The sequence below is a fragment of the Urtica dioica genome, chromosome 10 (assembly GCF_054948205.1).
Source record: "Urtica dioica subsp. dioica isolate 48M chromosome 10, U.dioica_male_clone48M_v1_H2, whole genome shotgun sequence".
Lineage (NCBI taxonomy): Eukaryota > Viridiplantae > Streptophyta > Magnoliopsida > Rosales > Urticaceae > Urtica > Urtica dioica.
Window position 1 is genome coordinate 23,823,681 of NC_142765.1, and position 123,144 is coordinate 23,946,824.

Consider the following 123,144-nt stretch of genomic DNA (forward strand, 5'->3'; position numbering starts at 1 on the left):
AGTAGAAGAAGAAGAAGAGAAGAGAGTTGAGAATTACGTGGATAACTGGGATGGGATACAGTTAGACTGGAAAAAAGAGCAAATTTTGTAGTGATTTTCTAATTTCATCTCTAGATCCAAATTAAATAAATTTTAATAAAGTTTTAAGACATAATTAAAATTAAAAATACGGATTCGATTAAAAAATTAAGGATTAAATAAAAAATATCATAATTTTAACTAAAAATTAATGATTAGAAATTACTTTAAGAATTCAACTATATTAATTAGTTAGAGTACTTAATCCTTTTCATTTTTATTTGAGATGGGATAAAAAAAATTTATATCATGTAATCAAGGCCGCCCAAACTCATTAGGGGCTTTAAGCGAATTAATATTTTGGGGTCATTCAATTCGATGATAATATTAATCTGAAAATTCGGAATTTTTTTTATATTAATAAAGAGAAATCCTAATCTTTGAGATATATTTTGCTGGATTTAAAATTTTGGTCCCAACTCAATCGGGAGCATTCGATGAATCAAGCTATGGCAGACCCTATCATTTGCTTTGAAATATGATTTTCTTATACCGATTTAAAAGGAAGCGTGTGTGACTGTACGAATATGTGATGCACTATCTATTGTTTGCGTAGACAAATGTTTCTTGATCAATATCTTTTGGAAAGCCACAGAAAATCCTGATGAAACTCAGAATGAGCCTCGATTTACCTGCGAAAGACCCATGATCGAGCCCGGATTGACCAGCAACGGACCCAGTACCGAGCCCTGATTGACCTGCGATGGACCCCGAACAAAAATCCACCACTCAACTATTATCCAACTACACCAGACCAACGAAGAAGCCAAAATCATAAAAATCCTAACTGGTGTGGATGTTAGCCTGCTGTTTTTTGTTCAAAAAGACCCACATTTTCTATGATAACGAGCTTTTAGAATGCACCCTTTTGATTTTGGATCCTTGGTGTCTAGCTATTTTGAATGTTGTAATTATAAGAAATCAGGAAAAGATTGTAAGGGCTGTACATTTTGTCTCCACTTCACTAACAAAGTGAAGAAACTTTTCTTTAGCTTTTGTGTCTTGGTTGCGAATTTTCTATCAAATATTGTGGTAATTATTTTGTTTATGACCTTCAACCATCTTGTTGGTGAAATCCAATGAACTTTGTTAACTCCAAATGCAAGTATTGACTTGTAACTTTTTAGGACTTGGCTAAATGAACAAAATGAAACACTTTTTTGTTATGATTTTGTACAACAAACTATGAAATTTATGGGATTCATATACAAAATATAATGGAGCAAGAGGATTGACAAATTTATATTTCGTTCATTAGTTCATTTTATACTTCAACAATAATAACAATACATTTACTTCTAATAACTTACTTACTTAAAATATTATAAATACTATAAAATATAAATTACTCGCGCGAAGAAGCGCGTGGCTTCGACTAGTTTTACTAGAAATTAGTAAACTAACTCCTAGAGTGTAGGATATAATATTTGACTATCTGACTAAATCTAACAGCCCTAAATATACGTTAACAACAGTCCCCGAATCCGCGCTCCTCAATGTAACGGTGAATCCTCTCTCCGAGTTCGGGGGCGTGCAGCTCCGCGCAAGCTTGGAGCCCAAGCAAGAACGAAACTCTGTTGGGCTCACACGCGTCCTCGCCGCGCCACATGGCCTCGAAAAGAGCCAGCGCATCCTGGAATTTCGTCGAACATGTTGTGCGACGGTGTCTCTCTCAGGAATTTCGTCGAACATGTTGTGCGCTTCGGAGAACCGGTAGCAGAGCGAGTACAACTCAGTCAGCGTAGTGAGCATGTGAGAGTCCGATCGATGCCCGTCTCTCACGACTCGCGCGTGGAGCTGAACACCGCCGGCCACCGAAGACTCTGCAACACAGCATTTAATAGCGAACGAGGCCGAGAACTCGTTCGGTGGGACGCCTCGGCGTCGCATATCGCGGTACAAGCGTAGGCCTTCGAGGGCTGAATCGGTGGCAGAGTAAGCTCTGATCATGGCGTTATAGTGGAGACGACAAGGCCAAGCGATGTGGTCGAAGAACTTCCGGGAATAACTACTTTAAGAGTTCTAAGAGAGAAAAAGGGGTTTCCTCATGATTTCCTTCAGCGTCATACGTCGATAACGACCCTTTGTTCCACGCGCTTTAAAAATTGGAATCAGCCGCCTCTATGTATGTGTTACAACTTACAATACACTCTATATATATATATATATATATATATATATATATATATATATATATATATATATTTCTTTCTATAACACCACCCCTACGAAAGGTCGCATGATTCATACCCTTGCTCCATATTGGTTGAGAGATATGGTGCTCGGGCGGTTGGTCGTGCTCAATTTCTAATAGAAATCTTTTGTTTTTTTTTAACAAGGTAAGAACAAATGACACATGACAGAGAACATAGAAAAGTTTCAAGTGTTTGCACTCAATAAACTAGTGCATTTTGAGTACGCGCGCGCGCACAAAAAAAAAAAAAAAAAAATCGAGAATCTCAGCCTAATCATTAGGCATCTTCCCGTCTCAGTTTTGGAAGCACTCGAGTCTGCGGGTGTTGGTGTAACAAACAGCTCGCTTTCTGAGTTTAAAATAAAAATGTTGGTGTTGCAGGGGAGAGCAACATTTCTCCCAGACTTGAAAAAATTCCTCCTCGTACAGTTCTTCTAGAATGCTACTCATTCCTCCTCGCACGGACGCTTCCTATCACTGATCTCGTTGTCGTCGTCGTGGATCAGATTCATATCCTTCAAGTCCTTGGCGCGCAAGATGTGGACCCCACACTTTGTTGGAGGGTGGCTTTGGCAGCGTCCGTAAGAGAAATCTTCGAAAAGGTCTTCTTCCAGCCAGAACCTGAAGGAGGCCTCGACGGCGCGGCCATGGAGGTGACTGTAGTCAAAGTGCTTGTACCACATCACCACATTTCCCCGCAAAAAATCGTCAAACCCAAGGGGGTATTCCGACGCATCAAACGCCGAAAAAACAGCGGTCGTTTCGGGGCAAGCCTTGTCTTTTATTTTGAACTCGATTTTGCAATAAACATTTGTACAATGGCCGTGAGAGACGGTGCACAATGCAAATCCCATTATGCCCTCGCCATGCCAGTCCTCGAGAAGCGGAACCGTCACCGAAATCGACTCGGTTGTGGAATCTTCGCACCGGAAGTCGAAAAAACGTGGAATGTTTATCCCCGGGAGAACAGCCGTCACCGCAGGGAGCGTTTTGACCTAGATGTAAGATTTTTGCACAATACTTATTTTTCTATGCTTTTAATTGTAGAATCTTTGGATTGTTAAAATATATATATATATATATTAATATTAATAAAAAAGAGGGGATTACCTCCCATTTAGCTGTTGCGTAGTAATGAGAGGCCATGTGCAAGACTTTGAGTTGGAACGCGGTTATAATGTTGTCTTGTGATTGCTGATTCAAACGCGAACACTTGTCAAACCGCGTAGTGCTGAACGTAACTTTGCGAGAACGATGCCAGAATCTATTTCTTGTCCTTTCATAATGTCCTTGTCCGCACGACACTTGCACCACTTCCTCTAGGGATTTGCATCCCGAAGCATCGAGGCATTCGAGAGTGTACGGAAGCTCCGATATGCATTGGATTTTCACACAACCCTTCAGCGAGAGATGTGTCAACTGCAAACCACACAAATCTCCCACAGACTCGAGATTTATGCAGTAGCCCAGGTTTAGCAGCTTGAGATTGTTTAGATTCCCGATCGACGAGGGAAGGCATGTAATCTTCGTACAGTAATGAAGCGCAAGAATTTCTAGAGTAGTGTTTGTTTTTGTGATCTCTGGAAGCTTCGTCAATGACGAACATGAGGACAGATCGAGATCGACGAGAGACGCCAGATCAAAGATGCTCTCCGGCAAGCTCTCCAGTCTTGTGCAGTCGCGTAAAGAAAGGGTTTTGAGGAGGTGTAGTTGAGATATGCTTCGAGGAAGACTCACACGATTTCTGCAGCAATCGAGTATCTGTAGTTGAGATATGCTTCGAGGTGGAGAAAAATACAAGGGCACGAGCGTGAGGGCTTTCATCAGTGCTCTTGCATCAATGCTCTCAGGGAAGACCAAGTTACTGCACTGGCTAAGATTGAGATATGAAAGCCTTTCGAACTTTCCAAAAACATCCCAAGGAACTTTAAGTAACCCAGAGCAGTCTTTGAGAATTATCACCTCGAGATTTGGCGCGAGAGAGAGATCTGGAAGGTAACGGAGAAACTTGGAGCTTGTTAGATCAATACTTTTAAGGTTGACTAGTTCCTGTATAAAAAATATATGAGTAATGAGCACTTTAGAGCGAGATTTGTATATGAATAAACTCGGCAACATTGATTTTTTCTTTTCGTCTTTACTTACAAACCTGTGTTCCGTGCCATAGTTGCTCGAGTTTGCTATCGATGAGCTTGAGTTCTACAAGATAACGTGCAGTGAAGCCCATTGGTAATGATTTTAGAGGGTATTTGTCCCACTTGAGATATCTAAGTGACTCGGGAAAACATTCGAGTGCCTCTACTCTCAATTTAGAAACTTCCGACTCATCATAACGATAGTAGGAATAAAAATCAGAGGGAGAACTAGATATAGAAAGAATCCTCAACTTCCTTATTCTCTTAAACACTCTTGATTTCATGTGTAGATCTTCCTCGAGGCTTGAGGCGTCTAGAAATATCCCTTCAATTACATCACTCCCCTAAAACAATCACACAGGTTATATGATTTTCTTTCCATCATCGAAACAAAAAAAGCAGTAGTACTTACAGTGTTGTTTTCGAACACATGATATGCATCTTTAGAATTCCAAAGCCTACTACGTTTACCAGGTTCTTTAGATTCTCGGCATACAATTTCCCAACCCATTTGTTGCATCAGATCGTGCATGTCAAGACTGTTGGTCTCACCATCCAAGGTTATCAGAGACTTATCAATGAGAGCGTCTATTCCTATATTCGCAAAGTAGCCAAACCCATTTCTTCCTGTAGTCCTGTGGAAGTCGCACTTATTTAATATGCTTTCCACAAACTCTCTTTTCATTCCCTTGAAGAAGCACGCGATGTCGAGAAATATCTTCTGCTCGGTTTCGCCAAGTGCGTCGTAGCTTATTTTGAGTTTCTCAAGGATTTTATCATGGGGAATTTCCTTGAGCTTGTCCAATTCCATTTTCCAATTATCTATGCACGGGTTGCGCATAGAACGAAGGTGTGAACCGAAAACCTTAATGGCCAACGGGTTTCTTCCAACGTACTCCACAACATCCTTCACGTAATCCCCCGGGAATGGATTCTCTTTGTCAGTCTTCAAACGAAATAGCTCAATGGCTTGCTCGAGACTTAAGACATCAACCTTGTATTTAATGAACGTCGCTCCATCAATGTCGGTCCCCCGAAGCACTGCTTTGTCTCTAGTGGTTACAATAACGCGGCTTCCGTTGCCGATATGACCGCCGATTAAATATTCCAACTGCTCTTTTTCGCTTATGTCATCCAGAATGAGTAAAACCTATTAGAGTAAAATTAGAATTAGTTCTTTTTTAGTCGTAGTCGAGTATAATGAATATCAGCAAACACCAGACATACAATTTATAATAGAAATCTAAGTAATACCTTTGTCCGGCGGAGCCGATCTTTAGTGTGGTCCGGTACCAGTGATCCAGAATCCAACTTCTCGTCCCTTAGTAAGTTAGCAATAAGATCGTTTCGCAACCTCTCTAACCCGAGTTTCTCAGACGATTCTCTAACATCTTTCAGGAAGTAGTGGCTCTCAAATTTGGTACAAAGCCGAGACCGCACAGTTTCAGCGATGGTTGTCTTGCCAACACCACCCATTCCCCAAATGCCTATTATTTGAAGTCCAGGCCCTTCGGACATCAACAAAGATTTGATTTCTCTGAAGTGATCTTCCATTCCAATCAGGCCATCAAAATTATCAATTTCAACTGGAATTGCAGGTTTGTTTAATGTATTCAGAACAGTGTTCAGAATGTCCTCGACAAGCGCTGACTCGTTCCTGTACAAGAAAGCCTTAATTATCAGTTATTTAATCAGGTGGTGTTTTCAGCTAAAACTGACCCACTTTTTGCAATTTACTGGAAGTTATATATAGAACCAAAAACAGGAAAGAAGAATCAATATATAATCTAAACTAAATCCATGGGAAATATACACGTATACATAATAACCTGAATTTTGCTAAATGGTTGGATCGCGAATAATGCGAACCAGATAAATTCGCCGATGCTTCCAAAGCAGACCTCCACTCTTTTATGGTGTCCTTGGAGTGTTTGTGATTCTTTTCGTGTCTCTCGAAAGAATCTCTGTAGCTTCCCTGGTCCTGTTTCCGAACATGCGATGGATCTACTTCGAAGAAGATGGGCATAACGACCTGACCGAGTTCACGGCGACATCTGTGAATGTGAACAAGCTCGCTCAGACACCATGATGACGAAGCGTAGTCTTTTGAGAAGACCACCACCGAAATCCGAGATGCTTCAATGGCTGCCAAAAGAGCAGGCGTGATCTCGTCGCCTCTCTCGAGGCACTTGTCGTCGATGAAGGTTTTGATTTTCTTGCCATCTAAAGCTGTGTAGATATGACCGGTGATGCCGCAGCGTGTATCTTCGCCTCTGAAACTCAGAAACACGTCGTATATCTTGGGCGACGCCATGGAAGAAAAGAGAGTATCTCACTTAAACAACAAAACAAAGATTAAATCAGCAATTTTGTTGGAACCGTAATGACGCGCTCAATATTATTAAACAAGTAAAAACTCCCGTTAAAGTTAAATCGGGTTCTGTAGCTAACCAGCCACGTACAAACTTAAATTTTGATAAGTAGCCATTAATAGAAATTAATGTTATACAAATATCTAAAATATAACATAAATAAACTTTGCCATGTCAGATTCTTACGAACTTAAATTTTGATAAGTAGCCATTAATAGAAATTAACGTTACACAAATATCTAAAGTATAACAGAAATGAACTTTGCCACGTCAGGTTCAGTAGTTATATCTGAAATGTTGGCTAAATAACTATTTTAACGACGTAGTCCGTTATAATTTTCTTATAAATGAACTTTGCCACGTCAGATTCAGTAGTTATATCTAAAATGTAGGCTAAATAACTATTTTAACATTTCAAAGGCGTAGTCCGTTATAATTTATCAAGCCAAAGCAGCATATAGCAGAGATGCGATATGAGTATTTAGTAGGGGTGACAATTTGGTCCGGACACGAAACACGAAACGGTTATGACACGATTTAAAGCGGATTTGGATCTTAATAAATGAGTCGTTTCTTAATTGGATCAAACACGCTAACACGATTAAATAATGGTTCAAAACGACACGATTACGGTAACACGATAAAAAACCGATTAACACGATTATTAAATGGTCGACACGAAACACGATTACGACCCGCACGAATATGATCCAATTAACACGATTACGAGTAATAACACGATTACGATCCATTTAAACACGATTAATATTATATATGTAAAATTATAAATTTATAACTATAAACATAAAATTATAATTATAAACATAAAATTATAATTATAAACATAAAATTGATATTAGAAAATATGATATAATAAAATAAAGTATATTCGTATAAATATCAATTCACGTATGGTAATATATAGTCAATAGTATACTAATTGACTTAACCAGAGCAATAAGAATCACAATTCATATCGAGCAATCAAAATTACTATAGTGGCATCGTTTGGCACAACTTTGTTTTTAAAAAAAAGTGTTTTTTTTTTTCAAAAACTGACAAGTGTTTGGTAAACTGTTTATAAAACAGTTGTTGCTGGTAACAAAAACTGATTTAGCGTTTGGTAAAATAAATATACTATAGTAAAAAGACTAAAATAGACATAAAATAAATATTTAACAGTGCTATGGATAATCACGTGAAGATATTAAATTAATTTTATATCAGATACAAAAACGCTTTTTCTAAAAGCTAAGATTCTTAGCTTTTGTGACTCATGTACAATTTTTAAAATCGTTTTTGAAATTTTTTTTAAAAACTGTTTTACCAAACAGTAAGATTGCAGTTTGGTTTTTGCTAACAGCAAGAACAGGCTTAAAAAAGCTGTGCCAAACACGCCCAGTATCATAATAACGTATTAAATTCAATTTTATTTGATTTCAATTTTAATTCAATTCATATCGAACAATCACAATTCACAATCACAATAACTATAGTTTCATAATAATGTATCATATTCAATTTTATTGAATTTCAATTCATATTGAAAAAATCACAAGTTAAAATTGACAATCACAATAACTATTATCTCATAATAACGTATCATATTCAATTTTATTTTATTTCAACTCAATTCAATTTATATCGAACAATTTCAATTCACAATCACAATAACTATCATCTCATAATAACGTATCATATTTAATTTTAGGGCAGTGTAGCAAAATAGCCAAAATGAAACTATGAAATTTGGATCTAGCCTATGTTTGACAATTTTTAGGGATATAGCCAAATGACTTATATGGCAATAATTAAGGTCTGATTTGCCCTTATTTATTAACAAATTCGTCACTTTCTCTCTCTTATTTTTTTTCAAATATTTTTTTTTTGCATCAAAACTTCAAAAATTCAAATTTTTCTCATACGAACTCGAAATTGAGTGATTCCAAATCCTACGGATTCGTGACGCCAAGATCTTCAAAAATAGATCCATTGTGTTTGATGGAAAAATAATTTTTAATACCATGGATGTAGAAAAATCATGTTATTACCTTAAATATGGAAATCATTGAAATTTATCAAAAAAAAATTAAATGGAAATGTAAATATAATACATTAAACATAATTTTTCATCAAACACAATGGGTCTATTTTTGAAGATCTCGACGCCACGAATTTGTAGGATCTGAAATCACTCAATTTCGAGTTCGTATGAGAAAGATACGAATTTTTGAAGTTTTGATGCAAAAACAATTATTTGAAAAAAAATAGGAGAGAGAAAGTGACGAATTTGTTAATAAATAAAGGTAAATCGGACCTTAATTATTGCCACATAAGCCATTTGGCTATATCCCTAAAAATTGTCAAACATATGCTAGATCCAAAATCACATGTTTAAAGTGGCCTAGTTACTTACAAATCTCTCGAATTCATATTGAAAAATCACAATAACTATAGTCTCATAATAACGTATCATATTTAATTTTGTTTTATTTCAATTCAATACAATTCATATCGAACCATTACAATTCACAATTCACAATCACAATAACTATCATCTCATAATAACGTATTATATTCAATTTTATTTGATTTTAATTTAATTCACAATCACAATAACTATCATCTCATAATAACGTATCATTTTCAATTTTATTTGATTTTAATTCAATTCAATTCACAATAATCACAATAAATATCATCTCATAATAACGTATCATATTCACTTTTGTTTTGTTTCAATTCAATTCATATCGATCAATCACAATTCACAATTAACAATCACAATAACTATCATCTCATAATAACATACCATATTTAATTTTATTTGATTTTAATTCAATTCAATTCTCAATCACAATAACTATCATCTCACAATAACGTATCATATTCAATTTATTTGATTTCAATTCACAATCACAATAATTATAGTCTCATAATAATGTATCATATTCAATTTTATGTGATTTCAAGTTAATTCAATTCATATCGAACAATCACAATTTAAATTTGACTATCACAATAACTATAGGCTCATAATAACGTATCGTATTCAATTTTATTTTATTTCAATTATAGTAAAATGACTTATTACCTCTATTTGTTTTAAATTTGCCAAATTTTTTGTGTGAAAAAATAAGAAAAGAATAAAGGAAAAACAAAAGTATTAGTTAGCCACGTGACTCAGTCTCAACGTATCGGAAGTTAGAGCAAAAAGAAAGAGGACCATTCTAATCTTATGACTATTATGTTTTTTATAATTATATCGCAATTAATTGAGCCCGAATGTCTAAACACGGTTAAATACCCATTTAACACGACTATTAAATGGTTTAATTTAAACGGTTATGGATCTGTAAAAAAAAAAAAAAACGGTCGGATTTGGATCTAGATATCAAACACGATTAATAAATGGTCAGATTTGATTCTAACAATTATTTATGCAAACACGATTAACACGACACGATTACAACACGAACACGAAATTGTCATCCTTAGTATTTAGTGAAGGAAAGTAAAAATACCTTTTTCTCCGAATTCGCAATCACAAACCCGAGCGTTTCAAAATCAGCTACATATCAAACGAGGGTGAGTGAAACGGAAGTAAAGAAATTGAACCAAACTGAACTGAGGCTGAGTGAAGACGCCATGGAAGAAAAGAGGAGCAGATCGGTGATTTTGGTGGAATATATGAATCTAATCTACTTAGTTTGATTTGCAAGTATTATCGGAAAATATCGGAACAAGGGAAAGCATTGACTAAAAGCAAAGCCGTGTTGTTGAATAGTAGACACTTTGACTGGTCAGACCACACGTATAGGAATATACATGGAACTATCCCCTGTAATGTGAGATTTATATTTTTATTTTAGCAGATATTAATTGTAAGAATAGTCTACTACACAGATAATTATCCCCTACTTTTCATTGGATTAAGTATAATAAAGTAATAAATGCTCTACCAATAGTCATTGCAAGAACATTGTCCATCTCGAAAATGATGAATCCGATTTCGATCTCTAAAGACCACCTCTCGTCCGTAAACACGCGAGAAGGCCTTGGCATAATTGTGACAGTCGACGCAAGTGCGGAGATTTTTGGTGACCCTGATCGTCGTCCCGGGACGAGTCGAGAGAACCCCGAAAGCCATCGCCAACTTCTCGCTTTGTACCGATTTTGCTTTGAAATATAATTTTATTATACCGATTTCAAAGAAAGCGTGTGTGACTGTACGAATATGTGATGTACAATCTATTGTGTGACTGTACGAATATGAGATGCACAATCTATTGTTTGCGTAGACGGATGTTTCTTGATCAATATCTTTTGGAAAGCCATGGAAAGCCCTGATGAAACTCAGAATGAGCCTCGATTTACCTGCGAAAGACCCATGATTGAGCCCAGATTGACCAGCAACGGACCCAGTACCGAACCCTGATTGACCTTCGATGGACCCCCGAACAAAAATCCACCACTCAGCTATTATCCAACGACCCTAACCCGAGTCATGCCCTAGGGGTGGCTGAGAAATTCCCTTGTGGTGAGTATAATACCGATTATGATAACAGTCTTCAAACAACATCTTTTGGGACTGAAATAACTTTTTAAGCTTTGTTGACATATGTTGCAATTCTGAGGTATTAATGCTCTTAAGCACATGGTTTTGATGTTTATTGATCAACTTACTTATTTCTGACCTGAATGTAAGAAGTTCAATATCTGACACAACAGATAGGAAAACAAAAATTGTGCCAATAATACAAAGTTAACAACAGACGTACCTTATCGTTTTTGTCATCCCCGTTTCACAGATATGGCACCTTGCCTCTGCATTTAAATTGTTTTTTTTTTTTTTTTTTTTTAAACCAAATAATACCTGTGAACTTTGTAATTTCATTCATCGTAAGTAAATCGTTGACATTGTATTATTTCAACTATTCAACAAACCAAAAATTTGTCCCATTTTACAAGAGGACATTGGTGCAAAGAATATTGTATACACAGGTGATCAGTATTTCTTGAAATAAATATATAAAAAAAAAAAAATACTCTACCAATAGTCATTGCAAGAGCAACGTCCTTCCCGAAAATGATGAATCCGCCGATTTCGATCTCTAAAGACGACCTCTCGATCGTAAACCCACGAGAAAGCCTTGGCGAAATCATGACAGTCGACGCAAGTGCGGAGATTTTTGGTCACTTTGATCGTTGCCCCGGGACGAGTCGAGAGAAGCCCGAAAGCGATTGCCAATTTCTCGCCGTGCAACTCCGACGACACATAAAACTCATAACCTTTGATCGTCTTCTTCAGCTTCCGTACGATCTCCCCGAGCGCCCGATAGATCTCGCGCGACCGCGGGTGCGAAATATCGGCCGCGACGAACTCGTGGACCTCTCCGTCGACTTCGATGGCGCTCCGCCCGCGAACCGTCACCATCGCGTTTTTCTTGACTTGCTTCCTCACCTCGAAAGTCTTGTCCCAGTCGCCGGCCGACGAATAGGCTTGCGACAGCACAGCGTAGTTTCCGCCTTCTTGGGCCTCGATGGCGACGAGGCGAGCGACCGCCAGCTCAGCAAGGTCGACTCGGCCGTGGAGCCTACAAGCCCCGAGCAAGGCTCTCCACGTGCTGGGATCGGGGTCGACTTCCATGCAGGCTATGAGCCGGTGGGCCTCGTCGAGAAGCCCGGCCCGGCCCAACATGTCGACCATGATTCCGTAGTGTCGGAAGCTCCGCGAAACCCCGAACTCAGCGCTCATCCGGTTGAAGAACGACGTCGCTTCGTCGACCAAACCCGTTCGGCTGCAAGCCGAGAGGACCGCCGAGAATGTCTGCTCGTTCGGAGACACGCCGGCTTTTTCCATCTCCAAGAAAGCTCGGACGGCCTCTCTTCCTCGGCCGTTCACGGCGAACCCAGAGATCAAAGCGGTCCACGAAGCGACGTTCTTCTTCTTCGTCCGCCGGAACACGGCCAGAGCCTTCCCCAAGTGCCCGCACTGAGAGTACATCGACACGAGAGCGTTGTTCAGCTTCGTTAGACCGCCGAAACCGTTCTCCTCGATGTAACGGTGGATCTTCCCTCCGGGTCCCGGGGCGTTCAGCTCCGAGCAAGCTTGGAGCCCAAGCAAGCACGACACTCCGTCGGGTTCACACACGTCCTCTCTGCTCCGCATCGCGTCGAACAAAGCCAGGGCGTCCCGGGCCCGATCGTTTCGGAGATAGCAAGAGATAAGGACGTTCCAAGCGACGGTGTCTCTCACGGGAATTTCGTCGAACACGTCGCAGGCTTCGGCGAACCTATCGCAGCGTGAGTACATCTCGGTCAGAGAAGTGAGGAGGTGAGAGTCCGAGGCGTGACCGTCCCTCAGGACCCGCGCGTGGACCTGAACACCGCCGGTGAGCGAAGACTCTCCGACGCAGCATTTAACGGCGAACGACGCCGAGAACTCGTTCGCCGGGACGCCCCGGAATCGCATGTCGCGGTACAAGCGTAGGCCTTCGAGGGCTGATTCAGTGGTGGAGTAAGCTCTGATCATGGCGTTGTAGTGGATGAGACAAGGCCAAGGAATCTGGTCGAAGAACTTCCGGGAATAGGTCGAGCCTCGCAGCGCCGAGGAGCGACACAGGAACGCCACACAAACAGCGGTGTTTCCGCGCTTTGGCTTCAATGTTACTCGTTTACGTTGTGCTTAATTGCACTATCATATTATTGATCAATCATGTGTCCACTGTACGTATATACGTACGGTTTCAATAAAAGGCTCACGTTAATGAACTTTTAGCACAATTTCGCATAAAAGATTCCTTTTCTTCATTCTTCGTTCTCTCTCGATTCCTTCTCCAAAATTCAATCGTAAAAAAGCTCATGGACATGTCTCATATATTATAATCGCATAGTACTTTGTTTTAATTTGAACTATTTTCTTAATTATTAAATAATTAAACTAGATTTTTAACACAGTGGATCTAGGGTAACCTTATACCTCTGACTCTCGTAATTAGACCTTTAAAACACTAACAAAAATAATAATAATAATAATAATAATAATAATAATAATAAATAATAATAAATAATAATAATAATAATAATAATAATAATAATAAATAATAATAATAATAATAATAATAATAAAGATGACAAAACTACTGTATTAATTTTCAATAGAAAAATAATTCGAAGTTATTTTCGCCAAAAGTCTACATTTACATAAAAACCGTTGAAAATTTTTTATAAAGATATATGATCCAGTTGGATCAAAACAAAGCAAGCTTGAGAGTTGTATAAAGTTTTTGCTGTGTTTAACGTGGCCTTAGTTATATTGCTTAGCGGTGCATCATTGTAGAGAATCCATGCTCGTCTATTGCGTAAATATATATCCCATTAGGGTGATCTGAGTTTTTTCTTTCTTTTATCCAGACATACAATTGATTATGACATATCAAACTTACTTTCTTTTATCTGGACAGAGATTTTATCGGGAGGGATAAATGTTTGCTTAGGGATTCGATCAGTATAGTTTAGATATAATTGTTTTACTCTTTACTTAATCAGGATTTCTTTTTATTTATTTTCGACGTAGTTATAATATTATATTTTTTTCTCCGCTTGATCGATCTACCTGTAGTTGACCAGGGTTCTAGCTGATGATACATTCTATCCGATCTTTATATACTCAAACCCGTAACATATTTTGCATGAGTTTTTCTCGGAAGCTGAGTTTGTATTGGTACGTACGAAACGACAGCAATGCGACTTCTTAAAACTGTTGCAACTCTTGTTCTGAAAAATGTTTTGCCTGATTTAATATGATCTGCTGTGCAAGGGTGGCTTACAACATGGGAGAATATTATTTTTGAGTGCGTTATACTCTCTATCATGTTCTTATCGATGAACCCATGTGATAACTTGAAAAATATATTATTTTATAGGAATTTACATTCCGCAAAATATATATAACCTAATACCAAACACATGTGGATCTAATTATTGATTAGCCCTAACTGGAACAAAAAATTAAGGCCCAAAATGAGTGAGCCAAAAGAGGAAAATAAGATCATCTCGTCTCATTCCTGTTTCTATTATTACCATATTGACACACTTCTTATTGTGATTTTGTCTGTATAGGGTTTGACGGAGTTGAGATTCACGGGGCGCACGGCTATCTTATCGATCAGTTCATGAAAGACCAAATCAACGACCGCACCGACGAATACGGAGGCTCCTTAGAAAACGTTGCCGTTTTGCCCTCGAAGTGGTTGAAGCCGTATCCAACGAATCGGGAGACTCAAACTCCGAAGCGCTTAGGCTTCACATGGTCAACGCATTGAACAAGTTCGGGCTCCTGTACTGCCACGCGGTCGAGCCAAGGATGAAAACTGTCGGGGAAGCTTGTGCTACGCCTTATAGCTTAGTACCCATGAGAAAGGCTTTCGACGGAACTTTCATCATCGTCGGGGGTTATGGCAGCGGAGAAGACGGGAACGCAGCCGTGGCCGAGGATCGAGCGGATCTCGTGGCTTTTGGCCGTCAGTTTTTGGCGAATCCGGATTTGCCGAAGAGGATCGAGCTCGGAGCTCCTCTGAACAAGTACAACAGAGACACGTTTTATATCTCTGACCCTATTGTAGGGCGGAGTTGGACTTGGAGTATACGTGGAAGATAATAAGGGTACGTATTATAACTTAAAATTACATAATATTGAATGTGTAGAATTATAATTTCATGTTTAGGTACCGAAACAACCGTCAACCGTCGAGTGTGGATATTTCGTCCTTATTAAATTCTCGAGTTTTCAAAATTGCATCAAACTTGTAAGTATTATTATATAAATATTTATATATAACTAAAATGCTAATTTATAATATATTATTTTGTGTATATTTCTTTGTGGCGCAACGAAGACACGTACAATCAAGTGGACATCGAGAGTTTCGTGAAGAATGATATCAAGTTGTTATGGATAATATTTCTAAGAGAAACAATGAAGGATATGTGAGCCATAGTTAGAACTTTTGAATGTGATGATGGTGTGAGTCATAGAACTTTTGTAGACTTTTATAGTTAGAAATGTGTTTTTTCTAGCTTAGACACTTTGAAGAATTATGGTATTATGGATAACAAAACTATAATGGTTTTTATTTTTATTTTTGGCGTTGAAAACTATATTTTGCTGGTATGTATTACAATGGATTATTACTGTTTTTATGTTTTTTAGGTGCAGGAAATAATCGGCTAAATTTTTTGGGTACATATTCTTAAATTAAAAAAAAATTATTTGATGGCATTTCATTGAAAAACGCCATCAAAGTGTAAATGGCGCGAATCCAAGCCCGCGCGGAAATTTGAGTGTTCGTGCGGCTGCTGACATTGGCAGAATTTTTAATGGCGTTTAAAAAATGAAGGCCATTAGATGTCCCAGTGTTCACGTGGCTGCTGACATGGCAGCACTTTTAATGGCGTTTAAAAAATGAAGGCCATTAAATGTCCTAGTCCACGTCGTCCCATTTAATGGCGTTTTTTCATTTAAGCGTCATCGTAGACTTTTAATGACGCCTCTTTTAATGGCGCTTATAAAGTGCCATTAAATATATTTAATGGCGCATTTTAAACGCCATTAAAGGCCTTTTTTCTACTAGTGAATTAAACCAGATATTTCTTTTGCGGTGTAGTTTTGGTATTTTCAGTTTAGGCGCAATAAACTAGACATAAAACGATTAATGTGAATACAATAAAGTAATTAAAACTTAAAATAGTACCAGGAGACTAGACTCGAAGTGCATATATATATATATATATATATATATATATATATATATATATAAAACAGCTTTAATTGTAGTAATATAATAATATATTGTTACAATTAGACAAATTGCCCAACCATTTGTATTAAAGGTTTTGAGCCGGACCGGTACCCTTTTGAAAAAGGCAAGGTAGCATTGGGTTGGAATCAAGATTATTGGTGTTAGACTTCGTCTTTCCTCAAGAATAATTATTTGGCCCAAATCCATCATTAAGCTTAGGCCTGAAAGGTGACTTCAAGGCATGATAAGCGCAATCCATGACATCTCGGGACGAGCTCAGCCAATTTTGCCTAAGCCCGCCACAAGCAAGACATGACGAGCTAAACTTTTTTTTTTTTTCTGGCTCAGCCCGTCATGGGGAATCCTCGAGCTAAGCTGATTTTGGCTTAACTCGGTCCAAATAATTAGACGAAGACTTCGTCAACGGTTTCTTCATATTAAGGATATCAAAGACTAGTCAACCACGTTCTTCTAAACTGCTCCATTGATACTAAGTCAAGCATTGTACGTGGCACACCATGAGACGAAGACTAATTCAATCCGACGTATCCCCGAAGAGGCAGAGCTTGGCGACCCTCCTCAAGGCCAGCTTAAGGACCGAAAATAAGACACTTTTTCCTTACTCAAGCATTTTCTAGACTAACTTCCTAGGCTCTCTAACTCTCAAGCCCAAACTCTTTAGTTCTTCATCAATTGTTTTCTCATTTCATTTAATTTCTTAATATTTCCTCACGATTTAGTTCAACAAAAGGCTTAGCGCCAACATTTGCTATTTAATATAGTTCGTTTAATTGTTTCTCAACTATTTGAAGTTTATTTGATCTTGTAACGTTGAGGCCCATCAACAAATCGAATTAGTTGTTTTGGTGGGGTGATTTCTCACGCCAACAAGTATAATCTAATTTTTTTATAAAAATAAATATCGATTATTTTTTAATTGTCATAGTTTAAAATGGCATAATTCATGAAATTTCTCTTAAAAATACTAAAGAACACAATATGTCACAAATAAAATGGAAAAACACGATCATAAGAACATACACATTCCGAATTATTTTTAGATAGTTAACAACATTACCCGTACTAATAGATTATGAAGAGGATGCATGCTCGATTAAACAATACCTACAGCCTGCAGTTACAATCATAATATAAAATATATGAATATAAAAAGCAAAGACGCCAATCAAAAGAACGTAAATATTTTTAAAATACAAAAATATCTTGTATAATGGTTCGTGTTGGGCTTTTTTGAGAGCCTTAAGCTAAGATTAGGTAATAGGCAACTAATTTTTTTTGGAATTGCTATATAGTCAACGTTTCATAAATTTTAAATAAATAATCATAAAGATAACGTGACATTTCTGATTTGTCTTTTCATTGAAATAAAAATGTGTGATATTTACGTTAATTTACGCATGTAAATACATGGACTTAACTATTTACCTAAGATTTAAGAAACGTTAGCTACATAGCAATGTGAAACTGTAAATATGGCTATATAATTAAGGGTGATGTAATTAAATAGCCAATTTAAAGTTATGAATTTGCAAAATGACCAAAGTTTGTCTTAATTTAGTAAAATAACCAAAAATATGCAGCAATCGGGTTTCAATTTTTTTTTTTACTCCAAGATTAATTTATTTGAAAGTGATAAGTTGCTTATAATAATCGTTAAAAATTTTAATATTGACTGTCAAATTTTTTTTTGAAAACGTAAATTTTGACACCTTTACTGAAAAGTTGAAACTTTAGCTATTTTGCTAAACAATAAGTTTCAAATGGCTATTTTTTTAATAACTAGCTATTTTTTTATTAATTATTTAGTTTTTAATGAATTGATATACTTTTTTGTTTTCTATTATAATCTGTTTTTCAATTAATTTTAGTCCAATTTTTTTAAATTAATTCCACGTTAATTTTGCATGCCTATATAAAAGCCAACTTTCCTATTTTAAAGGATTCTGTTTAATTTCTAATTAATTCGTGTTTTCATGATTCAAGAAATAAAATCAATAGATTTTTAATTTTTTTTTATTTCCGTTTCTTTAAGTAATTAAATGCTAAATATTTTTGGCAGTTTTTTTCTATGCTATGACTTTCCTTATTTATAGAATGTCGTTTTTGTTGTTTAATAAGTAAGTGTAGTGATTTTGTTTGTTAAATAAAATAATTATAAAAAAAAAACACACGGTTTAGTTTGTTCAAAATTTCATTCACACAAATCATATTTTTTTTAGCAATGCGATTGTCTAGCCATTTTAAAGTTTGGATTTGACAAAATAGCTCAATTTTCCAAAATTTAGACGAAATAGCCCAAATTTTAAAAACTCCAAAAATATATGTGTTAAACCCCAAAAATACCTCACACTCGTCACTCTCATCCGACTCCTCTCCACCACGTCACCACCCTCGATCTCCTCCGATCTCAGCTTCGCCATCCCAACCTCATATATCACCACCGACCCATCTCCTTCCTTGTCGTTCATAACCAGCCTCGTCTCCGGCAAGATCGGGTTTGGATATGGCTTCTCCATTGTCTTCGGTCAGCGAAGGAAAGAAGACGAAGATGGCGACGAGAACGAGGGGCAAGTTTAGGCCTGTGGTTAGGGCTTCGACGATCGGTGACGAGTCGTTCGACTCTGATAGCATTGATGGAGGAAGGAAATCTTCGACTCCGATCTCGACGACGCTCTCATATTCTGCTTCTCACACAATAGATTTGACTCTGTCGCCGTCGATTCTGTAATCATCGTCGTCATGGCCGTGGCTTAATCCGAATCGGCGATTTCGTTCTCGATTTCCACAATGGCCTTGGCCTATCCCTGGCTCAAGGAGTTCCGCCTCAAGCGCATGGTCGTTTCTGACGATCGAAAGTTGGTTTCGTCGTCGATCGTCATAACCACCATCTTCTTCTTCTTCTTCTTTAGGTTTATCGAAGAGTACATTAAATTTTTTGAAAGCAGGATTAATTCGTTTCTTCTCGTTGTATAGATGACTAATACTTCAAGCATTGTGTTGTCTGTTTAGATATGAGAGATTAAATATTTTGAAGGTACTATTAAAATTTTTGAACATATTTGTATATATCAAAAGTGCCAGTTTAGATGGGGGATTAAATTTTTTGAAGGCACGATTAAAATTTTTGAACTTATTTGGTATATACAGAAAGTGTAGTTGATTAAAATTTTGGACACTTAAATTAATTATTTTGAAAATAATTAAGAGTATATTAGTATTTTTACATTATAAGTAACTAAAATACACTTACTTATGAAACCTTAGCTATTTTACTGCACACTTAGTTTGAATTGACTACTTTGTACAAAAAAATTAAAAAAAAAAAAAAACAATTGCAAATCATGAAATATCGAAATAGGCTTCCAATGTAGATTTGTTAGTTTTCCACAAACAAGACATAAACTACGTTCCACCTAGGGGTGGCAATTCGGGTTACGTGTCGAGTTCGTACCGTGTCTTATTCGTTTTCATGTATTTTTTGACAGACCCAGACACGACCCATTTATTAATCGTGTCTAGGAGCAAAACCCAAACACGACCCACTATTTTTTTGTCAAACCCAGACCCAACCCACTAAGACCCATTTATTAATCGTGTCTCAATGGACCATATAACCCACGAACCCACTTAGACCCACAGAACCATTTAGACCACTAACTCATTTGAACACGCGAATCGGTTTAGGCCCTTAGACATGTTTACTTCAAAATATTGAAATTCTCTAAATCAAATTAAATAACAAATTAGTCAGAATAAGTAATTGATAAAAAAATACTTCATATAATCAACTAAGCCACCAACATAATATTTTTACTACAAAAGAAGTTCAAACACAATCCATTGGGTCATTATGGGTCTTTATCGTGTTTACCCATTAACAACCAATTTAATATTCGTGTCTAATTGGGTCCCAATGGGTTATCGTGTTCGTGTCGTGTTCACCCGTTATTTAATCGTGATAATCGTGTTCTACACGGATGGACCCAGATCCATTTTAGGTCGACCCAAACCCATTAACACCGTGTCGTGTCTCGTGTACGGCCCCAAATTGCCACCCCTAGACTTCCACCACACATTACACCACATAATATAAAACTGTGGTGCAATGGGTTAGTTTGATTAAATTGATATACTTTATGTCTTGAACTATAGCATATTACACCAGAGACGCAGCTAAGTAGGCCGAAGAGGGCTCAAGCCCACCTCAATTTTTTTTGGCCGGACTTGCAGAAACTCGGGCGGTGGTTATAGCGTCGATTTCGCCAGAAAGTTAGGAGAGAGAGAGCGGGAATGTAGAGAGAGACTGGGGAGAATTTGTTTTTTTTTTATTATTATCAATTTATTAGTTTTCACGTGTGTGTGGTGTGGGTATGTTTACAAAAGGGCAAAATTGTACTTCATCAGCTGACCAACTACTATTCTTGTCCAAAACATGGATTTCCATATTTTTGTCCAAATTATGAAAAGTGGTAATACTTATGACCATTTCCCATTAAATTGATATACTTTATGTCTTGAACTATAGCATATTACACCAGAGACGCAGCTAAGTAGGCCGAAGAGGGCTCAAGCCCACCTCAATTTTTTTTTTTTGCACTTTGGACTTATTTGAAAAAATATATATTTTTTTATTCTAAAAATTACAAATTAACTCTTGAATTTTTTTTTTCTTTCAAATTGATAGCTTCGATGAGCTTTTCTGGCTCCGTGTCCCTGCATTACACCACAAATTACACCATGCTGTAAACCAAACAAACCACACTCTCAATTCATCAAAAGTAGATGTGGGATTCTGCTTAAAAAACGTTGAATTAAACGAAGATTTTTATTTATTTATCTTTTATACAAACAAACCTTTAACACATTATAACACATATTATATAGTCTTCAAATAATAAAGCTTTTTGGTATCCCATATTGAGTAACCATCACGATATACTAAGCCAAACAATAAAACCCCGAAATCCCAAACCTTACATTAACAGACAGTGTTAAGACATGCAAATAATAATAAAAATATATAAACCAAACATCAAACAAACAAAAATAATAATACGAAAGCGTTTTCGTCTAAAATACTAACATCTACTTTTTTAGTGATTATTATTACAAACAAAATACTGTTTTTTTTAAAAACTACCACATCTATTCATTAAAAAACGAAAAACCACAAACATAACACTTAGCTAATAACACACCAACCAAAAAACGGCAAACCAAAAAAGAATGGATTTCATTTTTTTTTATTTTTTTTAATAGTGTTTATGTTCTACACGGTTCAGTAAAAAAAGATGAGGAAAAAGAAATAAATGACTCATTACTTCCATTTCAAATTCCAATTACAATTTATTTCGGTTACCAATTAAGTAGTTAATTCGTTATTTTTTATTTTATAAAAAAAATCATGTTCAGCATGTAATTTGGTTCCCAGTTTTATATATTTTTTTAAAAAAAGCCGATTGGATTTTTTTTTTTTTTTTTTTTTTTTTTTGCATATTTGTTACTCTTTCCTAATTTATTAGTCAAACAAGTATATTCTAAAATTCGCATTCAATATGAAATCATGATTTTTTTTTTTTAATTAATAACGGCTGATACGTATATAAGCCAACTTTTTAATTTTCTTTAAAACGAAGTTCTAAAGGACAATCTGGACAATTTAAACGTTTTAAATTAGCTCATTTGCTACTAATCTTAAATATTCGCTCTGTGATCGCGAGATAAAGACAAATCAATAACTTCCATTTTAGATGTTCATTATATATACTCCAACGTCTTTGTCACCACGTTATTTAGATTCTAGTTCATTGCCCTATCACGGACATTTTTTTTGCTCAATTCTTTCTCAAAACTCTAGCAATTTGGGTACTTTCATAATTCCTTACGTGATATATATATATATATATATATATATATATATATATATATATATATATATATATATATATGCTTTTACGTTGTATATATGCTTTTACGTTATAAAGGAAGGTCTCCAAAGCCAACCGTTACCATGCGTGATCATAGAGAAATTTATCTGTTGTGGTTCATACAAATTGCATTGATAGCCATGCTATTACCGTGCGTGGTCACATATAGTATCTGTTAATGCGATTTCTCGGATAACATTTACGGGACACGTATTGGGGTGCGAGCTTGCGACGTGTCTCGATATTTTGATGTCAGGGTCACGTTTCCTCGGCTCTCAAAAGGATTTGTGTTTTTTGAGGAGCGAGTAGGGTGATTGGGGAGTGTGACCGTGCTCTTCGTGAGCTGCCTACGTACCCTACTCGCTCCTCAAAAAACACAAATCCTTTTGAGAGCCTTTAGAGAGTAAAGTAGATGCGGTGAAAACTTGATGAAGAAAAAAAAGACATGAAATAGGCATATAATTACATTAAGCAACCATGTTGAAGGTTATGCATGCATATATATATGATATTATTGACATAGCTTTGTTTAAAAAAAATGTTTTTTTTTAACTGACAGGTGTTTGGTAAACTGTTTATAAAACAGTTGTTGCTGATAACAAAAACTGATTAGCGTTTGGTAAACTGTTTATAAAACAGTTGTTGCTGATAACAAAAACTGCTGTAAAATAAATATATTATAGTAAAAAAACTAAAATAAACATGTTCTTAAAAAAAAAAAAAAAACTCTCTTCTGTCTCTTATGTATTATAGTAATTTGTATAGCAAATTTAAAAACACTTTTTTCAAAAGCTATAAATCCTAGCTTTTCTAATTCATTTACAAAATTTGAAATCGTTTTTGAAGTTTTTTTTTGTAAAAACAATCTTACCAAATACCAAATAAATAGGGTTTTTTAATATTAACCAAAACGCAGCCATTATTGATCTCTCTCTCTCTCCCAACTCTGTTTCTTGACTTATATATCCATATATCTGTGCATACTAACAAATTATCTGAGTAATGGAAGAAAAACAACAAAAGAGTATGATCGAGATAGTTGAAATCTCAAAGATCAACTCTCTAGACTCAAGCAATTCAAACACCAGTCCTGCTCTCACTTTCTTCGATATCCGGTGGCTCCGATTGCCACCTGTCCAGCGCCTCTTCTTCTACGAACTCTCCGTCTCCAAATCCTCGTTCCACTCCGACCTCCTTCCCCGCCTCAAACGATCCTTATCCCTCGCCCTCACGCTCTTCCCTTTCGCCGGAAACCTAATCTGGCCGGAGTCCCACGACGAGCCCTTCGTCGTCCGCAAAGACGGCGACGGCGTTTCCCTCGCCGTGGCCGAATCCAGAGGCGTCGATTTCCGCCTCGTCTCCGGGGGATTCAACGGTGAATTCGTTGAAGTCGAAGCGACCCATCCTCTTATCCCGACGCTAGCGGAGACCGGCGAGAGAGCCGAGCTCTTGTCTCTGCAAATCACATTGTTCCCTGACGCCGGGATTTGCATTGGAATCTCGAGTCACCACGCCTTTGCCGACGGAAAGACTTCGACGTCGTTCATGAGAGCCTGGGCTCATCTCTTCAGGTCACAAGATTTGCCGCCGGAGCTCAAACCGTTCTGCGACAAGACTGTAATAGAAGACCCATTGAAGCTGAAAGAAGCGTACGCGAAAGCTTGGAGAGATCTGGATCACGGTCCGAACAACAGAAGCCTCCTCAGCTGGAAGCTCAAACCAGCCCCGCCAGGTCACGTTCGGAGTACTTTCACATTGACCAGCGCAAACTTAGCAAAGCTGAGAGAAACCATTGGAAACAAACTCGGAGACGAAGATCGGAATAATATTCGCCTCTCAGCCTTTTGCCTTGCCTTCGCTTATTCCGTCGTCTGCGAAGCCGTGGCAAAAGGAATCGAATCCGGGGTGGTATTGCTGGTCATAAACTACGATTGCAGGTCCCGAATGAGCCCAGCTCTGCCGGAGAACTACTTCGGGAACTGCATTGGGACCCGAATCTGCGTTATTCAGGACCCGAAAACCCTGCGTAGCGAAGACGGCCTCGTTGTGGCCGTGAAGGCCATCGCGGAAGCTTTGGCAAGTCTTGACCGTGACGGAGCTCTGGCCGGCGCAGAGGGTTGGCCAGCCAGACTGATCGCAGGATTCACGGGTCCGAAAGACGGTAGTGTTAGAAGGTTTGGGGTTGCTGGGTCGAACCGGTTCGATGTATATGGGACCGATTTCGGGTGGGGAAGGCCAAGGAAAGTGGAGATGATTTCGGTGGAAACTACCGGAGCGTACGCGTTTTCGGACAGTCGTGACGAGCTCGGCGGGATCGAGATCGGGTTGGTTCGAGAAAGAAACGAAATGGAAGCTTTCGCTTCTCTCTTCGCTCGAGGTCTTATTGAGTGATTTATCATTAGTCTAATTTGAAAGCTGATGATCGTCCGACAGTACTTTATTTATTGTATTTTTTTTTCCTTTTCTTTCTAATAAGGATTGTCATCAAATTCATGATTGTGTTGCTTTATTTCCATTTTGTTTGTTACGTACGCTGTAGTTTATCATGCATATTTCATTACCACTACGTCTCTCCGCCGTGGAATGGAAATTAGGTCTGGGCATATAAATGTAAAAGTGAGACCCTTCATTATGCACCAGGTTTCGATTGTTCTTGAAAGAATAACCAGAAAAAAGGAAACGCGACAAGCACTTCAGCAAACGAACCACGCGTCTCGTAAAAAATAAAATAAATAAAGTATATCATTTCCGATTGAAGATGAGCAGAATATGATGAGAATTGAGTCAATGGCTTACGACAGTTTTATCGATGGTCTAACAAAGATAACATATCTTATTGTTGATCGCAAACAGTGGATCGTACTCAGCTATCCGAGCCCAAATAACATTAAATTTTGAATAAATTAGTATTCAATTATGATGTGGTTTAAGAACCCAATAAAGCAAAGCCAGAAATATATATTTTTTTAGTGGAGGCTGCTAAATATAAATTTATGACGTTATAGATGGATAACTAGTTTTAATTATCTATTTAAATAAATGATTATTTTTTTTATTATATATACTTAGCCTCAACTAGTTTTCATAATATAAAATTGTTGCAAAATAAATACTCTCATTATATCACATTTATCCAAGATATTGTTCTCATATATAAATTACCTTTCATCAATGGATGTCCCATTTATTTTTGGGTTGTGTGTTAACACCCATATCAAACTCTGAATTTTTTTTTATAAAGAAGACTTATTTACGAATAACACAACCAGAGAATACATCGTTCAAAATAAAAACTCTTGGAAAAGATCAGGAATATTAACTTATGGAAACAAAGACAAATCGTTGATGAAATTTGGACGCCCAAAGTCAGAAAAGTTCGACGAACATATAGGTAATTAAAGGGGAAACAAAATGGTTTAGGGCTTCTTCAATACGGGTTGGGTCGGTTTGACCCGCTGCTCCGTCAGTGATAACCGAAAACGTCCGACGATCTCCGACTGTTCGGTTTGGTGCAATCCGAAACTGATCGGGTCTGTGCGGGTCGAAGTTCGTCGGGTCAGCGGAGCGGATTGGAGTGCCGGTTTACTCGGTTCAGCGGGTTCGGGTCACAGCCCTACTCAAAACACTAGCCTTATAATAGTTGTAATATCAGGTAAAATAAATGCATATAAACAAGAGTAATGCTATTCATCCCTACTCACGATTTTGAACGACCCATTCACAATGCGACACGTGGCTGTTCAGTGCCACGTGTCGCATTGTGAATGGGTCGTTCAAAATCGTGAGTATGGTTGAAAATCATTTCCGTATAAACAAATCTATATATATATATATATATATATATATATATATATAATTACCTATAATTATATAGATAAAATATTTAAATATATTCACGATTTCTTAATTTCTAAATATACATTTTTTTTAGGAACAGGATAAATTTTATTAGCTCTCAAGGAGCAGAGATCAAATCGCCACTAAGGGGTTGTAGAATACATTTCTATAGCATGAGAAGCACCAGCTGTCACCATATCTATAGCACGTTTAGAGTCAGATTCCATTTCGCAGGAGTGGAAACTAAACCTCAAAGCCAGCAACATGCCTTCACGTATTGCATGCCTTCAAGTTTGTCAGCAACGTCAACATTGAATTTCCACATCTTCTTGAAAACTGAATTCATCTCAGATTTCCAATGCTCATGAATCACCTTGTTTATATAGGATCAAATCATCCACAACATAGTAAAAAGGAGGCCCATCTCGTAGAGCGAGTAAGACCCTTGTGGATAATATTCAAGAGTTGCGTATTCTGGTCTCGATGAAGCAAAGACTCGAACGGCGAGTTAACCCATGCTTCCTCAACAAATGGACAAAATAGCAGAGCGTGAACGGTAGTATCTTGTTGACAGCCGTAAACGATACGATGAGGGGATAAGGGAACGTGTTGTCTTTCCAGATTACCTCTCGTAGGGATTATATTCCGACAAGCACGCTACACATATAGACTCTGATCTTGGGCGGGGTATTTAACTTAGAGAATCTAGGCCACATGGAATTAGGCTCCTTTGAACACAACGCCAAGGATGCTGCAACATTTTCCATGGCTACACGATACTCACTTTTGACCGAGGAAATTCCTTTTTCATCCAAATGCCAAATAACCGAGTCCTCTCGGGGTTGGAAGGGATGGGAAAGCGAGATAATTACCTCAGCTTCAAAAGGTGGAAAAGCAGCTCGGACCTTAGCCACATCCCAATAAGGGCCGGCTCAACGAAATTTTGGGCCTTGGGCGATTGAAAAAAACGGGGCCTTTTACAATTATATTTAAATTAATTTAAAAATATAAAATAGAAAATAACAAGACCATTCAATTTAATTATTAAAAAAAACAAATAACAAAATAAAAAGGTAAGAAAATTACACAAAATCCACTTTTCTTGCTTTTCGAGATGCAAATTCAGAAATTAAATCCTCAAGTTTGTCTAGCAACTCTTTTTCGACTGATAAAATAATAAGCCCGCTAAGTCTTTCTTGGCACATGTATGATCTTAAATAAGACTTTATCAACTTCAACTTCGAAATACTTCTCTCTGCGAAAGCAACGGAAACAGGAATAGTCAACATTATTCTATAAGCAACATAAGCATTAGGAAAATAATTAATGTGCTTAATATAGTCAAGTATTTCCATCGAGTTACTATCATCTTTTTGAAAAACTTCCCTTAAAACTTGTAATTCAGAAAATAAATCCAAGCCATCTAGATCGGAATTTCCATCACACCTTAAAAAACATTCAAGATTTAAACAAAATTTTTTCAAAGTATCTTCATCTAAAAGCTTTAATTTTTTAAAGTTAAACAAAAAACCAAATAGATTTTGGAAATACTTGATATTGTTCAAATCTAGTTCTAAGAGAAGTTATCACTTGATCTACCATAAAAAGAAAATACTCAACCCTAAATAACTCCTTGGGAGATCTTATGTTATCATCAACATTATTTTCTTCAAATTGCTTTGTTCTACGAATAACTCTTTTCTCACGAAATATAGGATCTATATTCATATCAATTGCAATTTCTTTTGCCGAAGTCAAAGCAAATTCAAATCCTTTTTCACGATAATTTTCAAAAAATGAAACAAGACATTTTAGTTGATCTATAGCATCATCAATATGAATATCTTCACTTTGAAAGTTTTTGCTAACCGAATTGACAACAAACAAAATATCATACCAAAAAGTCATACCTAGCAAAAATTCAAAATCTTCCAATTCATATATTGCTAGACATTTAGATTCACTCTTTATTTTTGGATCTTTACTTGCTTCTTCCAACTCAAATAAAGCATCTCGAATTTTAGGAGCTTGAAATTTAATTGCTTTAACACTTTCTATACGTACGACTTTCCCAACGAGTTTGTGATAGTGACTTGACTGTAAGAGTAGATATATTATTTTTCAAAATTTTCCATCGTTTGGGAGAAGAAGCAAATAAAGTATAAATTCGTTGAAGAACTCCAAAAAAAAGATATGGCCCTAACGCAAGAGTTTGCAACATCACAAATTACTAGATTAAGACTATGACAACCACAAGGAGTATATAATGCTCTAGGATTTATATCTAATAATCTTTTTTGCACCCCTTGATTTTTTTCCTTTCATGTTAGATCCATTATCCTATCCTTGACCTCTAGCATCTTGTATATCAAACCCTAAACATTCAAGTTCTTTTACAAGCTCATCAAAAAGTCTCTTTTCGGAAGTGTCGTCAACATTCAAAAATCCCAAAAAAATATTCTTGAATCATAATAGGATTTCTAGAAATATCTACACACCTTAGGATCATAGTCATTTGTTCTTGATGGCTTACATCCGGAGTACAATCAAGAATAAAGAGTAGTATTTAGCTTCTTTTATTTTTTTTCAAAATTGTATTTTTCACCTCGTTTGCTAATAATTGAATCAATTCATTTTGAATATTATGTCCTAAGTAATGATTATGAATTTCACCATTTGAATACGACGGATATGCTCTTTCATGATTGGGTCAAATTCACTAATCATTTCAATTAAGCTCAAAAAATTTCCATTGTTCTCTAGATGAATTTTTTCGTTATTTCCACGAAATGCCAAATTATTTTTTGCTAGACTTTTCACAATGGCTATGATTCTTACCAAGACATTCTTCCAATGTTCTTGGACATCTTTGTCGATTGTTTTATTCTTAGACAAGCCTACCTCAAAATCAAACCAAGCACTCATATTAATCAAATGTTCATTGCTTGTCTCGTGACTCTTCAACTTGTAACTAAGGTGTTTCCAATCTCTAGTTCCTTCATATTCTAGTTGATTCATACATTGTTTGACACTAAATAGTATGCAACAAAAACAATACACTTTGTCAAAATCTTTAGAATAAACTAACCATCTCCTATCATGTTTCTCTCTATTTGACAAGTTTCTTACATAATGAGAAATCGCAAAGTGTCTAGAGTTTTCATCTTTGGGAAACTTTATATCACTTTCTCGTATTGGACCTTTTTCTATTACTAGAATTTTTGAATTACTATCTAATTTTTCTATCTTCCCGGATCGTAAATACGACTCACATGTCATCGTTATTTTCTTGATTTTCGTTATCATCTAATGTATTCTCATTTTTTTTGTGTATTTTCTACTATTGGATCATTGTTATCGCCTAGTACCTCTTCATTTATTCCTTCATTCGATTGTTTACTTGAATTTGCTTGATCTTTTTTATTGCATAAAACAAAATTTTCAATTGCTCCTTTTTGAGATTTAACAAAATTTTCTATTTTTTATTTTTTTTTGTTTTTTTTCATATCCCAATAGGTATTTCCTACTCGACATATCGACTAATACTAAATACTAATATATTGAAAAAAAAAAAACAACAAAGACAAGAAAAAAATAACAAAACATATAGAGAAAGCAAAATAATATAAAAAATAAAAAGAGTTAAAGAAAGATAAAACCCGAAAATAGCTTGATGGAAATAGCTTTATTCGTTATCTCTCTTTCTCTAATAAACCTGAAAATATATTATAATAATTAGTAAATAACAATACAATATTTAGTTAATAACAATAAGAAATAACTTGATGAAAATGCTCTTACTGAAAAACTTTGGTATGCAGGGTCTGTTGGTGTCAAATAAAGCCTTCTTTGAAGTTGAACTAGCTAGTTGTGTTGTTTGATTTGGAAATAATTTTTTTTTACAAACCGCATTAATTTTCTTCCAACTTCAATGATGTATATATAGGAAAGAATAAGTATAACGGTTAAAAAAAAAATGTTTGAGATTTCAATAATAATCCATTTAATAATATTAACGTTAGAAACAACAATTCAGGCTTGATAATCGCACCAAATAATTGCTTTGGGAAAAAAAATTATCGCATATGGCTGTTACTAATTATCGCACCAAATAATCGCATGTGCCTCTTATAATCGCAGTGGGCTTTTATTTGATTCAGAACAGCCCAAAAATGGGCTTTTGGGGTCCAAATTCGCACAGCCCATTATAGGTAGATTTTTTTTTAAGAGAGGCCTTCCTTGGGAGTGGGCCTTGTGCGTATGCCCCACTCGCCCTCCCCTTGGGCCGGCTCTGATCCCAAATGCCCAAAGCAGATAAGAGGTCGCTTACCTTGGAATTGGCTGGAAGTCGAATAGGGGATTGGATTTTGAAACTCATTGGAGACGGAAACCACCTATCCCCGTAAATAGATATTGAATTCCCCTAGCTGACTGTCCATCTCCACCCTTTGTCATGAATTTCTCTTCCCCGAAGTGTAAGAGCTACCGTGTTCGGGAATAGCATGAAAATAGAGACATTCCAGACTTGTTTGCTAGCAACGCTTGATTAAATTTCCGAAGTTTCCGAAATCCAAGAGCCCCGTCTTTCTTGGCACGACATAAATTATCCTATTCAGTCCAGTGAAGTTTATTTTCCTATCTTTCGTTCCCCACCAAATGCTAGCACACATCCCTTCAATTGAATCACAAATACCTATAGGAACTTTAAAAGTCCCCATGGTATAAGTAGGAATTGGCACAATTTTTTTTTCAGTGAAATGGCAAACTAGGAAAGTCACGTCATCTTTATGGCTATTTAACTAAGATTTACGATAAGTTGGCTATATAGTAATCTCAAACGTTTTAGTTGGGTAGTTACCTAATTTTTTGTTAAAAAATTGGGAATTTGGGGGTTAGAGTATTAGAGTCAACATCAATTAAAAGTCAATTAAAATAAGATTTATTGCACAGTTATCTACTTTATGGTATAATTTCGTCATTTAATTGAAAAAGAGGTACAAACTCGACATATTTGAAAATTAAATTTTAAACTCGACATTTCACTACAACAAATAGTATATGCCATTTTCCCAAAAAAAGAAAGAAGGTTTTTTTTTCAATTTTTCAAACAAAGAAAATCTGCACCTCTCTCCTTGTTAATAATTGCACAAAAAAAAAAACGCAATTCAATTAAAGAGATCCATTTAATTGTAATTGCGTAATTCAATTAGAGAAGCCATTTGAGAGAGAGAGAGAGAGAGAGAGAGAGAGAGAGAGAGAGAGAGAGTTATTTTTTTTATTTTATATATTTTTTAAATTATTAACTTTTAATATTTAAAAACAACAAAATTAATTAAAAATTTTCAAAATAATCAATGTTGACACGTGTATCAACACTCATGTCTTTAACGGCAGAGGTTGTAACGGAAGAACAAATTATTGACTTTGGGTACTATTCTCATAACTTTTGAAACAATAGGTACTTGAGTGTTACAACTCTTAAACATTGAGTTTTTGTGCCGCTATTTTCTCTAAATATTTATACAAAATTTATTACTATTGCCCATTTATACAAAATTTATTACTTTTGCCCATAAACAATTCGAGTATCATATCTATGTGTTACAAAATTTACATTACATAGCGCAACGAAACTAATAAGTCTTCCTTGTTGAAGCTGTAATGTTCGACCCGATTAACCCGCGAAAGACCCACGACCGAGACCAGATTGAGTCACGAAAGATTGTGACCTGATTGACCCCCGAACAAAAATCGGATAAACTGCGAGAAGTGGAGTGAACTTGAGATTCCAAGGAAACTCCTGTGGCCTCGATCATAGTGGTGGCGATTCACGGGCATGTAAGCTTGGCCACAACTATGAGCTCTGTCCGTGTCTCTTTTGATTTCCTCAGCGTAAAGAACGCACTTTTCCCACAAATCTCACACCTCAAACTCAGCTTTGTCACTGAAGCAAGATGAATTATGTCCAGAAGTGACACGAAGCTCCTCGTGCAATTTAGTTGATCGATGACCCACACATAAGTTTACACGCAGTTTGAGTCTTCTCAAGAGAAGTACCTCAAATAGTCAACATCGATTCCTGAAACGACAAATGTTTTTCCATCACGGTCCGCCGCTGTGCAACAAAAATCATAGAGGCCCTCGAAGAATTGAGTTTCGTTGATGTTGATCACCTATATCTGTTGCAGAAAGAAAGCTGTGCAGAAATTACACGGCGAACTCAAGAGCTGCGACGCCTTATTCGAATCATATGCCAAGCCATATCAGATTGTTACGAGAATTACTTTATAATGTTTAGGCGACATGTGGGACGATGTTCATACCTGGGAGTAACCATTAGAGTCAACTTTGTCTGAATGATGGAAGATCTTCCAGAGCCCAGCACGGATAAGAACTCGCTCCATAATTCAGTTTAGAAATTCAGGTGGTGAATCAGACATCGGATAAGAATTTGAAGCAAATACAACTTTTACCGATATGGTAATAACACATACTTAACTTGCTCTAATTGTCGCATTGTCTAGGACCAAGCAAATTTTTCTACAAGACATCATAACGCCATAATAATAACATATTTCAAGTTTCTCTCTGCCTCTGACTCAATCTCTATTCTCTATACTCTGACCACACATTAATATGATCCATTACAACGAGACGATCATAAACATAAAAAATATTTCAATGATGGCGTGGTCACAAAGGTATAATGATAAGATCAGGAAGATTCTGACCTCAGGGTTGATTGGTGACCTCAAGGACCAATCCGTACCTTGTGTCCTTTCTTTGTTTCTGTTTTTTTTTTTTTTTTTTTTTCCGTACCTCAGACCCAATCATTTGCTTTGAAATATAATTTTACTATATCGATTTCAAAGGAAGCATGTGTGACTGTACGTAAATGTGATGTACAATCTATTATTTGCGTAAACGAATGTTTCTTGATCAATATCTTTTGGAAAGCCATGGAAAACCCTGATGAAACTCAGAATGAGCCTCGATTTACATGCGAAAGACCCATGATCGAGCTCGGATTGACCAGCAATGGACCCAGTACCGAGCCCTGACTGACCTGCGATGGACCCCCGAACAAAAATCCACCACTCAGCTATTATCCAATGACCCTAACCCGAGTCACGCCTCAGGGGTGGCTGAGAATTCCATACTTATTTCTGGCCTGAATGTAAGAAGTTTTCAATAACTGACGCAACAGATAGGGAAAAAAAAAAATTGTGCCAATAATACAAAGTTAACCTTATCGTTTTTGTCATCCCCGTTTCAAAGATATGGCACCTTTTTAAAAAAAATTGCCCCTGCATTTAAATAGCTAACCAAATAAGACCTGTGAACTTTGTAATTTCATTCCTCGTAATTAAATCGTTGACATTGTATTATTCCAACTATTCAACAAACCAAAAATTTGTCCCATTTTACAAGAGGACATTGGTGCAAAGACTATTGTATACACAGGTGATCAGTATTTCTTGAAATAAATATATAAAATCCTAGCTCCATATTGGTTGAGAGATATGGTGCTCGTGCTCAATTTCTAATAGAAACCTTTTTTTTAACAAGGTAAAAACAAATGACACATGAACATAACCGTGATCGAGGCTCTGATAGTTATAACTCAAATGAACAAACCCTGATAGTTATGACATCTTCCAGAGAACATAGAAAAGTTACAAGTGTTTGCACCCAATAAACGTGCATTTTGAGTGCACACACACGGAAAAAAAAAAAAAAAAATCGAGAATCTCTGCCTAATCAGTTATCACTATGCATCTTCCCGTCTCAGTTATGGAAGCACTCGAGTCTGCGGGTGTTGGTGTAACAAACAGCTCGCTTTCTGAGTTCAAAATAAAAATGTTGGTGTAGCATGGGAGAGCAACCAAGTTAAATAGTCCATGCCCAATCTCATCACACACTATGAGCATTACCTCACACGAGTTTCTCGAATCCAGATCCTCGGTCCATCTTCGGCGTCACCCTTCCTGTCTCCTCCAATAAAAATTCGACACATCATTGGCTCTTTTTAGTTCAACTCCTCTGTTTCTTCATACCTCACTCCGTTAGTAACATTTTTGGCGTTTCATCACCCCCACATAAAATTTCCCAGACTTGAAAAAAATTCCTCTTCGTACAGTTCTTCTAGAATGCTGCTCATTCCTCCTCGCGCGGACGCTTCCTATCACTGATCTCGCTGTCGAGGCCGTGGATCAGATTCATATCCTTCAAGTCCTTGGCGCGCAAGATGTGGACCCCACACTTTGTTGGAGGGAAATCTACGGAAAATTCTTTCAGCCAGAACCTGAAGGAGGCCTCGACGGCGCGGCCATGGAGGTGACTGTAGTCAAAGTGCTTGTACCACATCACCACATTTCCCCCAAAAGAACCTTCCAACGCATTCCCGGGTTTCAATGCCGAAAAAACAGCGGTCGTTTCGGGGCAAGCCTTGTCTTTTACTTTGAACTCGATTTTGCAATGAACATTTATAAAATAGCCCTTGCAGTGAAAGACGGTGCACAATGCAAATCCCATTATGCCCTCGCCGCGCCAGTCCCCTGGGAGCGGAACCGTCACCGAAATCGACTCGGTTGTCGAGTGTTGAGAGAGGAGAGAGGTTTTGCCATGATCGTTGGGCTATTGTCTGTTGAGAGAGACAAGAAAGAGGTTTGTCATCAGCGCAATAATATTTGGCGGTGGCTCGGGTGACGAACTTTGCAGAGTCATTGCAGATGAGATCTCAGAAGAAGAAGAAGAAGATAAGAGAGTTGAGAATTACGTGGATAACTACTTATTTCATGCAATCCATATTCAACCCCTACAACGGAATGGAGAAAAAAGTTAGACTGGAAAAAATAGCAAATTTTGTAGTGATTTTCTAATTTCATCTCTTGAACCAAATTAATTATAATAAAGTTTTAAGACATAATTAAAATTAAAAAATTAAGGATTAAATAAAAGTTAAAGACTGGAAAAAAGAGCAAATTGGGTATAGTTCACATCTCTCCATCCTGAAACTTATAATTTATAGTTTCACTTTCATCCAAGGTTTTAAATGAATCAAGTACTTATCACTCATTCAATGTGAAGTATATATTATCATGAGTATCATAAATTTGTATATAGGCATATGGTTGATTTAGACAATACGTAAAAATTCTAGCCTAACTATCAATTAGTTAAGTAAATAGTTCAAACTAATACAAGTCACACACCGTATGTTATGAGATAATTAGACATGAGTTGAGCTATATCTTAATATTTGAACAATTGAACTATGGTTTACTCAAGAGTAGTCATTGGCTATTTAATATCAATTCTCCATATATGAATATATATAGTTTTTATTGTAAGCCTTTAATACTAGTTACACATTAGGATAGTGATTTAGCTAATCACAGGATCCTTCCATTTTTTGTCCCACTTGAGATGTTTGGATTGCAAATCAGCCTATATTAGTAAGTTTTTTAAAAACTCGCCAACAAGGCTTAGGTGACATTTATTTTGAAATAGAGATTATAGCTTTTATCCCTTATCAAAAAATACGTTAAAACCCAAAAACATCTACGTTGAGTGACATTACTTCGTGCCTATGAGGTCCCATTATGTGTGAGGATATTGGTTCGATCATTCGACATAACGATTTGTTTTTATTATTCAATCTTTATAATATTTCTTTATAATGTGAGTTTTAATCAAATATATTAATTGTATGAATAAAAATTTGAATACGGCCAGTTCTTTTTAACAAAAAAAATATCATAAGATTCAATATCAGTTATACGTTTTAACATTTAACTTTTATATTCCATAGTTCTATAGGAAGTAATAATTTCGTATATGTAATCGTTGTTGATCATTAAAATTATGGTATATGAAACATAATATGTGTAAATTGTATTCTTCTGTAGGATTCACTATTCACTCAAATTAATCGTTCTTTATAATGGCTACAAAGTTATCCGTTGTACAATATGTTTGTATGTATGCACAATATTCTTTTGACCAAAATTAACCACTATAAATCTTTATAAACATATAAAATTGGCTACGCGCGCATATAAAATTGGCTACGCGCACAGTTCCTTTTATGTTTTAAAATGATGATTAGAAGAAGAAGAGAGAGAGAGAGAGAGAGAGAGAGAGAGAGAGAGAGAGAGAGAGAGAGAGAGAGAGAGAGAGAGAGAGAGAGAGAGAGAGAATATTAAAATAACTAATTGCTTAAACATGAGATAAATCATTTGATTTTTTTTATTATTAATTAATTGGTTTTTTGTAATTCGTTTAGTTTGTTTTTTTTTTCAATTACTTGAAAACCATGAGCTAGGGCCTAGAGGCGCCATAAAAGTATTAATAACTTGTTTATTTTCATTAATAGCTAGATTGTAAAATCAACCAAATGTTCATTGATTTGCAATATCAATGTTTGCTAATGGTTATTTGGCTATAGACGCCATTTATTTTTTTGATAAAAAATATATAAGATTTCTGGTGAAAACCAAGCAACGTTTTTAAACTAAATTTTATGTGAAAAAACAGTTTAAAATTGTTAACCTTTAAATGAAGTTCAAATGTCCGTGTATAGTAAATGGTGGATAGAAAACTATATAAACTTACTATTATTGAAACAGCTAAATGACTAATACTTTTATTTGTGTTTTTTAATCTCTCTCATATTCATTTTTAAGAGATTAATACTCATTTAAAGAGTGGCTCTAATAACAACCGCTTGAGTGCCGATCAATTTTAATTACAATTACATTGAATGAAAATTAAAATATATAATTGATACACATTTATAGCTTTTGAAGTTCATGTAAATTCCCCTGCAAAAAAAAAAAAAAAAGTTCTAGTAAATGAAAAGGCCAATTTTCTTTTTTCACGGCCGCACAATGAAATGCCTCTTCTTCTTCTTCCATTACCTACCCTTTCAATTAAATGCTGGTTTTAAATCAAATGATCGCTTCTGATGACTAAAATATTATTGATATCCAGTTAGAAGCAAAATGCGTACAAAACTACCAATGTAAACTTTAGATGAACATGATTTCATAACTACCATACATATCCATTGCAACGGCGCCTATTTTTTACAATAAAATCCTCAAAAAAGAAACACACGTCTTCTTCCATGATAGCTTCCATGATAATTGTTGGAAAAACGACCCCTAAAACCAAACCAGAACGTCAATTTGAAATGCACGAAATACCTTAAGACACAAGCAATCAGAAAAAAACAAATTACAATTAAGCGAGAAAAGACACAACCAGATTTCATCCTGGTTCAGATCCAACTCGGATCCTAATCCAGTCAGGGATGAGATTTCCCTATTTGCTTCCACTATATTCAATCGGAGGTTACAAGAAGATCACTCGATCGCCGTCGAGACAAACACTCTAGATCGCCAAGCCCTTGCTTGCGATTCTCTGTTTTTCTCTCTCTCTCTTCTCTCAGAATCTCATGAATACAAACTGAATAAAAGACTTGACTAACGCAAGTGATTACAAGAGGTTATAAAGCATGAGACAGCGGTGACGTGTTGCACAAGCTACCTCGGGTTGTTATAACTAACTCGATGCCGATGTTGATGTGTCCTTGCTGATGTGGCATTACACTCATCTTCACAATAATATTAAGATATAGACATTTCTTCCCCATATATCATTCCCTATACAAACACTTTATCAATATTCCATGAAAGCCCTTCGCACGCCAAACAAAAAAAAAAGGAAAAAAAAACATCACAAATTTCATACAAAAGCAAAACAAAAAAGGGTTTAGAACTCGAGAAGATTTGTGGACGAAAACGAGTCTTGGGACAAAAGCGAGTTGAGGTCTTCGTCATTGTCATCTCTATTAACGGCTATTGTATTATTGTCTTCATAAGCTACACATTTAAAACCAGACTCGCACTGAAGAGTTCTTCTCTTCTTGTAATTGGCTTTAAAGCAAGCTTGCCTCAGCCTCTTCATCGTACTGTTCAACTGTACGTCTGGGATCTCCTCAACCAGCCTCTTTTCCTTTTCCAATAAATTTATCGCATTCTTTATCTTCAAATCACTCCCGCCACATTCCTCATCGTTTCCCAGTTCCTGATCAAAACCAAACACATATAAGCACAATAGATATTTTCCCTAATATATACTACTAAACTGAATTCAGACGCACCTTAACGTTTTTTTATAAGTGTTTGGAGGCTCATAAGTTTTCTGTGTGGCCAACTGCTTATACCTATTTCCCTACACCTTTTCTGGAGAAGAGTGAGTCCAACATTTAGCTCTATTGTAATTGAACGCAGCATTGGACACGTGTAATTGAAGTTAGTTGCTTAGAATGCAGCTCGCTCAGTTCGGCAGCTCGCTCAGTAACGCAGCGTTGGACACGTGTAAGTCTAGGAAGCTTAGCGGCTAAAAACTGGTTTAGCAGTTTTTTACGCAGGTGACCATTGGATCATATCCAACGGTGACTTGGTTACTAAGCTTTCTCCAAATGTCTATTTATAGCGTTTGGATGGTCTGTGTTATAGTTAGTACGTTTTATTCTGAGTCTGAATTAGAGAGAGAAAGAGAGAATTAGAGAGAAAATCGAGTTGATCTCAGAAACTCGATTTGGGGGATAATTCTAGGGTTTCTTTGCTCGTTTTTCATTTTCTCAGTTGTAATCCGTATTGCCGTTGATAGTAGTGATCGGAAGCTGGATTAGGTCGTTAGTTACTGAACTAGGGTAAAAACTTCGTGTCTTCTTCTCTTATTTCTTCTGACGACGTCGACGAGCTCGTTTCCTGGTTTTCCGGTGATTGTGGTATCTCGGTTTCGAGGACTCAATCCGGGAATTGGCGTAACAAGCTCTTTCGCAGCTTTTGTTATGGGCATGTAATAGTAACGAGAGAGAAGTTCTAGGGTCAATAACTTTGAGGCACCACCACAGTTATTATTACTACTATCGCTGCTTCTTTCTTTCGAGGACGATAATATTCGACTCCTCTTCTTGTTGTTATAATTCTTCTGAACGCTCTCATTAACTCTCTCATCTTTCATCGTCACATTATCATTGTTCTCATCAATTGTGAAAGTATCCAATTCAGTCGCTGGTTCCCCAATTCCGTTGATAAATAAACTGTAGTGGTATTTCGAGATTTACTTAGCACCATAAACTAAGAATTGAATTCGTTTCAGAGTGTAGTAGCCATGGCCGCAGCAGCAACAACAACAGCTACTTTTTCAGTAGTCAGAGCCTCCAACGGTCACAAAACCAGCCCGGTGGTTTCGCAGACGAGACTGAGACTCAACTCCCAGAGCTCGCTCAAGGCTTCGGCGCTGCTCCGGATCGAGTCGGGCTCGTCCTTTTTGGGAAGCCAAGGCCCGTTTGAGCCAAAAGCCCGCGTGGCCGAGCAGATTCCCCGCCGGGGCTTGGAAGTTCAGGCTTCTTACAAGGTGGTCGTGCTCGGGGCCGCCGGAGGGATCGGACATCCTCTCTCTCTCCTCATCAAGATGTCCCCGCTGGTCTCGACGCTCCATCTGTACGATATCGCGAACGTGAAGGCCGTGGCGGCGGATCTCAGCCATTGCAACACACCGTCGAAGGTCGTCGACTTCACGGGAAGCTCGGAGCTTCCAAAGTGCCTGAAAGGCGTGGACGTGGTGGTGATCCCCACCGGAGTTCCCCGGAAGCCCGGGATGACCCGAGACGACCTCTTCAACATCAACGCCGGGATCGTCAAAGCCCTCGTCGAGGCCGTGGCCGACCACTGCCCCGACGCCTTCATCCACATCATCAGCAACCCCGTGAACTTCACCGTCCCGATCGCCGCCGAGGTGCTCAAGAAAAAGGGCTTGTACGACCCTAAGAAACTCTTCGGGATCACGACGCTCGACGTCGTGAGAGCCAACACGTTCATGGCGGAGAAGAAGGGTTTGAAGCTGATCGACGTGGACGTTCCGGTCATCGGAGGCAACGCCGGGATCACGATTCTGCCGCTCCTCTCGAAGACGAAGCCGTTGGATCATATCCAACGGTGACTTGGTTACTAAGCTTTCTCCAAATGTCTATTTATAGCGTTTGGATGGTCTGTGTTATAGTTAGTACGTTTTATTATGAGTCTGAATTAGAGAGAGAAAGAGAGAATTATAGAGAAAATCGAGTTGATCTCAGAAACTCGACTTGGGGGATAATTCTAGGGTTTCTTTGCTCGTTTTTCATTTTCTCAGTTGTAATCTGTATTTCCGTTGATAGTAGTGATCGGAAGCTGGATTAGGTCGTTAGTGACTGAACCAGGGTAAAAACTTCGTGTCTTCTTCTCTTATTTCTTCTGACGACGTCGACGAGCTCGTTTCCTGGTTTTCAGGTGATTGTGGTATCTCAGTTTCGAGGACTCAATCCGGGAATTGGCGTAACAATTGGTATCAGAGCCATCTCAACAATCGACATCAAAGAAAATGAGTCTAAGGCGTATCGAAGTTGATCGCTTTGATGGGAAAGGCGATTTCTCGCTATGGCGTACTCGAATGAAGGCACTGATGGTTCAGATGAAGATCGCGAAGGCTCTGCAAGGAGAGAAAGGGCTACCAGACACGTTATCCGCTCCTGAGAAGCAAGACATCCTCGACATGGCGTTCAGCACGCTAATTCTCCATCTCGGAGACAAAGTCTTGCGTGAAGTGTCGTCGGAGAAAACTGCATCAGGAATCTGGGCAAAGCTCGAGTCTTTGTACATGACAAAGTCTCTCACAAATCTCATCTACCTGAAGGGGAAGCTTCATTCTTTCAAGATTCAAGAAGACAAGCCTATCTCCGAAAGTCTTGATGACTTCAACAAGATCATTCTTGATCTGGAAAATCTTGAAGAAGTTGTCAAGGATCAAGATCAGGCTGTCATGATCCTGAATGTCCTTCCAAAATCTTACTCCTCTCTGGTTGATGCCCTGAAGTATGGAAGAGAAACTCTTTCTCTTGAAGACGTTCAGGTTGCCTTGAAGGCCAAGTAATTGGAATCTAAGTTCGACAGGAAACAGACCGCTGAAGGTCTTAATGTGCAAGGCAAATCCAAGAAGTCCTCCAAGTCCAAGAACAAAGACAAGGCAAAGCCAAAAGGAGATCCTTCAGAACCTTTCCAATACAAATGTTACCACTGCCCCAAGCAATGGCATATGAAGAAGAATTGCCCGGATCGTGACAAGACCTTCAACAAGCAAGGAAACGTGATTGTTGCTGAGCAAGGATATGACAGTGCTGAAGCCCTCACCATATCTGAAGAAGGAGCCAAAGATGTTTGGGTTCTTGACAGTGGATGCACCTACCACATGTCACCAAACAAGGAATGGTTTCAGAGTCTTCAGACTCAAGTTGGAGGGTCAGTTCTTCTCGGCAATGATGATTCATGCAAGGTGAAAGGGATAGGTAACATTCGTATCAAACTTCTGAATGGCTCTATAAGAACCATCACTAATGTTAGATATATCCCTGAACTGAAAAGAAATCTTATATCTCTTGGAACCCTTGAATCTCAAGGTTATACTTTTAAGTTTGAAAATGGTGTTTTAATTGTTTCTAAGGGATCTAAGGTGATTCTTGAGGGTAATAGACATAATGGCCTGTACTTCTTGAATGCCACTACTCTTGTTGGTGCTGTGAATGTTATTGACAGGGATAAAATGGCAAGTCTCTGGCATCTGAGACTTGGCCATGTCAGTGAAAAAGGACTGATTGAACTCAACAAGAAAGGTTGTCTTGGAGATTCAAAGCTGGGAAAATTGGTGTTTTGTGAGGATTGTGTCTATGGTAAATCCATCAGGAACAAGTTCTCAAAGGGCACCCACAGAACTGAAGGAATCTTGGACTACATACACTCAGATTTGTGGGGTCCAACCAGGGTAAATTCTCACGGAGGGAACAGATATTACATGTCCATTATTGATGATTATTCCATGAGAGTTTGGGTCTACATACTCAAGCACAAGAGTGAAGCTTTTGATAGTTTCAAAAACTGGAAAGCCATCACTGAAAACCAAACTGGCAAGAAGGTTAAAACCTTGAGAACAGATAATGGACTTGAATTTTGTGCTGATGTCTTCACTGAGTTTTGTAGGAGTGAAGGAATTCAAAGGCACTACACTGTGGTTCACACACCACAGCAAAATGGTCTTGCTGAAAGGTTCAACAGAACCATAATGGAGAGAGTTAGATGCATGTTACAACATGCAAGACTCCCTCACACTTTCTGGGCCGAGGCAGTTAAAACTGCTTGTTATTTGATAAACAGGTGTCCCTCAAGTGTTTTGCGGCTCAAGACTCCCATGGAAATGTGGTCTGATCACAAGACTGACTACTCAAACGTGAAGGTGTTTGGGTGCACTGCCTATGCCCATGTGAAGCAGGGAAAACTTGATCCTAGAGCCCTAAAGTGTATCTTCATAGGATACCCTGAGGGAGTCAAGGGATACAAGCTGTGGTGCCTAGAACCTGGTCACAAGAAATGTATTATAAGCAGAGATGTCATTTTTAATGAACATGATTTTCAGGGTAGGAAAGCTGATGAGACAGACACGCCTCTTGAGGAGCAGGAAGAAGTGCAAGCTGCAGAGATTGAAGTGGAGAATCACACTCAAGAACATGCACAACCTCAACCTCAGGTGGAGATTCAACAAGATCATCAAGCATGTCCTGAGACACCTGAACATCCTGAAAATGAAGAGCATGGTACTGAAGAATGTCATGAAGAAGAGCCTCAAGATATCACTGACTATAACTTAGTCAGAGATAGAGAAAGAAGGGTGCCTAAGCCAACTCAAAGGTTTGGGTATGATCTTACTGCTTATGCTTACATGACAGCTTCAGAACTTCTTGAGGAGGAGCCTAGGCACTACAAGGAAGCTGTTAACAGCAAGCACAAGAAATCATGGCAGGATGCCATGTTAGAAGAGCTGAAATCCTTAAAAGAAAATGAGACATGGACTGTGGTGGACAAGCCAAAGGACAAGAAGATTATAGGCTCGAGATGGATCTTCAAAGTCAAGGAAGGCATTCCAGGAATTGAAGCTCCAAGATTCAAAGCCAAACTGGTTGCCAAAGGGTTCTCACAAACTGAAGGCATTGACTACAATGAGATTTACTCTCCTGTAGTCAAACACAGGTCCATTCGAACTATCTTGTCTTTGGTTGCTAACTTTGATCTTGAACTAGAACATATGGATGTAAAAACAGCTTTCCTCTATGGAGACCTTGATGAGGTTATCTACATGCAACAACCTGAAGGCTTTGAATTTGGTGATAAACAAACCAAGGTTTGCTTGCTTCATAAGTCCGTGTATGGACTAAAGCAATCTCCTAGGCAGTGGTATCTAAAATTTGACAAATTTATGATTGATCACAGCTTTAATAGGAGTGAGTATAATTGGTGTGTTTACTTCAAGTTTCTGAACAATTCTATAATGATTTATCTGTTGTTATATGTGGATGACATGTTAATAGTGTGACAAGATAAATCTGAAGTTAACAGGTTGAAGGAACAGCTGAGAAAAAGGTTTCAAATGAAAGACCTAGGACATGCAAGAAGGATCTTAGGGATGAAGATTGTCAGAAATAGAAAAGACAAGAAACTGTGCCTTTTTCAGAAAAGCTATCTGTCCAAAGTCCTTGAGAGGTTTGAGATGACACACTCAAAGCAGGTTGCCACTCCCATACCTCAGCATTACAAGCTCTCAACATCACAGCAACCTGTTACTCAGGAGGATAAAAAGTACATGACCAAGGTGCCATATGCAAGTGCAGTGGGGAGTCTAATGTTCTCAATGATCTGCTCAAGGCCAGACCTAGCTTATGCCATCAGTCTGGTTTCAAGGTTTATGGCTAATCCTGTAAAGGAACACTGGAATGCAGTGAAATGGATTATCAGATATTTAAAGGGGTCTATTGATTATGGCATTGTGTATGGATCTGGTAATACTAACAATGTGCAGGTTGAAGGTTTTGTTGATTCTGACTATGCAGGTAGATTTGATACTAGAAAATCAATCACAGGCTATGTGTTCAAGGTTTACGGTGGAGTTGTGAGCTGGAAAGCCTGTCTGCAATCTGTTGTTGCTCTATCAACCACGGAGGCTGAATACATGGCACTCACAGAAGCCGTGAAGGAAGCTCTATGGATGAAAGGTCTAGTCAGCGAGCTTGGTTTCAAACAAGACCAGGTGATCATTCACAGTGATAGTTAGAGTGCCATGCACTTAGCCAAGCATCAAGTCTTCCATGAGAGGTCAAAGCACATAGACGTCAAGCTTCATTTCGTCAGGGATGTGGTCAACTCAGGGAAGGTGAAGGTGGTCAAGGTTTCAACTGAAGAGAACCCTGCTGACATGCTTACCAAAGCTCTACCAAGAGTCAAGTTTGAGCACTGTTTGAAGCTGTTGCACGTCAAGGGGTTCCAGGAGGTAGAACCTTAGGGGGTTGGGTCCGGTCACTACTAGATGATATGAAGATGCTGTGTTCAAGGTGGAGAATTGTTGTAATTGAACGCAGCATTGGACACGTGTAATTGAAGTTAGTTGCTTAGAATGCAGCTTGCTCAGTTCGGCAGCTCGCTCAGTAACACAGCGTTGGACACGTGTAAGTCTAGGAAGCTTAGCGGCTAAAAACTGGTTTAACAGTTTTTGACGCAGGTGACCATTGGATCATATCCAACGGTGACTTGGTTACTAAGCTTTCTCCAAATGTCTATTTATAGCGTTTGGATGGTCTGTGTTATAGTTAGTACGTTTTATTCTGAGTCTGAATTAGAGAGAGAAAGAGAGAATTAGAGAGAAAATCGAGTTGATCTCAGAAACTCAATTTGGGGGATAATTCTAGGGTTTCTTTGCTCGTTTTTCATTTTCTCAGTTGTAATCTGTATTGCCGTTGATAGTAGTGATCGGAAGCTGGATTAGGTCGTTAGTGACTGAACTAGGGTAAAAACTTCGTGTCTTCGTCTCTTATTTCTTCTGACGACGTCGACGAGCTCGTTTCCTGGTTTTCCGGTGATTGTGGTATCTCGGTTTCGAGGACTCAATCCGGGAATTGGCGTAACAAGCTCTTTCGCAGCTTTTGTTATGGGCATGTAATAGTAACGAGAGAGAAGTTCTAGGGTCAATAACTTTGAGGCACCACCACAGTTATTATTACTACTATCGCTGCTTCTTTCTTTCGAGGACGATAATATTCGACTCCTCTTCTTGTTGTTATAATTCTTCTGAACGCTCTCATTAACTCTCTCATCTTTCATCGTCACGTTATCATTGTTCTCATCAATTGTGAAAGTATCCAATTCAGTCGCTGGTTCCCCAATTCCGTTGATAAATAAACTGTAGTGGTATTTCGAGATTTACTTAGCACCATAAACTAAGAATTGAATTCGTTTCAGAGTGTAGTAGCCATGGCCGCAGCAGCAACAACAACAGCTACTTTTTCAGTAGTCAGAGCCTCCAACGGTCACAAAACCAGCCCGGTGGTTTCGCAGACGAGACTGAGACTCAACTCCCAGAGCTCGCTCAAGGCTTCGGCGCTGCTCCGGATCGAGTCGGGCTCGTCCTTTTTGGGAAGCCAAGGCCCGTTTGAGCCGAAAGCCCGCGTGGCCGAGCAGATTCCCCGCCGGGGCTTGGAAGTTCAGGCTTCTTACAAGGTGGTCGTGCTCGGGGCCGCCGGAGGGATCGGACATCCTCTCTCTCTCCTCATAAAGATGTCCCCGCTGGTCTCGACGCTCCATCTGTATGATATCGCGAACGTGAAGGGCGTGGCGGCGGATCTCAGCCACTGCAACACCCCGTCGAAGGTCGTCGACTTCACGGGAAGCTCGGAGCTTCCAAAGTGCCTGAAAGGCGTGGACGTGGTGGTGATCCCCGCCGGAGTTCCCCGGAAGCCCGGGATGACCCGAGACGACCTCTTCAACATCAACGCCGGGATTGTCAAAGCCCTCGTCGAGGTCGTGGCCGACCACTGCCCCGATGCCTTCATCCACATCATCAGCAACCCCGTGAACTCCACCGTCCCGATCGCCGCCGAGGTGCTCAAGAAAAAGGGTGTGTACGACCCCAAGAAACTCTTCGGGGTCACGACGCTCGACGTCGTGAGAGCCAACACGTTCATGGCGGAGAAGAAGGGTTTGAAGCTGATCGACGTGGACGTTCCGGTCGTCGGAGGCCACGCCGGGATCACGATTCTGCCGCTCCTCTCGAAGACGAAGCCGTCCCCGAGATTCTCCTCCGACGGCGACAGCGAGGTCCACGAGCTCACGACCCGGATCCAGAACGCCGGGACCGAGGTCGTCGAGGCCAAGGCCGGGGCGGGGTCCGCGACCCTCTCGATGGCCTACGCTGCGGCTCGGTTTGTGAAGTCTTCTCTGAGGGCTCTCGACGGGGACGCTGACGTGTACGAGTGCTGCTACGTCCAGTCGGAGGTCACGGAGCTTCCGTTCTTTGCGTCGAGGGTCAAGCTGGGGAAGGACGGGGTCGAGGCGTTTGTGAGCTCGGACCTCCAAGGGCTGACCGAGTACGAGCAGAAGGCGTTTGAGGCGCTCAAGCCCGAGCTCAAGGCCAGCATCGACAAGGGCATTGCCTTCGCCAACAAGCAACCCGTCGCTGCCTAAACCTTTTTGAGACGAGACTGCTAGTTTCGACTTTCGCTAGTTTTTTTTTTCTTACATCATTATTTTTGCGAGGATTTTCATCGTATGTCATTATCAGGCACTCTTTGTAGCCTTGAAAACAAAGAGAGGTGGTTTTGTGACGCACCTCTTCTCCTCATGGACAACAACTTTTTTCTTTTCCTTTTTATAAAAAAAGAATTAATTCTGTTTTTACCCCCTGGACTCGTACCTCGATTTCATTTTACCCCCTGGATTCGGAATTGTTGCAAAACTAATCTCACAACTTAGACACGTGTTACAAAGTCCCACTTCCGTCAGTATTTGGACGTTAAATTTAACTTTATGATGACGTGGCAAGATTTTAAACAGTATTAGAGTATTTTGTATTATTTTAAATATTTTTAAGATTTAAATATTGTTATTAGATATATTAATTGTTAAAAAAAAATAAATATTTCATTTCTTATCTCTCTCCTTTCTCTCTCGGCTCTCTCTCTCTCTCTCTCTCTCACTACACACAAGAGCCACACAAACAAACCCCACTCAACTCACAGAGCTCTATTCTCTCCGAAAATGGCCAAAAAGAAAGTGAGCCAGAGACCCATTCACGACGAGAAAGAGAACCACCCGAACGCCAACGAAGCCACCACCGCTTAGCTTCCACTCCACCGCCAGTCCTCCGACGCCGTCTCCGCCGCCATGGCTGATTCCTCATCTGACAAGCTTCAGAGCCTCAAAGCTCTCAACTCTCGCCTCCTGAATGGGACCGTCGACGGAAGGAAGCAGATCGAGTCTCTGCTCAGAGAGAAGGACTCGCTCCAGGCCGAGCTCGCCGGCTCCGACGTGATGGTGATCAGGGAATCATTGAACAGCCGGCCCTGCAGCCCTTCCTTGGCACGCCGGGCCTCGTCCACGCTTCTAAACTTGACCAGAGAGTAGTTCCTCAGAGGGAAACTCTGAATATTGTCAATCTCGCCGAATAGGATCATGGCGTTGTGCAGCATCAGGATAAGCGATGGACAAGAGCTGAGTGGGGGTGTTGTGTTTGAGTTTGATGAGACTCGTCTTCGTCTCTGGGGTGGGATCTGAGGAAATCCACGCGAATGGGGAGACCGGCCAAGGGTTTGGCGTTCATGGCGGCGGCGGCGCGGGAGGCGTCTTCCAGGAGGGCGAACTCGATGAAGGCGGTGATAGCTCTTATAGAGTCTGGAATTTCTCTTTGTTTACGTTGTTGGTTGTTAAGTTTAGGAATTTCGTTTTCAGAAACACCATTGTTGTGGTTCTGTTTGTTTGTTTAGGGTTGTCAAATTTTGTTTTAGTATTTCATTGTGAATGTGGGTATTGCATCGTCGAGTTCTTTGTATGAGTGTTGGTTGCGTTTGAAATTTCTTAAAACTTGGAACTTTTCCGATTTAGATTGGAGGGGTTCTGGTTTTTTGTTTCATTGCGTTTTGCCTGAAGTTGCAAAAAAAAATGCAGAGAAGAAAAGAGAGAGAGAGAGAGAGAGAGAGAGAGAGAGAGAGAGGAGAGGAGAGGAGAGGAGAGAGATAAGAAATGAAATATTTATTTTTTTAACAATTAATATATCTAATAACAATATTTAAATCTTAAAAATATTTAAAATAATACAAAATACTCTAATATTGTTTAAAATCTTGACACGTCATCATAAAGTTAAATTTAACGTCCAAATACTGACAGAATTGGGACTTTGTAACACGTGTCTAAGTTGTGAGATTAGTTTTGCAACAATTCCGAATCCAGGGGTAAAATGAAATCGAGGTACGAGTCCAGGGGGTAAAAACGGAATTAATTCTAAAAAAAATAAGAAAACAACGTTTTTGTTATTTCATCTGGAAGTTTATATGAATGTGATGCATTATATGAGTGTGTTTGGTACATTTATTTGAATATGACGTGCTTTATCGTATGTACACACCGTTACCTTTTTTAATTTTTTTTTAATACAGAGCCCCTGAAGTTAAACAGCTTTCAAAATAGAACCCTGAACTTCATAATGTTTTCTAATGGAGAATTTTGTCCCTTGGCCAAACTAATTTGTCAAACTAGAAAACTGGTCCTATGCAAAGAGACGAAACATCAGTTGGCTTTTCAAAAATTCACTATACACTACCAATAGTCATTGCAGGAGCAACGTCCCTTTCGAAAATGATGAATCCGTCGATATCGATCTCTAAACACAGCCGCTCTATTGTAAACCTGCGAGAAAGCCTTTGCGAAAGTGCACACGTTTTTGGTCACCTTAATCGTCGTGCCGGGACGCGTCACGAGAACCCCGAAAGCGATCGCAAACTTCTCGCTGTGATGAGAAAGGACAATCTCTTTCTTTTCGTCCGTGGCTAAACCACGCAGATCAGATGACAAGTCGATCACATACCCTCCGACCCTCTTCAGCTTCCGTATGATCTTGGCGAGCATCCCGTTGATCTCCCATTTCCGAGGATGCAAAATATTGCCCTCGAAGAATTCGTGTACCTCTCCGTTTACTTCGATCGCGCTTCGTCCGCGCACAGTCAGCATTGCGTTTTTCTTGACGAGCTTCCTCGCCTCCCTCACTTTTTTCCTGTCGCCGACCGACGAATAGGTGTGAGACAACACGATGTAATCGATGGCTTCTTGGGCCCCGATCTCGACGAGACGAGAGACTGCCAGCTCAGCAAGGTCGACACGGCCGCGGAGTCTACAGGCCCCGAGAAAGATTCTCCACATTTGAGGGTCCGGGTCGACGTCCATGCAGGTTATGAGCCGGTGGGCCTCATCTAGAAGCCCGGCCCGGCTAAACATGTCGACCATGATTCCGTAGTGACGAACGCTCTGAGTCACCCCAAACTCAGCTCGCATTCTGTTGAAGAACGACTTCGCATCGTCTATTAAACCAGTTCGGCTACAAGCCGAGAGGATGGACATGAATGTTTGCTCGGTCGGAGAAACGCCGGATTTTTCCATCTCCCGAAACGTGGCTACGGCTTCTCTTCCGCGGCTGTTCACGGCGAACCCGGAAATCACCGCATTCCACGAAGCAACGTCCTTTTTCCTCATTCGCCGGAACACGCCGAGGGCCTTTTCCATGTGGCCGCACCGAGAGTACATCGAAACGAGAGCGTTGTTTACGTTCGCATGGTCGCCGAAACCGCGCTCCTCAACGTAACGGTGAATCCTCTCGCCGAATTCCGGCGCGTTCAGTTCCGAGCAAGCTTGGAGTCCAAGCAAGCACGACCCTCTGTTGGGCTCGCACATGTCCTCTCTGCACCACATTGCCTCGAACAGAGCCAGAGCGTCCCGGGGCCGATCGTTGCGGATGAAGCAAGAGATCAGGACGTTCCAAGCGACGGTGTCTCTCACGGGAATTTCGTCGAACAGGTTGCGAGCGTCGGCGAACCTGTCGCAGCGAGCGTAGACATCCACGAGCGAAGTGAGGAGGTAAGAGTCCGATCCGTGGCCGTCTCTCACGGCCCGCGCGTGGAGCTGAACACCGCCGGTGAGAGAAGACTCTGCGACGCAGCATTTCACGGCGTACAGTGACGATAACGCGATCACCGGAACGCCTCTGCGTCGCATGTCGCGGTACAAGCGTAGGCCTTCGAGGGCTGAATCGGTGGCTGAGTAAGCTCTGATAATGGCGTTGTAGTGGACGTGACAAGGCCTGAGAATCTGATCGAAGAACTTCCGGGAATAAGTCGGGCCTCGCAGCGCCAAGGAGCGACATGTTAAGATTCAAACCACTGAGAAGAAACGACATGGAGCATCAGACGACATCAACACCATGTCGTGTAATACCCTACGACAGAAAGGCAAAGACACAGACCAAAGAATAAAGCCGTTAGAGATACAATCAGTGCAGGGCAATGAGATTCCCCGAGGACAATTGACAGCTCATTGACAGAAATAATTGTTATTGTTTTATTGTGTAAATTCTCCTATTGGTTGTACAAGAAACCCTAATGTCATACCCTTGTATTATAAAAGGGATGCTTTGATAATGAAATATACATAGCTGCTTTTACAGCTTTTACAATTCTCTATACATATTACCTTTTCTTTCATGGTATCAGAGCTATAGCAGCTTTCCAAAAAAAATGGCTGACAACCCAGAAATACTAAACCCTGCACAGCAAAACCAAAACCCAGCTCAGCCAAACCAAAACCCAGCTCCGCAAAACCAAAACCTTCCAGAAATAGCCTTACCACCTGTCCAACCAGTCATAAATCCTGGAAATCAGGTGCTCACCATACGCCTCTCCGACACAAACTATCTCCTATGGAAACAACAAGTCACTGCTGCAGTAAGAGGGCATGGCTTGACAGGTTTTCTTACTGGAACAAACCAGAAGCCACCAGATACCATAAATGGCTTCCCAAACCCTGCTGCTGATGTTTGGGAGCGCCAGGACCAGCTACTGGTCTCTTGGTTGCTTGCCTCAATCAGTGAGCCAATGCTCATCACAACCGTTGGGCTAAACACCTCATATGAGGTATGGACAGCTCTCAGTCAAACTTTTGCAAGAGAATCCAGAGCCAAAATCCTGCAATACAAGTTACAAGTTCAGACCATGAAGAAGGGTTCTCTGAGCATGAGAGAATACCTCACTAAAATGAAGTCGTGCATGGACTTCTTGGCTTCAGCCGGCTACAGGCTCAATGAAGAGGATCAAGTTCTTCACATTCTGGCTGGCTTGGGAAGTGAATATGATCCTGTAGTCGTCCCCATCACCACAAGGTCTGAACCATTCACAGCGAATGATGTTGGGTCATTGCTCCTCGGCTTCGAAGCAAGGCTTGACAGGAATCCCTCATCCACTCAAGATTCTTCTCTGTCAAGTGTCAATCTCACCACTCAACGGAGATTCAACAACCCTCAGAGACCAGCGCAGAGTTTTCAGGGAGCCAACTCCAACAGCAACAGCTTCCCTATGTCTCGAGGTGGAGGTAGAGGAAGCAATCGAGGAAGAGGTCGCTTCAACTCCAACCGGAGCTCTCTTCAATGCCAAATCTGCGGAAAACAAGGGCACTCTGCTCAGAAGTGCTACAACAGGTTCAACAGCAGCTACAACTACAACAATGAAGGCAATAGCAGCTCCAACAACAACAACAACTACACCGGTGGTGGCTACAACAATAACCCCTCAGCCATGGCAGCACTCTTCTCACCTGGGGAACAGATGACTGATGAAGCTTGGTACCCGGATTCAGGAGCCACCAATCACGTCACAAACGACCTCAACAACCTCAGCGTAAGCACAGAATACCGAGGAAACAGTCAGGTTCAAGTAGGAAATGGTAAAGGCTTACTTATCTCTTATATTGGTGACTCAACTCTTACCTCAAACAAACATGACCATAAAGCCAGAAAATACCACCTTTCCAAACTGCTGCATGTACCCGACATTACAAAAAATCTTATAAGTGTAGCTCAGTTTTCAAAAGATAACCATGTCTTCTTTGAATTTCACCCTTATCATTGTTTTGTGAAGGATCAAACAACGGGGCAGGTTCTTCTTCGAGGGCAGCTTGAGAAGGGTCTGTATCAACTCCATCTCTCACCCATCAAAACCCTGCGAGTAAATCAAGCAAGTCAAACTGTCAGCTTAGTCAACTCTAGAAGTCCTAGTGTCTTGTCTTTAAATTCCCTAAAAACCACTGTACCGAGTGTTCATGTGAGTCAGTGGTCAAATGAGTCTGTAATGAACGAGTGTAGAGTCCCAAATCACTCAAATGATGTTATCCTTTGGCATCAAAGACTTGGTCACCCATCGGCAAAGGTTGTTAAGAAAATTGTTTCTCTGTCACATTTCCTGTTTCCTCAATATTTCTTTTGCACTGCATGCCAACAAGGAAAGTCTCACAGATTGCCCTACACTAGAAGTGAAACCATAGCCAAAAAACCTTTAGAAGTTATACACACAGATCTTTGGGGACCCTCGCCCATCACTTCTAGGAATGGTTACAAATATTATGTGAGTTTCATTGATGCCTACTCTAGATACACATGGATCTATTTCTTGAAAAACAAATCAGAGGTTCTTGAGATTTTTTCAAAGTTTAAAACTAGAGTGGAACTTCAATTAAACCACAAAATTCAACGTGTTCAATCAGATTGGGGAGGGGAATTTCAGGCACTTACCAGCTTTCTTAGTAGCCATGGAATTGAGCATTATGTTTCTTGTCCTCACACCCCTGAACAAAATGGCATTGCAGAGCGTAAACATAGACATATAGTGGAAACATGACTCACCCTTTTGTCACAGGCAAACATGTCACAAAAATACTGGGATGATGCTTTTTTTTCGGGTACATACCTCATAAACAGACTACCATCAAGTGTTATCAACTTTCTCAGCCCATTTGAAAAACTCTTTCTTAGGAAACCCAACTACACCTTCCTCAAAGTTTTTGGATGCCAATGCTTTCCTCATCTCCGAGCCTACAACAAACACAAACTAGAGTTTAGGTCACAACCGTGCACCTTTATTGGCTACACACCACACCATAAAGGATACAAGTGCTTGTCAAGTGATGGGAGGATCTACATCTCTAGAGATGTAACCTTCAATGAGTCAGTCTTCCCATTCTCATCTCAAAACACAGCTCCTACCAGCTCTCCAGTGAATACAGCCCTCTCACAGCAGCCCTTGATCAAGCTCAGCTGCCCCAATGTTGAGCAGGTAACACTTCCTTTACACAATGAATATACTGAGCCTTCTCCCTCCTCTTCTTCTTCACACTCTCCACAATCTCACTTACCTGCACGTAGTCTTACCCCACAAAACAACACTTCACAAACACACAATTCACAAACACAACAACTTGAGCACCCAAATAATGAGATAATTTTGCCTATTGCTACCAACTTGGACACAACTGTGAATCGGCACTCTATGGTTACTAGAGGAAAGACATGCATTAAAAAGCCTAAGGTCTTTGTAAATGAAGTGACTAACCTTGCAGAACAGGAACCGGAGTCCGTTGAGCAAGCCTTAGCCGTCCCTCATTGGAAGCAAGCAATGCTCTTCGAACTAGGAGCTCTTGCCGACAATCATACATGGTCACTCACCTGTCCACCACCGGGAAGGAAGATCATTGGCTCGCGCTGGGTGTTCAAGGTCAAACGTCATTCAAATGGTACTGTTGCTCGCTATAAAGCTCGCCTAGTAGCCAAGGGATACGACCAAGTGCACGGCTTCGACTACAACGACACCTTCTCCCCAGTAGTCAAACCAGTGACAATACGAGTCATCCTTACCATAGCTCTCGCTCGTGGCTGGAGTGTTCGTCAGCTGGACATCAACAACGCCTTCCTCAATGGAGAACTCACTGAGGAAGTTTTCATGGAGCAGCCACCGGGGTTTCAAGTCTCTTCCACCACTCCAATGGTATGTCGTCTACACAAGGCCATCTACGGCCTCAAACAAGCACCTCGCGCGTGGTTCAATATGCTGAGCTGCACTCTTCATCGTTTCGGCTTCATTGGATCTAAGGCGGACACCTCCCTCTTTGTTCGCTTCACCACATCTTCAGTCATGTACCTGCTAGTCTACGTTGATGATATCATCCTGACAGGCAGCAACAATCTTGAGGTCACTCAACTCATTCACAAATTGAACTGTGTGTTATCTCTCAAGGACCTTGGCAATCTCAACTATTTTCTCGGCATAGAAGTTCAGTGCTTACCAGTGGGAATGCACCTCTCTCAGCAACGCTACATCACTGAACTTCTCCGGAAAACCAAGATGCTTGACGCCAACCCTCAGCCTACTCCAATGCTCAGCAATCTCAGACTCTCAAGACACGCCGGTGACCCGGTCGAAGATCCAACCCTCTATCGAAGCGTGGTGGGCGCCCTGCAATATGCAACAATTACAAGACCAGAGATTAGCTTCAGTGTCAATAAAGTGAGCCAGTTCATGCACTCACCCCTACAGCCTCACTGGAAAGCAGTAAAGAGGATTTTGCGATACCTCAGAGGTACTCTGCATTTTGGTCTGTTTCTCCATCGCTCACCTACACTCAACGTCACTGGCTTCAGCGATGCCGATTGGGCCACAGACTCCGACGACAGACGCTCAACGAGTGGGATGTGTGTCTATCTCGGAAAAAATCTTGTCACATGGTCGTCAAAAAAACAGCCCACAGTTTCGAGGTCATCAGCCGAAGCCGAGTACCGAAGCCTAGCATCAACCACGGCTGAAATCCTATGGCTCAAATCGTTACTGGGCGAACTTCGAATTCCATCGAATCAAGCTCCAATCATCTGGTGCGACAATCAAAGCACGGTATTTCTCTCAGCTAACCCAATCCAAAATGCAAGAACGAAACACATGGAACTTGACCTATATTTCGTAAGAGAAAAGGTCATCGATGGAACACTCAAGGTACAACACGTACCTAGCCATGATCAGATTGCCGACATTCACACAAAGCCTCTATCACAAACCTTCTTCAACGGACTGAGGAACAAGCTGGGAGTAGCGCCGTGGGGGAGGCTCGAAGAAAGGGGGAATGTTAAGATTCAAACCACTGAGAAGAAACGACATGGAGCATCAGACGACATCAACACCATGTCGTGTAATACCCTACGACAGAAAGGCAAAGACACAGACCAAAGAATAAAGCCGTTAGAGATACAATCAGTGCAGGGCAATGAGATTCCCCGAGGACAATTGACAGCTCATTGACAGAAATAATTGTTATTGTTTTATTGTGTAAATTCTCCTATTGGTTGTACAAGAAACCCTAATGTCATACCCTTGTATTATAAAAGGGATACTTTGATAATGAAATATACATAGCTGCTTTTACAGCTTTTACAATTCTCTATACATATTACCTTTTCTTTCACGACAGAGGAAGGCGAGGCAGACGGTGAAGGCGGAGATGAGAGAGGAAGAGACGATGTGGGCTTGAATTTGGAGCAACTGGGAGTTTTTTGAACACGAGTTTATGAGAGATACTAAGTACTCGATGCCTCTTTCCCTTTGTCGTCGTCGTCGTTGCTGGGCTTTACTGATAAGAGTTGTGTTGAAAGACGAGAAGCGTTTCTTCATGATCCTTGTCGCTGGCTTCCATCGTCTAATAACCTTTTGTAGGTTGATATTATTGGACATAATAGATAATGATTTTTCATTCTACTTTTGCTCGTATAATTTTGAGAGAGAGACTTTTTCACTTTTTTACCTTACACTTAGAAGTTCTGTTGTTATTCAATACATTCATTTTGTATCTCTCTATGCTTCATAGGGGTGGCAATTTTATCTGGTTCCCGTTATCCGGTGTGAACGGGCCGAGTAAGATCCGTTCTTATCGGATAAACGGGTAAGACCGGTTAAAATTTTAGTGAGTCCGGATATGGAAATAAGTAGATCCATACTTGTCTACCTGGGATCTGACCCGTTAACAAATTGATATTAAAAAATTCTTTTTACTAAAAATTGATCCCTTACGATGTTATTTCAAGCTTTTACTACCGCTCGACTAATATTATAAGTTTTTTATAGTGTTTTATTTATTTATTTTGTTTACAATTTGAAAAATTAATTTAAATAAAAATCCTAATTAGCTAACTAAATTCACCATATTATTTTGGTATTTTACTCTCTTATATTTTATAATAATCGTGTTTAGAATATCATGTAATCTTGTTATAATGATTTTATTTGTAAGATTATTGGTTGATTTTAAAATAATAGAAAAAAACTCTATACAGATTATTTGTTGGCTTTAAAAAAAAAAAAAAAAATAAAAAACACTTACACTCTACCAATAGTCATTGCAAGAGCAACGTCCCTCCCGAAAATGATGAATCCGCCGATTTCGATCTCTAAAGACAACCTCTCGATCGTATACCCGCGAGAAAGCCTTGGCAAAATTGTGACAGTCAACGCAAGTGCACAAATTTTTGGTCACCTTGATCGGCGTCTCGGGACAAGTCGAGACAAGCCCGAAAGCGATCGCCAATTTCTCGCCGTGAGAAGAAACCAGAATCTCTTTCTTTTCGTCCGCGGCTTAACCATGAAGCTCCGTATGATCTTGGCGAGTAACCCATAAGTCAACCCATAATGTTTTCTCTGACGAGCCTCCTCACCTCTCCCACCTTCTCCCAGTTGCCGACTGACGAATAGGTGTGAGACAACACAATGTAATCTATGGCTTCTTGAGTCCCGACCTCGACAAGACGAACCACTGCCAGCTCAGCAAGGTCGACTCGGGCGTGGAGTCTACAAGTCCCGAGAAAGGTCCTCCACGTTCTGGGATCGGGGTTGACTTCCATACAGATTATGAGCCGGTGGGCCTCGTCGAGAAGATAGGAAGAGACAATTCGGGCGTGGATTTGTAGCAACTTGGGAGTGTTCTGAACACGAGTTTATGAGAGATACCAAGTACTCGCTGCCTCTTTTCCCTTTGTCTTCTTCGTTGTTGCTGGGCTTTAATGATTAGAGCTGTGTTGAAAGATGAGAAATGTTTCCTCATGATCCTTGTCATTGCTGTTGCTGGATTTCGATTACTACTTGAGAGTTCTAAGATAGAAAAGGGGTTTCCTCATGATTTCCTTCAGCGTCATACGTTGATAATGACCCTTTGTTCCACGCGCTTTAAAAATTGGAATCAGCCCTCTCTATGCATGTGTTTCATCTTGATATTGATATGGTGCTTGGCGGTTGGTCGTGCTCAATTTCTAATAGAATTTTTTTTTTAAACAGGGTAAAAACAAACGACACATGAACAGAACCGTGATGGAGGCTCTGATAGTATTATAGCTCAAATGAACAAACCCTGATAGTTATGACATCTTCCAGAGAACATGGAAAGTTCCAAGTGTACAAAAAAAAAAAAAAAAAAAAAAAAGCCTAATCACTATCCAATCTCATCACACTATGAGCATAACCTCACACTTTGTTCCTTCCTGCCTCCTCCAATAAAAATTCGACACATCATTGGCTCTTTTTAGTTCAACTCCTCTGTTTCTTCATACCTCACTCCGTTAGTAAACATTTTTGGCGTTTCATCACCCCCACATAAAATTTCCCAGACTTGAAAATAATTCCTCCTCGTACAGTTCTTCTACAATGCTGCTCATTCCTCCTCGCGCGGACGCTTCCTATCACTGATCTCGCTGTCGAGGCCGTGGATTAGATTCATATCCTTCAAGTCCTTGGCGCGCAAGATGTGGACCCCACACTTTGTTGGAGGTCTTATAATTTGGCAGTCTTCGTCAAGGTCCTCCAACCAGAACCTGAAGGAGGCCTCGACGGCGCGGCCGTGGAGGTGACTGTAGTCAAAGTGCTTGTACCACATCACCACATTTCCCTTCAAAGAACCTGTCAACCCATCCCAGGGTTTCATCGCCGAAAAATCATCGGTCGTTTCAGGGCAAGCCTTGTCTTTTACTTTGAACTCGATTTTGCAATAAACATTTGTACAAAAGCCGTGAGAGACGGTGCACAATGCAAATCCTATTATGCCCTCACCGCGCCAGTCCTCCGGGAGCGGAACCATCACCGAAATAGACTCGGCTGTGGAATCTTCGCACCGGAAGTCGAAAAAATATGGAATGTTACTCCCCGGGAGAACAGCCGTCACCGCAGGGGACGTTTTGACCTAGATGTAAGATTTTAGCACAATACTTATTTTTCTATGCTTTTAATTGTAGAATCTTTGGATTATTAAAAAAAAATATTTACAAAAAAGAGGGGATTACCTCCCATTTAGCTGTTGCGTAGTAATGAGAGGCCATGTGCAAGACTTTGAGTTGGAACGCGATTATAATGTTGTCTTGAGATCGCTGATTCAAACGCGAACACTTGTCAAACCGCGTAGTATCGAAAGTGCTGAACGTAACTTTGCGAGAACGATGCCAGAATCTATTTCTTGTCCTTTCATAAAGTCCTTGTCCGCACGACACTTGCACCACTTCCTCTAGGGAACTGCATCCCTTAGCATCGAGGCATTCGAGAGTGTACGGAAGCTCCGATATGCGTTGGATTTTCACACAACCCAGCAGCGAGAGATGTGTCAACTGGAAACCACACAAATCTCCCACAGACTCGAGATTTCTGCAGTGGCCCAGGTTTAGCCGCTTGAGATTGTTTAGATTCCCGATCGACAAGGGAAGGCACGTAATCTCACAGGACAAAAGCGTAAGCTTTTCCAGAGTAGTGTTTGTTTTTGTGATCTCTGGAAGCTTCGTCAATGCCCGACATGAGGACAGATTGAGATCGACGAGAGACGCCAGATCAAAGATGCTCTCCGGCAAGCTCTCCAGTCTTCTGCAGTCCCATAAACAAAGGGCTTCGAGGAGGTGTAGTTGAGATATGCTTCGAGGAAGACTCACAAGCTCATTGCAGCAATCGAGTCTCAACTCGGAAATTGTGTTTATGTAACCGATGGACGATGGCAACTCCACTATTGGAGTCCAAGATAAATCCAAGGTCACGAGACTCGTGCTTGCTATCCACGGCAAGGTCGTGAGGTTATGGCAGCCTTGAAGGGAAAGGGTTTTCAGTGCTCTTGCATCAATGCTCTCAAGGAAGCCCAAGATCTTGCAGAAGCTAAGATCGAGATATGAAAGCTTGTCGAGCGTTCCAAAAACATCCCAAGGAACTTCAAATAACCTAGAGCACCGTTTGAGAATTACCACCTCGAGATTTGGCGCGCGAGAGAGATCTGGAAGGTGACGGAGAAACTCGGAACCTGTTAGATCAATACTTTTAAGGTTGACTAGTTCCTGTATAAAAAATATATGAATAATGAGCAATTTAGAGAGAGATATGCATATGAATAAACTCGGCAACATAGATTTTTTCTTTTCGCCTTTAATTACAAACCTGTGTTCCGTGCCATAGTTGCTCAAGTTGGCTATCCCTGAGCTCGAGTTCTACAAGATAACGTGCACTGAAGCCTATTGGTAATGATTTTAGAGGGTATACCTCCCACTTAAGATATCTAAGTGACTTGGGAAAACATTCGAGTGCCTCTACTCTCAATTTACCCGACTCAACAAATCTGAAGGAATGAAAATCAAAGAGAGAACAAGATATAGAAAGAAGCCTCAACTTCTTTATTCTCTGGAACACTCTTGATTTCATGTGTAGATGTTCCTCGAGGCTTAAGGCGTCTAGAAATATCCCTTCAATTAGAGCACTCCCCTAAAACAATCACACAGGTTATATGATTTTCTTTCCATCATCAAAGAAAAAAATAAAGCAGTAGTACTTACAGTGTCGTTTTCGAACACATGATATGTATCTTTAGAATTCCAAAGCCTACTACGGTTACCAGGTTCTAATATAGATTTTCCGCGTACAATTTGCCAACCCATTTGTTGCATCAGATCATGCATGTCAAGACTGTTGGTCTTACCATCTAAGGTTATCAGAGACTTATCAATGAGATCGTCTATTCCTGTAGTCCCGTGGAAGTCGCACTTATTTAATATGCTTTCCACAAACTTCCTTTCCATTCCCTTGAAGAAGCACGCGATGTCGAGAAATATATTCTGCTGGGTTTCGTCAAGCGCGTCGTAGCTTATTTTGAGTTTCTCAAGGATATCACGATGGGATATCTCCTTGAGCTTGTCCAATTCCATTTTCCAATTATCTATGCACGGGTTGCGCATAGAACGAAGGTGTGAACCGAAAACCTTTATGGCCAACGGATTTCTTCCAACGTACTCCACAACATCCTTCACGTAATCCTCCGGGAATGGATTTTCTTTGTCAGTCTTCAAACGAAATAGCACAAGGGCTTGCTCGAGACTTAAGACATCAACCTCGTATTTAATGAACGTTGCTCCATCAATGTCAGTCCCCCGAAGCACTGATTCGTCTCTAGTGGTTACGATAACGCGGCTTCCGTTGCCGATATGATCGCCGATTAAATAATCCAACTGCTTTTTGTCGCTTATGTCATCCAGAATGAGCAGAACCTATTAGAGTATAATTAGAATTAGTTCTTTTTTAGTCGTAGTCGAGTATAATGAATATCAGCAAACACCAGACATACAATTTATAATAGAAATCTAAGTAATACCTTTGTCCGGCGGAGCCGATCTTTAGTGTGGTTCGGTACCTGACTCGGAAGGAGTGATCCAGAATCCAACTTCTCGTCCCTTAGTAACCTAGCAATAAGTTCGTTTCGCAACCTCTCTAACCCGTATTTCTCAGACGATTCTCTAACATCTTTCAGGAAGTGGTGGCTCTCAAATTCGGTAGAAAGCCGAGAAAACACGGCTTCAGCGATGGTTGTCTTGCCAACACCACCCATTCCCCAAATACCTATTATTTGAAGTCCCGGCACTTCGGACATCAACAAAGATTTGATTTCTCTGAAGTGATCTTCCATTCCAATCAGGCCATCATAATTATCAATTTCAACTGGAATTGCAGGTTTGTTTAATGTAGTCAGAACAGTGTTCAGAATGTCCTCGACAAGCGCTGACTCGTTCCTGTACAAGAAAGCCTTAATTATCAGTTATTTAATTAGCTGTGTTTTCAGCTAAAACTGACTCACTTTGTGCAATTTACTGGAAGAGATATATAGAACCAAAACAGGAAAGAAGAATCAATATATAATCTAAACTAAATCCATGGAAAATCCAGAAATATACACGTGTACATAATAACCTGAATTTTGCTAAAAGGTTGGATCGCGAATAATGAGAGCCAGATAAATTCGCCGATGCTTCCAAAGCAGACCTCCACTCTTTTATGGTGTCCTTGGAGTGTTTGGGATTCTTTTCGTGTCTCTCGAAAGAATCTCTGTAGCTTCCCTGGTCCTGTTTCCGAACATGCGATGGATCTACTTCGAAGAAGATGGGCAAAACGACCTGACCGAGTTCACGGCGACATCTGTGAATGTGAACAAGCTCGCTCAGACACCATGATGACGAAGCGTAGTCTTTTGAGAAGACCACCACCGAAATCCGAGATGCTTCAATGGCTGCCAAAAGCGCCGGCGTGATCTCGTCGCCTCTCTCGAGGCACTTGTCGTCGATGTAGGTTTTGATTTTCTTGCAATCTAAAGCTCTGTAGATATGACCGGTGATGCCGCAGCGTGTATCTTCGCCTCTGAAACTCAGAAACACGTCGTATTTCTTGGGTGACGCCATGGAAGAAAAGAGAGTATCTCACTTAAACAACAAAACAAAGATTAAATCAGTGATTTTGTTGGAACCGTAATGACGCGCTCAATATTATTAAGCTAGCAAAAACTCCCGTTAGCTAAAAACAAATCTGTAACCCGTCAATTATTTTTTACTGGTGTTCTGCAAACTAAAATAAAAGGAAATGAAATTAATCAAGCCAAAACAGCATATACCAGAGATGCGATATGAGTATTTAGTCAAGGAAAGTAAAAATACATTTTTCTCCGAATTCGCAATCACAAACCCGAGCGTTTCAAAATCAGCTACATATCAAACGAGGGTGAGTGAAGACGCCATGGAAGAAAAGAGGAGCAGATCTGTGATTTTGGTGGAATATATGGATCTACCTACTACTAGTTTGACGTGCAAGTATTATCATATACCAAGTGGCAATCTTGAAAATATTGGAACAAGGTAGAGATGAGAGAGAGAGAGAGAGAAAAAGGTGGAGATGGAACGTTGTTTGGCAAATGGGATCGATACTTTCTCATTAGCTCAAAGGCTGTGTATATACAGAGTAGATTTGACTAACTAACTGTATTACACGTAAGCAATTAGTTACAAACTGATTTAACTTAATTCTGTTATAAGGTGTGCTAAGCACGTCATCCACGTCATCTGTTTGATAGAGAGCATAGACTAAAAGCATATAGGAATATACATGGAACTATCCCCTATTATGTGAGATTCATATTTTTATTTTAGTAGATGTTTGTTGCAAGAATAGTCTACACGGATAATTATCCCCCACTTTTCATTTGGATTAAGTATAATAAAGTAATAAATGCTCTACCAATAATCATTGCAAAAACATTGTCCATGTCGAAAATGATGAATCCGATTTCGACCTCTAAAGACCACCTCTCGTCCGTAAACACGCGAGAACACCTTGGCGTAATTATGACAGTCAACGCAAGTGCGGAGATTTTTTATGTTTCTGATCGCCAAATCCAAATTAACATCATCCTTAAATACTAAATTAAATATAATTTTGTAGTGATTTTCTAATTTCATCTCTAGAATCAAATTAAATAAATTTTAATAAAGTTTTAAGACATAATTAAAATTAAAGATACGGATTCGATTAAAAAATTAAGGATTAAATAAAAAATATCATAATTTTAACTAAAAATTAATGATTAGAAATTACTTTAAGAATTCAACTATATTATTTAGATTAATATTATCATGTGGTGGAATATATGGATCTACCTACTACTAGTTTGACTTTGATTTGCAAGTATTATCATATACCAAGTGGCAATCTTGAAAATATTGGAACAAGGTAGAGATGAGAGAGAGAGAGAGAGAGAGAGAGAAAAAGGTGGAGATGGAACGTTGTTTGGCAAATGGGATCGATACTTTCTCATTAGCTCAAAGGCTGTGTATATACAGAGTAGATTTGACTAACTAACTGTATTACACGTAAGCAATTAGTTACAAACTGATTTAACTTAATTCTGTTATAAGGTGTGCTAAGCACGTCATCCACGTCATCTGTTTGATAGAGAGCATTGACTAAAAGCATATAGGAATATACATGGAACTATCCCCTATTATGTGAGATTCATATTTTTATTTTAGTAGATGTTTGTTGCAAGAATAGTCTACACAGATAATTATCCCCCACTTTTCATTTGGATTAAGTATAATAAAGTAATAAATGCTCTACCAATAATCATTGCAAAAACATTGTCCATGTCGAAAATGATGAATCCGATTTCGACCTCTAAAGACCACCTCTCGTCCGTAAACACGCGACAACACCTTGGCGTAATTATGACAGTCAACGCAAGTGCGGAGATTTTTTATGTTTCTGATCGTCAAATCCAAATTAATATCATCCTTAAATACTAAATTAAATATAATTTTGTAGTGATTTTCTAATTTCATCTCTAGAATCAAATTAAATAAATTTTAATAAAGTTTTAAGACATAATTAAAATTAAAGATACGGATTCGATTAAAAAATTAAGGATTAAATAAAAAATATCATAATTTTAACTAAAAATTAATGATTAGAAATTACTTCAAGAATTCAACTATATTATTTAGATTAATATTATCATGTGGTGGAATATATGGATCTACCTACTACTAGTTTGACTTTGATTTGCAAGTATTATCATATACCAAGTGGCAATCTTGAAAATATTGGAACAAGGTAGAGATGAGAGAGAGAGAGAGAGAAAAGGCGGAGATGGAACGTTGTTTGGCAAATGGGATCATACTTTCTCATTAGCTTAAAGGCTGTGTATATACAGAGTAGATTTGACTAACTACCTGTATTACACGTAAGCAATTAGTTACAAACTGATTTAACTTAATTCTGTTATAAGGTGTGCTAAGCACGTCATCCACGTCATCTGTTTGATAGAGAGCATTGACTAAAAGCATATAGGAATATACATGGAACTATCCCCTATTATGTGAGATTCATATTTTTATTTTAGTAGATGTTTGTTGCAAGAATAGTCTACACAGATAATTATCCCCCACTTTTCATTTGGATTAAGTATAATAAAGTAATAAATGCTCTACCAATAATCATTGCAAGAACATTGTCCATGTCGAAAATGATGAATCCGATTTCGACCTCTAAAGACCACCTCTCGTCCGTAAACACGCGACAACACCTTGGCGTAATTATGACAGTCAACGCAAGTGCGGAGATTTTTTATGTTTCTGATCGTCAAATCGAAATTAATATCATCCTTAAATACTAAATTAAATATAATTTTGTAGTGATTTTCTAATTTCATCTCTAGAATCAAATTAAATAAATTTTAATAAAGTTTTAAGACATAATTAAAATTAAAGATACGGATTCGATTAAAAAAATTAAGGATTAAATAAAAAAAATATCATAATTTTAACTAAAAATTAATGATTAGAAATTACTTTAAGAATTCAACTATATTATTTAGTTAGAGTACTTATCCTTTTCATTTTTATTTGAGATGGGATAAAAAAATTTATATCATGTAATCAGGACCGCCCAAACTCATTAGGGGCTTTAAGCGAATTAATATTTTGAGGTCATTCGATGATAATATTAATCTGAAAATTCGGAATTTTTTTTATATTAATAAAGAGAAATCCTAATCTTTGAGTTATATTTTGCTGGATTTAAAATTTTGGGTCCCAACTCGGGAGCATTCGATGAATCAGGCTATGGCAGACCCAATCATTTGCTTTGAAATATGATTTCCTTATACCGATTTAAAAGGAAGCGTGTGTGACTGTACGAATATGTGATGCACTGTCTATTGTTTGCGTAGACGAATGTTTCTTGATCAATATCTTTTGGAAAGCCATGGAAAATCCTGATGAAACTCAGAATGAGCCTCGATTTACCTGCGAAAGACCCATGATCGAGCCCGGATTGACCAGCAACGGACCCAGTACCGAGCCCTGATTGACCTGCGATGGACCCCGAACAAAAATCCACCACTCAACTATTATCCAACGACGTACCTTATCGTTTTTGTCATCCCCGTTTCAAAGATATGGCACCTTTTTAAAAAAATTGCCTCTGCATTTAAATAGCTAACCAAATAATACCTGTGAACTTTGTAATTTCATTCCTCGTAAGTAAATCGTTGACATTTTATTATTTCAACTATTCAACAAACCAAAAATTTGTCCCATTTTACAAGAGGACATTGGTGCAAAGAATATTGTATACACAGGTGATCAGTATTTCTTGAAATAAATATATAAAAATAAAAAATAAAATACTCTACCAGTAGTCATTGCAAGAGCAAAGTCCGTCCCGAAAATGATGAATCCGCCGATTTCGATCTCTAAAGACGACCTCTCGATCGTAAACCCACGAGAAAGCCTTGGCGAAATCGTGACAGTCGACGCAAGTGCGGAGATTTTTGGTCACTTTGATCGTCGCCCCGGGACGAGTCGAGAGAAGCCCGAAAGCGATTGCCAATTTCTCGCCGTGCAACTCCGACGACACGTAAAACTCATACCCTTTGATCGTCTTCTTCAGCTTCCGTACGATCTCCCCGAGCGCCCAATAGATCTCGCGCGACCGCGGGTGCGAAATATCGGCCGCGACGAACTCGTGGACCTCTCCGTCGACTTCGATGGCGCTCCGCCCGCGACCGTCACCATCGCGTTTTTCTTGACTTGCTTCCTCGCCTCAAAAGTCTTGTCCCAGTCGCCGGCCGACGAATAGGCTTGCGACAGCACAGCGTAGTTTCCGCCTTCTTGGGCCTCGATGGCGACGAGACGAGCGACCGCCAGCTCAGCAAGGTCGACGCAGCCGTGGAGCCTACAAGCCCCGAGCAAGGCTCTCCACGTGCTGGGATCGGGGTTGAAGGTGTTTTTGTTATATATTTCCTAGATTTTTTTGTTATTATTACTATTATATATATATATATATATATATATATATATATATATGTATTGTTTAATAAACACGATTTTATATGGTGTATATATTCCTCAAAGTCAACTTTCTTTATGTATGTCGTGTGGTAAAAAAAAAACAAAAAACAAAGTAAACTTTGTATTAAATTAAGTAAGCACCATAATTACTATGCCGTTCTCTTAGGCCTTGTTTGGTATGAGAGAAAAGAGGAGGGATGGATTATATAGGAGAGATTTGGAGGGGTGGATTATACATTTGCTTTGTTTGGTAGGAAGAGAAAAAATGGAGGGATGGATTTGTATCCGTGGGACCCACCAAAAAACTTTCCCCTCCATTTTGGAAGGATTGTAGAAATCCATAGCATTTTATTCATGAAAATTACATTTATAATATTTATTGATACAATTTCATAGTATCTAATTATTTTATACACAATTTATTTTCTAAATTATTTTGGATGTGAAACAAAAATGAGTAAAAATTAAACATAATTTTAAAATTAATGTTATATACTTTTATTTATGTACCTTGATTATATATTTGATATGTAGACAATATAGTTATTTTACTCACATATTTTACAATATATAAATATATATTAAATTGTTCAAATTATTTTTGGATAAATTACACAATTTGGTCTCATATAATAAAAGAGTTATTAATGTCATTAGTATAATAAAAAATAGTCATGTTTTTCTTTATTATTTATACCAAACAACAAGTGGATGGATTTTAATCTTTCTTCTTAACATACCAATCAAGTTTTTTGAAAGATACAATCCATCCATTTATTTTCCTTTCATTTCCCTCCACTTCAATCCCTTCTTCCATATTTCCCTCCTCTATACCGAACAAAGCCTTAGTATTGTCTTTACCCATCCCTTTCTTTTTTTCCTAAATTTTCTTCTCTCTCCAAATATAAGACGAATTATACGTTCACACTTAAGACTCCAAATGAAATCACGTGGAAAGAAAACCCAGTTTCATTCGCACATCCCGAGAAACGTATTATCATCGTTTTGACAATATAAAAGAGTGGACGACCTTTATAACGGCCTAAGTATTCGGGTCAAGTAAATAAAACAAAATATAGCTTCTTTATAATAGAGTTTCACCCACCTAGAGAAGCGTATTAACATCGTTATTACACTTTAAAAAGCATTGACGAAAATTATAGCATGGCCTAACTATACTTTAAAAAGCGTATTACGGGGTCAAGTAAATAAAACAAAGTATAGTTTCTTTATAGCGTCCTTGACAGGGCCGGCCCAATGATTGTTGAGGCCTTAAGCGAAACATTAAAACGAGGCATTACAAAAATAAATAAATATAAAATTCAAAAGTAATAGTATGACTTTTTTAAGAGCAATTTTTAACATTGTCTTCTTAAATTAAAAGAAAAAAAAAAGAGAAAATGTTTTTGGGTTCGTGATTTTCGGTACCCGTCTTTCCGGAACGGCAATACCGAGAAAATCGCCTCTGATCTCCCACCCATGGGCTGTTGAGTCCGTTACGGCTCTGTCTACCATCGATCGATCGGTTTGTTGAATTGTTGAGCTATTTTGTTGAATCAGTGCTAATTCGCGAATCAGTTAATTAATTAACTAATTGAATTGAGTTAGAATAATTAATTAACTGATTGGTTGAATTAAGAATTAGCTTAGGTTTTGATTTTTTTTTTTTGTGAGTAAAGTTAATTTACTAACTGACTGAATTAGGAATTAGGTTAATTAATTGAATGCTTTGAATAGGAATTTGAATGCTTTGAATATGAATTAACTCAAGTTCTGATTTTTGTAAATTTTTTGTGAATTTCCAATCCAAACATTTAGTTAATTAATTAGCGTAACTCAATTCAGTCTGTTAATTAATTAACTGATTCGCGAATGGTATAATTGTCTGCTAAGAAAAAATGGGCTATTTGCTTAATTAAATGAAACTTAGGTTATTCCCCTAACAAGAAGTGTAAAATGGGCTAATGACAACAAATTTCACATAGTTTATTTTATAAAAAATTCGAGGCCTTTTTTCAAAAATATGAGGCCTTTTTTTTAAACCTTTTTCACAAAAAATTTGGGGTCTTAAGCCTTTGCTTAAGTGGCCTACCATTAGGGCCGGCCCTGGTCCTTGACAATATATATTCTCATTTCAAACAAACATATAAGCAGTGCTAGTAATATATAATGGAAACACCTACTTCGATCGTCAACGAGCGTTTGGACGGAAAAAGCAACTATGAGAAGTGGAGTATTCAGTTGCAGACTTACTTGCAGGGTCGGGATCTTTAGGACACCGTCGTTGACTCCGGCGTCAAAGGCGGCAAAGCTGAACTCTTGTCGGAGCAGAAAAATGCGTTGGCTCGTCACGCCATTCTCATATCTTGCGCGACAGAGGCGTTTCTTGTGATAAAGGACATAAGCTCGGCGAGGCAGGCTTGGGCTGCTCTGCAAGCTGAGTACAACAAGAAACCCACGAGGCCGAGCGCCGAGGATAGACAAATGGACAAATTGGTACATCTCAAGACTTTTATAAGGAAGGCAAATGATACATCCCGATCGGGGTTGACTTCCATGCAGGTTATGAGCCGGTGGGCCTCGTCGAGAAGCCCGGCCCGGCCCAACATGTCGACCATGATTCCGTAGTGACGAACGCTCCGAGTCACCCCAAACTCGGCGCTCATAAGGTTGAAGAACGACGTCGCTTCGTCGACCAAACCCATTCGGCTGCAAGCCGAGAGGACCGCCGAGAATGTCTGCTCGTTCGGAGACACGCCGGCTTTTTCCATCTTCTGGAACGCGGCTACGCTTCCCTCCCGCGGCCATTCACGCCAAACCCGGAGATCACCGCGTTCCACGAAATCACATCCTTTCTCTTCATTCTCCGGAACACTGCAAGAGCCTTTTCCAAGTGGCCGCACCGAAAATACATCGACACGAGAGCGTTGTTCACATTGGTATCGTCCCCGAATCCGCGCTCCTCAAATGTAACGGTGAATCCTCTCTCCGAGTTCGGGGCGTGCAGCTCCGAGCAAGCTTGGAGCCCAAGCAAGAATGAATCTCTGTTGAGCTCACACGCATCCTCGCCGCGCCACATGGCCTCGAAATGAGCCAGCGCATCCTGGGCCCGGCCGTTCCTGAGATAGCAAGAGATCAGGACGTTCCAAGTGACGGTGTCTCTCTCAGGAATTTCGTCGAACATGTTGTGCACGTCGGAGAACCGGTCGCAACGCGAGTACAACTCAGTCAGCGTAGTGAGCAAGTGAGAGTCCGATCGATGCCCGTCTCTCACGACTCGCGCGTGGAGTTGAACTCGTTCGGCGTCGCATATCACGGTACAAGCGTAGGCCTTCGAGGGCTGAATCGGTGGCAGAGTAGGCTCTGATCATGGCGTTATAGTGGAGACAACAAGGCCAAGCAATGTGGTCGAAGAACTTCCGGGAATAACTCTGGCCTCGCAGTGCCAAGGAGTGACAAAGGAAGGCGAGGCAGAGCGCGGAGTCGGAGAGGAGAGAGGAAGAGACTATTCAGGCGTGGATTTGTAGCAACTTGGAGTGTTCTGAACACGAGTTTATGAGAAATACCAAGTACTCGATGCCTCTTTCCCTTTGTCTTCGTCGTTGTTGCTGGGCTTTAATGATGAGAGTTGTGTTGAAGGACGAGAAACGATTCTTCATGATCCTTGTCGTTGCTGTTCTAAGAGAGAAAAGGGGTTTCTTCATGATTTCCTTCAGCGTCATACGTCGATAAAATTTCCCAGACGTGAAAAAAATTCCTCCATACAGAGAATGCTGCTCATTCCTCCTCGCGCGGTCACTACCTATCACTGGTCTCGCTGTCGTCGCTGTGGATCAGATTCATATCCTTCAAGTCCTTGGCGCACAAGATGTGGACCCCACACTTCCTTGGAGGGCGAATTCGGCAGTCTTTGTCAAGGTCTTTCAGCCAGAACCTGAAGGAGGCCTCGACGGCGCGGCCATGGAGGTGACTGTAGTCGAAGTGCTTGTACCACATCACCACACTTTTCCCCAAAGAATCTTCTAACCCACAGCCGCGTTTCAACGCATCAACCGCCGAAAAAACAGCGGTCGTTTCGGGCCAAGCCTTGTCTATTACTTTGAACTCGATTTTGTAATAAACATCTGTTAAACGGCCCTTGCCGTGACAGACGGTGCACAATGCAAATCCCATTATGCCCTCGTCGCGCCAGTCCTCTCGGAGCGGAACCGTCACCGAAATCGACTCGGTTGTGTAATCTACGCATTGGAAGTCGAAAAAATATGGAATGTTACTCCCCGGGAGAACAGCCGTCACCGCAGGGAGCGTTTTGACCTAGATGTAAGATTTTGGCACAATACTTATTTTTCTATGCTTTTAATTGTAGAATCTTTGGATTATTAAAAAAAGATATATATTAATAAAAAAAAGGGGGATTACCTCACATTTAGCTGTTGCGTAGAAATGAGAGGCCATGTGCAAGAGTTTGAGTTGGAACGCGGTTATAATGTTGTCTTGTGACCGCTGATTCAAACGCAAACACTGGTCAAACCGCGTAGTATCGAAAGTGCTGCACGTAACTTTGTGAGAACGATGCCAGAATCTATTTCTTGTCCTTTCATAAAGTCCTTGTCCGCACGACACTTGCACCACTTCCTCTAGGGAACTGCATCCCTGAGCATTGAGGTGTTCGAGAGTGTACGGAAGTTCCGATATGCGTTGGATTTTCACACAACCCTTCAGCCAGAGATGTGTCAACTGCAAATCACACAAATCTCCCACAGACTCGAGATTTCTGCAGTAGCCCAGGTTTAGCCGCTTGAGATTGTTTAGATTCCCGATCGACGAGGGAAGGCACGTAATCTCACAGAACAAAAGCGTAAGCTTTTCCAGAGTAGTGTTTGTTTTTGTGATCTCTGGAAGCTTCGTCAATGACGAACATGAGGACAGATCGAGATCAACGAGAGACACCAGATCAAAGATGCTCTCTGGCAAGCTCTTCAGTCTTGTGCAGTCGCGTAAAGAAAGGGTTTTGAGGAGGTGTAGTTGAGATATGCTTCGAGGAAGACTCACAAGCTTTCTGCAGCAACCGAGTCTCAACTCGGAAATAGTGTTTATGTAACCGATAGACGATGGCAACTCCACTATTAGAGTACAAGATAAATCCAAGGTCACTAGACTTGTGCTTGCTATCCACGGCAAGGTCGAGAGTTTAGGGCAGCCTTGAAGGGAAAGGGTTTTCAGTGCTCTTGCATCAATGCTCTTAGGGAAGCCCAAGTTATCGCAGTAACTAAGATCGAGATATGAAAGCCTGTCGAGCTTTCCAAAAACATCCCAACAAACTTCAAGTAACCCAGAGCAGCATTTGAGAATCATAACCTCGAGATTTGGCGCGAGAGAGAGATCTGGAAGGTGACGGAGAAAGCTGGAGCTTGTTAGATCAATACTTTTAAGGTTGACTAGTTCCTGTATCAAAAATATATGAATAATGAGCACTTTAGAGAGAGAGATTTGTATATGAATAAACTCGGCAACATAGATTTTTTCTTTTCGTCTTTAATTACAAACCTGTGTTCCCTGCCATAGTTGCTCGAGTTGGCTACCGATGAGCTCGAGTTCTACAAGATAACGTGCACTGAAGCCTATTGGTAATGATTTTAGAGGGTATTTGCCCCACTTGAGATATCTAAGTGACTCGGGAAAACATTCGAGTGCCTCTACTCTCAATTTAGAAACTCCCGACTCAGAAAGTTTGTAGGAATGAAAATCATAGGGAATACTAGATATAGAAAGAAGCCTCAACTTCTTTATCCTCTGAAACACTCTTGATTTCATGTGTAGATGTTCCTCGAGGCTTAAGGCGTCTAGAAATATCCCTTCAATTAGAGCACTCCCCTAAAACAATCACACAGTTTATATGATTTTCTTTCCATCATCGAAGAAAAAAATAAAGCAGTAGTACTTACAGTGTCGTTTTCGAACACATGATATGCATGTTTAGAATTCCAAAGCCTACTACGTTCACCAGGTTCTCCAGATTCTCGGCGTACAATTTCCCAACCCATTTGTTGCATCAGATCATGCATGTCAAGACTGTTGGTCTCACCATTTAAGGTTATCAGAGACTTATCAATGAGAGCATCTATTCCTATATTCGCAAAGAGGCCAAACCCTTCTCTTCCTGTAGTCCCGTGGAAGTCACACTTATTTAATATGCTTTCCACAAACTCTCTTTTCCTTCCCTTGAAGAAGCACGCGATGTCAAGAAATATCTTCTGCTCGGTTTCGCCAAGCGCGTCGTAGCTTATTTTGAGTTTCTCATAAATACCACAATGGGATATCTCCTTGAGCTTGTCCAATTCCATTTTCCAATTATCTATGCACGGGTTGCGCATAGAACGAAGGTGTGAACCGAAAACCTTTATGGCCAACGGGTTTCTTCCAACATACTCCACAACATCCTTCACGTACTCCTCCGGGAATAGATTCTCTTTGTCAGTCTTCAAACGAAATAGCACAAGGGCTTGTTCAAGACTTAAGACATCAACCTCGTATTTAATGAAGGTTGCTCCATCAATGTCGGTCCCCCGAAGCACTGCTTCGTCTCTAGTGGTTACGATAACGCGGCTTCCGTTGCCGATATGATCGCCGATTAAATATTCCAACTGCTGTTTTTCGCTTATGTCATCCAGAATGAGCAGAACCTATTAGAGTATTAGAATTAGTTCTTTTCTAGTCGTATTCGAGTATAATGAATATCAGCAAACACCAGACATACAATTTATAATAGAAATCCAAGTAATACCTTTGTCCGGTGGAGCCGATCTTTAGTGTGGTTCGGTACCGGACTCGGAAGGAGTGATCCAGAATCCAACTTCTCGTCCCTTAGTAACCTAGCAATAAGTTCGTTTCGCAACCTCCCTAACCCGTATTTCTCAGACGATTCTCTAACATCTTTCAGGAAGTAGTAGCTCTCAAATTCGGTAAAAAGCCGAGACAACACGGCTTCAGCGATGGTTGTCTTGCCAACACCACCCATTCCCCAAATACCTATTATTTGAAGTCCCGGCACTTCGGACATCAACAAAGATTTGATTTTTCTGAAGTGATTTTCCATTCCAATCAGGCCATCAAAATTATCGATTTCAACTGGAATTGCAGGTTTGTTTAATGTATTCAGAATAGTGTTCAGAATGTCCTCGACAAGCGCTGGCTCGTTCCTGTACAAGAAAGCCTTAATTATCAGTTATTTAATCAGCTGTGTTTTCAGCTAAAACTGACTGACTTTGTGCAATTTACTGGAAGTTATATATAGAACCAAAAACAGGAAAGAAGAATCAATATATAATCTAAACTAAATCCATGGAAAATACAGAAATATACACGTATACATAATAACCTGAATTTTGCTAAATGGTTGGATGCCGAATAATGCGAACCAGATAAATTCGCCGATGCTTCCAAAGCAGACCTCCACTCTTTTATGGTGTCCTTGGTGTGTTTGGGATTCTTTTCGTGTCTCTCGAAAGAATCTCTGTAGCTTCCCTGGTCCTGTTTCCGAACATGCGATGGATCTACTTCGAAGAAGATGGGCAAAACGACCTGACCGAGTTCACGGCGACATCTGTGAATCTGAACAAGCTCGTTCAGACACCATGATGACGAAGCGTAGTCTTTTGAGAAGACCACCACCGAAATCCGAGATGCTTCAATGGCTGCCAAAAGCTCCTTCGTGATCTCGTCGCCTCTCTCGAGGCACTCGTCGTCGATGTAGGTTTTGATTTTCTTATGATTTAAAGCTCTGTGGATATGAGCGGTGATGCCGTGGCGTGTATCTTCGCCTCTGAAACTCAGAAACACGTCGTATTTCTTGGGCGACGCCATGGAAGAAAAGAGAGTATCTCACTTAAACAACAAAACAAAGACTAAACAACAAAGATACCCGAATTTAATACTCAGTTTCTCTCTCCTGCTCGGTAAAAAACCCTCTCCAGAAGCATAAAAGTTTCAGTAAGGCTTGGGCGTGTTTGAGCCGCCGCCGTCCCCTCCGGGGCCCGGACGCTGCTGCTGCGGCAAGCTCCGTCCTGGGGGGGAGCCCTTCAAGCTCTCTTTTCCCTTTCCTGCAAGTTTTTTTTTTTTCTTTTCTCTTTTTTGAACTTTTTCAGATCTGGTTCATTCCTTCCGATCCAGCCTATGGTTTGTTCCGGCAGCCTCTCCGAGATGCGCAGCTCCGCCGTTCGTCATCGTCTGGGTCTGCTCCTCGCAGCTTCGCAGCCCCCCTCCGCCGCTCCTCTCGGGATGTGGGTTTTGGGTGGCCGGTCGTCGTTCTCCGGCGTCGGAAGCTCCGCTCCGCCGCTTGTCTCGGGCTTCCGGCTGGGGGTGTCTCGTCGCGGTGTTGGAGCTTGTCATTCGGAGTTGCGCTCCGCCGCTATGGGTACTGGATTTGGATTGTTGTTTGCTTCAGATTTGGGTGTATTTAGTTTCTGTTGGTACTTTGTTTTAGGTAATATTATGTTTTGGTTTGGAGTTGGGTTAGCCATCGTTCAACTTTCCGCTCGGGGAACTCTGTTAGACTTTTGTCTATGCAGTCAGAAGATTTGTCTTCTTCCTGGTCGATGGACCACGTTTGGTTGGATCTCTCCACCATCCATTCAGGGATATCTGAAAGAGCTTGATGTTTGCTCTATTCGCATTGTGCGTTCTGTGCACAAACTGGACTTTTATTTGCATTTGGCGTTGACATTAGCGTTAGCGGTTGATCTTTTCCGATCGAGGTTCCTTTTGTTCCTTGAATCAAGGAAATCTAAAACTGTATCTTGGGTGTGTTACCCTTAATCTAATAGATGGCCCCGAGCCCCTTTTCTCAAAAAAAAAAAAGATTAAATCAGCAATTTTGTTGGAACCGTAATGATGCGCTCAATATTATTAAACAAGTAAAAACTCCCGTTAAAGTTAAATTGGGTTACGTAGCTAACTAGCCACGTACAAACTTAAATTTTGATAAGTAGCCATTAATAGAAATTAACGTTATACAAATATCTAAAATATAACATAAATGAACTTTGCCATGTCAGATTCGTACAAACTTAAATTTTGATAAGTAGCCATTAATAGAAATTAACGTTATACAAATATCTAAAGTATAACAGAAATGAACTTTGCCACGTCAGGTTCCGTAGTTATATCTGAAATATTGGCTAAATAACTATTTTAACGTTTCAAGTGACGTATAGTCCGTTATAATTTTCTTATAAATGAACTTTGCCACGTCAGATTCAGTAGTTATATCTAAAATGTAAGCTAAATAAGTATTTTAACATTTCAAAGGCGTAGTCCGTTATAATTAATCAAGCCAAAGCAGCATATACCAGAGATGCAATATGAGTTTTTACTGTAGGGGTGGCAATTTAGTCCGGACACGAAACACGAAACGGTTACGACACCATTTAAAGCGGATTTGGATCTTAATAAATGGGTCGGTTCTTAATTGGATCAAACATGCTAACACGATTAAATAATGGTTCAAAACGACACGATTACGGTAACACGATAAAAAGCCGATTAACACGATTATTAAATGGTCGACACTAAACACGATTACGACCCGCACGAATATGATCCAATTAACACGATTACGAGTAATAACACGATTACGATCCATTTAAACACGATTAATATTATATATGTAAAATTATAAATTTATAACTATAAACATAAAATTATAATTATAAACATAAAATTGATATTATATAATAAAATAAAGTATATTCGTATAAATATCAATTCACGTATGGTAATATATAGTCAATAGTATACCAACTGACTTAACCGGAGCAATAAGAATCACAATTCATATCGAGCAATCAAAATTACTATAGTATCATAATAACGTATTAAATTCAATTTTATTTGATTTCAATTTTAATTCAATTCATATCGAACAATCACAATTCACAATCACAATAACTATAGTTTCATAATAATGTATCATATTCAATTTTATTGAATTTCAATTCATATTGAAAAAATCACAAGTTAAAATTGACAATCACAATAACTATTATCTCATAATAACGTATCATATTCAATTTTATTTTATTTCAATTCAATTCAATTTATATGGAACAACAATCACAATAACTATATCTTATAATAACGTATCATATTTAATTTTATTGGATTTCAATTCAATTCATATTGAAAAATCACAATTCAAAGTTGACAGTCACAATAACTATAGTCTCATAATAACGTATCATATTTAATTTTGTTTTATTTCAATTCAATACAATTCATATCGAACCATTACAATTCACAATTCACAATCACAATAACTATAATCTCATAATAACGTATTATATTCAATTTTATTTGATTTTAATTCAATTCAATTCACAATAACTATCATCTCATAATAACGTATCATATTCAATTTTATTTAATTTTAATTCAATTCAATTCACAATCACAATAAATATCATCTCATAATAACGTATCATATTCAATTTTGTTTTATTTCAATTCAATTCATATCGATCAATCACAATTCACAATTAACAATCACAATAACTATCATCTCATAAGAACATACCATATTTAATTTTATTTGATTTTAATTCAATTCAATTCTCAATCACAATAACTATCATCTCACAATAACGTATCATATTCAATTTATTTGATTTCAATTCACAATCACAATAATTATAGTCTCATAATAACGTATCACATTCAATTTTATGTGATTTCAATTTCATTCAATTCATATCGAACAATCACAATTTAAATTTGACTATCACAATAACTACAGGCTCATAATAACGTATCGTATTCAATTTTATTTTATTTCAATTATAGTAAAATGACTTATTACCTCTATTTGTTTTAAATTTGCCAAATTTTTTGTGTGAAAAAATAAGAAAAGAATAAAGGAAAAACAAAAGTATTAGTTAGCCACGTGACTCAGTCTCAACGTATCGGAAGTTAGTGCAAAAAGAAATAGGACAATTCTAATCTTATGAATATTATGTTTTTGATAATTATATCGCAATTAATTGAGCCCGAATGTCTAAACACGGTTAAATACCCATTTAACACGACTATTAAATGGTTTAATTTAAACGGTTATGGATCTGTAAAAAAAATAAACGGTCGGATTTGGATCTAGATATCAAACACGATTAATAAATGGTCAGATTTGGTTCTAACAATTATTTATGCAAACACGATTAACACGACACGAACACGAAATTGCCATCCTTAGTATTTAGTGAAGGAAAGTAAAAATACCTTTTTCTCCGAATTCGCAATCACAAACCCGAGCGTTTCAAAATCAGCTACATATCAAACGAGGGTGAGTGAAACGGAAGTAAAGAAATTGAACCAAACTGAACTGAGGCTGAGTGAAGACGCCATGGAAGAAAAGAGGAGCAGATCGGTGATTTTGGTGGAATATATGAATCTACTTAGTTTGATTTGCAAGTATTATCGGAAAATATCGTAACAAGGGAAAGCATTGACTAAAAGCAAAGCCGTGTTGTTGAATAGTAGACACTTTGACTGGTCACACCACACGGATAGGAATATACATGGAACTATCCCCTGTAATGTGAGATTTATATTTTTATTTTAGCAGATATTAATTGTAAGAATAGTCTATACAGATAATTATCCCCTACTTTTCATTGGATTAAGTATAATAAAGTAATAAATGCTCTACCAATAGTCATTGCAAGAACATTGTCCATGTCGAAAATGATGAATCCGATTTCGATCTCTAAAGACCACCTCTCGTCCGTAAACACGCGAGAAGGCCTTGGCATAATTGTGACAGTCGACGCAAGTGCGGAGATTTTTGGTGACCCTGATCGTCGTCCCGGGACGAGTCGAGAGAACCCCGAAAGCCATCGCCAACTTCTCGCTTTGTACCGATTTTGCTTTGAAATATAATTTTATTGTACCGATTTCAAAGAAAGCGTGTGTGACTGTACGAATATGTGATGCACAATCTATTGTGTGACTGTACGAATGTTTTGGAAAGCCATGGAAAACCCTGATGAAACTCAGAATGAGCCTCGATTTACCTGCGAAAGACCCATGATCGAGCTCGGATTGACCAGCAACGGACCCAGTACCGAACCCTGATTGACCTTCGATGGACCCCCGAACAAAAATCCACCACTCAGCTATTATCCAACGACCCTAACCCGAGTCACGCCTCAGGGGTTGCTGAGAAATTCCCTCGTGGTGAGTATAATACCGATTATGATAACAGTCTTCAAACAACATCTTTTGGGACTGAATAACTTTTTAAGCTTTGTTGACATATGTTGCAATTCTGAGGTATTAATGCTCTTAAGCACAGGGTTTTGATGTTTATTGATCAACTTACTTATTTCTGGCCTGAATGTAAGAAGTTCAATATCTGACACAACAGATGGGAAAAAAAAAATTTGTGCCAATAAAACAAAGTTAACAACAGACGTACCTTATCGTTTTTTTTATCCCCGTTTATGGCACCTTTCTAAAAAAATTGCCTCTGCATTTAAATAGCTAACCAAATAATACCTGTGAACTTTGTAATTTCATTCCTCGTAAGTAAATCGTTGACATTGTATTATTCCAACTATTCAACAAACCATAAATTTGTCCCATTTTACAAGAGGACATTGGTGCAAAGAATATTGTATACACAGGTGATCAGTACTTATCCTTTTCATTTTTATTTGAGATGGGATAAAAAAATTTATATCATGTAATCAGGGCCGCCCAAACTCATTAGGGGCTTTAAGCGAATTAATATTTTGGGGTCATTCGATGATAATATTAAGCTGAAATTTCGGAATTTTTTTAATATTAATAAAGAGAAATCCTAATCTTTGAGTTATATTTTGCTGGATTTAAAATTTTGGGTCCCAACTCAATCGGGAGCATTCGATGAATCAGGCTATGGCAGACCCAATCATTTGCTTTGAAATATGATTTTCTTATACCGATTTAAAAGGAAGCGTGTGTGACTGTACGAATATGTGATGCACTATCTATTGTTTGCGTAGACGAATGTTTCTTGATCAATATCTTTTGGAAAGCCATGGAAAATCCTGATGAAACTCAGAATGAGCCTCGATTTACCTGCGAAAGACCCATATGATCGAGCCCGGATTGACCAGCAACGGACCCAGTACCGAGCCCTGATTGACCTGCGATGGACCCCGAACAAAAATCCACCACTCAACTATTATCCAACGACGCTAACCCAGTCACGCCTCAGGGGTGGCTGAGAAATTCCCTCGTGGTGAGTATAATACCGATTATGATAACAGTCTTCAAACAACATCTTTTGGGACTGAATAGCTTTTTAAGCTTTGTTGACATATGTTGCAATTCTGAGGTATTAATGTTCTTAAGCACAGGGTTTTGATGTTTATTGATCAACTTGCTTATTTCTGGCCTGAATGTAAGAAGTTCAATATCTGACACAACAGATAGGGAAAAAAAAATTGTGCCAATAATACAAAGTTAACAACAGACGTACCTTATGGTTTTTGTCATCCCCGTTGTAAGATATGGCACCTTTTTAAAAAAATTGCCTCTGCATTTAAATAGCTAACCAAATAATACCTGTGAACTTTGTAATTTCACTCCTCGTAAGTAAATCGTTGACATTGTATTATTCCAACTATTCAACAAACCAAAAATTTGTCCCATTTTACAAGAGGACATTGGTGCAAAGAATATTGTATACACAGGTGATCAGTATTTCTTGAAATAAATATATAAAATCCTAGCTCCATATTGGTTGAGAGATATGGTGCTCAGCGGTTGGTCGTGCTTAATTTTTTTAATTTTTTTTTTAAACGACTCTATATAAACATGGCATTAAGCCTAATTACAAAAGCGACGTGCGAGAGCACAGCCGGACCGTGTCTTACCTCCCACAAAGAACCAGGAGGCCGGTCAAAATAAAAGAAACTTTACAAAAGCATGGAGTGAAATAAACTCGGTCAAATTTCCATATAGCATTTTTTGATTTTCTCGCACTAAGCATGGAGTGAAATGTTGGCATCCCCGTTTTTAGCCCATGCTAGTTTCGACTTTAACCTTGTTATCCTCTCTTCATTGGCGAGAATACCGTCGAGCTGCCCTTTCAAGAAGGCCCTTTCGACTCTCTTTTCTTCTGTCCAATCAGGACCGGCCTCTTGTCGGTCTAGTCTGCCAATCTCCCTTTCAATTCTAATTTTTCCCCTATCTTTTTTTCTTTTCGCCGACCGCCCAACCCTTGATTTTCTTTTTTAAAACTTGCAGTTTTCCAGTGATCCTGTGACCTGCCCATCCGTCCGTTGTCGCTTCCAACCACGAAGTAGCAACCAAGTCCTTGAATTCCGGATGATCCAGCCACTCGTTGTCCAATCTAAAGGGGCCCGGCCCCCATTTGGCCAGTTCGGTGTTGATCGTAATGGGGAAGTGATCTGAGACACCCCTTAATTGAACCTCTTGTGAGCAGTACGTGAAGATGCCCCTCCATCCTGGCGTAAAAAGAAACCTGTCAAGCCGTGAACATGCTGGATTTTCCCTGAAGTTTGACCATGTAAATTCTCCATTTGAGAGCGGGTGATCCGACAAAGATAGTTCGGAAATGATCTCGTTGAAGATTCTCATACTCCTTCTCGCTGTAGTAGGTTCACTTCTCTCGGCTGCGAATCTGGTTACGTTGAAGTTCCCCCCGAGACACCATCGAAGACCACATATCTCTCCTAGACCGGCCAACTCATCCCAAAAGTCAGCCCTCTCTGTTGAACGACACGGCCCATAGATCCTTGAAAACCACCACAGAAGTTCCCCGTTCTCTATCTTAATTGATACCGTGAAGTCTCCAATCAAACTTTCCGTTACCCTCACTTCTCGAGTCCCAAATGATTACTATACCCCCCGAAGCTCCCATGGAGCGTAACGAAACCCATTCTTTGAATCTGGAGCTCCATACGCCGCCTACAAACTTCCTATCGATTTTCATTTTTTTTGTCTCTTGCAAAACTACGATGTCCGGGTTTATCTTACATACCACCGATTTTATACCTCTTCGCTTATCGGGATGACCCGTCCCTCTGACGTTCCACGAAAGGATCCTCATCTAATATCCATGTTCCTCCTTGAGTTTTTTGGTTTCCCATTACTCATGTTAAAATCCAGTTTCCTTAATTCTCTTTTTTTCTTTTTGGACTTTCTTGGGCTGCTTTTCCGCTGACTAGATCCCCGGCCATGCTTGGAGTTACTTTGCCGCGGAGCACGCTCACCACTACCTGTATTGGGAGCCATAAGAATCGATGTGGATAGGATAGGAGATACCTAGGAATTTAGGTTGGGTTCGATGTGCGGATAACCATCAGAGGAGGCCGTCAAAGAGCCGAGCCCAAGCATTTCGGCGATGCCTTCCAAACACACTGAGTATTCCACGCTAATAGTGTCCTCTGAAGAACGAGGACTCTCCTCGGATGATCCTTCCTGGACGATAAACCTTCGACATTTCATGAGGCTGTGTGCGGGATTTTTAGATGCAAACCTCCTCGGATGTAAACCTTTTCTATGGCACATTTCTATGACATCTTCCAGAGAGCATAGAGAAAAGTTTTTTTTTTTTAAGAAACTCAGGTTTCTCGAATAGTTTGTATCTCCTAGAAGTCCCTGCCCAATCTCATCACACACTATGAGCATTACCTCACACGAGTTTCTCGAATCCAGATCCTCGGTCCATCTTCGGCGTCACCCTTCCTCTCTCCTCCAATAAAAATTCGACACATCATTGGCTCTTTTTAGTTCAACTCCTCTGTTTCTTCATACCTCACTCCGTTAGTAACATTTTTGGCGTTTCATCACCCCCACATAAAATTTCCCAGACTTGAAAATTCCTCCTCGTACAGTTCTTCTAGAATGCTGCTCATTCCTCCTCGCGCGGACGCTTCCTATCACTGATCTCGTTGTCGACGCCGTGGATCAGATTCATATCCTTCAAGTCCTTGGCGCGCAAGATGTGGACCCCACACTTAGTTGGAGGGCGAATTTGGCAGTCTTTGTAATGGTCTTCCAGCCAGAACCTGAAGGAGGCCTCGACGGCGCGGCCATGGAGGTGACTGTAGTCAAAGTGCTTGTACCACATCACCACATTTCCCCGCAAAGAATCTTCCACCAAGCCACCGCCGCATTCCCACGCATCAAACGCCGAAAAAACAGCGGTCATTTCGGGGCAAGCCTTGTCTTTTACTTTGAACTCGATTTTGCAATAAACATTTGTACAACGGCCGTGAGAGATGGTGCACAATGCAAATCCCATTATGCCCTCGCTGCGCCAGTCCTCTGGGAGCGGAACCGTCACCGAAATCGACTCGGTTGTGGAATGTTCACACTGGAAGTCGAAAAAATATGGAATGTTACTCCCCGGGAGAACAGCCGTCACTGCAGGGAGCGTTTTGACCTGGATGTAGGATTTTAGCACAATACTTATTTTTCTATGCTTTTAATTGTAGAATCTTTGGATTGTTAAAAAAAAATAATAATAATAAAAAAAGAGGGGATTACCTCCCATTTAGCTGTTGTGTAGTAATGAGAGGCCATGTGCAAGACTTTGAGTTGGAAAGCGGTTATAATGTTGTCTTGTGACCGCTGATTCAAATGCAAACACATGTCAAACCGCGTAGTGCTGAACGTAACTTTGCGAGAACGATGCCAGAATCTATTTCTTGTCCTTTCATAAAGTCCTTGTCCGCACGACACTTGCGCCACTTCCTCTAGGGAATAGCAAAGCGAAGCATCGAGGTATTCGAGAGTGTACGGAAGCTCCGATATGCGTTGGATTTTCACACAACCCTTCAGCGAGAGATGTGTCAACTGGAAACCACACAAATCTCCCACAGACTCGAGATTTCTGCAGTAGCCCAGGTTTAGCCGCTTGAGATTGTTTAGATTCCCGATCGACGAGGGAAGGCACGTAATCTCACAGAACAAAAGCGTAAGCTTTTCCAGAGTAGTGTTTGTTTTTGTGATCTCTGGAAGCTTCGTCAATGACGAACATGAGGACAGATCGAGATCGACGAGAGACACCAGATCAAAGATGCTCTCTGGCAAGCTCTTCAGTCTTGTGCAGTCGCGTAAAGAAAGGGTTTTGAGGAGGTGTAGTTGAGATATGCTTCGAGGAAGACTCACAAGCTTTCTGCAGCAACCGAGTCTCAACTCGGAAATAGTGTTTATGTAACCGATAGACGATGGCAACTCCACTATTAGAGTCCAAGATAAATCCAAGGTCACGAGACTTGTGCTTGCTATCCACGGCAAGGTCGAGAGTTTAGGGCAGCCTTGAAGGGAAAGGGTTTTCAGTGCTCTTGCATCAATGCTCTCAAGGAAGCCCAAGATCTTGCAGTAGCTAAGATCAAGATATGAAAGCCTGTCGAGCTTTCCAAAAACATCCCAAGGAACTTCAAGTAACCTAGAGCAGCATTCGAGAATTATCACCTCGAGATTTGGCGCGAGAGAGAGATCTGGAAGGTAACGGAGAAACTTGGAGCTTGTTAGATCAATACTTTTAAGGTTGACTAGTTCCTGTATCAAAAAATATGAATAATGAGCACTTTAGAGAGAGATTTGTATATGAATAAACTCGGACACATAGATTTTTTCTTTTCGTCTTTAATTACAAACCTGTGTTCCGTGCCATAGTTGCTCAAGTTGGCTATGGATGAGCTTGAGTTCTACAAGATAACGTGCACTGAAGCCTATTGGTAATGATTTTAGAGGGTATTCCTCCCACTTAAGATATCTAAGTGACTCGGGAAAATAGTCGAGTGCCTCTACTCTCAATTTAGAAACTCCCGACTCAACAAGTTTGTAGGAATCAAAATCATAGGGAGAACTAGATATAGAAAGAAGCCTCAACTTCGTTATTCTTTGAAACACTCTTGATTTCATGTGTAGATGTTCCTCGAGGCTTAAGGCGTCTAGAAATATCCCTTCAATTAGAGCACTCCCCTAAAACAATCACACAGGTTATATGATTTTCTTTCCATCATCGAAGAAAAAAATAAAGCAGTAGTACTTACAGTGCCGTTTTCGAACACATGATATGCATGTTTAGAATTCCAAAGCCTACTACGGTTACCAGGTTCTTCAGATTCTCGGCGTACAATTTCCCAACCCATTTGTTGCATCAGATCGTGCATGTCAAGACTGTTGGTCTCAACATCCAAGGTTATCAGAGACTTATCAATGAGAGCATCTATTCCTATACTCGCAAAGAGGCCAAACCCTTCTCTTCCTGTAGTCCCGTGGAAGTCACACTTATTTAATATGCTTTCCACTAACTCTCTTTTCCTTCCCTTGAAGAAGCATGCAATGTCGAGAAATATCTTCTGCTCGGTTTCGCCAAGCGCGTTGTAGCTTATTTTGAGTTTCTCAAGGATTTTATTATGGGGAATCTCCTTGAGCTTGTCCAATTCCATTTTCCAATTATCTATGCACGGGTTGCGCATAGAACGAAGGTGTGAACCGAAAACCTTTATGGCCAACGGGTTTCTTCCAACGTACTCCACAACATCCTTCACGTAATCCTCCGGGAATGGATTCTCTTTGCCAGTCTTCAAACGAAATAGCTCAAGGGCTTGCTTGAGACTTAAGACATCAACCTTGTATTTAACGAAGGTCGCTCCATCAATGTCGGTCCCCCGAAGTGCTGATTCGTCTCTAGTGGTTACGATAACGCGGCTTCCGTTGCCGATATGATCGCCGATTAAATATTCCAACTGCTGTTTTTCGCTTATGTCATCCAGAATGAGCAGAACCTATTAGAGTATAATTAGAATTAGTTCTTTTTTAGTCGTATTCGAGTATAATGAATATCAGAAAACACCAGACATACAATTTATAATAGAAATCTAAGTAATACCTTTGTCCGGCGGAGCCGATCTTTAGTGTGGTTCGGTACCGGACTCGGAAGGAGTGATCCAGAATCCAACTTCTTGTCGCTTAGTAACTTAGCAATAAGATCGTTTCGCAACCTCTCTAACCCGTATTTCTCAGACGATTCTCTAACATCTTTCAGAAAGTAGTGGCTCTCAAATTCGGTAAAAAGCCGAGACGACACGGCTTCAGCAATGGTTGTCTTGCCAACACCACCCATTCCCCAAATACCTATTATTTGAAGTCCTGGCACTTCGGACATCAACAAAGATTTGATTTCTCTGAAGTGATCTTCCATTCCAATCAGGCCATCAAAATTATCAATTTCAACTGGAATTGCAGGTTTGTTTAATGTACTCAGAACAGTGTTCAGAATGTCCTCGACAAGCGCTGACTTGTTCCTGTACAAGAAAGCCTTAATTATCAGTTATTTAATTAGCTGTGTTTTCAGCTAAAACTGACTGACTTTGTGCAATTTACTGGAAGTGATATATAGAACCAAAACAGGAAAGAAGAATCAATATATAATGTAAACTAAATCCATGGAAAATCCAGAAATATACACGTATACATAATAACCTGAATTTTGCTAAAAGGTTGGATCGCGAATAATGCGAACCAGATAAATTCGCCGATGCTTCCAAAGCAGACCTCCACTCTTTTATGGTGTCCTTGGAGTGTTTGGGATTCTTTTCGTGTCTCTTGAAAGAATCTCTGTAGCTTCCCTGGTCCTGTTTCCGAACATGCGATGGATCTACTTCGAAGAAGATGGGCAAAACGACCTGACCGAGTTCACGGCGACATCTGTGAATGTGAACAAGCTCGCTCAGACACCATGATGACGAAGCGTAGTCTTTTGAGAAGACCACCACCGAAATCCGAGATGCTTCAATGGCTGCCAAAAGTGCCGGCGTGATCTCGTCGCCTCTCTCGAGGCACTTGTCGTCGATGTAGGTTTTGATTTTCTTGCCATCTAAAGCTCTGTGGATATGACCGGTGATGCCGTAGCGTGTATCTTCGCCTCTGAAACTCAGAAACACGTCGTATTTCTTGGGCGACGCCATGGAAGAAAAGAGAGTATCTCACTTAAACAACAAAACAAAGATTAAATCAGCAATTTTGTTGGAACCGTAATGACACGCTCAATATTATTAAACAAGTAAAAAAATCCCGTTAGCTAAAAACAAATCTGTAACCCATCATTTTTTTTTCTTTTTCTGCTAACTAAAATAAAAGGAAATGAAATTAATCCAGCCAAAACAGCATATACCAGAGATGCGATATGAGTATTTAGTGAAGGAAAGTAAAAAATACCTTTTTCTCCGAATTCGCAATCACGAACCCGAGCGTTTCAAAATCAGCTACATATCAAACGAGGGTGGGTGAAACGGAAGTAAAGAAATTGAACCAAACTGAACTGAGGCCGAGTGAAGACGCCATGGAAGAAAAGAAGAGCCCTGTGATTTTGGTGGAATATATGGATCTACTATTCTACTTAATAGTACTAGTTAGATTTGCAAGTATTATCATATAAGTGGCAATCTTGAAAATATCGGAACAAGGGAGAGCATTGACTAAAAGCAAAGCCGTGTTGACTTGTTGGATAGTAGACACTTTGACTGGTCACACTCACACCTATAGGAATATACATGGAAGTTGGAACTATCCCCTAATGTGAGATTTATATTTTTATTTTAGCAGATATTTATTGTAAGAATAGTCTACAACTACACAGACAATTATCCCCCACTTTTCATTTGGATCAAGTATAATAAAGTAATAAATGCTCTACCAATAGTCATTGCAAGAACATTGTCCATGTCGAAAATGATGAATCCGATTTCGATCTCTAAAGACCACCTCTCGTCCGTAAACACGCGAGAAGGCCTTGGCATAATTGTGACAGTCGACGCAAGTGCGGAGATTTTTGGTGACCCTGATCGTCGTCCCGGGACGAGTCGAGAGAACCCCGAAAGCCATCGCCAACTTCTCGCTTTGTACCGATTTTGCTTTGAAATATAATTTTATTGTACCGATTTCAAAGAAAGCGTGTGTGACTGTACGAATATGTGATGCACAATCTATTGTGTGACTGTACGAATGTTTTGGAAAGCCATGGAAAACCCTGATGAAACTCAGAATGAGCCTCGATTTACCTGCGAAAGACCCATGATCGAGCTCGGATTGACCAGCAACGGACCCAGTACCGAACCCTGATTGACCTTCGATGGACCCCCGAACAAAAATCCACCACTCAGCTATTATCCAACGACCCTAACCCGAGTCACGCCTCAGGGGTTGCTGAGAAATTCCCTCGTGGTGAGTATAATACCGATTATGATAACAGTCTTCAAACAACATCTTTTGGGACTGAATAACTTTTTAAGCTTTGTTGACATATGTTGCAATTCTGAGGTATTAATGCTCTTAAGCACAGGGTTTTGATGTTTATTGATCAACTTACTTATTTCTGGCCTGAATGTAAGAAGTTCAATATCTGACACAACAGATAGGAAAAAAAAAATATTTGTGCCAATAATACAAAGTTAACAGACGTACCTTATCGTTTTTGTCATCCCCGTTTCAAAGATATGGCACCTTTTTAAAAAAATTGCCTCTGCATTTAAATAGCTAACCAAATAATACCTGTGAACTTTGTAATTTCATTCCTCGTAAGTAAATCGTTGACATTGTATTATTCCAACTATTCAACAAACCAAAAATTTGTCCCATTTTACAAGAGGACATTGGTGCAAAGAATATTGTATACACAGGTGATCAGTATTTCTTGAAATAAATATATTAAAAAAAAAATACTCTACCAGTAGTCATTGCAAGAGCAACGTCCTTCCCGAAAATGATGAATCCGCCGATTTCGATCTCTAAAGACGACCTCTCGATCGTAAACCCACGAGAAAGCCTTGGCGAAATCGTGACAGTCGACGCAAGTGCGGAGATTTTTGGTCACTTTGATCGTCGCCCCGGGACGAGTCGAGAGAAGCCCGAAAGCGATTGCCAATTTCTCGCCGTGCAACTCCGACGACACGTAAAACTCATACCCTTTGATCGTCTTCTTCAGCTTCCGTACGATCTCCCCGAGCGCCCGATAGATCTCGCGCGACCGCGGGTGCGAAATATCGGCCGCGACGAACTCGTGGACCTCTCCGTCGACTTCGATGGCGCTCCGCCCGCGAACCGTCACCATCGCATTTTTCTTGACTTGCTTCCTCGCCTCGAAGCGACGTTCTTCTTCGGCCGTTCACGGCGAACCCGGAGATCAGAGCGGTCCACGAAGCGACGTTCTTCTTCCTCGTCCGCCGGAACACGGCCAGAGCCTTCCCCAAGTGCCCGCACTGAGAGTACATCGACACGAGGGCGTTGTTCAGCTTCGTTAGACCGCCGAAACCGTTGTCCTTGATGTAACGGTGGATCTTCCCGCCGGGTCCCGGGGCGTTCAGCTCCGAGCAAGCTTGGAGCCCAAGCAAGCACGACACTCCGTCGGGTTCACACACGTCCTCTCTGTTCCGCATCGCGTCGAACAAAGCCAGGGCGTCCCGGGCCCGATCGTTTCGGAGATAGCAAGAGATGAGGACGTTCCAAGCGACGGTGAACCTATCGCAGCGTGAGTACACCTCGGTCAGAGAAGTGAGGAGGTGAGAGTCCGAGGCGTGGCCGTCCCTCAGGACCCGCGCGTGGACCTGAACACCACCGGTGAGCGAAGACTCTCCGACGCAGCATTTAACGGCGAACGACGCCGAGAACTCGTTCGTCGGGACGCCCCGGAATCGCATGTCGCGGTACAAGCGTAGGCCTTCGAGGGCTGAATCAGTGGTGGAGTAAGCTCTGATCATGGCGTTGTAGTGGATGAGACAAGGCCAAGGAATCTGGTCGAAGAACTTCCGGGAATAGGTCGAGCCTCGCAGCGCCGAGGAGCGACACAGGAACGCCACACAAACAGCGGTGTTTCCGCGCTTTGGCTTCAATGTTACTCGTTTACGTTGTGGTTAATTGCACTATCATATTATTGATCAATCATGTGTCCACTGTACGTATATACGTACGGTTTCAATAAAAGCCTCACGTTAATGAATTTTTAGCACAATTTCGCATACTTTAATCCTCGATCTAGCGAATTTGATTAACCGGTATTGTGGGTAGTTTTCGAATAAGTTGTTAAGAAACTGTGGCATAAAGGTAGTTACGTTTTGCTTATATAATATATTGTGAAATATTTGTCGTAATTAGTCGATTCTATATTTATTTTTAAAGATTTAGTCAAAGTTTTATTTTATTAAGAAAATAATTTATCAAATCGAAGTCAATTAAATTAATTGTTCAATTAATTAAATTAACGGAATACTTAATTGGATAATCATTATTAAAGAAACATTCAAGCTCATGGACATGTCTCATATATTATAATCGCATAGTAATTTGTTTTAATTTGAATTATTTTCTTAATTATTAAATAATTAAACTAGATTTTTAACACAGTGGATCTAGGGTAACCTTAAATAATAATAATAATAATAATAATAGTAGTAATAAAGATGACAAAACTACTGTATTAATTTTCAATAGAAAAATAATTCGAAGTAATTTTCGCCAAAAGTCTACATTTACATAAAAACCGTTGACAAATTTTTATAAAGATATATTATCCAGTTGTTACTCTTTCCTAATTTATTGGTCAAACAAATATATTCTAAAATTCGCATTCAATACGAAATCAGGAATTTTTATATTATATAGGCCTGTGCACGGTCCGGTCCGGTCCAAAACCGGCCAAAAAATCGGACCGGACCGCTCAAAACGGTCCAAAAAAACCCAAACCGGACCGGACAAAAAAACTGTAAAAAAACCGGACCGGACCGGACCGTTTTGAATCGTGTAGACCGGACAGGAGCGTTTTGAACCGTTTGGACCGTTTTGAACCATTTAGACCGGACCGGACCGGACCGTTTTGGACCGTTTGGATCGTTTTGAACTGTTTTACATAATTAAAATTAAAAAAACCATTAATTTTTCACCAAAACAAAAACATATAGTCATGTATGGGAGGGAAATACATGCAAAAATGTCTAATTTGGCTAATTGGACATTAATTTATTTATTTATTTTTTTTTTTTATTTTATAATTTTAAATAAACCGGTCCGGTCCGGTTTAACGGTTTTTTTTTTTTAAAAAACGGACCGGACCGGGGAAAAAAAAGACCGTTTTAAACCGGACCGACGGTCTAAAAATCACCGGTCCGGTTCGATTTACGATTTTTACGGTTTTTTTGCGCCGCCCTAATTATTAATAACGGCTGATATATATAAGCCAACTTTTTAATTTTCTTTAAAACGAAGTTCTAAAGGACAATCTGGACAATTTAATCGTTTTAAATTAGCTCATTTGCTACTATTCTTTAGAATTCGCTCTGTGATCGCGAGATAAAGACAAATCAATAACTTCCATTTTAGATGTTCATTATATATACTCCAACGTCTTTGTCACCACGTTATTTAGCATTCTAGTTCATTGCCCTATCACGGACATTTTTTTGCTCAATTCTTTCTCAAAACTCTAGCAATTTGGGTACTTTCATAATTCCTTACGTGATATATATATATATATATATATATATATATATATATATATATATATATATGCTTTTACGTTATATATATGCTTTTACGTTATAAAGGAAGGTCTCCAAAGCCAGCGGTTACCATGCGTGATCATAGAGAAATTTATCCGTTGTGGTTCATACAAATTGCATTGATAGCCATGCTATTACCGTGCGTGGTCACATTATCATATATATTGGCATAATTTCGAGTCACGTTGTTCCCTGGCGCCTGCATTGGAATCTCGAGTCACCACGCCTTCGCCGACGGAAAGACTTCGACGTCGTTCATGAGGTCGTTCATGAGAGCCTGGGCTCATCTCTTCAGGTCAAAAGATTTGCCGCCGGAGCTCAAACCGTTCTGCGACAAGACGGTGATAGAAGACCCATCGAAGCTGAAAGAAGCGTACGCGAAAGCTTGGAGAGATCTGGATCACGGTCCGAACAACAGAAGCCTCCTCAGCTGGAAGCTCAAACCAGCCCCGCCAGGTCACGTTCGGGGCACTTTCACATTGACCAGCGCAAACTTAGTAAAGCTCAGGGAAACCATCGGAAACAAACTCGGAGACGAAGATCGGAATAATATTCGCCTCTCAGCCTTTTGCCTTGCCTTCGCCTATTCCGTCGTCTGCGGTGCTGTGGTCAAAGGAATCGAATCCGGGGTGGTATTGCTGGTCATAAACTACGATTGCAGGTCCCGAATGAGCCCAGCTCTGCCGGAGAACTACTTCGGGAACTGCATTGGGACCCGAGTCTGCGTTATTCAGGACCCGAAAACACTGCATAGCGAAGACGGCCTCGTTGTGGCCGTGAAGGCCATCGCGGAAGCTTTGGCAAGTCTTGACCGTGACGGAGCTCTGGCCGGCGCGGAGGGTTGGGCCGCCGGTCTGATCGCAGGATTCGCGGGTCCGAAGGACGGTAGTGTTAACATGTTTGGGGTTGCTGGGTCGAACCGGTTCGATGTATATGGGACCGATTTCGGGTGGGGAAGGCCAAGGAAAGTGGAGATGGTTTCGGTGGAAACAACCGGAGCGTACGTGTTTTCGGACAGTCGTGACGAGCTCGGCGGGATCGAGATCGGGTTGGTTCGAGAAAGAAATGAAATGGAAGCTTTCGCTTCTCTCTTCGCTCGAGGTCTTGTTGAGTGATTTACCGTTAGTCTAATTAAAAAGTTGATGATCGTCCAACACTTTATTTCTATTTTTTTTTTCCTTTTCTTTCTAATAAGGATTGTCAAATTCGTGATATTGTGTTGCTTTATTTCCATTTTGTTTGTTACATACGCTGTAGTTTTTCATGCGTATTTTCATTACCAGAATATGTTATAGTACAGAAAGATGATCAGAATATGTGACAATATAGAACCCCCACTAGGCTGGGAGTGGGTGGTCCAGTGTTAGATATAATGTCACGTCAGCAACTCAAGTGAGCACAATCAGCGAGAGTGATGCGGCAATAATGGCAATAAAGGGTATTGATGAGCATTAGAATGATGCGGAAATTATGGCATTGATGAGCATCAATTGTGATCGGTTTTATTTCATTTCAATTTTAGAATCTGTTGGTGCATTGATTATGATTTATTTCCTTTTTTACGCCCTTTTCAACTCTGTAAGTATTATTCTCCATTGATGTAATTTGGTAGATTTTATGAAATAGAAAAAAGAAGTCCACATTTGTGTTGCAATTTGCGATTATCTCTCTTTCCTATATTACGCTCTACATCAGAGAGTCAACAGAGTCCAGTTGACTGAAAATTAGTTAGTCCAGTTGACTGAAAATTAGTTAGTCCAGTTGAAAACCGTCCGAGTTAGGAACCTTTGTAGGGTGCATGTCAAACAGAGCCTCTTCATGGTCCCGACAAGAAAAATCTGCCTCGAGCCAAGCAAATTTTGAGTTTCGAAATACAATTAGGAATCCAATTTTGAAGATCATCCATGTTACCACGGCCATTTTGCCAAAAAGGTCTCGAAAATAAACAATAAGAGATATCGGCTATAGAACTTCGTTGCTGTCCCGAGTCATCAATAATTTGTTGATTGAATTATTTTGCCACCTACTATTAGCTTAGGAGTGAAAAAAATTTAGAATTTTTATCACCGTGGGTACGCTAATTAGCTCGGGATCTTTGCTTCCAGTGTATTAATCCAATGTATCTTTTGAGTATGACATCATGATATAATTTTGTCTCGTATCGATCATGGTGGTATATACTATCAATCATGTTATCCTCTATATTTTTGGGAAGACTAGCAACTAGTATTCTATTTTTCTTAAGCTTATTCTTATTAAAGTCGTAAATATAAGTAGTTTTTTCTTCCATTTGTTATTGAGGTTAAAAGCTTTAATTATTTTCTCAAATGTGGCTTCATCCATGCCCATAGGTTTGTGCTTTCAAGTTAATGAATGCACAAATCTCAATGGCTCACAAGTACAACAGTTTTGTTGCCGGTGTGTGTTAATGTTAACGATAGAGAAGTATTTGGTTAAATGAACAAATTACGAAATGATTCATTGATACAATGACTGATTACAAGCTAAGATTCTTATACGAACATAGTATAGAAGATTATCTAAGTAACTAACTCTTACACATAAGCAAACGACACTTAATTCTTAAGTTAAAACAATAAGACACGAGTTGTTTATGGTAAATGAGATCTATACTCTAATAGCCCCCACAAACTCTGAGTAAGAAGAGCTTTTACTCTAAGTTTGAAGCGCAACGAAGGGAACCGCAAGCTTGAAATATCTCTGGTAAACACATCCATAGCCTGATCAAGAGAAGGAGCGTGGAGAGAACATCGATTTAGCGTTGAAGAACTTTCTGCTAGAAAAAGTAAGATTAATCTCGATATACTTTGTTCGAGCATGAAGAACTAGATTTGCAGCAATTTGAACCGTGAGATTTTGCAATCACATAAGAGGTCGGCGAGGAGAAGGAGCGGGACTGCGCCTGCATTTGTGGAGGAGCGGGATATAGTTGTAGAGAGAGAGAGAGAGAGAGAAAGAGAAAAATTTATTTTTTAATATATATTTTTTAAATTATTAACTTTTAATATTTAAAAACAACAAAATTAATTAAAAAATTTCAAAATAATCAGTGTTGACACGTGTATAAATATTCATGTCTTTAACGGCAGAGGTTGTAATAGAAGACCAAATTTTTGACTTTATGTACTATTCTCATAACTTTTAAACAATGGGTACTTGAGTGTTACAACTCGTAAACATTGAGTTTATGTGCCGATATTTTCTCTAAATATTTATACTAAATTTATTACGTTTGCCCGTAAACAATTCGAGTATCATATCTATATGTTACAAAATTTACATTACATAGCGCAACGAAACTGTTAAGTCTTCCTTGTTGAAGCTGTAATGTTTGACCCGATTAACCCGCGAAAGACCCACGACCGAGACCAGATTGAGTCACGAAATATTGTGACCCGATTGACCCCCGAACAAAAATCGGACAAACTGCGAGAAGTGGAGTGAACCTGAGATTCCAAGGAAACTCCTGTGGCCTCGATCATAGTGGTGGCGATTCACGGGCATGTAAGCTTGGCCACAACTATGAGCTCTGTCTGTGTCTCCTTTGATTTCCTCAGCGTAAAGAACACACTTTTCCCACAAATCTCACACCTCAAACTCAGCTTTGTCACTGAAGCAAGATGAATTATGTCCAGAAGTGACCCGAAGCTCCTCGTGCAATTTAGTTGATCGATGACCCACACATAAGTTTACACGCAGTTTGAGTCTTCTCAAGAGAAGTACCTCAAATAGTTATTAGAGATCAAATATGTTTGTATTGTCGTTTATGTCTATAAAACGACAAGTTCAATAAGTTGTTTTTCTTTTATTTCTTTCATTGTATTTTCCTTTATTTCTTTTAAGTTTCATGGCTATATAAAGCCATTTACTTGTACATTTCTCATTAGATTGGAATAAACATTTTCACTCTCAATCATTCAAGATGAGAGTTAGTTTTTCCCCAATTCTCAAATCCAATTTCTATCTATCCTAACCTAGAAATGTAATATGGTATCAGAGCGATCTTCCACATTCGATTTCTAGGTTATGGAGAAATCCACTTCGTCCTCCCCGATTTCCTCGACGATCGGAAAAGATCTCCGACGCGAGCCCGGTGGAATTTCACGAAGGTCAATTTCCTTTTATCTCCAAGTATTCCGGTTATTTAACGCCTCTTTTTCTCGATTTCAAGTTCTTCTCACCATCGCTTCATCGACGGAAGAAGCTTCATCGACAGAGCGCATTGGAAGTTCGGAGTGTTTTTATCAAGATTCCTTTCCGGCGATTCAAGCCGTGTTAACTTTCAAGATCTTCTTCCGGCGATTTTCCGCTTTGTCAAGACTTCAAGATCTTTTTTTTTCGGCGATTCAACGTCGTATCAACGGGTTCAAGATTCCAATCCGGCGAGTCCCGCCGCGTCAACATTCAAGAATCTTCTTCCGGCGAGTCCCGCCGTGTCAACATTCAAGTGTTGGTGGATCGAGCGCGCATCGGACACGAACGATCGCTCCGACGCGCCTCTTTTGAGATGATTTCACCATATAACCATATTAATGCGGAAAAATAATTAATTACGCTGATCATAAGCTAATTAAATTATGGTTATAATTAACAAGATCTAGTTATGTTTAATTAATTTAATTCACGAGAGCATATAAGTCAAGCAACCGATATAGAGCGAAAACGAATACTTACAGTTTTTGGCTCACGAACTGAAAGCTTTCACAATCCGTCTTCGTCTTGAACGTCTTGATGAAGGACTCGAGGATGACACCTTAGTCTTCCGAAACGTAATCTCCGAGGCGAATAAGAAAGATGAGTGGGCACAGTCTTTATCTCACTAGATCACGAAACTAGGTGTTTCGAGATCTCTCTCTTATTTAACTAAGAATGGAAACAAATTTCCGAGGGGGAGAAGCAGCAAATTTCGCACGGCCAAGAGGGAGGGCCACGAAATTTCTAGGTCAAAATCCTTAATTTTTGCCTTCTCATGAACCCCTATTTATAGTAGTAAAAATGAGATATTCATGAAATCTTCCAGAATATTTTATTTCCTTTTATTGTGTTCACACTAATGGATTTAACCTAGGCCCTTGGATCTCAACAAGTGAATCCTACTTTTTCTCTCATTCATCAGATCAATATCTATGGGATATTTAAATAGAGAATAATTTATTTAGTGAGATAATAAAGGAGAATATATTATTCTCCTAAATTTTCTCCTAAATATTCTCCTAAATATTCTCCTAAATACTCTCATTTAAATAAGGAGAAAATATAGGAAAATATCTTATATTATTCTCTCTCCTTTATTTAAACAACTAAAGAGAAAATATTGGTAAATACCAATATTATAAAAATCGGTTTTTAGGCACACGGCCAAGGGGATTTGCGCAAACCCTAGTGTCAAAACCCTAAATCCGACTTTCATATTTTGTGCAAGGCCCAATTGCTTAAAACCCAATTAATTATTTATTTACTTGGTCCAACAATAAATAAATAATTAATAATTGTTTATTTACTTGATCAAACAATAAATAAACAATTCTACCATAAATATTTATTTAATTCTGCGAATACCCGTTTTCCATAATTAATGCTGTCAATCACAATTACAGCAAGTGAGGTTAATAATGATAAACATTATTATACGAAAGTTCTTATCCGACTTTATCAGAGCCGAATCGGGGACTATGGACCTAGTAATAGGAGCTTAACAAATCTGATGAAAAAGACGAAATAGTCCTTTCTCTTTTGTCCATCGATTCGTCTAATCTTGGTCAAATACTCCACCTTGTAAGCCAAGACTGAACTCTCCTTTATACTAGAATTATATTTACTCATCGTGACGAGTGTCCACTGATATAGTCAGTTCGTGATCAAGATCCTCCAGGTTCAACCCGTGTCAAGAGAAGTCAATTTATCTGTTATACTTCTCTTGATACATATAAGCCCTAAGCATTGTTGCTTCCCCAGCGAAAGATTCTTTCGAACGTTACTTACTTCGAAAGTGCTAGCAATCTATCGGTTCTGGAATCAACCCTTAGGTGAGTGAACATTAACCTTCTTTCAGGAAGGCTGGATTCCGTATCTGTAAATCACTTCCCACTCGAATTATGCTCTGAGAAAACTCCCAAGACATAAGCTGTGATTAGCATGAATAGCCTTTTAGCGAATGAGTCAAAGAGCTCAGTAACATAACCCAGTGTCCATGATCACTTCAGGATTTAGATCAAGTCTCACTGTGACCATCATAGTGACCTCGGTTAGTGTGTCGTAACGGTCCTTAAACGACACATCTACACCAAGACATGTCCAGGTCGTACACTTACCACAAGTGTAGAATGCTCCCACATAGTGATCAGCCTTCACTATGTGTTCCACATATATGACTTTAGATATAGCTTTCCAGGCGTATATCAGTCATCGACCTCGTTTTAGCTCACCGCCCGAACTCAGGTGCCCAGCACGTGACTCAGTTAGATACGGAGGCTATGGAAGATAGTTGTTATTGATTCTAATAGTTTAGAACTCAACCCACTAATCATATAATGCTAATAAAGTAATCTTATTATCGAATTTAGTAATCATTTATTCATTATCTTCAAGTGGGCAATATTCCTAACAATCTCCCACTTTGACCAGAGAAGATAAGTTTCCTTTAGCCAATTTAATTCTTTGCCATCATTATAGACGGTTTAGACTTTGACCCAGGATTGAGATTCCCATCATATGGAATTTAGTAATAATTTATTCATGTGGGCAATATTCTTAAATGATTACTAACATCAAGAGGCTTCTCCGACGAGTCCCGCTGTGTCAAAGCTTCAAGATTTTCTTCAGGCGAGTCCCGCCGCGTCACATTCAAGATCTTCTCCGGCGAATTCCCGCCGTGTCAATGCTTCAAGTTCTTCTTTTGGCAATTTTCGTGGTGTCAAGGCTTCAAGAAAGCTGATTTTCGATCCCCGATTCCTTCTCCATAATGATTTCAAGCTCTTTGTGAGGCTAAAGCTCATGCCTTTCTCGGTCATGTCGCCGTGGATCCACGGGTACGAGAAGTCTCGGGGTTCTTGGTCGCGTGGTATTTCGTTGATTTCGTCGTGGGTTTGATCTTTGCCTTCGACGCTTGGATCGCGATCGTCGACACGTTCAAGACCGGCTCCGAGCGCAAGGAGGCCGCCGAGGCTGAACAGACAAGATTTGAGGATTTTAGAAAGGTCGCTCCAAGACGAGCTCTCAGTTCCGATCCTGCTCGCCAACCGAGTCATCAAAGTCGGAGTGCTCCGAGCTTGCTGGTAGCGTCGATCGCCTCCCGCAGATGCTCTGCTCCAAGCGAATCTGCTCCGCCTCCTCCACCGTCTACGATCGTCGCAAATCAATTGGTGAGAACCTCCCAAATCAATTCGGGATCGACAAACGGTATCCTCGCAAGCGAACACTCCTCAGAGGAGAAGCTGGACGGAAACCCCTCATCGAAAACCTCCATCGTCGTCGTCGTCACCGTCGGGGCTTCCTCGACAAACAAACTCGACTCACTCTCTGCGTACCAATATCTTATCTTTCCTTCCATGGCGGTTCTCGATCAAAGCTCTCACTTCAAGAAAGTTCAGATCCAGAGAGACGACACTACATTTGATGCGTATGTTGTTGGGAAAGAAGATGCTCCGGGGATAGTTGTTCTTCAAGAACGGTGGGGTGTTGATTTCGAAGCGAAGAACCACGCCGTCAAAATATCTCAACTCGGCACTGGATTTAAAGCCCTTGTTCCCGATTTGTACCGAGGAAAGGTATGCTTAGACGTTGCCGAGGCACAGTACGCGATGGACGGTCTCGATTGGCAAGGTGCCGTGAAGGATATCCGCGCCACGGTCGACTGGCTCAAAGCGAATGGTTCGAACAAGGTGGGTGTTACGGGGTTTTGCATGGGTGGTGCGCTTTCCATTGCGAGCTCTGTTTTGATCCCGAAAGTCTATGCTGTCGTTGCCTTCTACGGAGTCCCTTCGTCGGAGCTCGCTGACCCGGCCCAAGCCAAGGCTCCCACTCAGGCTCATTTCGGAGAGCTGGATAGCTTTGTTGGTTTCTCTGACGTTACGGGTGATTGGGTGCCAAGAGCTGCCAAGAAAGCTATGTTCTGCAATTATGTTCTTCTTAGCGCATTCAAGGTGTTTGACAAAATGTCTCAGAGAAATTTTTTTCTCAAAACAAGACCGATTCTTCACAAAGTCATTTTTTTCTTCATTCATTCGATCGAGGTCTTCTCCGAGTTGTCTTCTTCGATATTCAAGTTCAATCCAAGATGAACTTTCGGGAAAGTTCATGTTGCGGGGGTGTATTAGAGATCAAATATGTTTGTATTGTCGTTTATGTCTATAAAACGACAAGTTCAATAAGTTGTTTTTCTTTTATTTCTTTCGTTGTATTTTCCTTTATTTCTTTTATGTTTCATGACTATATAAAGCCTTTTACTTGTACATTTCTCATTAGATTGGAATAAACATTTTCACTCTCAATCATTCAAGATGAGAGTTAGTTTTTCCCCAATTCTCAAATCCAATTTCTATCTATCCTAACCTAGAAATGTAATAATAGTCAACATTGATTCCTGAAACGACAAATGTTTTTCCATCACGGTCCGCCGCTGTGCAACAAAAATCATAGAGGCCCTCGAAGAATTGAGTTTCGTTGATGCCGATCACCTATATCTGTTGCAGAAAGAAAGCTGAGCAGAAATTACACGGCGAACTCAAGAACTGCGACGCCTTATTCAAATCATATGCCAAGCCATATCAGATTGTTACGAGAATTACTTTATAATGTTTAGGCGACATGTGGGACGATGTTCATACATGGGAGTAACCATTAGAGTCAACTTTGTCTGAATGATGGAAGATCTTCCAGAGCCCAGCACGGATAAGAACTCGCTCCATAATTCAGTTTAGAAATTCAGGTGGCGAATCAGACATCGGATAAGAATTTGAAGCGAATACAACTTTTACTGATATGGTAATAACACATACTTAACTTGCTCTAATTGTCGCATTGTCTAGGACCAAGCAAATTTTTCTACAAGACATCCTAACGCCATAATAATAACATATTTCAAGTTTCTCTCTGCCTCTGACTCAATCTCTATTCTCTATACTCTGACCACACATTAATATGATCCATTACAACGAGACGATCATAAACAGAAAAAATATTTCAATGATGGCATGGTCACAAAGGTATAATGATAAGATCAAGAAGATTCTGACCTCAGGGTTGATTGGTGACCTCAAGGACCAATCCGTACCTTGTGTCCTTTCTTTGTCTCTGTTTTTTTTTTTTTTCGTACTTCTTTTAGATCTTTATTTAGAATTCGATGAATCAGGCTAACGCAGACCCAATCATTTGCTTTGAAATATGATTTTACTATACCGATTTCAAAGGAAGCGTGTGTGACTGTACGTAAATGTGATGTACAATCTATTATTTGCGTAGACGAATGTTTCTTGATCAATATATTTTGGAAAGCCATGGAAAACCCTGATGAAATTCAGAATGAGCCTCGATTTACCTGCGAAAGACTCATGATCGAGCCCGGATTGACCAGCAACGGACCCAGTACCGAGCCCTGATTGACCTGCGATGGACCCCCGAACAAAAATCCACCACTCAGCTATTATCCAATGACCCTAACCCGAGTCACGCCTCAGGGGTGGCTGAGAATTCCCTCGTGGTGAGTATAATACCGATGATGATAACAGTCTTCAAACAACATCTTTTGGGACTGAATAGCTTTTTAAGCTTTGTTGACATATGTTGCAATTCTGAGGTATTAATGCTCTTAAAGCACAGGGTTTTGATGTTTATTGATCAACTTACTTATTTCTGGCCTGAATGTAAGAAGTTCAATATCTGACGCAACAGATAGGAAAAAAAACTTTGTGCCAATAATACAGCGAAGACTCTCCGACGCAGCATTTCGCGGCGAACGTCGACGAGAACGCGTTCGCCGGGACGCCTCGGCGTCGCATATCGCGGTACAAGCGTAGGCCTTCGATGGCTGAATCGGTGACGGAGTAAGCTCTGATAATGGCGTTGTAGTGGACGCGACAAGGCCTGGCGATCTGGTCCAAGAACTTCCGGGAATAGCTCGGGCCTCGCAGCGCCGACGAGCGATTGATGAAGGCGAGAGAGACGGCGGAGTCGGAGAGGAGAGAGGAACAGACGATGTGGGCGTGGATTTGGAGCAAATGGGAGTTTTTTTAACACGAGTTTATGAGAGATATGACGTGCACAATGTCGATTTCTTTCTGTCCTCGCCGTTGCTGGGCTTTACGGATCAAAATGGCGTTGAGAGAGGAGAGAGGTTTCGCCATGATCGTTGTGCTATTGTCTGTTGAGAGAGACAAGAAAGAGGTTTGTCATCAGCGCAATAATATTTGGCCTGAGAAGACGAACTTTGCACAGTCTAATAAGACTTCCGCTTGAGAGAGAGAAAGCTGTATCCGTCTCCAACGCCATTGCAGGTGAGCTCTCAGAAGAAGAAGAAGAAGTAGAAGAAGAAGAAGAGAAGAGAGTTGAGAATTACGTGGATAACTGGGATGGGATACAGTTAGACTGGAAAAAAGAGCAAATTTTGTAGTGATTTTCTAATTTCATCTCTAGATCCAAATTAAATACATTTTAATAAAGTTTTAAGACATAATTAAAATTAAAAATACGGATTCGATTAAAAAATTAAGGATTAAATAAAAAATATCATAATTTTAACTAAAAATTAATGATTAGAAATTAATTTAAGAATTCAACTATATTAATTAGTTAGAGTACTTAATCCTTTTCATTTTTATTTGAGATGGGATAAAAAAAATTTATATCATGTAATCAAGGCCGCCCAAACTCATTAGGGGCTTTAAGCGAATTAATATTTTGAGGTCATTCGATTCGATGATAATATTAATCTGAAAATTCGGAATTTTTTTTATATTAATAAAGAGAAATCCTAATCTTTGAGATATATTTTGCTGGATTTAAAATTTTGGTCCCAACTCAATCGGGAGCATTCGATTAATCAAGCTATGGCAGACCCTATCATTTGCTTTGAAATATGATTTTCTTATACCGATTTAAAAGGAAGATTTAAAAGGAAGCGTGTGTGACTACGAATATGTGATGCACTATCTATTGTTTGCGTAGACAAATGTTTCTTGATCAATATCTTTTGGAAAGCCACAGAAAATCCTGATGAAACTCAGAATGAGCCTCGATTTACCTGTGAAAGACCCATGATCGAGCCCGGATTGACCAGCAACGGACCCAGTACCGAGCCCTGATTGACCTGCGATGGACCCCGAACAAAAATCCACCACTCAACTATTATCCAACTACACCAGACCAACGAAGAAGCCAAAATCATAAAAATCCTAACTGGTGTGGATGTTAGCCTGCTGTTTTTTGTTCAAAAAGACCCACATTTTCTATGATAACGAGCTTTTAGAATGCACCATTTTAATTTTGGATCCTTGGTGTCTAGCTATTTTGAATGTTGTAATTATAAGAAATCAGGAAAAGATTGTAAGGGCTGTACATTTTGTCTCCACTTCACTAACAAAGTGAAGAAACTTTTCTTTAGCTTTTGTGTCTTGGTTGTGAATTTTCTATCAAATATTTTGGTAATTATTTTGTTTATGACCTTCAACCATCTTGTTGGTGAAATCCAATGAACTTTGTTAACTCCAAATGCAAGTATTGACTTGTAACTTTTTAGGACTTGGCTAAATGAACAAAATGAAACACTTTTTTGTTATGATTTTGTACAACAAACTATAAAATTTATGAGATTCATATCCAAAATATAATGGAGCAAGAGTATTGACAAATTTATATTTCATTCATTAGTTCATTTTATACTTCAACAATAATAACAATACATTTACTTCTAATAACTTACTTACTTAAAATATTATAAATACTATAAATTACTCGCTCGCGCGTGGCTTCGACTAGTTTTACTAGAAATTAGGAAACTAACTCCTAGAGTGTAGGATATAATATTTGACTATCTGACTAAATCTAACAGCCCTAAATATACGTTAACAACAGTCCCCGAATCCGCGCTCCTCAATGCAACGGTGAATCCTCTCTCCGAGTTCGGGGGCGTGCAGCTCCGCGCAAGCTTGGAGCCCAAGCAAGAACGAAACTCTGTTGGGCTCACACGCGTCCTCGCCGCGCCACATGGCCTCGAAAAGAGCCACCGCATCCTGGAATTTCGTCGAACATGTTGTGCGACGGTGTCTCTCTCAGGAATTTCGTCGAACATGTTGTGCGCGTCGGAGAACCGGTAGCAGCGCGAGTACAACTCAGTCAGCGTAGTGAGCAAGTGAGAGTCCGATGGATGCCCGTCTCTCACGACTCGCGCGTGGAGCTGAACACCGCCGGCCACCGAAGACTCTGCAACACAGCATTTAACAGCGAACGAGGCCGAGAACTCGTTCGGTGGGACGCCTCGGCGTTGCATATCGCGGTACAAGCGTAGGCCTTCGAGGGCTGAATCGGTGGCAGAGTAAGCTCTGATCATGGCGTTATAGTGGAGACGACAAGGCCAAGCGATGTGGTCGAAGAACTTCCGGGAATAACTCAGGCCTCGCAGAGCCAAGGAGCGACAGAGGAAGGCGAGACAGAGCGCGGAGTCGGAGAGGAAGAGACTATTCGGGCGTCGATTTGTAGCAACTTGGAGTGTTCTGAACACGAGTTTATGAGTGATACCATTACCAAGTACTCGATGCCTCTTTCCCTTTGTCTTCGTCGTTGTTGCTGGGCTTTAATGATGAGAGTTGTGTTGAAAGACGAGAAATGTATCTTCATGATCCTTGTCATTGCTGTTGCTGGATTTCGATTACTACTTGAGAGTTCTAAGAGAGAAAAAGGGGTTTCCTCATGATTTCCTTCAGCGTCATACGTCGATAACGACCCTCTGTTCCACGCGCTTTAAAAATTGGAATCAGCCGCCTCTATGTATGTGTTACAACTTACAATACTCTCTCTCTCTATATATTTTTCTTTCTATAACACCACCCCTACGAAAGTTCGCATGATTCATACCCTTGCTCCATATTGGTTGAGAGATATGGTGCTCGGGCGGTTGGTCGTGCTCAATTTCTAATAGAAATCTTTTGTTTCTTTTAACAAATGACACATGACAGAGAACATAGAAAAGTTCCAAGTGTTTGCACTCAATAAACTAGTGCATTTTGAGCGCGCGCGCGCGCGCACACACAAAAAAAAAAAAAAAATAATAATAATAATAATTCGAGAATCTCAGCCTAATCATTAGGCATCTTCCCGTCTCAGTTTTGGAAGCACTCGAGTCTGCGGGTGTTGGTGTAACAAACAGCTCGCTTTCTGAGTTTAAAATAAAAATGTTGGTGTTCCTAGACTTGAAAAAATTCCTCCTCGTACAGTTCTTCTAGAATGCTACTCATTCCTCCTCGCACGGACGCTTCCTATCACTGATCTCGTTGTCGTCGTCGTGGATCAGATTCATATCCTTCAAGTCCTTGGCGCGCAAGATGTGGACCCCACACTTTGTTGGAGGGCGGCTTTGGCAGCGTCCGTAAGAGAAATCTTCGAAAAGGTCTTCTTCCAGCCAGAACCTGAAGGAGGCCTCGACGGCACGGCCATGGAGGTGACTGTAGTCAAAGTGCTTGTACCACATCACCACATGTGCCTGCAAAGAACCGTCAAACCCATGGCGGTGTTCCAACGCATCAAACGCCGTAAAAACAGCGGTCGTTTCGGGGCAAGCCTTGTCTTTTATTTTGAACTCGATTTTGCAATAAACATTTGTACAACGGCCGTGAGAGACGGTGCACAATGCAAATCCCCTTATGCCCTCGCCATGCCAGTCCTCGGGAAGCGGAACCGTCACCGAAATCGCCTCGGTTGTGGAATCTTCGCACCGGAAGTCGAAAAAACGTGGAATGTTTATCCCCGGGAGAACAGCCGTCACCGCAGGGATCGTTTTGACCTAGACGTAAGATTTTTGCACAATACTTATTTTTCTATGCTTTTAATTGTAGAATCTTTGGATTGTTAAATATATATATATATATATATATATATATATATTAATAAAAAAGAGGGGATTACCTCCCATTTAGCTGTTGCGTAGTAATGAGAGGCCATGTGCAAGACTTTGAGTTGGAACGCGGTTATAATGTTGTCTTGTGATTGCTGATTCAAACGCGAACACTTGTCAAACCGCGTAGTGCTGAACGTAACTTTGCGAGAACGATGCCAGAATCTATTTCTTGTCCTTTCATAATGTCCTTGTCCGCACGACACTTGCACCACTTCCTCTAGGGCAAAGCAAAGCGAAGCATCGAGGTATTCGAGAGTGTACGGAAGCTCCGATATGCGTTGGATTTTCACACAACCCTTCAGCGAGAGATGTGTCAACTGGAAACCACACAAATCTCCCACAGACTCGAGATTTCTGCAGTAGCCTAGGTTTAGCCGCTTGAGATTGTTTAGATTCCCGATCAACGAGGGAAGGCACGTAATCTCACAGAACAAAAGTGTAAGCTTTTCCAGAGTAGTGTTTGTTTTTGTGATCTCTGGAAGCTTCGTCAATGCTGGACATTGGGACAGTTCGAGATCGACGAGAGACGCCAGATCAAAGATGCTCTCCGGCAAGCTCTCCAGTCTTGTGCAGTCGCGTAAAGAAAGGGTTTTGAGGAGGTGTAGTTGAGATATGCTTCGAGGAAGACTCACAAGCTTTCTGCAGCAACCGAGTCTCAACTCGGAAATAGTGTTTATGTAATCGATAGACGATGGCAACTCCGCTATTGGAGTCGAAGATAAATCCAAGGTCACGAGACTTGTGCTTGCTATCCACGGCAAGGTCGTGAGTTTAGGGCAGCCTTGAAGGGAAAGGGTTTTCAGTGCTCTTGCATCAATTCTCTCAATGAAGCCCAAGATCTTGCAGTAGCTAAGATCGAGATATGAAAGCCTTTCGAGCTTTCCAAAAACATCCCAAGGAACTTCATGTAACCTAGAGCAGCGTTCGAGAATTATCACCTCGAGATTTGGCGCGAGAGAGAGATCTGGAAGGTAACGGAGAAACTTGGAGCTTGTTAGATCAATACTTTTAAGGTTGACTAGTTCCTGTATTAAAATATATGAATAATGAGCACTTTAGAGAGAGATTTGTATATGAATGAACTCAGCAACATAGATTTTTTCTTTTCGTCTTTAATTACAAACCTGTGTTCCGTGCCATAGTTGCTCGAGTTGGCTATGGATGAGCTTGAGTTCTACAAGATAACGTGCACTGAAGCCTATTGGTAATGATTTTAGAGGGTAATTGTCCCACTCAAGATATCTCAGTGACTCGGGAAAACATTCGAGTGCCTCTACACTCAATTTAGAAACTTCCGACTCATCATCAAGATTGTAGGAATGAAAATCATAGGGAGAACTAGATATAGAAAGAAGCCTCAACTTCTTCATTCTCTGAAACACTCTTGATTTCATGTGCAGATGTTCCTCGAGGCTTAAGGCGTCTAGAAATATCCCTTCAATTACATCACTCCCCTAAAACAATCACACAGGTTATATGATTTTCTTTCCATCATTGAAGAAAAAATAAAGCAGTTGTACTTACAGTGTCGTTTTCGAACACATGATATGCATGTTTAGAATTCCAAAGCCTACTACGTTTACCAGGTTCTTCAGATTCTCGGCGTACAATTTCCCAACCCATTTGTTGCATCAGATCGTGCATGTCAAGACTGTTGGTCTCACCATCCAAGGTTATCAGAGACTTATCAATGAGAGCATCTATTCCTATATTCGCAAAGAGGCCAAACCCTTCTCTTCCTGTAGTCCCGTGGAAGTCACACTTATTTAATATGCTTTCCACAAACTCTCTTTTCCTTCCCTTGAAGAAGCACGCGATGTCGAGAAATATCTTCTGCTCGGTTTCGCAAAGCGCGTCGTAGCTTATTTTGAGCTGCTCATAAATACCACAATGGGATATCTCCTTGAGCTTGTCCAATTCCATTTTCCAATTATCTATGCACGGGTTACGCATCGAACGAAGGTGTGAACCGAAAACCTTTATGGCCAACGGGTTTCTTCCAACATGCTCCACAACATCCCTCACGTAATCCTCTGGGAATAGATTCTCTTTGTCAGTCTTCAAACGAAATAGCTCAAGGGCTTGCTCGAAACGTAAGACATCAACCTCGTATTTAATGAACGTTGCTCCATCAATGTCGGTCCCCCGAAGCACTGATTCGTCTCTAGTGGTTACGATAACGCGGCTTCCCTTGCCGATATGATCGCCGATTAAATATTCCAACTGCTCTTTTTCGCTTATGTCATCCAGAATGAGCAGAACCTATCAGAGTATAATTAGAATTAGTTCTTTTTTAGTCGTATTCGAGTATAATGAATATCAGCAAACACCAAACATACAATTTATAATAGAAATCTAAGTAATACCTTTGTCCGGCGGAGCCGATCTTTAGTATGGTTCGGTACCTGACTCGGAAGGAGTGATCCAGAATCCAACTTCTCGTCCCTTAGTAACCTAGCAATAAGTTCGTTTCGCAACCTCTCTAACCCGTATTTCTCACACGATTCTCTAACATCTTTCAGGAAGTAGTGGCTCTCAAATTCGGTAGAAAGCCGAGAAAACACGGCTTCAGCGATGGTTGTCTTGCCAACACCACCCATTCCACAAATACCTATTATTTGAAGTCCCGGCTCTTCGGACATCAACAAAGGTTTGATTTCTCTGAAGCGATTTTCCATTCCAATCAGGCCATCAAAATTATCAATTTCAACTGGAATTGCAAGTTTGTTTAATGTAGTCAGAACAGTGTTCAGAATGTCCTCGACAAGTGCTGACTCGTTCCTGTACAAGAAAGCCTTCATTATCAGTTATTTAATTAGCTGTGTTTTCGGCTAAAACTGACTGACTTTGTGCAATTTACTGGAAGTAATATATAGAACCAAAACAGGAAAGAAGAATCAATATATAATCTAAACTAAATTCATGGAAAATCCAGAAATATACGCGAATACATAATAACCTGAAATTTGCTAAATGGTTGGATCGCGAATAATGCGAACCAGATAAATTCGCCGATGCTTCCAAAGCAGACCTCCACTCTTTTATGGTGTCCTTGGAGTGTTTGTGATTCTTTTCGTGTCTCTCGAAAGAATCTCTGTAGCTTCCCTGGTCCTGTTTCCGAACATGCGATGGATCTACTTCGAAGAAGATGGGCAAAACGACCTGACCGAGTTCACGGCGACATCTGTGAATGTGAACAAGCTCGCTCAGACACCATGATGACGAAGCGTAGTCTTTTGAGAAGACCACCACCGAAATCCGAGATGCTTCAATGGCTGCCAAAAGCGCCGGCGTGATCTCGTCGCCTCTCTCGAGGCACTTGTCGTCGATGTAGGTTTTGATTTTCTTGCAATCTAAAGCTCTGTAGATATGACCAGTGATGCCATAGCGTGTATCTTCGCCTCTGAAACTCAGAAACACGTCGTATTTCTTGGGTGACGCCATGGAAGAAAAGAGAGTATCTCACTTAAACAACAAAACAAAGATTAAATCAGTGATTTTGTTGGAACCGTAATGACGCGCTCAATATTATTAAGCTAGCAAAAACTCCCGTTAGCTAAAAACAAATCTGTAACCCGTCAATTATTTTTTACTCGTGTTCTGCAAACTAAAATAAAAGGAAATGAAATTAATCAAGCCAAAACAGCATATACCAGAGATGCGATATGAGTATTTAGTGAAGGAAAGTAAAAATACATTTTTCTCCGAATTCGCAATCACAAACCCGAGCGTTTCAAAATCAGCTACATATCAAACGAGGGTGAGTGAAGACGCCATGGAAGAAAAGAGGAGCAGATCTGTGATTTTGGTGGAATATATGGATCTACCTACTACTAGTTTGACTTTGATTTGCAAGTTTTATCATATACCAAGTGGCAATCTTGAAAATATTGGAACAAGGGAGAGCATTGACTAAAAGCATATAGGAATATACATGGAAGACGTGCAAGTATTATCATATACCAAGTGATTTTGGTGGAATATATGGATCTACCTACTACTAGTTTGACGTGCAAGTATTATCATATACCAAGTGGCAATCTTGAAAATATTGGAACAAGGGAGAGCATTGACTAAAAGCATATAGGAATATACATGGAAGACGTGCAAGTATTATCATATACCAAGTGATTTTGGTGGAATATATGGATCTACCTACTACTAGTTTGACGTGCAAGTATTTTTTTTTTTTTTGAGGAAACGTGGTCGGAGTCACGAAATATCATAAAAGCCCTTACGTATGGCGGAGGAAAACCGTGGTTACAAAGATAGGAATTAAACAGAAACCAACGGAAAAGAAAACAGATAAAGACTCAAACAAACAGGGCCCTAGGAGGCCATGCGGGACCTCAACTCGCGATCATCGGCCCTAATGGCCTCTTCCGAACAAGGCGAGACTAAACCCAGCCAGGTCGAGGACGAGTAATGGTTAACCGCGTAGCGCGCTAGATTATGCGCTGCAACATTACAAAGACGAGAAATATGCATAATGCGAAAAACCTCAAGCTCCCTCACCTCTCTGAAGATGCGGTGCAAGATCGTCTCAAGCTCTGTCGCAGGCGTCACGCCCTCATCAATCATCCTCACCACCCCCAAGCAGTCAGACTGGATCTCCGCTCTCCTGCCACCGACGCTGCGAACTAGCTCTATGCCCTGGAGGACAACATACGCTTCCGCAAGCTGGGGGGAGAACCCCCTAGCCAGGAAAAGCGTCTACGAGGCGATCACCTCTCCGGTGTGGTCTCGAACTATACAACCGACACCGAAGCCTCCACGGTCGCGAGCGAGTGCCGCGTCGACGTTAATCGAGAGGGTCCCGTCCCTAGGGGGCCCATCTGGGGGTCGTAGTCACCCTCATGCTCGTCGGAGTGTCCCCAACCGTAGCCGCTCTGTACTCCTCGAGGAAGCTCACCGTCCACTGGACTAGCTGAGGCTGGCTCCAAGCTGATCTCCCGGCCAAGACATTGTTCATGTGGTTCCAAAGTTCCCAAATAATGGTAATGAAAAGCTCATGGAAACGAACCTCAAGGGTCTCCGTCGCTCTGAGGATAGCGTCGAAAACATCGCCGTCTCTGAAAGACGGAAGAATGTGGCCGAAGCCCACCTCTTTCCAAACTCTCCTGCTCCACCTGCAACCCCAAAAAGTGTGGAAAACAGTCTCTTTCGCGTCCTGACAGACAGGGAAGCTGTCGTCAGAGATGATCCTCTTCTTGGCTAAGACTGCTCTGGCCGGGATCTGGCATAAACAGACTCGCCAACAGAAGAGTTTCACATTAGGAGGAACTCTCAGCTGCCAGAACTTCGTCCACCACTTCTCCATCACCGTCGGGTCTGAAGAGCTGGCGACCGAAGTACTGGCTCTCTCCATCGCGACACGGAAGCCACTCTTGACGGAGTACTCTCCGTTCTCAGTGAAATGCAAGCGTCGCACGTCAGGAGTGCCCTCACCCCCACACGGAATGCTCAGGATCGCCGCAGCGTCCTCCTCACCGAACATCGCTGTGATAAGATCAACGTCCCAGCTACCGTCGGGTCTCATAAGCTCAGCTACCCGCATATCGGGGGGAATCCAAGGGGGGGTCAATCCAGGTGGCCGGTCTATCCCTCGGAACCCAACTGTCGCCCATGACCAACACAGACTCCCCGTCTCCGATCTGTCATCTCGAACCGGACTGAATGATCTCACGTTCCCAAAGAAGACTGCGCCATATGGAGGAGCTACACGAGCCAGGGAGAGTCGTCATAATATCACCGTCGGGGAAGTAGCTCTGTCTATAGACTCGTCCTACCAGACTATCCGGTCTCCTGAGAAGCCTCCAGACACTCTTAGCCAAAAGGGCCTGGTTGGACTTCTCCAGATCTCTGAAGCCCATCCCGCCCTCTGACTTGTGTCGCGTGAGGTCCTCCCACTTGCACCAGTGGATCTTCTTCGTCGCCGTTCCACCCCCCACCAGAATCTGGCGATCGTCGAGTGGATGTCTCTAATCAAACGCAGCGGGATCTTGTGGCACGAGGCCACGTAACTGGGGATCGACTGAAGGACGGATTTAATGAGGACCTCTCTGCCACCCTGCGAGAGGGAGAGACCATTCCAGCTCTTAATCTTAGCCCAAACGCGGTCTCTTACAAAACCAAAAAGCTCCGCCTTCCTCCGACCAGTGAACGCGGGAAGACCCAGGTATCGCTTATGGCAGTCCGTCTTCCTGACACATAGGATCTGAGCCAGAATCTCACCCTCCTCAATGCTAACCTCCGTACCGAAACAAACATCGGACTTTTGAAAGTTCACCATCTGGCCCGAGGCCTCAGAATAAGTCCGTAGAATGTCAATAACCCTCTCACACTCGTCAGGTGTCGCTCGGCAAAAAACCAAGCTATCATCCGCAAAGAGAAGGTGTGACACATGAAGATCCCGGAACCGAACTCCTGAAATCGCTCCAGATTCCTCACTCGCTCGAAAGAGGCTAGAGAGACCCTCGGAGCAGAAGAGGAAAAGGAAAGGAGAGAGAGGGTCCCCCTGGCGGAGGCCTCTGAAAGGAGTCACACTGCCTCGGATGGAGCCGTTGATGTTGAAAGCAAATCTGACTGAGGTAACGCATCTCATGATAAGGTGCACCCACCGCGTGCTGTATCCCAGTCTCAGCATCATCGACTCCAGGTAGGCTCACTCAACCCTGTCGAAAGCATTCGCCATGTCAAGCTTGAGAGACGCACACTTTCCATTACCGAAGCGTTTCCGCTTCATCGTGTGGAGAGCCTCGAAACCAACCATGACATTATCGAAGATCAGTCTACCACCAACGAAGGCGCTCTGGGACTCAGAAATAGCGTCGTGCATAGTAGTCTTAAGACGGTTGACCAAGCACTTGGCCACTATCTTATAGATCACATTGCACAGGCTAATCGGTCTGAAATCGCTGACCCGTCTCGGGTCCTCGACTTTGGGGATAAGGGTGACCACAGTATCATTAATGGTGGCCACCTCGTCCCCGTCGTTAAGAATCCCAAGGCAGGTCTTCAAGACCGATTCGCCTACTACGTCCCAATATCTCTGGTAAAAAATCGCGGGAAAGCCGTCACTTCCCGGGGCATTGATCGCATCCATCGAGAAAAGCGCATTTTTCACCTCCCCTGGCTCAAAAGGGCGCTCCAACTCGGCGTTCAAAGCCTCTGAGATCCTAGGCTGTACGCCCGCAGAAACTAACTCGATTCTCTGCGAAGAAGGTCTCGCTGAAGAGAAAATATCACCAAAGTAACCAGAGACGATCCTCTCTATCTCAGTGTCTCCACTGTGCCAAACCCCGTGATCGTCCTCCAGTCCTCTGATAGCGTTCCTCTTCCTCCTAGCAGAAGCCTTGCGGTGAAAAAGCTTCGTGTTCTTATCCCCGCACCGCATCCAGGACACTCTGCTCCTCTGTCTCCAGTACTGCTCCTCTTTCTGAACTAAGGCGTCAAGCTGTCTCTCCTCCCGTCTGAAGGACTCCATACATAAATCCGGGCCCGATAGTCCCGCAAGCTCAACGATCTTCTTATGCTTCTCAATCATGTCTCTGATCTCTCTGTTCCTCTCTCCGCCCCAGCGGGAGAGGCTCTGTCTGCACTGACAGATCGCATCAGTTAAGCTCGGACTCTGATCACCACTCTGGCCCGTCTCCCAAGCTCTACGGAAAGAAGAAACGCCTCGGCCTCCTGCTCCGCCGGCGATCTCTGAAACCCGCTGTAAGCAGAAGAAGAGGTCTATGGTCCGATCTCTAGAACCTCAAGTGTCGAACTGTGGCCGAAGGGAAGAGATCGCTCCACTCGTGACTCGCAAGGCATCTATCCAAGCGCTCCTCTATACTTCCTCTGCGCCAGGTGAAGAGGTCTCCCTCGTAACCTAAGTCATGGATATCGCAATCCGAAATCATCTCTCTGAAAGCAGATAACTGGCCGGGACCTCTGTCTCTACCTCCTCTAATCTCTGAGTTGGAGGCGACTTCGTTCATGTTGCCCCCAACTAACCAAGGACCCGTGAAAGAGCTCCGGAGGCGACGAAGAAGCTCCCAAGTATGTCTCCTCTGGGCGCTCACAGGATCTTTCGCGCTAGTATCCCCTCCACCAGCTTCAAACATGCGCGCCATTTTCTTCACATTTCCAATTCTCATCCTCTCGCTGATTTTCCTTTTCCCTGACCCGCCATCACCCTCTCCTACCGTCAAAAATTGAGTTCCAGCACCCATCAAATGAACCTGGGCGGACTTGTTGCTAGAAGCCCGTTTTCTTGTAACTGTATGGATCTTAATTGCCGCGGCGGACCCAGAGATACTCTGGCCCGATTGGGGAAAAGGCCCAAAGTGATCCTTAGGCTTCAGGGGCGAAAGCCCATTAGTGGGCCCATCTGCTTCCTTGACCGGGTGACCATCGTGACCTAAGGAAGTGGGTCCCAGCATGTTTGATTCCCCAAGAAGGTCTTCGCTATTTTTGGCTAAAAAAACTCCACCAACTCCTACAGAGCAGGGGCTCGTCCTCTTATCAACTCTTATCCCCTTTCCTGAAAAGACTTCCTGCTCCAAAGAGCCGTTACTCTCTTTTTCCCCCAAATCAGCCGAAGTTCCCTCTCCACAGAGTTTAGGGTTTGGTTTGCCTAACCCAGAATGGCAAAGGGGCTCAGATCCCAAGGGTTTGGACGAGCTACTCGATTGAGATCGACGCGTCTCAGGTCTCCTCGCCTCCGGCCTTGGAGCCTCTTTAGGGTCGGAGATTTCGCGGCGAACCTCGGGCATCGGGATCTCATCCCTCGGCGCCTCCTCGGTCATCGGGGTCTCATCCCTCGGCGCCTCCTCCGGAATCCCGCTTGGATCAGCCTCAGTCTCCATGGGGAGTGAACCCCCTCCTCCCCCGACCTCGCTCCAACCTCCTTATCCCGCCTGGGTTCCTCGCGTCTCTCCCCAGGAATCTCCGATCTGGCCCTGGCTTTTTCCCGGCTCGGCCCCGCAGATGTGGAGCCTGGGCCAGACCATCCTTCCTCCTGGTTAGGTCCAGCACCGTTGAACCTCCAGGTACCGCTGGCGGCTTTGTTAGGGGTCTCACCTCTCAGCCCTGCCCCAAACTTGGCTTTCCCGCTCTTGTCTGAGCCCTCATCTGCATCCTTGCATTCAGATTCGCTATGGCCAAGGCAACCACACACAAAGCAAAAATCTCCGAGCTTCTCATACCGGAAGGCCACCCAGGACTTCCCTTCCTCCGCTCCCAGTTTGATGAAGACCCCATTCATCAGTGGCTTATCGATATCAACAGCGACGCGGGCCCGGATGAAATCGCCGCGTATCCGCCCATCCCTGTCTTTATCGATTTTGGAAACCCGGCCTAATTTCCCCCCGATTAGCTCGCCCATCCTCGCCGAGCGATACTTGATGGGAATTCCATGCAGATGGATCCAGAACTCCACATATCGGAATTCATCTCCTCTATCTTTCTCAATCTCAGGGTCAGTTAGAACCAGAATGGATTTGTCAAAGGACCATGGGACCGTGTCCCAAATACGTTTCTTATCGGCCAGTTTCTCAAACCGAAAACAAAGGATTCCATCGCCGTGATCGCTAATCTCCAGTTTCCCATTCGTTCTCCAAACACTGGCCATGACCGACTTGAGTGCACCCCGGTTGAAGGCTTTCTTCCGCAGCAGTCTCCCCAGGAGGCAGTCCGAGAGATCAGCCACCGTGCTTGCAAGTTCCTCATCTTCAAAGACCAGCACGTTGCCGTCCTCATCCTCTCCGATGCCCATCTCGGACCACTTATCGCACAAGTCTTCCATAGGGAAGTCCGGCGAGAGACTCAGACTAAAGCTCAAGAGAGAAAAGCTGAGAAAACTTCATAGATAACAAATAGTCATATATGTGTGTGAAAAGTGGAGTTTTTTTTAGATGAGTTGTTTTTTCATCAAGTATTATCATATACCAAGTGGCAATCTTGAAAATATTGGAACAAGGGAGAGCATTGACTAAAAGCATATAGGAATATACATGGAAGACGTGCAAGTATTATCATATACCTTTTTCAGCTTTGTTGACATATGTTGCAATTCTGAGGTATCAATACTCTTAAGCACAGTGCTTTGATGTTTATTGATCAACTTACTTATTTCTGACCTGAATGTAAGAAGTTCAATATCTGACACAACAAATAGGAAAAAAAAAATTGTGCCAATAATACAAAGTTAACAACAGACGTACCTTATCATTTTTGTCATCCCCCCGTTTCAAAGATATGGCACCTTTTTAAAAAAATTGCCTCTGCATTTAAATAGCTAACCAAATAATGACATCGTTTGGCATAACTTTGTTTTAAAAAAAAAACGCTTTTAGATTCAGTTTTTGAAAAAAACTGTTTTTTTCAAAAACTGACAGGTGTTTGGTAAGCTGTTTATAAAACAGTTGTTGCTGGTAACAAAAGCTGATTTTGCGTTTGGTGAAATAAATATATTATAGTAAAAAGACTGAAATAGATATAAAATAAATATTTAACAGTGCTATGGATAATCACGTGAGGATATTAAAGTAATTTTATATCAAATACAAAAACACTTTTTCTAAAAGCTAAGATTCGTAGCTTTTGTGACTCATGTACAATTTTTAAAATCGTTTTTGAAATTTTTTCTAAAAACTGTTTTACCAAACAATAAGATTGCAGTTTGGTTTTTGCTAACAGCAAAAACAGGCTTAAAAAAGCTGTGCCAAACACGCCCAATACCTGTGAACTTTGTAATTTCATTCCTCGTAAGTAAATCGTTGACATTGTATTATTCCAACTATTCAACAAACCAAAAATTTGTCCCATTTTACAAGAGGACATTGGTGCAAAGAATATTGTATACACAGGTGATCAGTATTTCTTGAAATAAATATATTAAAAAAAAAAAAATACTCTACCAGTAGTCATTGCAAGAGCAACGTCCTTCCCGAAAATGATGAATCCGCCGATTTCGATCTCTAAAGACGACCTCTCGATCGTAAACCCACGAGAAAGCCTTGGCGAAATCGTGACAGTCGACGCAAGTGCGGAGATTTTTGGTCACTTTGATCGTCGCCCCGGGACGAGTCGAGAGAAGCCCGAAAGCGATTGCCAATTTCTCGCCGTGCAACTCCGACGACAAGTAAAACTCATACCCTTTGATCGTCTTCTTCAGCTTCCGAACGATCTCCCCGAGCGCCCGATAGATCTCGCGCGACCGCGGGTGCGAAATATCGGCCGCGACGAACTCGTGGACCTCTCCGTCGACTTCGATGGCGCTCCGTCCTCGAACCGTCACCATCGCGTTTTTCTTGACTTGCCTCCTCGCCTCAAAAGTCTTGTCCCAGTCGCCGGCCGACGAATAGGCTTGCGACAGCACAGCGTAGTCTCCGCCTTCTTGGGCCTCGATGGCGACGAGACGAGCGACCGCCAGCTCAGCAAGGTCGACGCGGCCGTGGAGCCTACAAGCCCCGAGCAAGGCTCTCCACGTGCTGGGATCAGGGTCGACTTCCATGCAGGCTATGAGCCGGTGGGCCTCGTCGAGAAGCCCGGCCCGGCCCAACATGTCGACCATGATTCCGTAGTGTCGGAAGCTCCGCGAAACCCCGAACTCGGCGCTCATCCGGTTGAAGAACGACGTCGCTTCGTCGACCAAACCCGTTCGGCTGCAAGCCGAGAGGACCGCCGAGAATGTCTGCTCGTTCGGAGACACGCCGGCTTTTTCCATCTCCAAGAAAGCTCGGACGGCCTCTCTTCCTCGGCCGTTCACGGCGAACCCAGAGATCAAAGCGGTCCACGAAGCGACGTTCTTCTTCTTCGTCCGCCGGAACACGGCCAGAGCCTTCCCCAAGTGCCCGCACTGAGAGTACATCGACACGAGAGCGTTGTTCAGCTTCGTTAGACCGCCGAAACCGTTCTCCTCGATGTAACGGTGGATCTTCCCTCCGGGTCCCGGGGCGTTCAGCTCCGAGCAAGCTTGGAGCCCAAGCAAGCACGACACTCCGTCGGGTTCACACACGTCCTCTCTGCTCCGCATCGCGTCGAACAAAGCCAGGGCGTCCCGGGCCCGATCGTTTCGGAGATAGCAAGAGATAAGGACGTTCCAAGCGACGGTGTCTCTCACGGGAATTTCGTCGAACACGTCGCAGGCTTCGGCGAACCTATCGCAGCGTGAGTACATCTCGGTCAGAGAAGTGAGGAGGTGAGAGTCCGAGGCGTGACCGTCCCTCAGGACCCGCGCGTGGACCTGAACACCGCCGGTGAGCGAAGACTCTCCGACGCAGCATTTAACGGCGAACGACGCCGAGAACTCGTTCGCCGGGACGCCCCGGAATCGCATGTCGCGGTACAAGCGTAGGCCTTCGAGGGCTGAATCAGTGGTGGAGTAAGCTCTGATCATGGCGTTGTAGTGGATGAGACAAGGCCAAGGAATCTGGTCGAAGAACTTCCGGGAATAGGTCGAGCCTCGCAGCGCCGAGGAGCGACACAGGAACGCCACACAAACAGCGGAGTCGGAGACGAGAAAAGATGAGACGATGTGGGCGTGGATTTGGAGCAAATGGGTGTTCTTGGAACACGACTTTATCAGCGAAATCACGTACACGATGTCTCTTTCCCTCATGATCCGTGTCGCTGTGGCTGGGTTTTGATCCCTAACAAGAGTAGTGTTCGTAATCGTTCCTTATGATTTTCTCAACTCTCATTATCGTAATTTTAAGTGGCGGCTAACTGAAGTGTCAATCCTCGAAGTGGACGACAATATTTGAATTCTAATACGAGATTAGTGATAGCGGCGAATCAGAGAGAATTATAGTCGACCTGTGCGAGAAAAAAATAAAATTAGTAGGAAAAATAAATATAAGGAAAAATTAAAACTATATATGGTTTTGAATCATGTAAAATTATATTTTATGATGATATTTTATTTTTATATATCGGAAAAATTAAAATTATATATAGTTTTGGGCTCCACTCAAAATAAACACGAACTAAAGATTTTTGGTTCTTCCAAACCTTAATAATCTCGAATATAATGATGTATATCATATGGAAGAGATTATAGATTTAATTAAGGACCAAGAACACACTCAAACACTCGTTATATACCTCTTATGTCCAACACAAAAAAACATAAACTATGAGCTATAATGGCTATAAATGTGGCTTTTCTTTTTACCTAGGATCAAGAGATTTAATAGACCATAATCATGGATTTATATCAATCAAAATAAATTTTGATTTGCAACCGCGTGGTCTATAAATTCAACAAATATATATAGAGTAAAAAATAAATTTATATGAGAATTATCAAACTGAATAAGAGTTTTAAAAGTAAAAAATATAGTGTACAATAATAAATTACATCATCGAACCAAGTCTCACGCTTTCTATGTGATTCTTGAGTGATTTTGGTGGCATTCATTTAGTTAAAGGTTTGACAATATCAACTAAGTGCTAATGTGTTTGGTGATCAACTTTTCATCTTCAACACGATTTTTTATGGCTAGATACTTTATGTCAATGTTTTTGTTTTGACTTGCACTTTTATTATTCTTAGCCATAACAAAAACTAAATGTACATCAATGACATAGAATCACGGTCTAAATCTTAGCCCAATCACAAAAATATTCAATCATACACGACGCGATGTAGCCTAAAAATTACGTATTTGACCTCCATAGTAGAAGTAGTCAGCGTCTATTTTGCGTTTTTCCAAAATATAACTTCATCAACTAGCATAAAAATATATATGGAGGTGAATTTTCTTGAATATAGACAGCCAACGAAGTTAGCGTCAAAGTAGCTAATCACCTCTAACGCATCGGTCTGTGTGTACATGAGCATGTAGTTCTTTGTTTCTTAAAGGCATTTCAACACCTTCTTTGCAGTTTTTCATTGCCTTATATTCGGATTAGCTGATATCTACCTAATGCTCCAACAAAATATGCAATGTTGACAAACCTAAACATACATAAGCTTCCTACAACATAAGTATATTAAAGATTCTTCATTGTTTCCTCTTAATATCATTCTTTCGACACCGATTACCCATATTAAAGTTGTCACTCTTCACAATGTGTGTTAAACTTGACAATCAATCTTTCATCCAAAATATTTCTACAAATTTGTTGATATAAGTTTGTTGAGACAAACTCAATATGTCTCGTAATCTTTAGATAGATCTTAGTACCAATGACATATGATGTCTTAGTCCTATTTTTGTATTAAAGTTTTTTAAGAGAAATTGTTTTACCTAATATAGCAATTCACTATAATTAATTGCTTACAAAACAGTATCCACATATAAAACAAGAAACATATCTCACCCTATTAACCTTTTGGTGTATGCATCAGATTCATGTTGTTAACTCAAAACCAAATTATGTCATGAAATTTTAAATAACATTGACACGGGATGGTTGTTTCAAACAGTAAATAGTTTAATTATTCTTGCCTAAATGACAAACAAGATGTTGCAAAACTTCTGTAACATTTTAAAAGGACCTTCAAAACTTTTACTTACTTAACCCTAACCCCGCATTTAATGTTACAGAAGTTTTTGCAACATCTTGTTTGCCATTAGTAACAAATTACTTTATTTTAATCGAAGACACGGGTCCCATTAACCCATCATTGCTTTACGGGCTAAAATATAGTTCTAGGCCTAATAGTTTTAAGGCCCATATGAGAGTGCCCAATGCGAAGTGAAGAGGTCCACATCACGACGAGGGTCAAGTCATAGGAAGTGCAAACCTCGAGCCAGCGAGGCTCTTGACTAAAGAGGAACCTATTTATGCTATAGATAGATATAGTCGTATAGATGAGATTGCTAAGAATAATGGCTGAGATATTTTTTATTTATGGTATACCAGATATATTTTAATGATTGATCAATAAATTATCTACTGATTTATATATATCAAATGGATATTTATATGACATCTTCCTTAAAACACTGATAGCAATCTTTTTCGTGCATTCGATGTATTTAAGTTTAAAGACAAATGACCTAATTTGCTTATTGAGTGGGGATTTATTTAATCATTTTCCTCTTGTTATTGATATGGATTTTCAACAATGATGATATTTCTACACGACAGATCGTCATTAATGCAACATGCATGCATAATGTACATGAAAATTCAGGAATTATGCGTTGTGTGTAGAGCTTCCAAATCTATATGTATGTATGCACTATCTATATGATTTAAGAAATACTCATTATATAAAATATTTTTAACATGTGTACTGACGGAATAAGCGAAGAATCAAAAGGGGGTATATGTCCCTCTAATCTTTTTAAATTTATAACTTTTACCCTAAATTATATTTTTATCCAAAAGTTATTATATGATACATGAATTTTCAGAGATTTGTTATAAATATATGTAACATGTGCACTGACGGAATAAGCTAAGAATCAAGAGGGTATATGTCCCTCTGATCTTTAAATAATATTTGTTACCTTGATTTTAATGAATTTTTACTTTTTTAAAAAATTATTGTATGATTTTTTCATTACCCCCTCTTTTTTTTTTCTTTTTTTCCCCCTCAAATTTGCTCCCCGTGATTATAGTTTATTGCTCTGCCACTGAATATGTGACTACTTGTAAAAGAATCTGATTTTAGAGAGGATACAAAAAATTACATGGGCCATCATCATGACTTGTCAACTCATAGTATATATACTACATAGTACCAATCGAAGCACTTTCTGTGAGAAACGATGGCTTTTGTTCTCTTACGTTGAACCCAAAAAAATGTGAAAAAAAATAAAAGTATTAGAAAAAAGAAAAAGAGAAATGGAAGAAAAAATACGTGTAAAAAAAATTATTGTGTTTGAAAGTTATAGGAAAATGAGAGATTGAAATAAGATGAGAAAGTGAAAGCGCTAGACAAAAACATAAATCCACGTGTACAAATTTTATTTTATAGTCGATTTTTCGGGAAAATTCACTTACTTACTTAGTTACACATTTTCTCCTATCTTCCCTTTCATTTCTATTTTCATTCCATCCAAAGAAAGGAAAAAAAGAGGGGATTTTTTTATTCTTTATCTCATATTTTTCCGGTTTCAAATGCACATTTGTAAGCTAAATTTTAGTTGGTTTATATGATTTTTTTTTATTTTTTTTTTCATTTTTCTTTGTTGTTGAGTTTGACCATTTGCTCATGTAGACGAGTAAGAATACTTGGCAACTAAGCTAGACCTTGTTATTTTAGGTTTCGATAGTTGGTTTGTGTTCGTCACACCTGAATTAAAGTTCAACAATAATATATTAAAAAAATGAGTATATTTATATAAAGTTTAGATAACAGACATACCACATGAATTTGTAAAAATTGACTTTTGTGTTCAATATTAAATAAATAACTACATTTATACTTTTTGAAATTGAATCTCATTAGACTGAATAATTATATAATTCTTCACAAAATTTGATTGGTCGAATTGTGTTTTTTATTTTATTTTACAAAAGTCATGATTTTCTTTATATTTATTATTATTCGGAATTATAGAACGGCACATGTGGTTGTTTAGCCCCATTGATGGAGTGCAAATGAAGATAGTAGAAGAGTAATGTAAAAAGAAGAAGAGGAAAAAAAATTCCAAAGCAAGAAAATATTTCAAGGGCTAATGTTTCAATACCTTATATTTGCCTATATGGATGAGTATGGGAACGCATAGATATATATACATATCACGGATAAAATGGGAAAACCTACCCTTTAATTTGGACAATAACGTGGATTTGTTCCTTAAATCAAGCACGCAAGCAAGCTGTTCGTGGATTATAGATTCATCATCAGAAGGCGCACAAGTTCTTTCTTCTGATTGGATCTCCGCTTTATAAAATAAAGTAAATATATAAACAAAATGATATTCAGATAGGAAGTCACGGTACTCTCTATTTTTCTTTTCTTAACACGGTACTCACTATTATTTAGTCATACATACTATTAAATATATTACGACAAATGATATTTATATTCGGAAATAAAAGACAAGCTTGATGGAGAAAATGAAATAAAACTATGACAGAAAATAAATAACGATAGCAATAACTATGAAACATAAGGAAATGAAAAAGAACGTCGAAAACCATTTGACGGTTTTTTTAAAGTAACATTGCTTTTTCTCGGGTGCTGGAAAATTGACGAGCAATTTATCACTTAGGATACAACGACAGAAATGAGAAAGGTTATGTATCAACAGAACTTCTCCGACGAACCAAAATTGTAACATAATCAACCACCGACTACAAGAACAAAAAGTACAAAGTAATTTTGGAGAGAAAAATTGAGAGAGAATAATTTTGGGTCTCTTCTAAATGAGAGCTAAAGGCCTTTGTATATAGCCTCAAAGTCTGAATGGTAACGAAATTTGAACCACACAAAACGTCCAGCCATTTAGGGGTGAAATCGGTTCGGTTCGGTTTTGGACCAATTTGAAAACCGAAACCGAATCTTCGGTTTTCAAAATTTTGGACCAATGACCGAACCGAATTGGTCCAAAACCGAAAATCGTATAACCGAAAATTCGGTTAACCAGTTTTGTAAAACCGATAAACGGTTTTATAACTGTTTTAAAACTGGTTAACCGAAAACATCGGTTAACCGATTTCAAAATTGGATGACCAAATTTAAAGTTGTTACAATTATCCAAATCGGTTATCCGGTTCAACGGTTTCAAAACTGGATAAAAAAAATCGGTTAAATAACCGATAACCGAATTTTTGGATTTTCAAAACCGATAACCGAATTTTTAGATTTTCAAAACCGATAACCGAACCGATTCTTAAATTCGGTTTCGGTTAACCGAACCGAATTTTCGGTTTGATGACGTGGCACCGAATTTCGGTTCCGGATCGGTTCGGTTATCGGTTTAACTAATTTTCAGTCAATTTTTGTACACCCCTACAGCC

At 40.3% G+C, this 123,144-nt stretch overlaps 12 protein-coding genes, 5 non-coding genes and 4 pseudogenes across 22 annotated transcripts; 10 read left to right on the forward strand and 11 right to left on the reverse strand.

The window, feature by feature from the left end:
• Positions 1-2,369: 2,369 nt before the first annotated feature.
• Positions 2,370-10,591, reverse strand: LOC149384249 (disease resistance protein RPV1-like). Its single transcript, XM_089628337.1, has 7 exons — positions 10,304-10,591; positions 6,237-6,742; positions 5,662-6,064; positions 4,820-5,557; positions 4,422-4,751; positions 3,383-4,321; positions 2,370-3,267 (listed from the first exon to the last, which is right to left on the reverse strand). Exons 2-7 carry the CDS (start codon positions 6,719-6,721, stop codon positions 2,719-2,721), a joined length of 3,444 nt encoding a protein of 1,147 aa, XP_089484463.1. The 5' UTR covers positions 6,722-6,742; positions 10,304-10,591; the 3' UTR covers positions 2,370-2,718.
• A 4-nt stretch (positions 10,592-10,595) lies between these two features.
• Positions 10,596-14,431, reverse strand: LOC149384250 (pentatricopeptide repeat-containing protein At3g47530-like). Its single transcript, XM_089628008.1, has 5 exons — positions 14,398-14,431; positions 11,834-13,466; positions 11,466-11,476; positions 11,157-11,222; positions 10,596-10,958 (listed from the first exon to the last, which is right to left on the reverse strand). The coding sequence occupies exons 1-5, from the start codon at positions 14,429-14,431 to the stop codon at positions 10,738-10,740; spliced, it is 1,965 nt and encodes a 654-aa protein (XP_089484134.1). The 3' UTR covers positions 10,596-10,737.
• LOC149384251 (small nucleolar RNA SNORD96 family) lies at positions 11,329-11,420 on the forward strand. The gene has a single exon (XR_016301941.1). It is a non-coding gene; the product is annotated as a small nucleolar RNA SNORD96 family (small nucleolar RNA).
• A 611-nt stretch (positions 14,432-15,042) lies between the features above and the next one.
• Positions 15,043-15,985, forward strand: LOC149384252 (12-oxophytodienoate reductase 2 pseudogene; annotated as a pseudogene). Its single transcript, XR_016301656.1, has 3 exons — positions 15,043-15,446; positions 15,509-15,589; positions 15,680-15,985. The product of XR_016301656.1 is annotated as a 12-oxophytodienoate reductase 2 pseudogene (transcript).
• Positions 15,986-23,532: 7,547 nt separating this feature from the next.
• On the forward strand, positions 23,533-27,291 carry LOC149384253 (phenolic glucoside malonyltransferase 1-like). The gene is made up of 3 exons (XM_089628009.1): positions 23,533-24,858; positions 25,951-26,182; positions 27,068-27,291. Exons 1-3 carry the CDS (start codon positions 23,533-23,535, stop codon positions 27,289-27,291), a joined length of 1,782 nt encoding a protein of 593 aa, XP_089484135.1.
• A 10,854-nt stretch (positions 27,292-38,145) lies between these two features.
• On the reverse strand, positions 38,146-39,405 carry LOC149384254 (protein RKD1-like). Its single transcript, XM_089628010.1, has 2 exons — positions 39,100-39,405; positions 38,146-38,460 (listed from the first exon to the last, which is right to left on the reverse strand). Exons 1-2 carry the CDS (start codon positions 39,403-39,405, stop codon positions 38,146-38,148), a joined length of 621 nt encoding a protein of 206 aa, XP_089484136.1.
• A 123-nt stretch (positions 39,406-39,528) lies between these two features.
• LOC149384255 (malate dehydrogenase, chloroplastic-like) lies at positions 39,529-41,569 on the forward strand. Its single transcript, XM_089628336.1, has 2 exons — positions 39,529-40,364; positions 41,545-41,569. Exons 1-2 carry the CDS (start codon positions 39,556-39,558, stop codon positions 41,567-41,569), a joined length of 834 nt encoding a protein of 277 aa, XP_089484462.1. The 5' UTR covers positions 39,529-39,555.
• Positions 41,570-45,729: 4,160 nt separating this feature from the next.
• LOC149384256 (malate dehydrogenase, chloroplastic pseudogene) lies at positions 45,730-47,155 on the forward strand (annotated as a pseudogene).
• An 824-nt stretch (positions 47,156-47,979) lies between these two features.
• On the reverse strand, positions 47,980-51,041 carry LOC149384257 (pentatricopeptide repeat-containing protein At3g47530-like). Its single transcript, XM_089628011.1, has 4 exons — positions 51,030-51,041; positions 50,749-50,775; positions 49,197-50,648; positions 47,980-48,258 (listed from the first exon to the last, which is right to left on the reverse strand). Exons 1-4 carry the CDS (start codon positions 51,039-51,041, stop codon positions 47,980-47,982), a joined length of 1,770 nt encoding a protein of 589 aa, XP_089484137.1.
• Positions 51,042-57,715: 6,674 nt separating this feature from the next.
• LOC149384258 (TMV resistance protein N-like) lies at positions 57,716-63,387 on the reverse strand. Of its 3 annotated transcripts, XM_089628330.1 has the most exons (9): positions 63,346-63,387; positions 62,350-62,480; positions 61,613-62,118; positions 61,020-61,434; positions 60,208-60,915; positions 59,816-60,136; positions 58,690-59,715; positions 58,084-58,589; positions 57,716-57,927 (listed from the first exon to the last, which is right to left on the reverse strand). In XM_089628330.1, the coding sequence occupies exons 3-9, from the start codon at positions 62,095-62,097 to the stop codon at positions 57,864-57,866; spliced, it is 3,525 nt and encodes a 1,174-aa protein (XP_089484456.1). In that variant the 5' UTR covers positions 62,098-62,118; positions 62,350-62,480; positions 63,346-63,387; the 3' UTR covers positions 57,716-57,863. The 3 variants fall into 3 exon arrangements, with proteins under 3 accessions (XP_089484456.1, XP_089484455.1, XP_089484457.1); XM_089628329.1 differs by lacking the exon at positions 63,346-63,387 and having other exon boundaries at positions 62,350-62,539; XM_089628331.1 differs by lacking the exons at positions 62,350-62,480; positions 63,346-63,387 and adding an exon at positions 62,307-62,335.
• A 2,342-nt stretch (positions 63,388-65,729) lies between these two features.
• Positions 65,730-77,986, reverse strand: LOC149384259 (TMV resistance protein N-like). 3 transcript variants are annotated; one of them, XR_016301654.1, is made up of 8 exons: positions 77,806-77,986; positions 73,916-74,421; positions 73,322-73,736; positions 72,483-73,220; positions 72,085-72,411; positions 70,957-71,982; positions 68,791-70,851; positions 65,730-66,451 (listed from the first exon to the last, which is right to left on the reverse strand). XR_016301654.1 is itself a non-coding variant. In XM_089628333.1 (7 exons), the coding sequence occupies exons 2-7, from the start codon at positions 74,398-74,400 to the stop codon at positions 70,336-70,338; spliced, it is 3,507 nt and encodes a 1,168-aa protein (XP_089484459.1). In that variant the 5' UTR covers positions 74,401-74,421; positions 77,806-77,986; the 3' UTR covers positions 68,523-70,335. The 3 variants fall into 3 exon arrangements, 2 of the variants coding, with proteins under 2 accessions (XP_089484459.1, XP_089484460.1); XM_089628333.1 differs by lacking the exon at positions 65,730-66,451 and having other exon boundaries at positions 68,523-70,851; XM_089628334.1 differs by lacking the exon at positions 65,730-66,451 and having other exon boundaries at positions 70,684-70,851; positions 70,962-71,982.
• Positions 69,323-70,259, reverse strand: LOC149384260 (pentatricopeptide repeat-containing protein At3g47530-like). The gene is made up of 2 exons (XM_089628013.1): positions 70,104-70,259; positions 69,323-69,877 (listed from the first exon to the last, which is right to left on the reverse strand). Exons 1-2 carry the CDS (start codon positions 70,257-70,259, stop codon positions 69,323-69,325), a joined length of 711 nt encoding a protein of 236 aa, XP_089484139.1.
• A 785-nt stretch (positions 77,987-78,771) lies between the features above and the next one.
• On the forward strand, positions 78,772-78,862 carry LOC149384261 (small nucleolar RNA SNORD96 family). The gene has a single exon (XR_016301938.1). It is a non-coding gene; the product is annotated as a small nucleolar RNA SNORD96 family (small nucleolar RNA).
• Positions 78,863-79,819: 957 nt separating this feature from the next.
• On the forward strand, positions 79,820-79,910 carry LOC149384262 (small nucleolar RNA SNORD96 family). The gene has a single exon (XR_016301940.1). It is a non-coding gene; the product is annotated as a small nucleolar RNA SNORD96 family (small nucleolar RNA).
• Positions 79,911-80,165: 255 nt separating this feature from the next.
• LOC149384263 (TMV resistance protein N-like) lies at positions 80,166-86,937 on the reverse strand. Its single transcript, XM_089628332.1, has 7 exons — positions 86,772-86,937; positions 86,038-86,541; positions 85,445-85,859; positions 84,603-85,340; positions 84,205-84,531; positions 83,089-84,105; positions 80,166-82,984 (listed from the first exon to the last, which is right to left on the reverse strand). Exons 2-7 carry the CDS (start codon positions 86,520-86,522, stop codon positions 82,451-82,453), a joined length of 3,516 nt encoding a protein of 1,171 aa, XP_089484458.1. The 5' UTR covers positions 86,523-86,541; positions 86,772-86,937; the 3' UTR covers positions 80,166-82,450.
• A 309-nt stretch (positions 86,938-87,246) lies between these two features.
• Positions 87,247-101,464, reverse strand: LOC149384264 (pentatricopeptide repeat-containing protein At3g47530-like; annotated as a pseudogene).
• On the forward strand, positions 87,787-87,877 carry LOC149384265 (small nucleolar RNA SNORD96 family). Its single transcript, XR_016301939.1, has one exon. It is a non-coding gene; the product is annotated as a small nucleolar RNA SNORD96 family (small nucleolar RNA).
• Positions 91,361-92,317, forward strand: LOC149384266 (phenolic glucoside malonyltransferase 1-like). Its single transcript, XM_089628809.1, has one exon. It carries the CDS (start codon positions 91,361-91,363, stop codon positions 92,216-92,218), a length of 858 nt encoding a protein of 285 aa, XP_089484935.1. The 3' UTR covers positions 92,219-92,317.
• Positions 100,831-100,921, forward strand: LOC149384267 (small nucleolar RNA SNORD96 family). The gene has a single exon (XR_016301937.1). It is a non-coding gene; the product is annotated as a small nucleolar RNA SNORD96 family (small nucleolar RNA).
• A 2,820-nt stretch (positions 101,465-104,284) lies between the features above and the next one.
• LOC149384268 (TMV resistance protein N-like) lies at positions 104,285-109,109 on the reverse strand. Its single transcript, XM_089628328.1, has 7 exons — positions 108,925-109,109; positions 108,188-108,693; positions 107,595-108,009; positions 106,753-107,490; positions 106,353-106,682; positions 105,237-106,253; positions 104,285-105,114 (listed from the first exon to the last, which is right to left on the reverse strand). Exons 2-7 carry the CDS (start codon positions 108,670-108,672, stop codon positions 104,566-104,568), a joined length of 3,534 nt encoding a protein of 1,177 aa, XP_089484454.1. The 5' UTR covers positions 108,673-108,693; positions 108,925-109,109; the 3' UTR covers positions 104,285-104,565.
• Positions 109,110-115,963: 6,854 nt separating this feature from the next.
• Positions 115,964-118,012, reverse strand: LOC149384269 (pentatricopeptide repeat-containing protein At3g47530 pseudogene; annotated as a pseudogene).
• Between the last annotated feature and the right edge of the window lie 5,132 nt (positions 118,013-123,144).

Bases quoted from the DNA above. Each gene is read 5' to 3' on its own strand.
- LOC149384254 (XM_089628010.1), bottom strand. From the start codon at position 39,405: ATGAAAGATGAGAGAGTTAATGAGAGCGTTCAGAAGAATTATAACAAC. The intron at 38,461-39,099 runs GTTTTTACCCTA...GGTTTTGATCAG, and splicing joins ATAAGAGAAGAAGACACGAA to GAACTGGGAAACGATGAGGA.
- LOC149384250 (XM_089628008.1), bottom strand. From the start codon at position 14,431: ATGTATCATCAGCTAGAACCCTGGTCAACTACAG. The intron at 13,467-14,397 runs GTAGATCGATCA...AGTGCAATTAAG, and splicing joins AGAACCCTGGTCAACTACAG to CACAACGTAAACGAGTAACA. The intron at 10,959-11,156 runs GTAAATCGAGGC...TATATTTCAAAG, and splicing joins CAATCATGGGTCTTTCGCAG to CAAAATCGGTACAAAGCGAG.
- LOC149384268 (XM_089628328.1), bottom strand. From the start codon at position 108,672: ATGGCGTCACCCAAGAAATACGACGTGTTTCTGAGTTTCAGAGGCGAA. The intron at 106,254-106,352 runs GTTTGTAATTAA...ATTTTAATACAG, and splicing joins AACTATGGCACGGAACACAG to GAACTAGTCAACCTTAAAAG. The intron at 105,115-105,236 runs GTAATCCCCTCT...TCTTACGTCTAG, and splicing joins ACGCAACAGCTAAATGGGAG to GTCAAAACGATCCCTGCGGT.
- LOC149384266 (XM_089628809.1), top strand. From the start codon at position 91,361: ATGAGGTCGTTCATGAGAGCCTGGGCTCATCTCTTCAGGTCAAAAGAT.
- LOC149384258 (XM_089628330.1), bottom strand. From the start codon at position 62,097: ATGGCGTCACCCAAGAAATACGACGTGTTTCTGAGTTTCAGAGGCGAA. The intron at 59,716-59,815 runs GTTTGTAATTAA...TTTTTTATACAG, and splicing joins AACTATGGCACGGAACACAG to GAACTAGTCAACCTTAAAAG. The intron at 58,590-58,689 runs GTAATCCCCTCT...TCTTACATCTAG, and splicing joins ACGCAACAGCTAAATGGGAG to GTCAAAACGTCCCCTGCGGT.
- LOC149384249 (XM_089628337.1), bottom strand. From the start codon at position 6,721: ATGGCGTCGCCCAAGATATACGACGTGTTTCTGAGTTTCAGAGGCGAA. The intron at 6,065-6,236 runs GTTATTATGTAT...TTTCTTGTACAG, and splicing joins AACCATTTAGCAAAATTCAG to GAACGAGTCAGCGCTTGTCG. The intron at 4,322-4,421 runs GTTTGTAAGTAA...TTTTTTATACAG, and splicing joins AACTATGGCACGGAACACAG to GAACTAGTCAACCTTAAAAG.
- LOC149384253 (XM_089628009.1), top strand. From the start codon at position 23,533: ATGGAAGAAAAACAACAAAAGAGTATGATCGAGATAGTTGAAATCTCA. The intron at 24,859-25,950 runs GTTCGAGAAAGA...AAAATGGTTTAG, and splicing joins GCGGGATCGAGATCGGGTTG to GGCTTCTTCAATACGGGTTG. The intron at 26,183-27,067 runs GTAAAATAAATG...TATTTAACTTAG, and splicing joins TATAATAGTTGTAATATCAG to AGAATCTAGGCCACATGGAA.
- LOC149384259 (XM_089628333.1), bottom strand. From the start codon at position 74,400: ATGGCGTCGCCCAAGAAATACGACGTGTTTCTGAGTTTCAGAGGCGAA. The intron at 73,221-73,321 runs GTATTACTTGGA...ATACTCTAATAG, and splicing joins ATCGGCTCCACCGGACAAAG to GTTCTGCTCATTCTGGATGA. The intron at 72,412-72,482 runs GTAAGTACTACT...TGATTGTTTTAG, and splicing joins ATGTGTTCGAAAACGACACT to GGGAGTGCTCTAATTGAAGG.
- LOC149384260 (XM_089628013.1), bottom strand. From the start codon at position 70,259: ATGACGCTGAAGGAAATCATGAAGAAACCCCTTTTCTCTCTTAGAACA. The intron at 69,878-70,103 runs GTATTTCTCATA...CCACCGATTCAG, and splicing joins AAAGAGGCATCGAGTACTTG to CCCTCGAAGGCCTACGCTTG.
- LOC149384257 (XM_089628011.1), bottom strand. The intron at 50,649-50,748 runs GTCTGATGCTCC...TTCTTCGATCAG, and splicing joins CACGACATGGTGTTGATGTC to ATTCTCAGGCCTTGTCACGT. The intron at 48,259-49,196 runs GTTTACAATAGA...ACAAACAAACAG, and splicing joins TCGCAAAGGCTTTCTCGCAG to AACCACAACAATGGTGTTTC.
- LOC149384255 (XM_089628336.1), top strand. From the start codon at position 39,556: ATGGCCGCAGCAGCAACAACAACAGCTACTTTTTCAGTAGTCAGAGCC. The intron at 40,365-41,544 runs GTTGGATCATAT...GATCGTGACAAG, and splicing joins CTCCTCTCGAAGACGAAGCC to ACCTTCAACAAGCAAGGAAA.
- LOC149384263 (XM_089628332.1), bottom strand. From the start codon at position 86,522: ATGGCGTCGCCCAAGAAATACGACGTGTTTCTGAGTTTCAGAGGCGAA. The intron at 85,341-85,444 runs GTATTACTTAGA...ATACTCTAATAG, and splicing joins ATCGGCTCCGCCGGACAAAG to GTTCTGCTCATTCTGGATGA. The intron at 82,985-83,088 runs GTAATCCCCTCT...TCCTACATCCAG, and splicing joins ACACAACAGCTAAATGGGAG to GTCAAAACGCTCCCTGCAGT.